The 121,519-nt window shown below is 48.6% G+C and overlaps 3 protein-coding genes and 1 non-coding gene across 7 annotated transcripts; 3 read left to right on the forward strand and 1 right to left on the reverse strand.

Moving 5' to 3' along the window:
- Positions 1 to 9,503: 9,503 nt before the first annotated feature.
- AP1B1 (adaptor related protein complex 1 subunit beta 1) lies at positions 9,504 to 86,683 on the forward strand. Of its 4 annotated transcripts, XM_053587955.1 has the most exons (23): positions 13,017 to 13,140; positions 29,055 to 29,097; positions 45,798 to 45,860; positions 48,696 to 48,801; positions 53,953 to 54,088; positions 54,897 to 55,142; positions 56,616 to 56,806; positions 57,805 to 58,026; positions 61,092 to 61,212; positions 62,079 to 62,174; positions 63,201 to 63,316; positions 63,958 to 64,123; positions 71,413 to 71,511; positions 72,309 to 72,568; positions 73,142 to 73,343; positions 74,238 to 74,258; positions 74,859 to 75,002; positions 80,561 to 80,706; positions 82,653 to 82,782; positions 83,078 to 83,162; positions 83,560 to 83,646; positions 83,750 to 83,904; positions 85,461 to 86,683. In XM_053587955.1, the coding sequence occupies exons 3-23, from the start codon at positions 45,824 to 45,826 to the stop codon at positions 85,533 to 85,535; spliced, it is 2,841 nt and encodes a 946-aa protein (XP_053443930.1). In that variant the 5' UTR covers positions 13,017 to 13,140; positions 29,055 to 29,097; positions 45,798 to 45,823; the 3' UTR covers positions 85,536 to 86,683. The 4 variants fall into 4 exon arrangements, with proteins under 4 accessions (XP_053443931.1, XP_053443929.1, XP_053443932.1 ...); XM_053587956.1 differs by lacking the exons at positions 13,017 to 13,140; positions 29,055 to 29,097 and adding an exon at positions 9,504 to 9,724; XM_053587954.1 differs by lacking the exon at positions 29,055 to 29,097 and having other exon boundaries at positions 12,965 to 13,140.
- Positions 81,273 to 81,367, forward strand: LOC128585279 (small nucleolar RNA SNORD125). The gene has a single exon (XR_008379996.1). It is a non-coding gene; the product is annotated as a small nucleolar RNA SNORD125 (small nucleolar RNA).
- Positions 86,684 to 105,548: 18,865 nt separating the features above from the next.
- On the forward strand, positions 105,549 to 108,688 carry RASL10A (RAS like family 10 member A). The gene is made up of 3 exons (XM_053588838.1): positions 105,549 to 106,228; positions 107,303 to 107,427; positions 107,698 to 108,688. The coding sequence occupies exons 1-3, from the start codon at positions 106,010 to 106,012 to the stop codon at positions 107,963 to 107,965; spliced, it is 612 nt and encodes a 203-aa protein (XP_053444813.1). The 5' UTR covers positions 105,549 to 106,009; the 3' UTR covers positions 107,966 to 108,688.
- Positions 108,689 to 108,810: 122 nt separating this feature from the next.
- GAS2L1 (growth arrest specific 2 like 1) lies at positions 108,811 to 113,430 on the reverse strand. The gene is made up of 5 exons (XM_053588815.1): positions 112,765 to 113,430; positions 111,012 to 111,119; positions 110,837 to 110,933; positions 110,580 to 110,751; positions 108,811 to 110,126 (listed from the first exon to the last, which is right to left on the reverse strand). Exons 1-5 carry the CDS (start codon positions 113,428 to 113,430, stop codon positions 109,094 to 109,096), a joined length of 2,076 nt encoding a protein of 691 aa, XP_053444790.1. The 3' UTR covers positions 108,811 to 109,093.
- Positions 113,431 to 121,519: the final 8,089 nt, after the last annotated feature.

The raw sequence follows: 121,519 nt of genomic DNA on the forward strand, positions 1-121,519 counted from the left end.
ATTATTCCCAGCCATGGGCATGGAATGTTCTTCCATTTGTTGATATCCTCTGCTATTTCTTTTCTTAGGGTTTCATAATTTATTTATAGAGGTCCTTCACCTCTTTTGTTAGGTATATTCCTGGGTATTTCATTTTTTCTTTGAAGCTTCTGTGAAGGGGATTGTGTCCTTAATTAGCTTCTCATCTTGGCTGTTATTGCCTTATACAAAGGCCTCTGACTTGTGGACATTGATTTTATATCCTGAGACATCACTGTATTTTTTGATGACTTCCAGGAGTCTTGTGGTTGAGTCTTTGGGGCTTTCTAAGTATAAGATCATATCATCAGCAAAGAGGGAGAGTTTGACCTCTGCTCACTCCCATTTGGATGCCCTTTATTTCCTTGTCTTGCCTGATTGTATTGGTTAGAACTTCCAGCACTATGTTGAATAATAGTGGTAATAGAGGACAACCTTGTCTGGTTCCAGTTCTAAGTGGAAAAGCTTTCTATTTTACTCCATTCAGTAAAATATTAGCTGTGGGTTTCTCATAGATAGCTTCAATCAGTTTAAGAAATGTGCCACCTATGCTATACTCTTCAGTGGTTTAATTAGAAAAGGATGCTGGATTTTATCAAATGCTTTTTCTTCATCTATTGAGAGGATCATATGGTCTTTGTTTTTGCTTCTGTTGATAAGGTGAATAACATTTATTGACTTGCGTATGTTAAACCAGCCTTGCGTCCCTGGGTTGAAACCTACTTGATCATGATGTGACTTTTTTGCAGGTTTTTTTTGCTCAGGCCAGGTTTGAACCCACCACCTACATTATGTGGGGCCCATGCCCTACTCCTTGAGCCACAGGCACCACCCATGTGACTTTTTTGATAAGAAGCTATAATCTATTGGCTAGGATTTTGTTGAGAATTTTTGCATTTATATTCATTAGTGAAATTGGTCTAAAGTTCTTTTTTTAGTGGGGTCTTTTTCTGGTTTGGTATCAAAGTTATGTTTGCTTCGTAGGATGCATTGGGGAAGATTTCTTCCTCCTCAATTTTTTGGAATAATTTCGGCAGTATGGGAATAAGGTCTTTCTTTGAAGGTTTGATAGAATTCTGGTGTGAAGCCATCCTAACCAGGGCATTTTTTTGTTGGGAGATTTTTTATTGTTTCTTTGATTTCACTGCTTAAAATTGGTCTGTTCAGGAGCTCTGTTTCTTCCTGGCTAAGTCTAGGGAGAGGGTGTGATTCCAAATATTGACCCATTTCTTTCACATTGTCAAATTTCTGGGCATAGAGTTTCTGGTAGTATTCAGAGATGATCTCTTGTATTTCTGGGGCATCAGTTGTTATTTCTCCTTTATCAGTTCTGATTGAAGTTACTACAGATTTTAGTTTCTTATTTCTAGTTAGTCTGGGCAAAGGTTTATCTGTTTTATTTATTTTTTCAAAAACCAACTCCTTGTTTTGTTAATTTTCTGAATGATTCTTTTGTTTTAATTTCATTAATCTCTGATTTAATTTTGGGTATTTCTTTTCTTCTGCTGGGTTTAGGTTTAGATTGTTCTTTTTCCAATTCCATATGATGGCTTGTGAGTTTGTTGATGTGCTCTCTTTCTGTTTTTTAGATACGGGCATCTAAAGTGATAAATTTTCCTCTCAGAACTGCTTTTGCTGTATCCCACAGGTTTTGGTATCTTGTATCTTCATTGTTATGCTCAAGGAAGTTAATGATTTCCTCTTTTATCACTTCCTGCACCCAACTCATTCAGCATAAGGTTGTTTAATTTCCATGCCTTTGTGTGGGGTTGAACATTTTTGTTGGAGTTGAGTTCCACCTTTAATGCCTTGTGATCTGAGAACATACAAGGTAAAATTTCAATTCGTTTGATTCTGTTGAGGGTTGTTTTGTGTCCTAGGATATGATCAATTTTGGAGAATGTTCCATGGGCTGATGAGAAGAATGTCTATTCTTTAGCTTTGGAATGGAGTGTTCTAAATACAGCTATCAAACACAGTTGTTCTAGGGTCTTATTTAAGTGCCTTATATCTTTGTTTAATTTCTGTTTAGAGGATCTGTCCAGCTCTGTAAGAGGAGTGTTAAAGTTCTCTGTTATTATGGTGTTGTAGGATATCATATTGCTCAGACTAAGTAAGGTCTGTTTCAGGAATCTGGGGTGCATAAATGTTTGGAATTGAAATGTCTTCTTGTTGTATTATTCCCTTGACCAATATGAAGTGTCCATCCTTGTCTTTTTTTTACTTTGGTTACTTTAAATTCACTTGTATCTGAAAATAAGATTGCAACTCCTCTTTTCATCTGAATTCCATTTGCCTGAAAAATTGTCTTCCAACCCTTAACTCTGAGTTTTAATTTCTCTTTTGAGGCTAGATGTGTTTCCTGCAGACAGCAGATGAATGGCTTGTGTTTTTTAATCCAATCAGCCAGTCTATGCCTCTTCAGTGGGGAATTCAAGCCATTAACATTTATCGGCTTGGTGCCTGTGGCTCATGAGGCTAAGGCACCAGCCATATACACCTGAGCTGGCGGGTTTGAATCCAGCCTGGGCCCACCAAACAACAATGATGGTTGCAACCAAAAAATAGCTGGGCGTTGTGGCAGGTGCCTGTAGTCAGCTACTTGGGAGGGAGAGGCAGGAGAATTGCTTGAGCCCAGGAGTTGGAGGTTGCTATGAGCTGTGATGCCACAGCACTCTACTCAGGGTGACAGCTTGAGGTTCTGTCTAAAAAAATAATAATAATAATAAAACACATTTATTGAGAGAATTGATAAGTGTGGTAGCATTCTATTCGTCTTATTTTGTGACAGTCCATTGCTTAGTTTTATCTTTTGCATCATTGTGGAAGCTAGGTTCTGTCCTTTAATTTCTGGGTGTTTACTGTGCTGGTAGTCCATTGTGATGGTCAGTGTATATAGAACAGGTTGAAGTATTTCCTGTAGAGATGGTCTTGTTGTGGCAAATTTCCTCAATGTTTGCATATCAGTAAAAGATTTGATTTCTCTGTCAATTTTAAAGCTTAGCTTAGCAGGATACAGAATTCCTTAACAACCCTTTAGAGGTTTTTAGTTTTGTTTCTACATTTTAATTTATTTCAATAAAAATTTAGTCAAATGGTTTTATGTTTTACAGATTCACCTCTGTCCATCCAAAAGGCCTAGAAGCAATAATATTCATAGCAATGAGCACATCAAGCCCTCAGGACTTGTTTTTTTTTTTTTTCCCTGAAACAGAGTCTCACTTTGTTGCCCTAGGTAGAGTGCTCTGGTGTCATAGCTCACAGCAACCTCAAACTCAAGTGATCCTCTTGCCTCAGCCTCCCAAGTAGCTGGGACTACAAGCGCCCACCACAATGCCCAGCTAGTTTTCTATTTTTAGTAGAGAGAGGGTCTTGCTCTTGTTCAGGCTGGTCTCAAACTCCTGAGGCCAAACAAGCTACCTTGCCTCAGCCTCCCAGAGTGCTAGGAGTATAGGTGTGAGCCACCACACCCAACCCAGATCTTGGTTTCTAAATATCATTCTCTGAGAAAAATTAAAGCAGAGCTATTTGGAAAAAGCGTTGGTTCCAGTGCTGGGGCAGGAAGTATACAAGATGAACCTGGAACTTCTGTACTTCCTACTGAAGATAAATCTGGAAATACTTAAAATAAATGATGAAAACTTGTTGAAAGGAGGCAACTAGAAGAAATTCTCAATGCCCAAAGCTGGAACAAATAAGAGTGAAAAAAATAATGAGGGTGGCACCTGTGGTTCAGTGGGTAGGGCGTTGGCCCCATGTACCAAGGGTGGCAGGTTCAAACCCAGCCCCAGCCAAACTACAACAAAACATAGCCGGGCGTTGTGGCAGGCGCCTGTAGTCCCAGCTACTCGGGGGGCTGAGGCAAGAGAATCACCTAAGCCCAAGAGCTGGAGGTTGCTGTGAGCTGTGACATCACAGCACTCTACTGAGGGCAATAAAGTGAGACTCTGTCTCTAAAAAAAAAAAGAAAGAAAAAGTAATGATAGAGTTGGATTATAACTCAGAATAAAATATTCATGAATTCATATGTGAGAAGTTATTCCAAGACATGAATAAAAGGAAACAGAGTCCAGGTTCTGTTTGGGCAACGTGGCCTTTATTCTCTTGGGTGTGAGCTGGCTGAGTTCAAAAAAGAAATCAGCATGTGGGTTAAGGCTGGCTGGGAATATAAGGGTTTGGGAGTGAAAATGTAGAAGGGATGAGGGAAATAGAAAATCATCATTAGGCAAACCACACCATCATAGCTGGTGTAGTGAAGACTCACTAAAATTAGTGGGCGAAACGATGATAAGGAAAGGATATTTTGTAGTCTCCCAGTATATTTAACACAAGATATTTATCAGTTACAAAGCAAAAAGAATAACTTTACGGCTCGGTGCCGTGGCTCAAGCGGCTGGCTCACCTGAGCTGGCGGGTCCGAATCCAGCCTGGGCCCACCAAACAACAATGACGGCTGCAACTAAAAAATAGCTGGGCGTTGTGGCGGGTGCCTGTGGTCCCAGCTACTTGGGAGGCAGAGGCAGGAGACTCGCTCGAGCCCAGGAGTTGGAGGTTGCTGTGAGCTGTGATGCCGTGGCACTCTACCTAGGGCGACAGCTTGAGGCTCTGTCTCAAAAAATAAAAAAGAATAACTTTACACTGGAGAAACATGGCAGACACCACCTCAACAAAGTGACAATATTTGACATTACCAGTAATAAGATACATACACACACACAAGAGGCATGTCCATAAAGTATCCAGATGTTAATATATATAATAAGAAATCACATATTATGGCTCGGCGCCTGTGGCTCAAGTGGCTAAGGCGCCAGCCACATACACCTGAGCTGGTGGGTTCGAATCCAGCCCAGGCCCACCAAACAACAACAGGTGCAACCAAAAAATAGGCGGGTGTTGTGGCGGGTGCCTGTAGTCCCAGCTACTTGGGAGGCCGAGACAGGAGACTCACTTGAGCCCAGGAGTTTGAGGTTGCTGTGAACTACGATGCCATATCACTCTACCCAGGGCAACAGCTTGAGGCTCTGTCTCAAAAAAAAAGAAATCACGGGCGGCGCCTGTGGCTCAGTGAGTAGGGCGCCGGCCCCATATGCCAAGGGTGGTGGGTTCAAACCCAGCCCCGGCCAAACTGCAACAAAAAAATAGCCGGGCGTTGTGGCAGGCGCCTGTAGTCCCAGCTGCTCGGGAGGCTGAGGCAAGAGAATCGTGGAGGTTGCTGTGAGCCGTGTGATGCCACGGCACTCTACCAGAGGGCGGTACAATGAGACTCTGTCTCTACAAAAAAAAAAAAAAAGAAATCACATATTATGTATCCCTTAATGTGCGCTAAGAAGGGCACATCACTTTTGTGGTACTGCCAAAAATACATAATGCATAAAATTGACACAGACCAGAAGAAACTGCTATGATTTGAATGGGTCCTCCGCTCAAAGATCATGTGTTAGAAACTTAATTTTTAATCGGACCGTGTTGGGAGGTAAGACCTAATGAGAAGTATTTAGGTCCTGAGAACTGCACCCTCAAGGCTTGAAGCTACACATTTAATCTCTTCCTTTTGCTCTCTTGCCCGTGTTATGCCTTTTGCCATGTTATTGTTGCAAGAAGACAAGGCCCAACGGAGAGAAAGAGCACCCAAACACCATGTTTTAATGAGAAAGGGCTTTATTTCAGCCGGTGGAGCAATGGTGCCGAAGAATTCAAAATGGCCACACTCCCTGACTGGCTCAGTCTTCTTTTTATCCCCCAAAAGTTCTAGCCCATGGGTAGCTTTCTCATTGGTCAGTCTGAATCAAGCTGGAGAAGTGGGCTCCAGCTTTTGCAGAACCACAGGCTTGGGTGGTGCCTGTGGCTCAGTGAGTAGGGCACCAGCCCCATATACCGAAGGTGGCTGGTTCAAACCCAGCCCAGGCCAAACTGCAACCAAACAAACAAAAAAAGAACTGCGGGCTTATACAGAAGTGGAAATAAGCGTTAGTTTTCAGGTCCCAGAAAGTTAAGTTTCTACAAATTCTTTTTTTTTTTTTTGTAGAGACAGAGTCTCACTTTATCACCCTTGGTAGAGTGCCGTGGCATCACACAGCTCACAGCAACCTCCAACTCCTGGGCTTAGGCGATTCTCTTGCCTCAGCCTCCCAAGTAGCTGGGACTACAGGTGCCTGCCACAACACCCGCCTATTTTTTTTGTTGCAGTTTGGCCAGGGCCGGGTTTGAACGCACCACCCTCGGCATATGGGGCCGGCACCCTACCCGCTGAGCCACAGGCGCCGCCCCTCCACAAATTCTTAAGAGCTGAGTCACCACAGGGAGGACCTCACAGGTGTATCCTTGGGGTCTCCTTGAGAAGACATCTGTTCTCTTGGACCTCACTTTTTCTGGGTATCCTCTCTCGTTATGATGCAGTAAGAAGTCCCTTACCAAATGCAGCCCCCAAGTTTTGTACTTCTCAGCCTTCTGAAACATAAGCCAAATACATTTCTTTTTTTATTTTTTTAGAGACAGAGTCTCACTTTGTCATCCTAGGTAGAGTGCTATGGCGTCACAGCTCACAGCAACCTCCAGCTCTTGGGCTTAGGTGATTCTCTTGCCTCAGCCTCCCAAGTAGCTGGGACTACAGGTGCCCACCACAACGCCCGGATAGTTTTTTTTTTTTTGGCCAGGGCTGGGTTTGAACCTGCCACCTTCGGCATATGGGGCCGGTGCCCTAGTCCTCTGAGCCACAGGCGCCACCCCGGATAGTTTTTTTGTTGCAGTTTGGCCGGGGCCGGGTTCGAACCTGCCACCCTCGGTATATGGGGCCAGCGCCCTACTCACTGAGCCATAGGTGCCGCTCCAGGCCAAATACCTTTCTATTCATTATAGATTCCCAAGCCTGTGGTGTTCTGTTACAGCAGCATAAAATGGACTAAGACGGAGACTATGGAGACATGATGAGGAAATGCAATGGGCATCAAGGATCGGATCCTGAAACAGAAGTGAGCAAGAAAACTGGCAAAATTTGAATAATGTCTATAGTTTTCTTTCTTTTTTTTTTTTTTTTCAGGTTTTTTTTTTTTTTTTTTTTTATTGTTGGGGATTCATTGAGGGTACAATAAGCCAGTTACACTGATTGCAATTGTTAGGTGAAGTCCCTCTTGCAATCATGTCTTGCACCCATGAAGTGTGACACACACTAAGGCCCCACCCCCTTTTTTTTTTTTTGAGACAGAACCTCAAGGTGTTGCCCTGGGTAGAGTGCCGTGGCATCACAGCTCACAGCAACCTCTAACTCCTGGGCTCAACCATTCTCCTGCCTCCGCCTCCCAAGTAGCTGGCACTATAGGCGCCCGCCACAACGACTGGCTATTTTTTGGTCACAGCCGTCATTGTTGTTTGGCAGGCTGGGCTGAATTCAAACTATCCAGCTCAGGTGTATGTGGCTGGCACCTTAGCAGCTTGAGTCACAAGCACCGAACCACATCTATAGTTTTTTTTTGAGGTAAAGATTAACTTTATTTATTTATTTTTTATTGTTGGGGATTCATTGAGGGTAATCTATAGTTTTCTTAACGGTATTGTATTAATGGTTTTGATCTTGAAGTGGCTGAGTTGCACTAATATTAATCATGGAGTAGCTCCCAGATAAGGAGGGTTTATGGGTGCCAAGCACTGTACACAAATTCTACAGTTTAATCTCTTTACAACCTTTCAAGGTAGTGCAATCAGCTTATCTTAATCTATTTTGTGTTGCTATAACAGAATACCTGGCTCTGGGTAATTTGTAATAAACAGAAATTTATTTGGCTCACATTTCTTGAGGTTGAGAGAAGTCCCGGGATGCAGGGCCTGCATTTGGTGAGCATCTGGTGAGGGCCTTGTTTTGTAATCCCAGGGCGGAAGTCAAGAGGGTGAGAGAGAGCAAGAGATCTGACTGGAAGCCCTGAGACCTTTTATAAACATTAATCCATTCTTTTTTTGAGACAAAGTCTCACTCATTCTGTCACCCTGGGGTTGAGTGTTGTGGCATCATCCTAGCTCACAGGAACCTCAAACTCTTGGGCTCAAGCAATCCTTTTGCCTGAGCCTCCAGAGTAGCTAGGACTACAGACCCCTGCCACAACACCCACCTAATTTTTTCTATTTCTGGTAGAGTTCTTGCTCAGGCTGGTCTTGAACTCCTGAGTTTAAACAATCCACCTGCCTTGGCCTCCCAGAGTGCTACCATTACAGGTGTGAGCCACTGAACCTAGTGACATTAATCCATTTTTGAGGGTGAAGCCCTAAGGACTTAAACTGTTCTCATTAGACCCCACCTCCCAACACTTACTGCAATGGGGGTTGCGTCCAACAAATACTTTTGGGAAGGACACAGTCAAACCATCGCAAGCTCCACTTTCCAGACTGGAAATTTAGGTTCTACAGCTGGGGATTTGAGCCTAGGTGGCAGTTCAGAGACTGCCTTTTGATTATATCAGTGGAGGATAGTTTAGCTCAGGGGCACTTAAGAGCGCAGACCCCTTCAAGAGGTAGCCTATGTCTATAGTCCCGGCTACTGGGGAGGATGCTTGGGACCAGAGGGTTTAATTAAGGCTGGCCAACATAGCAAGACTCCCTCCCCCACCATAATAATAATAATAATAACAAAGAGGCAGCCTATGGTGGTAGAGCCAGGGGCAGGGAGGCTAAGCAGAATTTTGCTCCTGGGAAGACCAGGAAGAGTGTACTGAGGCCCCTCTACCCTAGCGGTTGTGCAGGGCCTGGCCTGGACAGGAAGGATGCAGCTTCCTGCTCTCAGCAGGTGCAGGGCTGGTGGCGTTAGCAAGTCACCTCCTGCCTCCTTCCAGAAAGGATCTGAGGCAACTTTTACAGATTTTTAGGATAAAAACAATAAAAACCAGCAAGCCAAGACTGGAGTAGAGGCATAGTAATCACGTAAGAAGAGTAGTCTAGAAAGCTCGGGATTATAGAAAGGCGCACTGCGGAGCCTATGCAGTGTTTGTTTGAAGGAAGGGTGGCGGTTAATGGTTCCTGTGGGCCCTCTGGTGGACACAAAGGGAAAGAACACTTAATTTGTTCAGCATACACTTCTTATGCACCCATCATGGGATAGGGCAGGGGTCCTCAAACTTTTTAAACAGGGGGCCAGTTCACTGTCCCTCACACCGTTGGAGGGCCAGACTATAGTTTAAAAAAAAAACTATGAACAAATTCCTATGCACACTGCACATATCTTATTTTGAATTATAAAAACAAAATGGGAACAAATACAATATTTAAAATGAAGAACAACTAAAGTTAAATCAACAAACTTACCAGTATTTCAATGGGAACTATAGGCCTGCTTTTGGCTAATGAGATGGTCAATGTCTGGTTCCATATTTGTCACTGCTAGTCGTAACAAGTGATGCAAGTGTGCATCAGTTAGTCCTGAGACAGAGAGGAGGGGAGTCCGAGAGTGCCGCACACATTCCACACATGCGCACTGTAGCAGGACAGGCAGCGGTGCAAAAACGCCTGGAGGGCCGGATCAATGTCCTCAGCTGGCCGCATGTGGCCAGCGGGCGGTAGTTTGAGAACCCCTGGAATAGGGTAAGGACTGTGCTCTGGGATTCTGGAAATCCGAAATAGGAAGGGCCTCACTGAAGGTTGCACAGCACCAGCGACAGGTCCTGCGTCATTCCACAACACTGTGGGAACAACTCCTCCTTTTGATTGGATGAAACCTCAGAAGGTAGGTAGGGATGTGAAGAGGGGGAAAGCACCGACCCTGCAGTCATCAGCCCTGGCCTTGACTCCCAGCTCCACCCACTGCTTGCCATGTGAAGTTATAAAAGTCTCTCAGGTTCTCAGGGCTTCCATGTCCTTATCCATAAAATAGGGTTATCATAACACCCACCTCTTGAGAACTGTGAGAGTTAAATGAATTGACGGATGTCAAGGGCAGAAAATGATGCTTGGCTCATGGAAGAGGCAGAGTTCTCAGGGAGGAGAAATGCAGGCCCAAAGAGGGGGACAGCCCTGTCCAATGTCATCATCCAGCTCAATAGGGCAGGGTAGGAAATGAATAGGGCTTCAGAAAAGTTTAAAAGCTTCTGTCTCCAACCAAGAGATGATGTTGTTAGTAAGGGTGTTATTATTGGGGGAAGTCAGCTCTCTTTCTCTCTCCATGTGGGCGTGGCTATCATTGGCTCTGCCTCACCCATCCTGGGGCAAAGAGATCCTCCTGGGCCTGGGGTCTCAGAGGCCCAGAGCAGGTCACACAAACTCCAGGGGAGTACCCTTAGAGGCTTTCTTCCCCCTTTCTGTCTCCCAACCCTGCAGGCAGTAATTATCTAGTCTTTGGCATTGAGCTGTGTATGCTGAGCTATGGGAGAGAAGGTCCAGAACCTTGAGGGTGTAGAAGAGAGAAATCAGTCTGCCCACTGGGCTTTTTCTCACCTCTATTTGGAGATAGTCATGGAACCTCAAATTATTGGGAGAGTTCAGTAAGTTAATATGTAGAAAAGCCTCACATAGTGCCTGGTTCATCGTAACTATGATTAGTAGTATCCTCATCCTTCAAAGTTCAGGCTGGATGTCACTTCTTCCAGGAAGCTTTCCCTGACTTTGCTAGGTTAAGTTTGGTGCCTGAGTCTCCTGTGCATCCCTGTTCTTTCTGATCACTCAGAGTTATAATTGTTCTTATATTTGTTTTTGGTTTTTTTGTTTTGTTTTTTGCAGTTTTTGGCTGGGGCCAGGTTTAAACCCACCACCTCCAGTATATGGGGCCAGCACCCTACTCCTTGAGCCACAGGCGCCACCCTGTTCTTATATTTGTCTTTGTTCCATACTCAACAGTGAGCCACAAGGAGGGATTGTGCCACACCTTGTTTACTGTTGTATCCTCAATATGACAGGTGCAGGTAGGAGTGACAAATCTATTTTAGATGAATGGGTGAGGTTGATAAGAGCTGGGGGATTCGAGGATGAGGCCCTCTATGCCACTTAATGTGTTTGATGTAAGCTCTCAGAGTTTCAGTCTCCCTACCCCAAGTGAAATGGAACTTAAAATAGCCCCTACCTAATAGCTTGGTACATTTAGGTTTGTTGGTATGTTTTGTTGGATAATTCTTCTTTCTCTTTCCATGCTATATTACCAATGAAATTTTGTTTTCTAGTGAGGCTGAAGGCATTTACCAACACTTACCATGAGGGAAAGGCAGTTCCTCTCCAAACAGCTGTGCATAGCACATGGAGCATGTTACATACATATAAAATGATTCTAGGTCATGCACAGATGGAGCAAGAGGGTGGCCACCTGCAAGCCAAGGAGAGAGGCCTCAGAGGCAACCAATCCTATTGGTACCTTGTTCTTAGACTTCCAGCCTCCAGAACTGTGAGAAAGTAAATTTCTGTTGTGGAAGCCCCCCTCCAAAACAGTTATTCTATTTGTTCCCTACCTACTGCAAAAAAGGATTTTAAAACGGAATAAGGTTTGCCATTTAGATAATAATATTTTAGCTATGCCAATTTTCTAGTCTGGATATTATACTACAGGTATATAAAATGTCACCATTCAGGGAAGCTGGATGAAGGGCACATAGGACTCTATTTTTGTACTACTTTTACAATTTCCTATAAATCTATAATTATTTTAAAATAAAAATGTTTAAAGGGTTTGAGCCTGATTAAATATATAAAATTATTATATATTTAATATTATGTCATTAAACATGAAAACAATATCTAATTAGATAAGACATGCAGACTTGACTATGCATGCTTATTTATTAATAATTTTTATAATATCAAAAAAGCTTGATAACAACCTAAATGTATAACCTTAGGGGATTGTTTTTGAGAAAAGCAGTAGCATCCATACAATGGAATACTACATAGATACCGGAAAGCAACAAGTAGAATTGTATTTATTATTTTGGGAAAATTTTACCAATATCTTGGTGAGTTAAAAATACCAAATAATATTTCTAGTCTAGAAAGATACTCATTAAAACATGAAAAGTGATTGTCTCAGGGCTTGGGATTGCAGAAGATTTTTTATATTTCTTTTTGCTAATCTATTCCATTTCTCTTCAAAGCAAATATTATTTGTTCAGTAAAACATTTAAGAAGTAGAGATTAGCTGGGCACGGTGGCTCACGCCTGTAATCCTAGCACTTGGGAGGCTGAGGCGGGTGTATTTCCTGAGCTCAAAAGTTCTAGACCAACCTTAGCAAGAGGGAGACCCTGTCTCTAAAAAAAATAGCCGGGCGCTGTCGTGGCAGGCCCCTGTAGTCCCAGCTACCTGGGAGGCTGAGGCAATAGAATTGCTTGAACCCAAGAGTTTGAGGTTGCTGTGAGCTGGAATGCTACAGCACTTTACTGAGGGCGACATAGTGAGACTCTGTCTCAAAAAAAGTAGAGATTATATAATGTTTTGAAGGGGATAATCAGAAAAGGAGGAAAAAATTAATAGTACCAGGAGTCATGAGTGAGGTGGCTACAGCAATTGAGGTCCTGACAGACCCAACAACAGGGGAAATAGGACCTGGTGAAATTCCCCCTGCATAAAAGTCCCTGGGAGAGTCTGACGTTTTCTTCTAGGACATAGAATTCCCAAAAGGCTGCACCGAAGCAATCTGGCTTCAAACTAGCAAACTAGCTTTCAGTCTAGCAATTGACTAGACTTAGCTCTGTTTTGACTCTTCCATTCATTAGATGAGTGACCTTGAGCAAAACTCTGCCCCTCTCAGAGGCTCAGTACTTCCGTCCATAACATAAAAGGAGATGGACTTCAAAGTCTCCAAGACCTTTTCCGGCTCTATCAACGCTAGATTACTTAGCAGTTGACTGGCTAGCTTTCCCAAGTCCTCGGCGGCATGACAGCCGCGGAGTAGCGCCGCGGTCGCGGAGGGGTTAACACCGGCGGGCCCCGCCCCAGAAGAACTTCCCCCGTCCGGGTTGTACCCTTGATCCCGCCCCCAGGCCGTGCGTCCACCGGAAGTGCCCGCGCGCGCGGGCAGCTCACTTCCGCCCGGCAGGTAACAGCCGCGGGGCTCGGAGCGGCAGGCAGCACAGACGCACCGGGAGAGCGGGAGGAGAAGGCCGCGGACGTTTTGCTGCCGAGTCGAACCGAGCCCTAGCGCTGGGAGCCGTTCGGACCTGCGGGTGAGGAAGCAGGGAGCCCCGCGAGTCAGGAGAAGAAGTGGGGCAGGGAGTCGGGGCGGGGGTCTGAGGTGAGGTGTTTGCCGGGTCAGAGGTCATGAAGAGGACGCTGCGCTAGTGGGGCGCGACCTGCGTCCCCGGCCCGGATGAGGCGGAAACGCTGCGGGTTCATTCATTCACGTCCGTTTGGCGGCCGCCGGTTCCCTGGCCACCTCAATTCCGCAGCCCCTGTTGGAGTACCCGCCCAGAGACTCCTAGACTTAGGCCCCGCGGAGCCCGCCCCTGCCCCGAGGAAAAACTCTTTGGGCTATGATTTCCCACCTCACACTTAATGTGGCCATCCTGAGGCCTCCTTGTTCAAGGCCTTACCTCTTTGCCTAGGTTCAAAAAAAAAAAAAAAAAGTCAAGCAACGCCCGTGCCACCTGCTCCCAGATAGGCTTGTGCTTGATTTCCCTGTTTGAGCCTCAGGGACAAATTGAATGGGAACACCTGTAATAATGCTAAAATACACCGAGGAAGATGCTCTCTTCCCTGGTTGGTTATTGAGTCCCTGTGCTAAACACTTTACTTAGTTAGAATGCCACATTTAAGCCTAACAGCAACCCTTGTGAGGTGGCTACTTTTGTTATCCCCATTTTATCGACAAGAACCCTGAGGCCCAGAAAGGTTAAATCACACATGCAAGGTCAGTTTAGTAGCAGAGGCAGGGCCAGGGCTCCTACCCTTGCTTTCAGGGACCCAAGAAGTGCAGAGACAAAGGAGTGGCTAGAGCAGCGTTGAGATGTAGGGGCTACTTAATATTTTTAGCTGCTGTTGTATTTATTTGAGTCTATGTCAATATGTATAACCTTATTGCTTCTTGTTCGATTTCCATAAAGGGCATTTGATTCACTTTCTCTAGCATGAAACAATCCTGCAGGCTGTTGCTATAAGTGATTTACCTTGCAGGGCTAGAGTTTAAGATTTTCCTGACAGATAAGAAACTATGAGGCACAAAACGGGTTATCCGTGAAGCTAATTGAAGAATATCCAGAACCTCTCTTGAGAGTGGTCGATCTGCATTTCTTTCAGTGTGAGGAGAGAGGAACCACATGACCCCTACAGGATGTTTGGGCTCTTTACTCGGGAAGAAAGTACCCAAAGGAAGGGTCTTTGCTTTTCTGAGAAATGTGCAGGCCCCATGACCTCTTGCTGGGGAGAGCATATTTTGCCTGGTAGATAAGGAGATAAGGAGATGGTTTGGTGGCTGGAGGGCTTTGCTCTTGGAGTATGAGTCTTATTCCTTTGTAGACATTCACTTACTCTAATTCTGCCTTAGTTTCCTTGACAGCACAAGAAAGGCCTATCACCTTCCTCCTCTCTGGTGGGTGTTATAAGTCTTAATGAACTTGCGAAGGTTTCCACATGCTTCTGAAGTACCTTTTTTTTTTTCTTAACTCTATGAATTTGTTCCTCCTGTTCCATTGACTTCACAGAAACTTAATAGTGTCACCTTATCCCTGTCCTTCCAAGGGAGGATTTGAGATGAAGGGACTTGTCACAGATGATAGGAACATTAGCAGAGCTCAGAGCCTTTGGCTCCCTTTCCTGAGTCAAGGCCACCAGTCTCATCTGACCTCTTAGAAACTGTCATGAGAAGCAGCTTCAGTACTCAAAGAATGTGTATTGAGTGTGAGTTGAGCAGATGCTTCATACTGAGGTACTTGAAGGGTTTAGAGGTATAATGGAAAGAGTACTGCCTGACGCCCTGTCGGTCAGCCTTGGATTTGACCCAGCTCAGCAGCTTCCCAGAAGTATGACCTGGATAATTTGCTTAAGCATGGCCTCCTTTGCCACAGCTCTAAAATAATATCACTCCTTCCTTCTCCCCAACCCTGATTTGTGCAGAGCTTATTGTGGGTGCTTCTACATTAAGCCAGTTGAAGCCTGCTTGGGGCCTGTGAAGAATGCTGTCAGCCCTGGCTTGAGGGATGTTATTTCCTTCTGCAAATAGAGGCCTTCATGTACTCAAGACTTCTACCCTTCTTGTTTCACTTCTTAAAAGTAGTTCAGAACATGGGCAGCGCCTGTGGCTCAGTCGGTAAGGCGCCGGCCCCATATACCGAGGGTGGCGGGTTCAAACCCGGCCCCGGCTGAACTTCAACCAAAAAATAGCTGGGCGTTGTGGCGAGCGCCTGTAGTCCCAGCTACTCGGGAGGCTGAGGCAGGAGAATCGCTTAAGCCCAGGAGTTGGAGGTTGCTGTGAGCTGTGTGAGGCCACGGCACTCTACCAAGGGCCATAAAGTGAAACTCTGTCTCTACCAAAAAAAAAAAAGTAGTTCAGAACACCTTTAGTCTGTTGGTTCTACTGGCTCTGGGTATGGACTTCCTCTTTTTCTAGTCATTCTCTGAAAGTGTTGTGTGTCTTAACTGCTCACTTCCTGAATCCTCTCCCCCAACCCCCCCCGCCCACGTCTCCCCAATCCCTCACTCTGTCTGGCACCAAAGTATGATTTGCTGACAGTAAACAAGCATGACTTGGGTATGGGTTTTGAAAGTTAAGGGGCAACAGTTCTGAAGATGTTTCTTTTTTCTGAACAAGTCTCTTTGCCTAAGATAGGTCATTGATATCACAGTCCAGAAATGATTTTTCTTGTATCTCTTGACACAGAAAGGAACAAATACTAGAGAGAGAAAATATCAACTGAACAGTTGGGGAATCTGGGAATCCTTAAAAAAAATCCTGCTTGAAAATCCACCAGTGCGGGCGGCGCCTGTGGCTCAGTGAGTAGGGCGCCAGCCCCATATGCCGAGGGTGGCGGGTTCAAACCCGGCCCCGGCCAAACTGCAACCAAAAAATAGCCGGGCGTTGTGGCGGGCGCCTGTAGTCCCAGCTGCTCGGGAGGCTGAGGCAGGAGAATCGCGTAAGCCCAAGAGTTAAGAGGTTGCTGTGAGCCGTGTGACGCCACGGCACTCTACCCGAGGGCAGTACAGTGAGACTCTGTCTCTACAAAAAAAAAAGAAAATCCACCAGTGATTTTCAGTTGCCCTCAGGCTAAAACTCACATTCCTTAGCCTGACTTTCAAGGCCTTTTGAACTCTGATCTCTGTCTGGCTCTCTTTCCTTATCTCTTCTACTCCATGCTTCCACATTCTCCCAAGCTCCAGTCGAACTCAGCTGCTTGCCAGTTCTGCAGTCCCCAATCTTTACACCTCTCAGTCTTTGCTTTGTGCTGTTCCCTTTGCTCAAACCCATTTTGTGCTCCCCCCACACCTTTGCTAGACTACTGCTTGGTGCTTCTCATCTGGTTGCCACCCCACATTGCAGGCCTGAGCTAGATGTTCCTCCTTGATGGTCCTGTAGCGGTAATCATAGAGGGTTGTGATTGTGTTTACTTGGCTGTGTTCTAAGTCAATATACTCTTAAACCTTGGCAAGGACTTGTGTTTTGTTTTGTTTTTTCACTATTTTATTCTATTTTTATTTTTTGTTGTTGTTGCATTTTGGCTGGGGTCGGGTTTGAACCCACCACCCTCAGTATATGGGACTGGCACCCTACTCACGGAGCCACAGGCGCTGCCCGGCAAGGACTTGTTTTAACTGTGTCTCCAGCACCTAGTGAGACGTCTGGCACACAGTTGGTGCTCAGTATATGTTCGGTGAATGAACAAATATTGTATTGAATTGTTAGGATTGCTTGACTCCTAAGGAATTCAAAGCATTTTCTAGGTGATCTCCTATCCATCCTCATGTCACTTTGTGAAGACGGAAAAATCTGATCAGAAGTGGGATTGACTACTTTTAAACTTCACTTGGTACCACCAGTGAGCAACCAGAGTGCTCCAAGACCTGGGAGTTTGGTGGGAGCAGGGAGGTGGTAAACTTCTCCCTGGGTAGTAGTAATAGTGGCTAACATATACTTTGTCTGTATTGACTTGTTTTAGCCTCACAGATCCCTCAGGTATGTAACATTGTAGTTCCCATTTTACAGTTGTGGTGTGACTGTGTCTGCTGTGTCTTGTAGAACCTAGGAGAGCTCCTTTTATACCTGCCCACCTTCCCTTTCCAACCCTTTATTCTTAGATTATCTCCTGTTACATGGTAGAGCTGTGGAGGGACGTGGTAGTAGTTCTGTACTCCCAGTCCTCATGCTCTTTGAGTGTTTAGCCTTTGGCTTGACCTCTTACCTCCTTCAGGAAGGTCTCCCTGAAGTTGGGAGGCCTCTTCTAGGTAAATTAATGGCTGGTAGACTGCAGAAGGCTCAGAGTTCATCAATACCAGGATGCCTTAGTCACTGACTCTCTAGGTTACTGTCTGCCTCTTGTGTGGACTCTTGAGTTGGAAGATGATAGATTTGGAAGTGAGGTTTCAAAAAGTTTAAAACCTCACGCCTGTAATCCTAGCACTCTGGCAGGCCAGGTTGAGGTGGGGGTTGGTGCTGGGTATTGCCTGAGCTCAGGAGTTTGAGACCAGCTTGAGCAAGAGTGAGACCTCATCACTACTAAAAATAGAAAAACTAGCCAGACGCTGAGGCAGGTGCCTGTAGTCCCAGCTACTCGGGAGGCTGAGGCAAGAGGGTCACTTGAGCCCAAGAGTTTGAGGTTTCTGTAGTATGATGCCATAGCACTCTACTGAGGGTGACAAAATGAGACTCAGTCTCAAAAAAAAAAGGTTAAAACTAAATCTTTAATGTTCATTTTCAGCACAATAGCTGGGTTCTGTGCAGGACTAGATGTGGAAGGGCGATGGTTTTTGCTCCCTTCTTGCTTTTAGTATCTTAAGCATATTGAGAATGGAATAACAAAATTTCAGGATAGCATCTCTAAGTATTGGGTGGCCAGGTGCTGAGACACTGAGAACACAGACTTCATAAGTACAGTGTTCACTCATACCTTCAGTATTTATTGAGGCCTGCTGGTTGCCTGGTGCTGGGCTGTGCTAATAGGTGAACAAGATGTAGTTTCTGCCTTTGGGTTGTTTACTTCATTCTAACGGGAGAGAAGACAAAAAAGAAAAAGAAAATAAATGCAATGATTAGAAAAACCAAGCCATGAGGGAAACAAAACACGTAACATACCCAAAGCCTATTAAAATGTAAGTCAGATCTCAGGACATTTGGCACAAAACCCTCCAGTGGCTTCCAGCTCACTCAGAGTTAAAGCCAGAATCCTCATCTTTAATCTAAAGACCCCTTCATTTTCCTCTGATTTATGACCCATGGTATCCTTACTGTTCCCTCAGCCACGTTTACCTCCCTGCTATTCCTCAGACATGCCAGGCACACTTCTACATTTGCATTGGCTATTCTTTTGCCTAGCAGGCTCTTCCCCAGATGACGTCGTCTGTCACCTTCTCAAAGAGGCCTTCTGTGTTCACATTAGTTAAATTTCAAACTCCCTCTTTCTCCTACCCCAGTCTTCCTTCCCTGCTCTTTTTTCCTCCATAGCACTTAATCACTTATCTAAGACAGTGTGCATTTTACTTATTTGTCTTATTTATGATCTCTGTCCCTCTTTAGGATGTAAGCTTCATGAAGGAAAGTATTTTTGTCTATTTCATTCACTGCTATTTCCCCAGCATGTAGAACAGTGGTTCTTAACCTTCCTGATGCTGTGACCCTTTAATACAGTTCCTGTGGGTCTCGACCCACTGGTTAAGAACCACTGATGTAGAACAACTGCTGGTACATGGAATATGCTCAGTAAATGGTTGAGTAAGAACACTGGGGCATGTGGCCAGAGAAGTACTTGAAGGTAGTGCATGTAGGGAAGGTGTCTTTGAAGTGAGGTCATCTAAGCTGAGATTTGAAGGATAAATTGGAGTATCCAGGAGAGGATAATCTAGGCAGAAGGGTCAGCAAGTGCAGAGGCAATGAAGAGCCTGGCAGTCAGAGGAACACAGAGGGCCTGGAGGCCTAGGGGCAAGGGCTTGGCCATGCTCAAGTCACAGCCTGTGTCAGAGTTCCTGCCTCCCATAGCTCTGTCACTCTCTGAGCTGATGCCCGGGGACCTGGGCTCACTGGAGATGTAGCCACATGACCTCCTACCCTTGCCCTTTCTTCTCTCATCATTTATTTACTTGCCTTGCATGTATTGGCTGTAAATGGGCTGGATGTCTGGATGTCTGGCATTTTCTTTCTTTTTGAGACAAAGTCTCATTTTGTCACCCTTGGTAGAGTGCTGTGGCATCATAGCTCACAGCAACCTCAAATTCCTGGCTTAAGTAATTCTCTTGCCTCAGCCTCCCAAGTAGCTGTGACTATAGGTGCCTGTCACAAGTCCTGGCTAATTTTTTTTTTTTTTTGGCCGGGGCTGGGTTTGAACCCGCCACCTCCGGCATATGGGACCGGCGCCCTACCCGCTGAGCCACAGGAGCCGCCCCTGGCTAATTTTTTTTTTTAGAGTCGGAGTCTCACTCTGGCTCAGGCTGGTCTCAAACCTGTGAGCTCAAGCAATGCACCTGCCTTGGCCTCCCAAGTGCTGGGATTACAGGCATGAGCCACCACACCTGGCCTTTTTTTTTTTTGTAGAGACAGAGTCTCACTTTATCGCCCTCGGTAGAGTGCCATGGCATCACACAGCTCACAACAACCTCCAACTCCTGGGCTGAAGCGATTCTCTTGCCTCAGCCTCCCGAGTAGCTGGGACTACAGGCGCCCGCCACAACGTCCGGCTATTTTTTGGTTTGCAGTTCAGCCGGGCTGGGTTTGAACCCGCCACCCTCGGTATGTGGGGCCGGCGCCCCACTGAATGAGCCACAGGCGCCGCCCTCTTTTTTTTTTTTTTTTTTTCTGAGACAGTGTCACTCTGTCCCCCTAGGTAGAGTGCCATGGCAGCATCATAGCTCACAGCAACCTCAAACTCCTAGGCTTAAGTGAGCCTCCTCTTTAGCCTCCCAATTAGCTAGGAGTACAAGGCACCTGCCATAATGCCTGGCTAGTTTTTCTATTTTCTTTTTCCTTTTTTTTGTAGAGACAGAGTTTCACTTTATGGCCCTTGGTAGAGTGCCGTGGCATCATACAGCTCACAGCAACCTCCAACTCCTGGGCTTAAGCTATTCTCTTGCCTCAGCCTCCCGAGTAGCTGGGACTACAGGCGCCTGCCACAACGCCCGGCTATTTTTTGGTTGCAGTTCGGCCGGGGCCGGGTTTGAACCCGCCACCCTTGGTATATGGGGCCGGCACCTTACCGACTGAGCCACAGGTACCACCCTCTTTTTCCTTTTTTTTGAGACAGAGTCTCACTTTGTCATCCTCTGTAGTGTGTTGTGGTGTCACAGTTCACAGCAACTTCAAACTCTTTTTTTTTTTTTTTTTTTTTTTTTTTGTAGAGACAGAGTTTCACTTTATTGCCCTCGGTAGAGTGCCGTGGCGTCACACAGCTCACAGCAACCTCCAACTCCTGGGCTTAGGCGATTCTCCTGCCTCAGCCTCCCGAGTAGCTGGGATTACAGGCGCCCGCCACAATGCCCGGCTATTTTTTTGTTGCAGTTTGGCCGGGGCTGGGTTTGAACCCGCCACCCTCGGTATATGGGGCCGGCGCCCTGCTCACTGAGCCACAGGCGCTGCCCGCAACTTCAAACTCTTGAGCTTAAGCGATTCTCTTGCCTCAGCCTCCCAAGTAGCTGGGACTATAGGCACCCGCCACAATGCCCAGCTATTTTTTGGTTGTAGTTGGCCCAGGCTGTATTCAAACCCACCGGGTCCAGTGCATGTGGCTGGTGCCCTAGCTGCTGAGCTACAGGCACCAAGCCAAGTTTTTCTATTTTCAGTAGAGAAGAGATCTCACTCTTGCTCAGGCTGGTCTCCAACTCCTGAGCTCAAGCAGTCTACCTGCCTTGGTCTCCCAGAGTGCTGAGATTATAGGCATGGGCCACCAAGCCTGGTCTTGGCATTTCTATTTTAGTACAGTAAAAACAGTGGAGCAAATGTATCTGTGATTCAGGCGAACCCAGTGGATGGAACATTGAGAAGCTGCTCTCTAGCAGAAGTTGGTTTACAAAATACAGAATTTCTCTAAGAAAGGAGTTGAGCAGTAGTCATTCAACTATTTATTGAATACCTGCTGTTTACCAAATACAGTCTAGGAGTTAGGAATACAGTAGGGAACAAGATGGACAAAATCCTTGCCAGCATGGAATTTACATTATGGAGGGAGAAAAAATAGACGATAATAGTACTTTTTTTGAGAAAGAGCCTCAAACTGTCGCCCTGGGTAGAGTGCTGTGGCATCACAGCTCACAGCAACCTCCTACTCCTGGGCTCAAGCAAATTCTCCTGCCTCTGCCTTCCAAGTAGCTGGGACTATAGGCACCGGCCACACGCCTGGCTGTTTCTTTGTTTTTTTTTTTGGTTGCAGCTGTCATTGTTGTTTGGCGGGCCCTGGCTGGATCCGAACCCGCCAGCTCAGGTGTATGTGGCTGGCACCTTAGCCACTTAAGTGTCGAGCCAATAATAGTACATTTTATAGTGTGTAGATAAAAAGTGCTTTGAGTGGGGAAAAGAGGAGGAAAGAGGGTTGGGAAGTAGTAGGGATTGATGGAGGGGGTGTACACAATTTTTAATGACGTGGTCAGTGCTGGTATGGTGGCTTATACCTGTAATCCCAGGGACTTGGGAGGCTGAGGTGGGAGAATCATTTGAGACCAGAAGTTCAAGACCAGCCTGGGCAACATAGCTAGATCCCATCTTTTAAAAAATGGGGAAAAAAAAATTAGTCCCAGCTGTTTGGACTTTTTTGAGCTCAGGAGTTCGAGGCTACAATGAGTTATGATCATGCCACTGCATTCCAGCCTGGGTGACAGAGTGAGAACCTGTCTCTGACAAAAATAAGTGGTCAGAGAAGTCCTCAATGAGAAGGTGACATTTGAGCCAAGACTTAAAAGAGGTGAGGGACTGAGCCATAGGATACCTGGAAAAGCCTTCCTAGCAATATGCAAAGGCCCTGGGGTAGAAACATGCCTGTTGTGTTCAAGGGTCAGCAAAGAGGCCTGTGTAGCTGTAGCTGAGGTAGTGATGGGGAGAAGAGTTCAAAGGATAATGCCAATGGTGAGGAAGTGTATCATTTCATCCAGGGCTTTGTGGGACATGAGGCCATGGTAGGGACTTTGGCTTTTATTGTGAGTGAGACAGGGAATTGTTGGAGGATTTTGAGCAGCGGGATGCCACTGTCTGACTTAGACTATAATAGGATCATTCTCGCTGTTGCTAAAGTGGGTTGTTGGGGGAGCAGTGTTAGTAGCAATCTCAATGGAGGTGATGGTGGCCTAGGGCCAGGTGGTAGTGATGGAGCTGGGGAGAAGCTGCTCCTGGATTCTAGATTCATTTTGAAAGTAAACTCAATAGGGTTTGCTTATAGCTTAGATGTGGGATATGAGGAAGAATACGCTGTTAAGAAACTCTGAGGTTGGGCGGCGCCTGTGACTCAGTCAATAAGACGCCGGCCCCATATACCGAGGCCGGCCCCGGCCAAACTGCAAAACCAAAAAATAGCCGGGCGTTGTGGCGGGCGCCTGTAGTCCCAGCTACTTGGGAAGCTGAGGCAAGAGAATCGCTTAAGCCCAGGAGTTGGAGGTTGCTGTGAGCTGTGTGAGGCCACGGCACTCTATGGAGGGCCATAAAGTGAGACTCTGTCTCCACAAAAAAAAAAAAAAAAGAAACTCTGAGGTTGACTCAGCACCCATAGCATAGTGGTTACTGCGTCAAGCACATACACTGAGGCTGATGGGTTCAAACCCAGCTCAGGCCAGCTAAACAACAATGACAACTGCAACCAAAAAATAGCTGAGCATTGTGGCGGGCGCCTGTAGTCCCAGCTACTTGGGAGGCTAAAGCAAGAGAATCGCTTAAGCCCAAGAGTTGAAAGTTGCTGTGAGCTGTGATGTCATGGTACTCTACCAAGGGCGATGTACCAAGACTCTGTCTCAAAAAAAAAATTTAAATTAGGCTGAGATTTTTAAGAACCTGTTAAAGAGGCTTGTCGCCTGTAGCTCAGCCCCCAGGGTGCCAGCTACACACACTGGACCTAGTAGATTTGAATGCAGCCCAGGCCTGCCAAACAACAATGACAACTACAACCAGAGAATAACTGGGTGTGGTAGCAGGCGCTTGTAGTCCCAGCTACTTGGGAGGCTGAGGCAGGAGAATTGCTTAAGGCCAAGAATTTGAGGTTGCTGTGAGCTATGATACAATGGCACTCTACCCAGGGCAACAGCATGAGACTCTGTCTCAAAAAAAGAAAAGAAAAAGAACCTGTTAAAGATAGTGTTGGCAGTAAGTAGATGGTGAAGACTGCAGGATTAGACAGTAGGAAGGGGAAGGAAGCAAGAGGTCTGTTTTATGTTAGGTTTGAATGCCTATTAGTCGTATAGACATTCAAGTGGAGATGTCAGTAGACAGTTTGGATATATGTGCTGGGAGTTCAGGGGAGAGATTGGGACTAGGAATGTAAAGTTGTGAGTTGTCAGCATGTGGATGTTACTTAAAGCTGTGATCTTGGGGCGGCACCTGTGGCTCAGTGGGTAGGGCGCTGGTCCCATATACTGAGGGTGGCAGGTTCAAACCCTGCCCTGGCCAAACTGCAACAAAAAAATAGCCAGGCATCGTGGCAGGTGCCTATAGTCCCAGCTTACTCAGGAGGCTGAGGCAAGAGAATCGCCTAAGCCCAGGAGTTGGAGGTTGTTGTGAGCTGTGTGAGGCCATGGCACTCTACTGAGGGTGATAAAGTGAGACTCTGTCCCTACAAAAAAAAAAAAAAGCTGTGATCTTGGATGGGATCACCTAAAAGGGAAATAGTATAGATGGAAAATAGAAGAGGACCAGGCCTGAGCCGTGGTGTTAAAGGAAAAGAGGAAGAGGAGGAATAAACAGGACTGAGAAGGCATGGGCAGTGGGGTAGGAGGGAAAGCAGAGAGTGTGGCATCCTGGAGTCCAAAGGAAGGAAGGTGTTTCAGGGTAGAAGGAGTGATCATCAGTGTTGAATGCTTGTCAGCAGGAGACTTGCTTGTTATCTGAGATGAGTGCTGGATCTTCTGCTGGCAGAGTCTGACATAACCTGGCATTGAATCTCATCCATCCTGACCTCATCTCCTTTTCCTTACAAATCCTTGCCTTTAGTCAGGTAAAGGGGTCTCACAGACTTCTGAACATATGTTCTTGTTTTGGCCTTGGGTAAGTCACTTCTCTCTCAGTGTCTCTAGTTCCTCTTTTTTTTTTTTGAGACAGTCTCACTCCATTGCCCTTGGTAGAGTGCTATGACATCATAGCTCACAGCAACCTCCAACTCTTGGGCTCAAGCAATCCTCCTGTCTCAGTTTTTCTATTTTTAGTAGAGACGGGGTCTTGCTTTTGCTCAGGCTTGTCTGGAACTCATGAGCTCAAGCTGTCCACCCGCCTCAGCCTCTCAAAGTGCTAGGATTACAGGCGTGAGCCACTGTGCCTGGCTTATTATTATTTTTTGCCTCAAATCTAGAGGAACTTTCCTTTTTTTTGCAGATTTTTTTTTTTTTTTTTGAGACAGAGCCTCAAGCTATTGCCCTGGGTAGAGTGCCGTAGCATCATAGCTTACAGCAACCTTCAACTCCTGGGCTCAAGTGATTCTCCTGCCTCTGCCTCCCCAGTAGCTGGGACTACAGGCGCCTGCCACAACGCCCGGCTATTTTTTGGTTGCAGCTGTCATTGTTGTTTGGCGGGCCCAGGCTGGATGCAAACCTGCCGGCTCAGGTGTATGTGGCTGGCATCTTAGCTGCTTGAACCACAGGTGCTGAGCCTTCTTGGCAGATCTTTCCACACATTACTGCCTGTAGATTAGTTGAGGACAAACACCTGATGCTAGAATGAGGTGCCACTCAGTACTGATAAAAGAACATTTGTATGTGGCATTTGTCTGCCTTGAATTTCTTTACATTTTGAGGCTTTTAATTGCTAGGGGACCTCAGGAGATTAATTGGAGATTGATAAAAACTAATCCATTTTGATAGAAATGGATCCATTTTTATCCAAATCCTAAGAGGCCTGTAACTTGGCAGGCTCACTCAGACAGGCTTTCTTGAGGCACATGGCCAAACCTGACATTCCCTGTATCCATACTAATGGACTAGCCCTAAAGTGATCCTATAATTCAACATCCAAGGGACTCTGCAGAGCTACATGGCAACTCATTTCACATGCCCTTTAGCCTACAGCATGTGTATTTCTTTCTTTCTTTTTTTTTCCCCCAGTGGTAAGATAGGACTTTTATTAGAAGTTAGAAAGGAATATAGAAAAAGTAAAAAGCTCCAGAGCTTCTGGAAGGGGGAAAGAACTGAAGAACTCCCTCGGGAGTCTCCACGTGGGCTCTTTTATCTAGGGGTCTGAAGTCCAGAAGATTACACACAGCATGTGTATTTCTGACAGGGCTTTATTCATAGAGGAGGAGTTGTCTTGCTGGACAGTGTGGAACATATATGACCTCACGGTGGGGAGAGTTTTGGTACTACCATTTTCTAGTTGTGTGAGTCCAAACAAATGCCTTGACCTCTCTGGGCTTCAGTTTCCTCATCTGTAAATTCATGATATTATTAAAACCTTCTTCACAGTTTATTGTGAGGACTAAATTTAAAGCTCTTGACATAGTGTCTGGCCCATAGTGCCTATCTATTTTCTATTAGTACTCCCATTGCCCCCTTTGTTCTGAATTTCATGCTGAGCCTGAAGAAGATCACAGCTTATTTTTTCATAGTTATTGAACTGACTTGAAAGAGCCTGTCTAGGTGAGTTTGGTGACCGTGTTGTCTCAGAGGGAAAGGCTGAAATCTGGTTTCTCTACTGCTGACTCACTTTTTAATCTTCAAGCTGGCCTTACCTGTTTCCCTGTCTGTAAACTTCAGTGCTTTCCTGGGAGGACCCTTTTCCTTTTTAAGAAGAAACTGTCAGACAGGGGAAGAGTGGTGACTAGAATGATCATCTCTATCCAACTCAAAGCTTCATGAGGGCAAGTACACGCTCCAGGGCATGGCACAGATTAGGGGAATATTTGTGAAATCAATAAACCTGTGGCCTTGAAACACAACTGAAATAGCAAAACACACAGAATTAAAGAGTTTGGCTTTTCTGTCCCTAATGAAGTAACTGATACCACCCTAGCCCCTTTCGTATACTCTTTTCCTAACTTAGCCTGGACTGTCCTTAAACTAACATATGCCTTGGAGCAGTATTCTGAACAACTATTTATTGATCAGAGAAAGGTTTAACAGTAGTAGTTTCAGCATTGAAGTCAGAAAGTACCAAAATAGACCTCAGAGATCTGTTTTCCCTGCCCAAATATCCTTGAATTCAGAGATGGGACATGGCAGCTAGATCAGACTGTCAAATGTCTCCTTCCCCTTTTCCTTTCTAATGCTCTCACAACACTGATGATCCTCCTCATTAATTCACCTACATTGTGCAATGTATTATTGCTTCACGACCAATTCGAGACCATGGGTTGCTTGGATATCAATCACTGCCCTTAGACTAGAAAAGTCCTTCCCTTGGCCTTTGGCTGGCCTTTTGGGGAATTAAAACAGTTTCTTGTTTGGCTTGTTATTGTTTTCCGTCCTATTAAAGACCTAATAAGGTTTGCTGTCCCTGGCCACATTCTGAATTTGTTCTGTTTTCTTTTTTTTCCCCTTGGAAACATCTTAGGTCATACTCTTAGAATGGTTATGCTCTACTTCCTCTTGTTTTTTTTTTTTTGTTTGTTTATTTTGTTTTGTTTTGAGTTGCACTGTGTCACCCTCGGTAGAATGCCGTGGCGTCACAGCTCACAGCAACCTCAAACTCTTGCCTCAGCCTCTGAGTAGCTGGGACAACAGGCACCAGTCACATCGCCTGCTTTTTTTTTTTGCAGTTGTCACTGTTGTTTAGTAGGCCCTGGCCGGGCTTGAACCCACCAGCTTCGGTGTATGTGGCCTGTGCCCTACTCACTGAACTACGGGTGCCAGAGCCTACTTCCTCTTGTTTGACACCCGGGAAGAACACTCACTGGTGGGGATATAAGTCCCTCATCCGTTAGAGATTCATAGAATGTGAAATGTGGGAGGGACTTGGTCATTTAGTAGATTGGTTTTCAGACTTTGTTCCATGAAACCGTGGGTTGTCTGAAGGGCCCTACCCTGGCCAGATAGGTTTAGTCAACTGAACCAGGCTCTAGGTCTTCTACCCTTACTTCCACCAGAGCAGTTCCACTTTTATTTGCTTTAAACAGTGTAAGTGAGGACAGCTTGAAAAGCCATTGATTGGTTGAATTCTGTTGTTTAACAATTGGAGAAAGTAAGGCCCAGAGATGGAGGATTTGCCTGGGGTCACACAGCTGTTGGTAGCAAAGCCAGATTTCCTGGCAGCCATCTTGACTTGTTTGTTGAAAGTTAACTGCAAAATCTTATGTTCCCAGTTGTCCAGGCTATCTTGATGATGAGACTTCTCATCTTGATCTATCATGGGCCTTTGGTTTTGTAGCTTCTATGGGAACCTGTCCTTTCATTCATTTTGCCAGCAGACGTTTGTTGAGCTTCTAGAATGTCCCAGACATAGTAGCAGTCACTGAGTTGACTATATTAAATATAGGGTAGATCCCAAATTAGAGGTTTATGGAGGTCTGTGGAGAAGTCCAAAATACAATTGAGTCTACTATCAAAGTCTCTCCCTTGTGAACCCAGAGGAGGCTTTTCTCAGGTAGCATAGTTTCAGCTGAAGAAGCTACCAGGTGGGAAGGGTGTTGTGGGTACATTTTTTTCTAAACTGCATTATGGTCAAAAGAGGTAACACAAGGCCAGGCATGGTGGCTCACACCTGCAATCCTAGCACTCTGGGAGGCTGAGGCAGGTGGATTGCCTGAGCTCAGGGGTTTGAGACCAGCATAAGCAAGAGTGAGACCCTATCTCTACTAAAAATAGAAAAACTACCTGGGTGTTGTGGCAGGTACCTATAGTCTCACCTACTCAGGAGGCTGAAGCAAGAGGATCACTTGAGCCCAAGAGTTTGAGGTTGCTATGTGCTATGATACCACAGCATTCTAGCCTGGGTGACAGAGTGAGACTCTGTCTCAAAAAAAAAAAAAAAAGAGAGATCATGTATAGTGGACAAGTCACCTGGCTTCTTTTTTGGAAGGAACCACTGTTAACTTTTCTCTGTTTTTTTTTTTTTTTGGCCAGGGCCGGGTTTGAACCCGCCATCTCTGGCACCCTACTCCTTTGAGCCACAGGCGCTACCCATTGTTAACTTCTTTTATTTACCCTTTCAAGAATAGTCATTGCATTTGCAAACATTCAAATATTTTATGAGACAGAGCCTCAAGTGGTCACCCTGGGTAGAGTGCTATGGCATCACAGCTCACTGCAATCTCCAACTCCTGGACTTAAGCGATTCTCTTGCCTCAGCCTCCCAAGTAGCTGGGACTACAGGCGCCCGCCACAACACCCGGCTGTTGTTTGGTTGTAGTTGTCGTTGTTTGTTGGACCCAGGCTGGATTTGAACCCACCAACTCTGGATATGGCTGGCGCCTTAGCCACTTGAACTACAGGCAGGCACTGAGCCAACACTCAGATATTTTATTAAAATTCTTTTTCTGTTCTTGTTTTCTTTTTTTTATTTCATTACTTATATTACAGAAGTGTGGGTAATCTGGAAAGCTGCATTTTTTTACAAAGCAAAAAACTTACATAATTGAACAGAGAAATAACATTTATACAATAACTGTTGAGAGTTCAATATCTCACTTTCAATAATAGATAAGTGAGAAAATAAAGGACTTAAATAATAAGATAAACCAACTAGATCTAGCAGACATATACAGACCACTCTCCCAAACAACAACAGCAAACACATTCTTCGCAGTGCCCCTAAGACATTTTCCAGGATAAACCCTGTTAGGCTATAAGTTAAGTCCTAATAGTTTTTTTTTTTTTTTTTCTTTTTTTTAAGTTTTTTGAACCTGGTTACTTTGATTGTGCCCTGCCCCAAAAAGGTATGTCACACACTGTAATCCTCCTCCTTCCTTCCTTCTTCTTTCCTTTTCCTCCACTCCCCACTGTGTAGTAGGTCATTAATTGTCCTCATATCAAAACTGAGTACATAGGATTCTTCTCCATTCTTGTGATGCTTTACTAAGGATAATGTGTTCCACTGCCATCTGGTGTAGATGAAGACAGATGAATAGATAACAAACATACGAAAAAATGTTCTTTGTCTGTCTACAAAAAATTAAACATCTAGTTCTTTGTAGATAGTAGTTATCAAGCTATTGTCTGATTCAAAATATGCAAATATCCTTTCCCATTGTATATTTACATGTTAATACAAAACATGTAAAATCTTCATCTTTTTTAATGGCTGAATAGTATTCCATGGCATACATACACCACAGCTTGTTAATCCATTCCTGGGTTGGTGAGCACAAATGCTGTTTCCACGTTTTGGCGATTGTAAATTGAGCTGCAATAAACAGTCTAGTGCAAGTGTCCTTATGATAAAAGGATTTTTTTCCTTCTGGGTAGATGCCCAGTAATGGGATTGCAGGATCAAACAGGTGTTCTAGTTTGAGTTCTTTGACAGTTCTCCATGTTTCCTTTTTTCTTTCTTTTTTTTTTTTTTTTTGTAGAGATAGAGTCTCACCTTATTGCCCTCAGTAGAGTGCCATAGAGTCACACAGCTCACAGCAACCTCCAACTCCTGGGCCCAGGCAATTCTCCTGCCTCAGCCTCCCAAGTAGCTGGGACTACAGGCGCCCGCCACAATGCCCGGCTGTTTCTTTGTCACAGTTCAGCCGGGGTCGGGTTCGAACCTGCCACCCTCGGTATATGGGTCCAGCACTCTACCCATTGAGCCACAGGTGCCACCCAGTTCTCCGTATTTCCTCCCAACAGGTTGTATCAGTTTGCAAAGCCACCAGCAGTGTAAAAGTGTTCCCCTCTCTCCATATCCATGCTAGCATCTGCAGCTTTGAAGAAATTTTATGATGGGGGCCATTCTCACTGGGGTTGGGTGAAATCTTATGGTGGTTTTGATTTGCATTTCTCTAATAATTAGGGACAATGAGCATTTTTTCATATGTTTGTTATCCACTCATCCTTCTTCTTTAGAGAAGGTTCTATTCATCTCTCTTGCCCATTGATATAAGGCATTGTTGGCTTTTTTATGTTGATTAATTTGAGTTCCTTGTAGATACTAGTTATCAAGCTATTGTCTGATTCAAAATAAGCAAATATCCTTTCCCATTGTGTAGGTTGTCTGTTTGCTTTGGTTGTTGTCCCCTTAGCTGTACAGAAGCTTTTCAGTCTAATTAAGTCCCATTTGTTTATTTCTGTTGTTGCAATTGCCATGGAAATCTTCATAAAGTCTTTCCCCAGGCCAATATTTTCAAGTGTTTTTCCCATGCTTTCCTTGAGGATTTTTATTGTTTCATGCTTTAAATTTAGGTCTTTTATTCATCTTGAATCAATTTTTATGAGTGGAGAAAGGTGTGGGTCCAGTATCAATCTTTGTTTTTTTTGTTTTGTTTTGTTTTGTTTTGCAGTGTCTGGCTGGGACTGGGTTTAAACCCACCATCTTTGGCATATAGGGCCAGCACCCTACTCCTTTGAGCCACAGGCACTGCCCCCAGTATCAGTCTTTTACATGTGGATATCCAGTTCTCCCAGCACCATTATTGTTTTTGTTTTTATTTAATTTTATTTATTTATTTATTTATTTATTATTTGAACCCGCCACCTCTGGCATATGGGACCGGCGCCCTACTCCTTGAGCCACAGGCGCCGCCCTATTTATCTATTTTTTTGAGACAGAGTCTCAAGCTGTCGCCCTGGGTAAAGTGCCAAGGCATCACAGCTCCCAGCAACCTCCAGCTCTTGGGCTTAAGCAATTCTCTTCCCTCAGCCTCATAAGTAGCTGGGATTACAGGCGCCTGCCACAACACCTGGCTATTTTTTGGTTGTAGTTATCATTGTTGTTTGGTGGCCCCGGTCAGATTCAAACCCACCAGCTCCAGTGTATGTGGCTGGTGCCCTAGCCGCTTGAGCTACAGGCACCGAGCCTATTTTTATTTTTTAAGACAGAGTTGCACTATGTCACCCTCAGTAGAGTGCTGTGGTGTCACAGCTCACAGCAACCTCAAACTCTTGGGCTTGAGCGATTCTCTTGCCTCAACCTCCCAAGTAGCTGGGACTACAAGCGCCTGCCACAACCCCTGGCTATTTTCTGTGGCAGTTGTCATTGTTGTTTAGCTGACCCAGGTGGGGCTCAAACCCACCAGCCTCAGTCTATGGCTGGTGCCGTAACCACCGTGCTAGGGGCACCGAGCCCTAGCACCATTTATTGGATAGAGATTCTTTCCCCCAATGTATGTTCTTGTTTGGTTTATCAAGGATTAGGTGGCTTTAAGATGTTAGTTTCATCTTCTGCTTTTGTGTTCCGTTCCAGATGTGTGTGTCTCTATTTTTGTGCCAATACCATGCTGATCACTGTGGCCTTGTAGTACAGCCTAAAGTTTGGTAGGCTGATGCCCCTGGCTTTGTTTTTTGTTTGTTTTTTGCTGTTTTTGACTGGTTTGAATCCGCCACCTCCAGTATATGGGGCTGGTGCCCTACTCCTTGAGCCACAGGTGCCACCCAACTGGCTTTGTTTTTATTACTAAGAACTGCCTTAGCTATATGGGTTTTTTTCTGGTTCCATACAAAATGAAGAATTATTTTTTCCAAGTCTTGAAAGTATGATGTGGTATTTTAATAGGGATGGCATTGAATCTGTAGATTGCTTTGGGAAGTATAAACATTTTAACAATGTTGACTCTTCCCAGCCATAAACATGGTGTGTTCTTCCATTTATTAATGTCTTCTGCTATTTCTTTTCTTAGGATTTCATAATTTTCTTTATAGAGGTCCTTCACCTCTTTTGTTAGGTATATTCCTGGGTATTTGTGGACATTGATTTTATATCCTGAGACATTACTGTATTTTTTTTTTTTTTTTGTAGAGACAGAGTCTCACTTTATGGCCCTCGGTAGAGTGCCGTGGCCTCACACAGCTCACAGCAACCTCCAACTCCTGGGCTTAAGGCAATTCTCTTGCCTCAGCCTCCCAAGTAGCTGGGACTACAGGCACCCGCCACAACGGCCGGCTATTTTTTGGTTGCAGTTTGGCTGGGGCCGGGTTTGAACTCGCCACCCTCGGTATATGAGGCCGGCGCTTTACCGACTGAGCCATAGGCCCCGCCCTGTATTTTTTGATCACTTCCAGGACTCCTGTGGTTTAGTCTTTGGGGGTCTCTAAATATAAGATCATATCATCAAACAAAGAGGGAGAGTTTGACCTCTGCTCGCTTCCATTTGGATTCCCTTTATTTCCTTCTCTTGCCTGATTGTATTGGCTAGAACTTCCAGTACTATGTTGAATAGTAGTGGCGATAGAGGACAACCTTGTCTGGTTCCCGTTCTATGTGGAAAAGCTTTCAGTTTTACTCCATTCTGTAAAATATTAGCTGTGGTTTGTCATAGATAACTTTGATCAGTTTAAGAAACGTGCCACCTAGGCCTATACTCGTCAGTGTTTTAATTAGAATAGGAGGCTGCATTTTATCAAATGCTTTTTCTGCATCTGTTGAAAGGATTATATCGTCTTTGTTTTTGCTTCTGTTAATGTAGTGAATGACGTTTATGGACTTGCGTGTATGTTAAACCAGCCTTGCATCCCTGGGATGAAACCTACTTGATCATGATGTATGACTTTTTTGTTTTTTTTTTTTGCTGTATGACTTTTTTGATGAGAAGCTGTAATCTGTTGGCTAGGATTTTGTTAAGAATTTTTGCATCCGGGTGGCGCCTGTGGCTCAAGGAGTAGGGCGCCAGTTCCATATGCCGGAGGTGGCGGGTTCAAACCCAGCCCCGGCCAAAAACCAAAAAAAAAAAAAGAATTTTTGCATCTATATTCATTAGTGAAATTGATCTGAAGTTCTCCATTTTAATTGGGTCTCTTTCTTCTTTTGGTATCAGGGTGATGTTTGCTTCACAGGATGTGTTAGGGAAGATTCCTTCCTCCTCAATTTTTTGGAATAATTTCTGCAGTATGGGAATAAGCTCTTTCTTTGAAGGTTTGATAGCATTCTGGTGTGAAGCCATCCTGACCAGGGCATTTTTTTGTTGGGAGATTTTTTTATTGTCTTTTGATCTCAGTGCTTGAAATTGGTCTGTTCAGGAGATCTGTTTCTTCCTGGCTAAGTAAGTCTAGGGGGAGGGTGTGATTCCAAATAATGACCCATTTCCTTCACATTGTCAAATTTCTGGGCATAGAGTTTCTTGAAATATTCAGAGATTATCTCTTGTATTTCTGTGGCATCAGTTGTTATTTCCCCTTTATCAGTTTTGATTGAGGTTACTAGAGATTTTACTTTTCTGTTTCTAGTTATTCTGGCCAAATGTTTATCTATTTTATTTATTTTTCAAAAAAACAACTTGTTTCATTAATTTTCTGAATGATTCTTTTGTTTTCAATTTCATTAATCTCTGATTTAATTTTGGATGTTTCTCTTCTGCTGGTTTAGGCTTAGATTGTTCTTTTTATAATTCCATAAGATGGCTTGTGAGTTTGTTCATACGCTTTCTTTTCAGATATAGCCATCTAAAGTGATAAATTTTCCTCTTAGGACTGCTTTTGCTGTATCCCACGGGTTTTAGTAGCTTGTGTCTTCATTGTTGTTATGCTGAAGGAAGTTAATGATTTCCTCTTTTATCACTTCTGCACCCAACTGTCATTCAGCATAAGATTGTTTAATTTCCATGCCTTTGTGTGGGGTTGAACATATTTGTTGGAGTTGAGTTCCACCTTTAATGCCTTATGGTCTGAGAAGATACAAGGTAAAATTTCAGTTCTTTTGATTCTGTTGAGGTTTGTTTTGTGTCCTAGGATATGATCAATTTTGGAGAATGTTTCATGGGCTGATGAGAAGAATGTATATTCTTTTTTGAGACAGAGTCTCAAGCTGTCATCCTGGGTAGAGTGCTGTGGCGTCACAGCTCACAGCAACCTCAAACTCTTGGGCTCAAGTGATTCTCTTGCTCAGCCTCCTAAGTAGCCAGGATTACAGGCGCTCACTACAACGCCTGGCTATTTTTTGGTTGTGGTTGTCATTGTTGTTTGGCAGGCCTGGGCTGGATTCGATCCCCCCAGGTCTAGTATGTGGCTGGCACCTTAGACACTTGTGATACAGCCCCTGAGCCGAATGTATATTCTTTAGCTGTGGGGTGGAGTGTTCAATATACGTCTATCAAGCATGGTTGTTCTAAGGTCACTTTTTTTTTTTTTTTTTTGGAGACAGAGCCTCAAGCTGTTGCCCTGGGCAGGGTGCTATGGCATCACAGCTCATAGCAACCTCAAACTCCTGGGCTCAAGTGATTCTCCTACTCTGCCTCCAAAGTAGCTGGGACTACAGGCGCCCACCACAACACCCAGCTATTTTTTTGGTTGTAGCCATCTTTGTTGTTTGGCAGGCCCGGGCTGGATTCAAGCCCACCAGCTCTGGTGTATGTGGCTGGCGCCTTAGCCGCTTGAGCCACAGGTTCTGAGCCTTCTAGGGTCACATTTAAGTCCCTTGTATTTTTGTTTCGTTTCTGTTTAGAGGATCTGTCCAGCTCTGTAAGAGAAGTGTTAAAGTTCCCTGTTCTTGACAGTGCCCGTAGTTCAGTGGGTAGGGCCCTGGCCACATACACTGAGACTAGCGGGGTCAAACCTGGCCTGGGCCAGCTAGAACAACAATGGCAACTGCAACAAAAAAATAGCTGGGCTTTGTGGCGGGCGCCTGTAGTCCCAGCTACTTGGGAGGCTGAGGCAGGAGAATCACTTCAACCCAAGACTTTGAGGTTGCTGTGAGCTGTGATGTTATGACACTCTACCGAGGGTGCCGTAGTGAGACTCTGTCTCAAAATAAAAAAAAAAAGTCCCCTACTCTAATGGTGTTGTGGGTTATCATATTGCTCAGACTAATTAGGGTCTGTTTCAGGAATCTGGGAGCATTTAAGTTGGGTGCATAAATATTTAGAATTGAAATGTCTTCTTGTTGTATTTTTCCCTTGACCAATATGAAGTGTCCGTCATTGTCTTTTTTTACTTTAGTTGCTTTAAATCTATTTGTATCTGAAAATAAGATTGCAACTCCTCTTTTCTTCTGAATTCCATTTACCTGAAAAATTGTCTTCTATCCTTAACCCTGAGTTTTATTTTTATTTATTTATTTATTTATTTTTGAGACAGAGTCTCACTTTGTAGCCCTCGGTAGAGTGCTGAGGTGTCACAGCTTACAGCAACCTCCAACTCTTTGGCTTAGGTGATCCTTTTGCCTCAGCCTCTCGAGCAGCTGGAACTACAGGCGCCCACCACAACACCCAGCTGTTTTTTGTTACAGTTTGGCCAGGGCCAGGTTCAAACCCGCCACCCTTGGTATATGAGGCAAGCACCCTACCCACTGAGCCACAGTCACCACCCTAACTCTGTGTTTTAATTTGTCCATTGAGGTGTGTTTCCTGCAGATAGCAAATGGATGGCTTGTTTGTTTTTTTTTTTTTAATCCAATCAGCCAGTCTGTGCCTCTTCAGTGGAGGAATTCAAGCCATTAACATTTATTGAGAGCATTGATAAGTGTGGTGGCATTCTAGTCATCTTATTTTGTGAAAGTCCATTGCTTAGTTTTATTTTTGCATCATTGTGGAAGCTATGTTTTTGTCCTTTAGTTTCTGTGTGCTTACTTTGCTAGTGATCCATTGTGATGGTCAGTGTATAGAACAGGTGGAAGTATTTTCGGTAGAGCTGGTCTTACTGTGGCAAAGTTTCTCAATGTTTGTATATCAGTAAAAGATTTGATTTCTCCGTGAATTTTTTTTTTTTTTTTTTTTTTCAGTTTTGGGCCAGGGCCAGGTTTGAACCTGCCACCTCCGGTATATGGGGCTGGCGCCCTACTCCTTTGAGCCACGGCACAACCCTGATTTCTCCATGAATTTTAAAGCTTAGCTTAGCAGGATATAGCATTCCTCCTGCCTTAGTCTCCCAAATAGCTGGAACTACACGTGCATGCCACCATGCCTGGTTAGCTTTTATATATATATATATATATTTTTTAATCTTAATTTTTTTATTTGAATAGATTTAGTGGACAAGTGGTTTTTGTTACATGGATGAATTGTGTAATGCCAAAGGCAGGGATTTCAGTGTACCCATCACCAGAATAGTGTACATTGTTTCCAATAGGTATATTTTCATGCCTTGCTCTTTTTTTTTTGTTTTCAATGTCTATTACCCTTCATAGCAAACACTTACCAGTGAGAACATGTCTTTATTTTTCCTTTCCTGAGATACTTCACATAGAATAATGTCTCTAGTTCCATACAAGTTTCTGCAAAAGATGTTATTTCATTCCTTTTTATGTCTGGGTAGTACTCCGTGGCATATATACAAACCACATTTTCTTTATCCATTCATCAGTTGATGGGCACTTAGGTTGATTTTCTTTACAATTATAAATTGTGCTGTGATAAACATTTGAATGCAGGTGTCTTTTTATCAAATGACTTTTTTCCTTTGGGTAGATACCCAGTAGTGGTTTTATTTTTTTTTATAGAGAGTGGATCTTACTGTGTTGTGCAGGTTGGTCTTTTTTTTTTTTTTCAGAGACAGAATCTCCCTTGGTTGCCCTTGGTAGAGTGCTGTAGCGTCACAGCTCACAGCAACCTCCAGCTCTTAGGCTTAGGTGATTCTCTTGCCTCAGCCTCCTAAGTAACTGGGACCACAGGCATCACCCACAATGCCCAGCTATTTTTTTTTTTTTTTGTAGAGACAGAGTCTCACTTTATGGCCCTCGGTAGAGTGCCATGGCCTCACACAGCTCACAGCAACCTCCAACTCCTGGGCTTAAGCGATTCTCTTGCCTCAGCCTCCCGAGTAGCTGGGACTACAGGCGCCCGCCACAACGCCCAGCTATTTTTTGGTTGCAGTTTGGCCGGGGCCGGGTTCGAACCCGCCACCCTCAGTATATGGGGTTGGCGCCTTACCGACTGAGCCACAGGCGCCACCCGCCCAGCTATTTTTTTTGTTGCAGTTTGGCCTGGGCAGGTTTGAACCTGCCAACCCTCGGTATATGGGGCCGGCACCCTACTCACTGAGCTACAGGCGCGCCCTCACCCCCCCAGACTGGGTTGAATTCCTGGCCTCAAGCAATCCTGCCTTGGCCTCCCAAGGTGTTAGGATTACAGGTGTGAGCCACTATGATCAGCCAAAATATTATTTTAGGGCTTTGCTTTTCTTCCCCTTTTTCCTAGGGCCTCATTTTGCCTCTCTTAGGTTATATAACATCCATGTTCCTGGCCGGTGTTTCAGTGAGTCTCACTAAGGGATTCCTTGTAATTCTAGAAAACAATTGTGTCTGTATGTATGTCTATGTATATTATATATTTATGCATTTGTATATATATCTCAGGCTTTATTATTCAATTCCTTCTCTTTAAGTTAAAAAATGTGGCTCAGTGAGTAGGGCGCCGGCCCCATATACCGAGGGTGGTGGGTTCAAACCAGCCCCGGCCAAACTGCAACAAAAAAATAGCCGGGCGTCGTGGCGGGCGCCTGTAGTCCCAGCTACTCAGGAGGCTGAGGCAAGAGAATCGCTTAAGCCCAGGAGTTGGAGGTTGCTGTGAGCTGTGTGAGGCCAAGGCACTCTACCGAGGGCCATAAAGTGAGACTCTGTCTCTACAAAAAAAAAAAAAATAGCCGGGCATTGTGGCGGGCGCCTGTAGTCCCAGCTACTCAGGAGCTGAGTCAAGAGAATCGCCTAAGCCAGGGGTCCTCAAACTTTTTAAACAGGGAGCCAATTCACAGTCCCTCAGACCGTTGGAGGGCCAGACTATAGTTTAAAAAAAAACTATGAACAAATTCCTATGCACACTGCACATATCTTATTTTGAAGTAAAAAAACAAAGCGTATCAATGTACACAGCTATGATTTAATAAAAAAAACAAACAAACAAAGCGGGAACAAATATAATCACACCGCCTCATGTGGCCCGCGGGCCGTAGTTTGAGGATGCCTGGCCTAAGCCCAGGAGTTGGAGGTTACTGTGAGCTGTGTGACACAATGGCGCTCTACTGAGGGTGATAAAGTGAGACTCTGTCTCTACCAAAAAAAGAAAAAAAAATGAAGTTAAGGCCTGGTGTGGTGGCTCACGCCTGTAATCTTGGCACTCTAGAATGCTGAGGTTGGTGGATCACCTGAGCTCAAGAGTTTGAGACCAGCCTGAGCAAGAGTGAGACCCCATCTGTGTACTAAAAAAAAAAAAAATAGAAAAGCTAACCTGGCCATTGTGGCAGGTGCCTATACGTCCAGCTATTGGGGAGGCTGAGGCAAGGAGATCCCCTGAGCCCAAGGGTTTGAGGTTGCTATGAGCTAGGATCCTACTGCACTTTATCCAGGGTGCAGAGTAACACTTTGTCTCAAAAAATAAAAATAAAAAATTAAGTTAACAGTAACTGTTCTGAGACAAGACATCAAAGTCATAATCTTCTGAGTATGAGTATGAGAAGGTAGATGTAAGGAGACTTAATGTGTTTATTTGTTTTTTTAATCTGTGCTTTCCAAAGCATTTCACTTCTCCCTGCACCCCCTTCCTCTAATTTCCTGAATATGAAACAACTTCAGAAGGGTAGGGTTTCTGTAATCAGTCCCTTTCGCTCTCTTCAGTGGCTCTGAGACATCAAGGGCAAAGCCAGTTATTCCAGGTGTGCCTCTTTTAATTTTGACCATGCCATTCCCTTGAGGCATTCCTTGGCCTATAAACGCTGAATGAAATTGAGTGGGATCCCAGCCCAGAATACTGTCTCCTTAGCAAAAGTGATTCATCATACTGGCCAGGGCAGTTTCTGGACCAAAAATGTCCTGTAATTACTGCTTTTTTTTTTTTTTTTCTATCACTTCCAAAGAGGATGTCTAAACCCTAACCTTTTTCTTGCCTGTATTGGTTGACTGCTTTCAAATGTGGCATATACCTGATCAGATTCATCAAAGAATAAGGTCTTAGGCCCTTTGGCCTCCATGGAGTAGGGCTACAGTGTATAGCAACAGTCAACAGTGTCAGGAAAAGCCCCAGTCTTTCCCGTGGCATCTGCAAATCTGAGCCCCTTTAGGATTTAACTGGAGTTTTTCCCATTCCTGCAGAGAAAATGAAAAATCATTCTTGCACTAACATCCAAGAGGTTAACTGCAAGACCTGGTACCGGCACGAGGACACTTGTAGTGGAGAAGGGACACAAGGAGGTAGCCACCCTCAATAGATCATCAAGCTGTAGGTGATCTTTCACAGAGAAGTGAGGTGTTTAATTGTTTTTTAATCTGTGCTCTGGGGTAGTTTTCCAAAGCACTTCTCCCCATATACCCTTCCTCCTCTGATTTCCTGAATATGAAACAACTTCAGAAGGGTAGAATTTCTGCATCATCATTCCCCTTGGGCCCTCTGCAGAGGGATATGTGAAATAGATACTGCAGAAAAAAGCAGCAACCAGTGCGCACTGGGTGGCAGTTTGAGTTTATGAGTAGTTGCTTAGCACCTTTAAAAGGAAGTGTCATCAAAAGCTCAATGCCAGGCCAGGTGCAGTGGCTTACACCTGTAATCCCAGCACTCTGGGAGGTGGAGGCTGGTGGATTGCCTGAACTCACAGGTTTGAAACCAGCCTGAGCAAGAGTGAGACCCTATCTCTAAAAATAGCCAGGCGTTGTGGTGGGAGCCTGTAGTCTCATCTACTCAGGAGACTGAGGCAAAAGAATCCGTTGAGCCCAAGAGTTTGGGGTTGCTGTGAGCTATGACACCACAGCACTCTACCAATGGTGACAAAATGAGACTCTATCTAAAAAAAAAAAAAAGCTCAATGTAGTGTGAGTATCAGCAAGTATGGCACAAATCCTGCAGCTCTCTCACTTTTTTTTTTTTTTTTTGTAGAGACAGAGTCTCACTGTACCACCTTTGGTAGAGTGCCGTGGCATCACATGGCTCACAGCAACCTCTAATTCTTGGGCTTACGCGATTCTCTTGCCTCAGCCTCCCGAGTAGCTGGGACTACAGGCGCCGCCTGTCTCACTTTTTTTAATCCCCCAAAAGAGAAGCTTTCCCACCCCTTTCTCCTCCTGGTCAATTGTATACAACACAGATCCGTCTTCAGCAGGTTATATCCTCAGATGTATTGTGCCTGCAGAAGAGGGGAAAACTCCTGCCAGCCTCCTCTGATAGAGAAAAAAGAATTTCTGAGCAGCTCTAAAGTTTGACATCTAATGTAGTTTTGTAGTTTTTGTTTGTTTACTTTTTTTTTTTTTTTTTTTGTAGAGACAGAGTTTCACTTTATGGCCCTTGGTAGAGTGCCATGGCATCATACAGCTCACAGCAACCTCCAACTCCTGGGCTTAAGCGATTCTCTTGCCTCAGCCTCCCGAGTAGCTGGGACTACAGGCGCCCACCACAATGTTTGTTTACTTTTTTTTTTTTTTTTTTGGTAGAGACAGAGTCTCACTTTATGAGTGCCGTGGCGTCACACAGCTCACAGCAACCTCCAACTCCTGGGCTTAAGCAATTCTCTTGCCTCAGGCTCCCGAGCAGCTGGGACCACAGGCGCCTGCCACAATGCCTGGCTATTTTTTGGTTGCAGTTCAGCCGGGGCCGGGCCTGAACCCGCCACCCTCCGTATATGGGGCTGGCGCCTTACCAACTGAGCCACAGGCGCCGCCCTGTTTGTTTACTTTTATTTGTTTGTTTATGTGTTGCTTTCTGTGGTTCTTTGTGGCCTCTTTTTATCCCCTTTTGCCTTCAGTTAGCCTTTTTCTCAAGGTCAGTTTAACCTTGGGAAAGGTATTCTCTTATGTTAGAAACTGTTGCCAGTTACTGTCTCAAGTCTGTGGCTGCTGGAACCATGCAGATCTTCAGATCGTTACTGTATGACAGAAATCCCATTATCTAACTTAGCTGCTCCTTCTCAGAGCTCCAAAAAGAACCTCCAGGTTGGTGAGGTTTTTCTGAGAAAATGGCTTTATGTGTATGCAAAAAAGATTATTTTTAATGCAAGTAAATTCCTATTGGAAACAAATGCTAACTAGTTACGTAACAGAGCTGTCAGAGAGCAGGCTAAGGCTCCCTGGGATTTTCAGTGGCCCCATTTCATTTCTTTCAACAGCTGTCAATTGAACACTCTCCATATGCAGAGCCCTGGGCAAGGCATGAAGGGGAGGGTGAACAAAGCTGTGAGCCGGACCTTCTGCGTCCTCCCTCTGTGGGTCTGTCTAGCAGGAGTCCTCAAACTGCGACCCACAGGCCACTTGAGGCGGTGTGATTGTTTTTGTTCCCGTTTTGTTTTTTTACTTCAAAATAAGAAGAGTGCAATGTGCATAGCAATTTGTTCATAGTTGTTTTTTTTTTTAAACTATAGTCTGGCCCTCCAACGGTCTGAGGGACAGTAAACTGGCCCCCTGTTTAAAAAGTTTGAGACCCCTTCTACAGTCTTGACTTAGGCAGGGAGGACCAGGACCAGTAAGTTTGAGTCCTCACTACAGGACTTGCATCATCACATGTAGCGGTCTCTTCTCTTTCCCACAGCTCTAATAGGAAAGTACCTTCCTCCTCTTTCAACTTTGCAAAGCAAAAGGAAAGTAGAATTCTGTCTTTTTCCTTTATACTGTTGTGTCAGGGAAGCCTTTATTCCTTTGTTCTAATGGGATCAACAAAGGATTTAAGGCAACCCTCAGACAGTATGTATTTGTTTCCCATTGATTACTGTAACAGAATCTATGGGTGTCTCTCAGCTGGAAAATATCCCCAGGGCCGTCCTGCCATAAATACAAAGCTGAACCTGGAAAAATACAGTTGGGCTGGAGAGGAGCTGTGTCAGCTTGGTTTCCAAAAACTATGAAACAGTCTCTGATTCTTCACATCTGTTGCACCAATAACCTTCATCTTGGCCCCATCCCTTGGTAACGAAAGGAGTTGTTAATGAGTTACTTGAGTTCCTTCTATAGAGGCAACAGAAGAGACAAAATGAAGTAAGTTTTCCACATTTAAATGTCTGTTTTGGCTTTGTGGTTTTCTTACCTCGTTAAACTATAGGTAGAATTGGAAGGTTATACTTGAAAGTCTTAAAAGTTTTTGGGGGGCTCAGCGCCTGTGGCTCAAGCAGCTAAGGCACCAGCCACATACACCTGAGCTGGTGGGTTCGAATCCAGGGGCCCACCAAACAACCATGACAGCTACAACCAAAAAATAACCAGGTGTTGTGGCAGGTACCTGTAGTCCCAGCTCCTTGGGAAGTGGAGGCAAGGAAAATCGCTTGACCCCAGGAGTTTGAGGTTGCTGTGAGCCGTGATGCCGCAGGACTCTACCCAGGGCAACAGCTTGAGATTCTATCTCAAAAAAAAAAAAGTTTTTTTGGACTGAGTCCTAAGCTACTATCAGGGATCTGTCCTCCTCCTCAGGAGAGAGAAGCAGCTTTTTTTTTTTTTTTTTTTTGAGACAGAGTCTCACTTTGTCACCCTTGGTAGAGTGCTGCGACGTGACAGCTCACAGTAACCTCAAACTCTTGGACTTAAGTGATTCTCTTGCCTCAGACTCCCAAGTAGCTAAGACTACAGGTGCCTGCCACAACGCCTGGCTATTTTTAGAGATGAGGTCTCACTCTGGCTCAGGCTGGTCTCAAACCTGTGAGTTCAGGCAGTCCACCTGCCTCAGCCTCCCAGAGTGCTAGGATTACAGATGTGAGCCACTGTGCCCGGCTGGAGAAGCAGATTTTCTTTGTTGACAGAGCACAGACACTGATCTCCTAGCCCAGACGTTACAAGCCGTGTGACCTTGGTCAAGTTACCTAAAATCCCTGAGCCTCTTTCCTCATCTGTAAAATGGAGTTAAAAGCAGTTACATTATTGGTAAGACTAAATAAGGTAATATGTGTAAAGCCCCTGCCTTTAGTAGGGGTGTAGTAAATACAAGCTTCTTTTTTTTTGACAGAGTCTTACTTTGTCGCCCTCGAATCCAGCCTAGCCATAGCTTCTTCTTTTTTGGCAGTTTTTGGCAGGGCCGGGTTTGAACCCACCACTTCCAGTATATGGGGCTGGCGCCCTACTCCTTTGAACCATAGGTACGACCCTAGCCATAGCTTCTTAATCTTAGAACAGTGATTTTCAGCCAGTGTGCTGCAAAATTTTTTTAAAATAATTAAATTATTTTCAAAAGAAGTTCAGAACACAGTTAAGTATATTCCTTTTTTAATTTTTTTTATTAACTTAAGTGTGCTGCAGAAGTTTAACTATAGGTTCTAGTGTGCTGTGAGATCAAAAAAAAAAGGTTGAAAAAAAAACCCAAAGTTCAAAATTCATCAGTGATTAAAATAAAATGCATAGCAAAGCACACACAGTAATCCTAAACTTCCCTTTGAATCTGAATAAAATATAAATTTGTTTTATCAGGTATGTTAATTTTACTAATAAATGGCAGGGTCAGGCAGTTTAAAAGAATAGTTAATGTAAATTTATTTGAACATTTTATGTATTAGAAGTACTAGCAATTGGCGGCGCTTGTGGCTCAGTGAGTAGGGTGCCGGTCCCATATGCCGGAGGTGGCGGGTTCAAACCCAGCCCCGGCCAAAAACCACAAAAAAAAAAAAAAGAAGAAGTACTAGCAATAAAGTAATGGAGTAATAGCAAAAAAAAAAAAAAAAAAGGTTGAAAATGGCTCAGCACCTGTAACTCAGCGGTTAGGGCACCAGCCACATACACTGGGGCTGGCGGGTTTAAACCTAGCCCGGGCCTGCTAAACAGTGACAACTACAACAGAAAAAAATAGCAGGGCATTATGGTGGTGCCTGTAGTACCAGGTACTTGGGAGGTTGAGGCAAGAGAATTACTTAAGCCCAAGAGTTGGAGGTTGCTGTGAGCTGTGACAGCACTGTACTCTACTGAGAGTAACATAGTGAGACTCTTTCTAAAAAAGAAAAGGTTGAAAAATACTGTCTTAGAACAATCAAAGAAGCTTTGGCCATGTAGCGGGGTAACTTGGTTCCTGTGTAGCTTATTCTTTCTTTTATGTGTTGGCCAAGAGGAACTATTGAGGCAATACACATAGTAGATGCTCAGCTAAATGTTTGTTGAATGAACAAGGGAGCCTTGGTACTTTCTTTGTCCTATTGCCTTTGATTAGTACTCTATACTGTGAGTTTTGTAATAGGAGATATTCTGAGAGATGCTGTGAGAAAACTGGCCAGACAGAGCTGTGGAATGCTATAGAGTCTGCAGTGTAAAGATTCTAGCCCTCTCCAAAGATGAATAGTGCATGCCACTGTTTCAGAAACTCAGAAGAAATCTTCCTAAGCCTTTTTTTTTTTTTTTTTTGTAGAGACAGAGTCTCACTGTACCGCCCTTGGGTAGAGTGCCATGGCGTCACAAGGCTCACAGCAACCTCTAACTCTTGGGCTTACGCGATTCTCTTGCCTCAGCCTCCCGAGCAGCTGGGACTACAGGCGCCCGCCACAACGCCCGGCTATTTTTTTGTTGCAGTTTGGCCGGGGCTGGGTTTGAACCCGCCACCCTTGGCATATGGGGCCGGCGCCCTACTCACTGAGCCACAGGCGCCTCCCTTCCTAAGCCTTTTAAATTTGGCATTTTACAGGCACATTGACTGTATGGAGTGCAACAGTACTTCCATTATGCCGTGATGAGGTTTTTATTTTTATTTTTTTATTAAATCATAGCTGTGTACATTAACACGATCATGGGGCACCATACGCTGGTTTTATGTACAATTTGAAATATTTTCATCAAACTGGTTAACATAGCCTTCCTGGCATTTTCTTAGTTATTGTGTTAAGACATTTATATTCTACATTTAGTAAGTTTCACATGTACCCTTGTAAGATGCACCGTAGGTGTGGTCCCACCAATTACCCTCCCTCCACCCATCCTCCCCCCGTGATGAGGTTTTTAATGAGTTAACATGTGCAAAGCATTTAGAACAGTGCTACGCAGAATGAGCCCCACAAAGGGGCTTTAACTACAGCTTTTAAGTGCTTTTTAATGTGTGGGCTCTTTCAGAGTGCTTAACCATTCCCTTATTGATGGGTATTAAGTTATTTTCAGTGGCACATTGTGGATAGCGCTGCAGTAAAATCCTTATGCTCTTGTACAGATACTTCTCTGGGAGAGAAGAATTGCTGGGTCAAAAGATAAGCACACTCAAACATTTGATAGATTCCCTAAGAATTTTCTTCCAAAATCTGATCAGCTGGCCAGGTGCGGTGGCTCACTCCTGTAATCCTAGCACTTTGGGAGGCCGAGGTGGTGGATTGCTTGAGCTCAAGAGTTCGAGACCAGCCTCAGCAAAAAGCAAGACCCAGTCTCTACTAAAAAAATAGAAAAACTGAGGGAGAGTATCGCTTGAGCCCAAGAGTTGGAAGTTGCTGTGAGTTATGACAGCACGGCACTCCTTGGGCAACAGCTTGAGACTCTGTCTCAAAAAAAAACTGATCAGCTAGGATTAATAGTTCATTTGCCCAGTATAGAGATAAGCAGCTAACTCCTATACTGCATATGTGCTGGATCCTTCTCCTCTTCATCCTGCACACCATAACTAAAAGTGGAATGGAACACAGCTGAAAGTCACCCATCTCTTCTATCTTGCAGAGTCTGGCCACAAATAAGGGACCAAAATGACTGACTCAAAATATTTCACCACGACCAAGAAAGGTATTGTTTGTTTTATTATGGGCCTTGTCCTGCTTCTCCCCTGCCTGACCCTTCTACTTTGCTTCCTGAGGTAGTGGAGAATAGTGCTGGGGGTGGTGGCCTGGAAGCATGAGGTAAGAATAGCCCTAGGACTTCTTTAACTTGTAGATCCTTAAAAGTGGATTGTTGATGGCATAAGAAATTGATCCTGCCTTTTAGAACTCAGGAAGAGAAGATCATTAGTTCAAGTATGGAAAAAAATCCCTTTTTGTTCCCCATGACTTAAAATAAACATGTTTTTGGCTGGGAAAGGTAGCTAAGACCTAGAATCCCACCATTTTGGGAGGCTGAAGTGGGAGGTTCACTTGAGGCCAGGAGCTCAAGACCAGCCTGGACAACATAGTGAGACCCCTATCTCTATAAAATAAGAAAAATTAACCAGGTACTGGGGATGAGGCAGGAGGATTCCTTGAGCTCAGGAGTTTGAGATTTCAACGAATTGTGATAGCATCATTGCACTTCAGCCTGGGCGACAGAACAAGACAGTCTTTAAAAAAAAAAAAAAAAAAAAATGATTTTTTCCCATTAGGTGAAAAAAAACGCACACTACTATCAGCAGCCTGACATCAGAGAGTGTGTGTGTGTGTGTCATGCATGTGTGTTTGGTACTTATCCACGAGCACCTGTTTTTCAGGGTTATAGCCATAGAGTTTTCATCTTGTTTTTCATTTGACTTTATTATAAACATTTCCAACAGTTCTGAGTCAATATTAAGTCGGTTGAGTTGCTGCACAGAAACTTGCCAAGCTGGGCTAATGTCATTGGGTACATTAGTTGTTTCTACTTTTAAGGAAATGGAGGATGTTGTCATAGCTGACAAATGTGCTTTTTCTTTGTAAGCATCTTTCTGACCAGCCCTTCCTTTCCTTCTTCCTTCCTTCCAAATGAGATTGACACATGCCTGCTGACCGGTTGAAAAGAGTCTGTTGTTGGATCAGCTAAACCAAGACCTGAAGTCTGCCCCTCATTAGGCATTTCTTTTATTAGCCCAGCTGGTTTTCATTGAGCCACTACTATGCATTGGAAGAGATAGAAAGTGTCTGACCCGATACCGTTCAATGTTGAACAGGGAAGACAGGGGTATCCAACCTGTGGCCTCGAGCCGCATGCTGATTTTGTGAGTACTTAGTTTATTTGTGGTGTCAGATATCAATCATGAAAAGTATGCACAGACCTTTTATTTGGCTAGTCAGCTTTCGTTAATATTTGTATTTACTATGTGGCCCACAAAACAATTCTTATTTTTGCAGTGTGTGGTAGAGAAAAAAAAACATTGGGTGCCCTAGTCTGTTAAGGAGTAACCACACCAAAGGGAGATGGGTGTAGGGGGCCATAGAACTCCAAGTGGGGTTAGCCAGATGTGTGTGAGGAAGGAGAGGAAGCAAGGGCTTTGTGATGTATTCAGGAAAGGGAAAGCATCCTGAGGAGTGGGACGTAAGAAGTTGAAGAGAGATACAGGGATCAGTCATGTGGAGCCTGGTGGAAGTGAACTTAGGCCTGAGTGTATTGGAATGTCAGTAGTGGTTTTTTTTTGTTTTTTTTTGTAGAGACAGAGTCTCACTTTATGGCCCTCGGTAGAGTGCCGTGGCCTCACACAGCTCACAGCAACCTCCAACTCCTGGGCTTAAGCGATTCTCTTGCCTCAGCCTCCCGAGTAGCTGGGACTACAGGCGCCCGCCACAACGCCCGGCTATGTCAGTAGTGGTTTTATTGCGGGTTTTCTTTTGGCTAGAGTGTCTGGGGAGAGATTTCTGGGTTTATTACCCTAGTCAAGAGAAAGAGTACAGATAAGGAAATGCATTCAGAGAAGCAAAGTGAGTGTCCAGGTAGGTGCACGCACAGGGATTTAGAACACATGATCAGGACCCACCAGACCTGGTTTTGAATTTGGCCCTGCCATCTGCTAGCTGTGTCAGTTACCAAGCCTCTTACAACCTCCATTTGTTCATCTGCAAAATGGGCGAAAATGCAGAGTTGTTGTAATGATGAAATGAGAAAAAGTATGGGAAAAATTTAATGTGGCACTAGGCTTAGGGGAAGATTCCCGAAGTTAATGTCTGTGCTCCTATCCTGTTATCAGGGTCCTCACTATCTGTCCATGGCGGGGCCTTGAACAATCCCACTTCCTCATTTGCTTTTTCCAGATCATCAAGTTCTTCAGAACAATGTGTTACATGCTAGAAGCCTCATGTATCAAGTGAATTCCCATTTTCAGAGCTCAGCAACCACTTGTGACTCAGGAAGTGAAACCCTGAGCAAGCTGTTTTAACTAGAGGTTCTAGGAAAACAGGAAAAGCCTACAATCGATCAAATCCTGCCCCCTTCCCACAAACCTTAAGTACACACATTCCATCACATTCACCCTTGAGGGCCGTTGCTTGAGGAGAACTTTGCCTTCCTCTGGGTTATTAGCAGTCTGGCTGAGCAGGACTTGCTATCACACTGTTTGTCTCCCTTGTAATCTTTGTAGCTTCCGTCTCTTCAATCCAGCAAGGCCTCCAAACTTCCATCTTGATAATTCCTTTCTTTTTTTTTTTGGCCGGGGCTGGGTTTGAACCTGCCACCTCCGGCATATGGGACCGGCGCCCTACTCCTTGAGCCACAGGCGCCGCCCGATAATTCCTTTCTTAATAGTAATCTCTCACTGTTGCCTGACCACCTGAGGCCAGGGGCCTTAAGCTGCCCTCAGCTGTCAGCACAGGTATCTTACTTCCCTCCCTCCAGTTCTTTTGGGGACAAGGAATTATCCTCTGGCACGGTGGGGAAGGATTGCTTATGCTTGCTTCCTTTTCTTAGGGGAAATCTTCGAGTTGAAGGCCGAGCTCAACAGTGACAAGAAGGAGAAGAAGAAGGAGGCAGTGAAAAAAGTGATTGCATCAATGACTGTGGGCAAAGATGTCAGGTGTGCAGGAGTAGGCTGGGTGGTGGCAGAGCCATCTTACAGGGCAGGGTTTACGTCTCGGGTCCAGTCCATATCTGTCCTTTGTGGTATCTAAGGAGCCATATGTCCCCTTGCCCCTCATGTAGCTCCCTCCATAACCCTCCATTCCTAGCAGGGAGTTTTGTTTACATAGGAATCATGAGCTCAGGTGCTGATGGGTCAGGTGGTAATGGAGTAAGTGACCTGGACTAGCTCAAAAGGCAGTGAGCAATGGAGTCAGTGTGGCATGAGCCCTACCAGAAATTCCAAAGGATTCCTGCCAGTTGGGGAAGAGGACCGAGTGCAGCCAGGTCTTTTAGTTTTTCAAAAGAAAAAAATGGGAAAGCTAGGGCAGCGCCCTAGCTGGTAGAGCGCTGGCCCCATATACCGAGGATGGCGGGTTCGAACCCAGCCCCAGCCAAACTGCAACAAAAATTAGCCGGGCATTGTGGTAGGTGCCTGTAGTCCCAGCTACTCAAGAGGCTGAGGCAAGAGAATCACCTAAGCCCAGGAGTTGGAGGTTGCTGTGAGCTGTGACCCTACAGCACTCTACCAAGGGCAATAAAGAGAGACTCTGTCTCTAAAAAAAGAAAAAATGGGAAAGCTATATTTTTTTCATTTTAAACTTACCTGTTTTTTTTTTTTGTTGTTGTTGTTTGTTTGTTTTTATAAAGTTCATGGAGGGCCGCTGTTTTATTTATTTATTTATTTTTGGTTGGGGCTAGGTTTGAACCCGCCACCTCTGACATATGGGACCGGCGCCTTACTCCTTGAGCCACAGGTGCCGCCAAACTTCCCTGTTTTTAAATGGCCAGATGATATTAAATAAACACTGTGTGGTCTGAGTGAAACACACCACAATTTGTATTTCTCTAATTTGTTGCCAGTTTGCTACATCTGGTTTGCACCTGCTGGCTGGAGCAGATTAGGTACAGAATGGCTGGCACATCTTTGCTGGTGCTTCCCTCTAGGTAGACATTTACCTACCAGGAACATCTGGTAATCTGGCTTGTTTTCCCATCTTTTAAAACCTGTTCAAGGTCTGCCTTCCCTCATCACCCCAGCCTGCTGCCCTGAACTCAACAGCTTTCTGTTCATGTCACTAGTCACTAAATCTAGATTGTTCTCTTATTGTACTGTGTTTGCCTACCTACCAGATTGTAAAGACCCCAGAGACAAGTTGTTTTTTTTTTTTTTTGTAGAGACAGAGTTTCACTTTATGGCCCTTGGTAGAGTGCCGTGGCATCACACAGCTCACAGCAACCTCCAACTCCTGGGCTTAAGCAATTCTCCTGCCTCAGCCTCCCTAGCAGCTGGGACTACAGGCGCCCACCACAACACCCGGCCATTTTCTTGTTGCAGTTTGGCCGGGGCCGGGTTTGAACCCATCACCCTTGGTATTTGGGGCCGGCGCCTTACTGACTGAGCCACAGGTGCGCCCCAGAGACAAGATTTTATAACTACTTAATATTTGCACAGTGTTTGAGAATCTACAGAATACTTTCAGATATGTTTTCTCAGTCGTTTCTTAAAGTTCTCATATTATGGGTAATAAAAGTTTTTTTTTGTTTGTTTTTTTTTTTTGAGACAGAGCCTCAAGCTGTCGCCCTGGGTAGAGTGCTGTGGCATCACAGCTCACAGCAACCTCCAACTCCTGGGCTCAAGCAATTCTCCTGCTTCAGCCTCCCAAGTAGCTGGGACTACAGGCGCCCGCCACAATGCCCGGCTATTTTTTTGGTTGCAGCCATCATTGTTGTTTGGTGGGCCCGGGCTGGATTCGAACCCACCAGCTCAGGTGTATGTGGCTGGTGACTTAGCTGCTTGAGCCACAGGCGCCGAGCCGTAATAGAAGTTTTTACTGACAGAGAAATAAAAGGAAAGAGTAAAATGGCTGCTTATCAGTGACAAGGTTTATGGCAGACCAACAACTCAAGCCTAGCCCTTCTGAAATCCAAATCTAGGCTGTTTTTATCCATACGCTTTGCTTTGTGCCCTCGTGGTTCTCAGCCCTGTGCCTTGTAGCCTGAGTGCTGACATGGAGCAGTTTCCCATTCAGGTCCTGTGGATGGGAAACTGCTTCCCCATGCATTACCCTATCTCATTGCCACCTTCAGCCAGGGACCTCCTGGTAAGGACTCAGGAGAAGCAGCTATGCAGAGACCTGCTGAATACAGAGCAACAAAAGGAACAGACATCTGCTAGAAGATCAGGCCTCCTTTCAAGTTAGATTCCTTCCAAGACAAAGGTGCTCTCCTTCAACTACAGCACTGCTATCACCTCCTCACAGAGGAAACATCTTTGTTCTTCTGTCTCAAAAGAACTTGGTTTGCTGACATGATGAACCCAAAAGATTAAGTCAGGCTCATTGGCAATTCTTCCCCCTCCTCCTTACCCTGCTCCCCACTCCCTATTCTTCCTGTGTATCATCTTCCAAGATGATGCATCCGTTTCAGCTCAGCTGATCTCCTGCCTGTTGGGACTCAGGAAGTTCACTTTGACCATGTTGCCATGGCCTTAACTGTAAATGCACAAGAACTGAGAAGGGAGGTAATAATTCTAGAGATAGAAAATTGATCTTAATCATATTTCACATCTAAATAGGGCCTATGACACAACCATGGGTACCAGGTTGGGAAGGGTTCCACCTAGTAGTCATGAGCACAGGATTTGGAGTCAGACCTGGCTCTTCAGGAAGGTTATTTGACATTTGAACTTCAGTATTGTTTTCTGTGAAATGGGGATAATCCCTAGGCTGCTCGGGGTAGTTAAATAAGATCAAGTATATATAAAAGCCTTAGCACCAAGCCTGGCACATACCAGGTGCTCCATACATGCTGTGCTGGTTCTTAGTGCTAGGGCTGCCCCTTGTAAAAGCAATGTGGTCCATCCCCGCTTTTCTATAGCCTTCCAGAATCAGCAGCCCAATGTGAGAGTTCGTGTTAAGTATCAGCAGAATCATTTTCATTTACTTAGCACCTCCCAGATATCAAACACCAGATATCTTAAGTATGTTATCTCATTTAATTATCATAAGGGTCTGGGCATGGTGGTTCATGCCTATAACCCCAGCACTTTGGAAGCCAAGATGGGAGGATCACTTGAGGCCAGGAATTTGAGACCAGCCTGGGCAACGTAAGATCTCTAAGAAAATTTCTCATCTCTAAGAAAAAAAATTTTTTTTTTTTTTTTTTTTTGTAGAGACAGAGTTTCACTTCATTGCCCTCAGTAGAGTGCTGTGGCGTCACACAGCTCACAGCAACCTCCAACTCCTGGGCTTAGGCGATTCTCCTGCCTCAGCCTCCCGAGTAGCTGGGACTACAGGTGCCCGCCACAATGCCCGGCTATTTTTCTGTTGCAGTTTGGCCAGGGCTGGGCTTGAACCCGCCACCCTCGGTATATGGGGCCGGCCCCCTGCTCACTGAGCCACAGGCGCCGCCCTAAGAAAAATTTTTTTTAATTAATTAGCCGGGCATGAGGGTACATACATATAGTGTCAGCTACTTAGAAGGCTGAGGCTGGAAGATTACTTGAGTCTAAGGTTACAGTGAGCTGTGATCACTCCACTAAGCTCCAGCCTAAGTGACAGAGCAAAACCCTGTCTCTAAAAAAAATAATAACTGGCTGGGGTTCAAATCCAGCCCCAGCCTGCCAAACAACAACGACAACTACAACCAAAAAATAGCTGGGTATCTTCTTGGCGGGCACCTGTAATCCCAGCTACTTCGGAGGCTGAATCAAGAGAATCGCTTAAGCCCAAGAGTTTGAGATTGCTGTGAGCTGCGACGCCACAGCACTCTACCCAGGGCAACATAGTGAGACTCTGTCTCAAAAATAATAATAATAATAATAGTTATTATTATCACAAGGGCCCTGTGAAGTGAGTTTCTGATGCACCTTCCTAGCAAGGAAACTGGGACTCATGATGTCTTAACAGCTAACAGGGCAGCTTTGAGTTTGATGGGCTCCCAAGTTTAATGTTTGAACCATGTGAAAAGATCGGATCTTTTCACAGTGCCCATAGCACAGTGGTTATGGCACCATCCACATACACCAATGCTGGCAGGTTCAAACCCTGGGTCCAGGCCAGTTAAAACAACAATGACAACTGCAACAAAAAATAGCCAGCCGTTGTGGCTGGCGCCTGTAGTCCCAGCTACTTGGGAGGCTGAGGCAAGAGAATCACTTAAGCCCAAGACTTGGAGGGCTTAAGCTGTAAGCTGTGACACCAGGGCGGTCTACTTTTTGAGACATAGTGAGACTGTCTCAAAAAAAAAAAAGGGCAGCGCCTGTGGCTCAGTGAGTAGAGCGATGGCCCCATATCCCGAGGGTGGCGGGTTCAAGCCCAGCCCCGGCCAAACTGCAACAACAAAAAAAATATCTGGGTGTTGTGGTGGGCACCTGAAGTCCTAGTTAGTTGGGAGGTTGAGGCAAGAGAATCATCTAAACCCAGGACCTGGAGTTTGCTGTGAGCTGTGACACCACGGCATTCTACTGAGGGTGACAAAGTGAGACTCTGTCTCTTAGAAAAAAAAAAAAGATCTAAGGACTTTAATTGTTGTTGTTTTATTTTTAGCCGGGGCTAGGTTTGAACCCACCACCTCCGATATATGGGGCCGGCGCCCTACTCCTTGAGCCACAGGCACCACCCTAGGACTTTTCACCCGAAAGGGTGGTGCCTGTAGCTCAAAGTGGCTAAGGCGCCAGCCACATACACCAGAGCTGGTGGGTTCGAATCTGGCCCAGGCCTGCCAAACAATGACAACTACAATCAAAAAATAGCTGGGCGTTGTGGTGGGTGCCTGTAGTCCCAGCTATTCGGGAGGCTGAGGCAAGAGAATCACTTAAGCCCAGGGGTTTGAGGTTGCTGTGAGCTGTGACGCTACAGCACTCTACCCAGGGCTATAGCTTGAGGCTCTGTCTCAAAAATAAAATAAAATAAAATCACCCTTTGGGATTTGGTTTCTACTGGTAGGTGTTCATTGATAGCATAGCATTAATAATACCCTCCCTTTCACTAGGAAGTCCTGTTTATATTCTCTTAGCCACTGTTCCACACCCCCTAACTAGCAGCCTGAAAATCTTCCTCTTCCTTTCTTCAGCCTTCCTCTTGCTAACACCATTTTGACTTTTTAGTGCCCTCTTCCCGGATGTGGTGAACTGTATGCAGACAGACAATCTGGAGCTGAAGAAGCTGGTGTACCTGTACTTGATGAATTATGCTAAGAGTCAGCCTGACATGGCCATTATGGCTGTCAACACCTTTGTGAAGGTGAGTAGGAGCTTGGTGGAAGTGGGGGCATGAGGTGCTCACTGCTTCATCTGTCCTCAATCTCCTGGAGTGGGGCCCTGTGGCCATAATGGAAATAGTGAAGCTCCTTTCTCCCCAACTTTCTTCTTGCCCAGCCTGAGGCCTTTTCCTCCAGCAGAGGGCTCCCTCTCTCTGCAGACAATTGGGTGCTAACTAAAGACTCTACCTAACTCATTCCATGTGAGGTGTTATAAGGGCTGATGATCCCCTCATCACTATGAGGGGAGGCCATCACTATGCACACTTTGCCAGGTCAGGATTCAGCAAATCTATGAAAGCTTCTGTGTTCCCTTTCTACATTTTCTGTCTTCCAGGTTAAAATGTCAGCTCTGTACACCTTTTGAACCTTAGCCCCCTAGCTCTGTCAATGCTCAGATGTGGGAAAATGAGGGTGTCTATTGCCCCAGTGGAAATATTTGAGGGTTGCGGTGCTAGATGGATGTGGGTTTGAATCACAGCTCTGCTGTGTGGCTTTGGGTAATCTCCCACCTTCCTGAGAGCCTCAAACTCCTTACCTGTGAAACAAGGGCCAGTCCTTGTGGGGATCAGAGGAGACAACGTGCACAACCTCTGCACAGTATCTGGCAAATGCTAGGTGCCCGTTACATGGCATTTACTTTTGGTACTATCAGCTGCATTTGGTGGAGATTCCCAAGGCGACTATCTGGTTGCTCAGCCCAGCAGTTCTCAAAGCTGTAGGCCAGGGAGAATTTGAAGCCACTGATGGTTCATTCTGCCCTACCCCCGGCCAATGGCTGGTTCCTCTCAGGATTGTGAGGACCCCAATCCCCTCATTCGAGCGTTGGCTGTGCGGACCATGGGCTGCATCCGTGTTGACAAGATCACAGAGTACCTGTGTGAACCACTCCGGAAGTGCCTGAAGGATGAGGATCCATATGTGCGCAAGACAGCAGCTGTGTGTGTGGCCAAGCTTCATGACATCAATGCCCAATTGGTAGAGGACCAGGGCTTCTTGGACACCCTTAAAGACCTTATCTCTGACTCTAACCCCATGGTAAGCCACTGCCACCTACCTCTGCCACCTTCTGGGTTGCTTGGGAAGACTTAAGCTTGACTCTCCACCAGGCAGTCTCTCATTCCTAGAATTCAGAGCCCTGTCAATTATAACATTTGTTCTTGTGTCTTGTGGTGGTTCATGTATTGTCTTGGGAGTGAGCTAGACCTGGATTCCCATCTCTACCCTCAAGCTTTGTGACCTTGGACAAGCTACCTAACCTTCCATATTCCTCTTTCCTTTATCAGTAAGATGGATCTAATTTCGCATGGCTGGTAGGAGTGCTGTGAAGGTGACATGCCTGACATGGCCTGGCATACAGTAGGTCTGCAATCTATGATAATGCCCTCCTTTCCTTTCCTCCTCTCATTGTTGCACTCTTCTCACCAAGACCATCTGTAAGTTCCAATGTAGAGTGTTCTCCCTTTCCCTATATCTTTGCAAGACCCTAGCAGGTCACCCTTGAAATAGCATAGCCTAGAAGACAGAACATCAAGATGTGCCTGGATGAGGACTCTAAATCACCCATAGTGGTGGCAGTAGTTTGGAGGGCAGTTTTACAGAGGCTATTTGAAGTCAAATGAACAAATCCCTGGGCCCAGCCCTCCCTACTTTGTATCCTACAGAAACGTTGAGCAACTGCCACTGAGTTGCCAGTACATGGCTACTCATGGGCACTGAGTAGCCAGTACATGGATGGGTTATTGGAGCACTGTTCATAACAGGGAAAACATGAAAACAGTGCAGAAACACACTTAAAAAAAGCTGTTCAAGGCCTTGCACAATAATACCAGCACTTAGGGAGGCCAAGTTAGCAGGATTACTTGAAGCCAGGTGTTTAAGACTAGTCTTGGCAATATAGTGAGATGTCATCTCTATAAAAAGTAAAAATTAGATAGGTGTGGTAGCACCCACCTATAGTCCCAGCGGCTTGAGAGGCTGAGGCAAGAAAATCATTTTAGCCCTAGAGTTCAAGGTTACAGTGAGCTATGATCATACCACTGCACTGCAGACTGGGCAATGGAATGAGGCCCTATTTCTATAAAAACCAGCAGCTCTAGTGGAAATGTTGTTGAGGACCCAGAGCTTCACCTGGAAAGCTCCTCTCTTCTCCAGCTCAGGGAGATCTGCAGAAATCTAGCTCTGAGAAGCATAATTGACAAGCACTAAAATGAGGTGTTGTAGCTGGTAGACAGAGGCTGTTGTGTTTAGGTAGCTGGGAATGCTTTCTATTGTCAGACACTTAAAGGCATATCTTTCTTGTTTTTTAAAAATATTTTACTTCCAGTTTGTAGAGGAATCAACAAGGTGAGAACTTGGGGTGGGTTTTGTTATGTGATTTTATACTTTACCTAATACAGTCATATTCCTTTAAGTATCAGCAACCTCTGGGCAGCCAGCATCATTAGCCCCACTGCCCACTGGCCTCTGAGCAGTGCCTTCAGCCTCTGTCCCTTTCACCCTCTCAACCAGGTCGTAGCAAATGCAGTGGCCGCCCTGTCGGAGATCGCTGAGTCTCACCCTAGTAGCAACCTGCTCGACTTGAACCCACAGTCCATTAACAAGCTGCTGACAGCCCTAAATGAGTGCACCGAGTGGGGCCAGATCTTTATTCTGGACTGCTTGGCCAACTATATGCCCAAGGACGACCGGGAGGCCCAGAGGTGAGGAGGCTGCCCCTCCCAGCCCAGCCTGAGGACCCCTAGACCTGGTCCTCAGGGGCCTCTAACCATTAGCTGTGTAACAGGCTTTGGTAGGCTCTTTTCTAGGGCCTTGCCTGCAAACCTTTCTCAGACATACCTTAAGGGAGGCCAGCTGTTTCCCACCTTTACAGAGCCTAGTGATCAGTAGCATTGCCTTAGGCAGTCAGCTGACTGCTGTGGGCACAAGCATGGCTTGACCTGGGAGCTGACAGAAGCCTGAGTCACTTTGGCTGAGTCTAAGGGATGAGTAGCATCAGAGCCACCATTCATTAAATTATCAGTAGGTGCCTGGGGCTCTGCTGGGTGCTTTCTTTACATTAGATAATCTTTAAAGTAGCTGAGGTCCATCACCATTCTCTATTTTACCCATGAGGAAATTCCAGTTTAGTGAAGTTGAGGGAATTGTACATCCAGCTGTGACTCACCTGACTTTTTGGTCTTTAGCAACATTATATTCTGCCCCATTTGAATGCCCTAGCAGTAGATGGAAGGGAGGGAGTTGGTACTTAGGGAGTATTTACTATGTGCCAGGCACTGTGCTCATTTTTTTTTTTTTTAACATGCATTTCACTTAAGCCCCTGGCAACTCAGTGAAATGGGCATCATGTCCATTTAGTAGTTGAAGAAATTGAGGGTCAGTGTGGCGGGGACCTGTAGTCCCAGCTACTCGGGAGGCTGAGGCAAAAGAATCGCTCCAACCCCCAGGAGTTGGAGGTTGCTGTGAGCTGTATGATGCCATGGCACTCTACCAAGGGCCATAAAGTGAGACTCTGTCTCTACAAAAAAAAAAGAAATTGAGAGTCAGAGTGATTTGAACCTGCTTAGGGTCAGTTAGCAGGCAGCAGAACCAGAATCTAAATCTTCCTCCTCTAGAACACTTGCTATTTGGATAACTAAAAACAGGATATTTCCCCTTGTCTGTCTTTCCTGTTTATCCCATTGGAATGGATGGAACCCAGCATCTGTGAGCGGGTCACACCCAGACTCTCCCATGCCAATTCTGCTGTGGTGCTCTCTGCTGTGAAGGTGCTGATGAAATTCGTGGAAATGTTATCTAAGGACCTGGACTACTATGGGACACTGCTCAAGAAGCTGGCTCCACCCCTGGTCACACTGCTATCAGCCGAGCCAGAGCTGCAGTACGTGGCCCTGCGCAACATCAACCTCATTGTACAGAAAAGGTGCTGAAATCATCACACACTTGGGGTGTGCGTCCTTGGGTGAGGCCGAGGATCTTTTGCATAGAAGAGGGACTGAAAGGAAACTGACCTGTCACTATGCAGGAAGTCTTAAAGCATTGCTTAACCCAGGGGTTCTTAATCAGGGGGCAACGTCCATCTCACGGGAACATTTGCCAATGTTTGGAGACGTTTTTGGTTTTCACAACAAGGGGAATGCTACGGGCATCTCGTGGGTAGAGGTCAGGGATTAGTCACTATGCAATAATGCACAGGACACCCTCTTTAACAGGGAACTTTCGAACCCAAAATGTTAACAGTACTGAGGTTAAGAAGCCCTGATTTAACCTAACCAGGAGCAGGCTAGGTGACAGCTGGCTTGGAGCTTCTTAACCCAGATGTTAAATGGCTTCAAAGGCCACAGAGCCCTCCTGAAATGGGGTGGAAGATTATGTGTGTCTGTGTGCATTTTTCCTGGGGACAGAGTCCATGGCTCTAGTTAAATTTTCAGTGGTTGGAGATGCCAAGATAATAAGGAACTGTTAGACTTTATCAGCCACAAGGTCTGGCAGTCATTTTGAATGCCAGGCCCATTTCCCTTCTCCCATGACAGTGACTGCGGCAGTAAATCTCTGCTCCTAAAACAAGGGGTCTGGTCCCATGAGTAGGCTGGAGCTGAAAAACAGTTGCACAATGCTGAATCTGAGGGGTTTTGTGGAAGTATCCTCTCCTTCCTCTGAGGCAGCTCTCAATGAGGGGGCCCTGCAGCCCCGAGGAGTGGGATTGGCCCTCTGAGTTTTCTCCTCCTAGCCTTTTTTTTTTTTTTTGTTAAATCATAGCTGTGTACATTAGTGCAATCAAGGGGTACAATGTGCTGGTTTCATATACAATCTGAAATATTCTCATCAAACTGTTCAACATAGCCTTCATGGCATTTTCTTAGTTATTGTATGTAGACATTTGTATTCTGCCTGTACCCATTCTAGGTGTGGCCCCACCCATAACCCTCCCTCCACCCTAACTTCCCCCCTCATTCCCCTTCCTTGGCCCTTTCCTCATAGTCTTGTGCTATAGTTGGGATATAGCCTTCATGCGAAAGCTATAATTTAGCTTCATAGTAGGGCTGAGTACATTGGATACTTTTTCTTCCATTCCTGAGATACTTTGCTAAGAGGAATATGTTCCAACTCCATCCATGTAAACATGGAAAGAGGTAAAGTCTCCATCTTTCTTTAAGGCCTCCTAGTCTTTTTGGTCAAATGGCTTATTCAGCAATCAGGACTTGGCAGTAGCAACTTACTATTGAGTATTCATATATTACATCAGGCCTGTTGCTCAGAGTGCGGATATACAGAGATGAAGGCCTCTCATGGTCATTCTCTCTTGGACAAGAGCATACTCTCCTTGTCCTCTGGTTCTTAGTATTCCTGGGAGGCTCAGAGATATTGGTTGCATTGGGACATTTGTAAAGGTTTGGGAGGTAAATATTGGAAAGCTTTCTGAGCGTCTAAACCAAGGGATGGAAGTAGGGCTTCCCAATTGCAGTGTGGGTCTTTACACACCGATGTCCTTAATAAGATTTAATGAGGTGTAGTGCCTTGTGGATCCAGATCACTGTAAAGCACTCCCCTGTGCTATATTTAACATGATAAATATTTTAAGTTGTTCATGTCACTGAGATACAACCTGGCCTGGTCCTGATATGCATTTGGGCAGGGCAGCTTTTTCCAAATCCTGATTACAGAAATAATCTTCCTCCTACTCAACCCAGGGTCTCCCTTCTCCCACAGGGCATAACAAAAGCTCCTTGCTTGGCCAGGACCTCCCCACAGTTGTGCGGTGGCACCAAGTACGCAGGTTCCTCCTTTCTGTCTGTCTTGTCCTCTCCCTCCTTTACCATCTGCCCTCATTCCTTTTCCTTCCTCCTTTCTGTTCTGGAAAGGGCATTGGAGTAGTAGTCAGGGGTGATGACTCATCTTAGTCCCGTCCTTATTAGCATTAGCCGTGTGACCTAGTACAAGCCTCTCAACCCCTGAAGTTTCCTTAGTCTTCTAAGGAAGACTTATCTAAGAAAAACACAGTGGGTGGTGTCAGTTCAGGGCAGAAGGGTGTTGCTTTTGAGGGAGAAGCAGTGATACACATGAAAGTGCTCTTCTGGTGACAGTCCCTGCCCAGCAAGTGCCTTCTCTGAGGTAGGCATCATTCATGCTAGAGGCTTCATGTCTAACTCTCACCCACAGGCCTGTTATGTAGGTGTCTGTGTCAGGGTCCCCAAGTCCCCCCACCCCGCCCCAAACGTTCAGAGATTCATCAGTAAGACAGGACTCAGCACATAGTGGTACTCACTGCTTAGATTTATTAGAGGAATGTCATAAGGATACACGGTTGGATCTTAAGGGAGAAAGAGAACGATAGGAGTAATTTCTGGGAGACTTCCTTATGTTACCTCCTCCTCCAGCAATAAAATGCAACAACATATGTATGTTTCTGCCCCAAGAAGCTGTTTGAGACTGACCGCCCAAGATTTGTACTGGGGGTACCTACCAAAATTCCAGATTGTTAGAAGAAAAGCAGATGTCTATCATAAACCTTAGTGTTTGTACAAATAGTATGGGCATAATTAATCACTTTTATCAGTTAGGGATCAGGGAGAGCACTCTCAGAATCTGAGTTCCCACGTGCTAGGCCTTTCAAAGGTTTCTTTTCTTCACAGTGTCATTCCCATTTCATGGGTGAGGAAACAGAGACCTCAGGTCATAAGCTAGAATTGGAACCAAGATCTGATTCTCAGGCTTGTCACATGGAGCCTGCTGCCTCTTAGATGTGAACTTGTCTTGCTATTATTCCCTCTCCCCTTTCTGTGATACGGTGAGACACACAGTAGCCAGCCAGAACCTTGCTCAAGCTGATAAGTGGCCCTCTGTCCAGGAATTTGCAACTAAGGCAGTGACTTCATAGACATTAGACTCTACTTCAGACTCCAGAAATGTCTCAGCAAATGTGGAGGGGTTTTCTCATAGGGCTTAAACTTTGCTTTTTGCTCTCTGGGCATCTTGCCCTACCACCAGGCCTGAGATCCTGAAACATGAGATGAAGGTCTTCTTTGTGAAGTATAATGACCCCATCTACGTGAAGCTGGAGAAGCTAGACATCATGATCCGCCTGGCCTCCCAGGCCAACATTGCCCAGGTCAGCAGAGCATGGTGGTCAGGGCATGGGTTTTGGTGTTGGACAGCTCTGCCACCAACGAGCTGTGGTTTCTGGGCAACCTGATGAGTGTAACTTCTAAGTTCATTTCATGCACGGGCCTGGGCTTAGTAAGCAAGTAAAAGAACTGATGTTTTTGTTACTAAAGAATGTTTTTGAGCTGGGCATGGTGGCTCATGCCTATAATTCCAGCACCTGGGAGGCCAAGGCGGGTGTATTGCCTGAGCTCACAGGTTCGAGACCAGCCTGAGCCAGAGCAAGACCTTGTCTCTAAAAATAGCTAGGCGTTGGCAGGCACCTATAGTCCCAGCTACTTGGGAGACTGAGGTAGGAAAATCACTTGAGCCCAAGAGTTTGAGGTTGCTGTGAGCTGTGATTCTACAGCTCTCTACCAAGGGTGACAAAGTGAGACTCTGACTCAAAAAAAGGGGTGGGGGGGGCGGCGCCTGTGGCTCAAGGAGTAGGGCGTTGGCCCCATATACCGGAGGTGGTGGGTTCAAACCCAGCCCCCGACAAAAACTGCAAAAAAAAAAAAAAAAGAAAGATTGTTTTTAAGGTAAGGAGGTGGGGCTAGCAAAAAATAAGAAGAATTTCTCCCTCTATTACCTGTCATCCATCTATTAAAAAGTGGTAGTTGGCTGTGTAAGCTTAATCAACCTAAAACAAGGATTGTATAGCCTTGCTTTCTTTTGGGGGCACCTGACAGCTCTCTCTCTCCCTTGGGCTTTCTACCTTGAACAGGAGGCAGAATCCTATTTCCCAGGGCTGTTCTAAGAGATCAGAACAGATCAGATCTGTTCTGCCCCATCAGATCTTCCTGAACCCCTTCTTCTCTGTCTGGGCCATAGGTGTTGGCAGAGCTAAAGGAGTACGCGACAGAAGTGGATGTGGATTTTGTACGGAAGGCTGTGCGGGCCATTGGCCGCTGTGCCATCAAGGTGGAGGTGAGGTTCTAGTACTCTATCCTCAGCTGGGGAGGGAAAGGGAGCCAAAAGCAGGAAACCAGTCTGATTCTAGCAGAATCTACAGCTGCTTGTCTTTCAGGAGGACCTAAGTGTCAGGACTAGAGTCTCCTGGGCACCCACACTGTTCAGATCCATTTGTCTCCTTTTTACTCTATAGTCTTCTTTAGGTCTTTGACTTGCTGCAGATTACATTAACCCATCATAATTATGGTTTACCTGCAGTATTAGCTAAGATGCTGGGGCAGCCGTAAGCTAGTGGTGGCCCTGGTAGACTTAGCTTTCGCTTCACAGAGCATGCTCAGGGGCTCTGCCTGTTGCATGTCAGCTACACATGTGCCTCTTTGTCCCAAGCTTCCCAGGGCTACTCCAGATGCCAGTGTCCTGGCATTTCATCCCCTGCTATTCTCTCTGCTAGTGGAGATGTTCTTTGACCACTGAGCCAGACTCACCTTAAATGGGTCCACTGGTGGCTGGAGGATCCTGAGACAGTATCCAGGGTCACCCACAACCCAGACCCTTGGGGCTTTTTCCCCTTGGTACCTGCGATGGTGGTTTGGCCATCCTGAGAAATCTCCCCAACCAAGTCAATAGCACAGTTTGTGGGAATAAAGGTGGAAGAGCTGGTCCAAGCAGAGACTGTTTAAATGTTTTTGGTCACAAGAGCCCATTTTATGAACAAATGAAAAGGCAGGGGTGTGGGGGGGGGTGGAATTACTTACCCAGCTGCCCTGGAGAAGCTCCAGGGATCCTTCCCACCCTCAGGAACTCTACTTCTGGCTTGTTCTCAGTTTCATTCTGTCTCCCTGTGTCCCTTCCAACCCAGGGGCATCATTTAGCACTGGTCTTCCCCACTATTACCTGAAGAGCAGGTTTTCATGTTACGCTCTGATGAAAAAGGTGGGTGAGGAGTGACTTGGAGCTCCTGGCCAAGGCGCTGTCATCAGAGGCACTATTGGAGACAGGGTATAGCGACCTTGCCCACACTCTCTTCTTCTTCCCACACAGCAATCTGCAGAGCGCTGTGTGAGCACGCTGCTCGATCTCATCCAGACCAAGGTCAACTACGTGGTCCAGGAAGCCATAGTGGTTATTAAGGATATCTTCCGCAAGTACCCCAACAAGTATGTGCCCACCCCTCCCAGGGAGAGGATGATCTAGCTCTGCTTGAGGATGAGGTTGGTGGGGAAGAAAAAGGAGTTTCTGGCTGGGTGTGGTAACTCACACCTCTAATCCCAACACTCTGGGAAGCCAAGGCAGGTGGATTGCTTGAGCTCAGGAGTTCAAGACCAGCCTGAGCAAGAGCGAGACCCCATCTCTACTAAAAATAGAACAGCTACCGAAGCATTGTGGCAGGTGCCTGTAGTCCCAGCTACTCAGGAGGCTGAGGCAAGAGGATCACCTGAAGCCCTAAAGTTTGAGGTTGCTGTGAGCTATGATGCCATAGCACTCTACCGAGAGTGATGAAGTAAGACTGCCTCAAACAAAAAAAGAAAAAAGAAGGAGGTTCTTGCCTCTCTTATTTCTATGCCACAAACAGCATTTTCAAAAGAAATCCTTTGCTTTTTCTTATTTCCCCTAAGCTATCTCTTCTCTGATCCCAGGGCCGAAATAAGAGCTAAAATGTAACAATTAAAAACTCAAACCCCCTTTACTCACCACTTCTTGCAGCCTTGTGGAACAAGTTGCCCATCTCCCTTGGCCCCTGCTGAGTTGCCTAGACTCCTTTGATGCTCATACACTGGCTATGCTCTGGTCTCCCCAGGTATGAGAGTGTTATCGCCACACTGTGTGAGAACCTGGACTCTTTGGATGAACCCGAGGCCCGGGCTGCCATGATCTGGATTGTGGGCGAGTACGCTGAGCGGATTGACAATGCTGATGAACTGTTAGAGAGCTTTCTTGAGGGCTTCCATGATGAGAGCACCCAGGTGAGCCAAATCAGGCCAGTGTTTAAGTCGTGACTGGCACCTCAGCTATGGCCTGATTTGCCCTGGAACCCTTCCCTCCTAATACTGCATTGACAATATAGACATCTAGTGACAAATGGGTGATAGGCATGGCCCCTTTCTTTCCCCCACTGCAGTACCGCAGGGAGACATGTGGGACAGTCTGTGGTAGTGTGCATAGAAGGCAGCCAGAAGTTTCTGTTTTTGTTCTAATTTTGTATTTATATTTCAACAGTAGAACATGATTTGGTTCAAAATTGAAAAGATACAAAAGAACATATAGTGAGGGCGGCGCCTGTGGCTCAGTCGGTAAGGCACCAGCCCCATATACCGAGGGTGGCGGGTTCAAACCCGGCCCCGGCCAAACTGCAACCAAAAAATAGCCGGGCGTTGTGGCGGGCGCCTGTAGTCCCAGCTACTTGGGAGGCTGAGGCAAGAGAATCGCTTAAGCCCAGGAGTTGGAGGTTGCTGTGAGCTGTGTGAGGCCACGGCACTCTACCGAGGGCCATAAAGTGAGACTCTGTCTCTACAAAAAAAAGAACGTATAGTGAGAAGTCTACCTCTCTGGGTTTTCCTGGCCACCAGTTCTCCTCCCAGAAGTCATCAATGTTTTTGGTTTTTTGGGAAGGCTTCCAGAGATCATTTAGGAATAAACCAACAGATACACATACATACAAATATACATACATATATGCAGTCAGTTCTCATTATTCACAGTACTTTTGTTCCATGGTCACCACAAACAGTGGTTAGCAAGCACTTAGCCAGGCTTCTAGGAGAAGTTTTTTGGGGGTTTTTTTTTTGTTTGTTTGTTTGTTTGTTTTTTTGAGATAGAGCCTCAAGCTATTGCCCTGGGTAGAGTGCCTTGGCATCATAGCTCACAGCAACCTCAAACTCCTGGGCTCAAGCGAGTCTCCTGTCTCCGCCTCCCAAGTAGCTGGGACTACAGGTGCCTGCCACAACGCCTGGCTATTTTTTGGTTCCAGCCATCATTGTTGTTTGGCGGGCCTGGGCTGGATTCAAACCCGCCAGCTCAGGTGTATGTGGCTGGCTCCTTAGCCACTTGAGCCACAGGCGCTGAGCCTCTAGGAGAAGTTTTGAATTATGTTCCTGTGATGATCTGGACACACATACATCAACATGTAACCAATTAACATGTATTAACCAATCAATATGTAATCTTGTTTTATGTGTATTTAGGCTTAAAAACACTTTATTTAATACATATTGTTGATTTGTTAATAACAAACTTAGCAAGAGCACCATAACTCATCCCTGAATGAAGTGTATGTAACACATGTATTTTCTCTGTTAGACATGTCACAACCTACTTATCCTTAGGAACATTAGACAGTACTTCTACACTATACTTGGGGCCTTTTTTTTTTTTAGATAGAGTCTTACTCTGTCGCCCTGGATAGAGCACGGCAGCATCATCATAGCTCACACCAACCTCAAACTGTTGGGCTCAAGTGATCCTCTTGCCTCAGGCTCCTGAGTAGCTGGGACTACAGGCACCCGCCATAATGCCTCGCTATTTTCCTATGTTTAGTAGAGAGGGAGTCTTGCTCTTGCTCAGGCAGGTCTCAAACTCCTGAGGTCAAGCAGTTCACCCACCTTGGCCTCCCAGAGGGCTAGGGTTACAGGTGTGAACCACTGCACCCAATAAATTGTTGTATTTTTAAACATTACTGGGGTGGCGCCTGTGGCTCAGTGGGTAGGGTTCCAGCCCCACATACCGAGGGTGGCAGGTTCGAACCCAGCCCCAGTCAAACTGCAACAAAAGAATAGCCGGGTGTTGTGGCGGGCACCTAGCCTGTAAGGCAAGAGAATCGCCTAAGCCCAGGAGTTGGAGGTTGCTGTGAGCTGTGATGCTACAGCACTGTACCGAGGGCGATAAAATAAGACTGTCTCTTGGCGGTGCCTGTGGCTCAAGGAGTAGGGCGCCGGTCCCATATGCCAGAGGTGGTGGGTTCAAACCCAGCCCCAGACAAAAAAAAACAAACAAAAAAAAAAAAAGACTGTCTCTTAAAAAATAAATAAAATAAATAAATAAATCACCGATAGCATACTATGCAAATTCAAATTGTTCAGCACCTTGCCTTTTTCCCTTACAAATCTATCTGAAAGTATAGAAAAACTAGCTGGGTGTCTTGGCAGGGAGGCTGAGGCAACAGGATTGTTTGAGCCCAAAACACTGAGGTTGCAGTGAGCTATGATAACGTCATAGCACTCTACCCAGGGCAACAGAGTGAGACTCTTGTCTCAAAAGAAAGAAAATGAAAAAAAAATGTATAGGCGATGCCTGTGGCTCAGTAGGTAGGGTGCCAGCCCCACATACCAAGGGTGGCGGGTTTGAACCCAGCCCCAACCAAATTGCAATAAAAAAATAGCCGGGCGTTGTGGCGAGTGCCTGTAATCCTAGCTACTTGGGAGGCTGAAGCAAGAGAATTACCCAAGCCCAGGTGTTGGAGGTTGCTGTGAGCTGTGACACCAAGTTACTCTACCAAGGGTGATAAAGAGTGAGGCTCTGTCTCTAAAGAAAAAATATATGTGTGTGTGTGTGTATGTATATACATATACATATATGAAGGTCATGCTATTAATTTATTCTTTTTTTGTGTGTGTGGTTTTTGGCCGAGGCTGGGTTTGAACCCACCACCCCCAGCATATGGGACTGGCGCCCTATCCCTTTGAGCCACAGGCACTGCCCAATTTATTCTTTTTTTGTGTGTAGAGACAGTGTCACTTTATCGCCCTCGGTAGAGTGCCATGGCATTGCACAGCTCACAGCAACCTTCTAACTCCTGGGCTTAGGTGATTCTCTTGCCTCAGCCTCCCGAGTAGCTGGGACTATAGGCTCCCACCAAAACACCCAGCTATTTGTTGTTGTTGCAGTTTGGCAAGGGCTGGGTTCGAACCCGCCACCCTCGGTATACGGAGCCAGCGCCCTACCCACTGAGCCATAGGCGCCACCCCCCCATTAAGTTATTCTTTTTTAACCAGCCTCTGGTGATGGATATTTACATGTCTAGTCTTAAGGGGTTTTTGTTTTCGAGACAGAGTCACTCTGATACCCAAGCTGGAGTGCTGTGTGGCATCAGCTTAGGTCATAGTAACCTCAGACTCCTGCGTTTAAGTGATCCTCCCGCCTCAGCCTCCCAAGTAGCTGGGACTACAGCCAGCTGCCACAATGCTCAGCTAATATTTTTTAATTTTTCATAGAGATAGGGTCTCACTCTTGCTCAGGGTGGTCTCGAACTTCTGAGCTCAAGCTATCCTCTGTCCTTGGCCATCAGAGTTGTAGGATTACAGGTGTGAGCACTGTGCTCATCAGTCTTGTGCTTTTTTTTTTGCAGTTTTTGGTCAGGCTGGGCTCCAACCTCCCACCCCGGTATATGAGACCACTGCCCTACTCCTTGAGCCATAGGCACTGCCCAGTCTTATGCTCTTTTAAACAGTAATACTTCTATGAATAACCCATTAACACACATCTGCAAGTATTGCCTAGAGGATAAGTTCTTAGAAGCAGAATGGTTGGAGAAAGGGCATGTTCCCTTCGAGAGTTTGGTAGCTGTTGCCAGATTTCCCTAAATGTAGAGGTTGTACTGACTGGTACTCCTGACTCAGATGATGGGGTGCCCTTGCCTCCTTGCCAGCCTTGTGCATCCTCACACTTACTTACCCAAGCTAATAGATAGCAAGAGGTTTTGTTTGCATTTCTGTTACAAATGAAATTGAGCATCTTGTTGCTAATATTCCTTTTCCTCTGGGACTGTTAGTTTATGAATATAGAAATCTAAGCTGTCCTTTTGGGACAGTGTAACCCAGAAGATCTGAGTATGGGCTTTGGAATGGGAGGTCCCAGAATTTAACCCCTCTTTTGCCTCTTCCTGGCTTGGTGACTTTATGCTTATATCTTTACCTCTCTGAACTTCAGTTTCCTTATTTGTAAAATGAGGATCATTAAAATTTTCCCTTATCCTGTTGCTGTGTAATCCTGAGATACTTTGTGTAATGTCTTTAATGCATGCCCAGCCCATGATAAATACTCTTTCTTGGGAGTATTGGTTTGGGTCAAAATTAGTTTTCAAAAGCAAACTAGCCTGTGATGGTACATGCCTATAGTCTCAGCCACTAGGTTGAGGAATGAGAATCCCTTGAGCCCAGGAGTTCAAGTCCAGCTTGGACAATGTAGCAAGATCCTGTCTCTAAAACACACACACATGCGCACACACACACACGAAGAAGAAGAAGAAAGATACTGAAAAACAAACTAGTCCAGGCCACAAAGGGGGCTGCCTGGCTCTTGTCATTGGCAAGTCCAGGCAGCATGCTCCCTTCCAGAACTCCTGGTTTAAGGTGACATTGGAGCTGCCTCCGCAGCCCTGCGTGGTGGCTTCTGCCTTGAGTAGACTCCCAAGAATCGCAGCCACAAGGGCTGAACAGTTCTAGGCTACATCTTCACAGCTTAAGGACTCCCATGGGAAGAATTTTTCACCTCAGTAGTTCCAGCAAATGTCCCAGGACTTGTTTGCTTTATTCTGAGCCAGTCACTATGACTGTGATTGGCCTCCTCTCTCAGGCACTGATCCCAGCCTGTGTGAATTGAGAGGGACGGAGAGAAGGGCGAGTCTCTGGAGGAAGGCCAGTGCTTCTGTTCCCAGAAGACAGAATAGATGCTGGGTGAGCAAAAACAACAGATGCCCATCACAAAATTGTAGTAATAATTCCCACTGCCACCAACTCCCACTGCACCTACCTCCAGGCTGCCTTCACTTCCAATACTAGCCTCCTCTTTCTTGTCTCTGGGAAGCAAAGCCCAGTCTCTGATGGTATCTGTCCCTGCAATCAAGTCCTGCTTGGGTTACTGCAGAGGATGTCCTGTAGGGGTATGTTTCTGCCCATATATTAGAGTCAATCTTTTGTAGCCTCTTCCCGCTCAGCTAAGTCTGTGGGAGGAGCCAGGATGAGAGAAGCTAGACAGGGAGAATTGAACTAGAAGCCTAGTGTCTTGGAAAAAAACAGGCTCTGAAGTTTGAATCTTCCCTTGTGTGGCCTGGAGCATTTAAACTTAAACTTGCCAAACCTGTCTTGACTCCCGTACAGGGTTATTGCAAAGATTGTTAGAACTGTATACAAAGTGCCCACTCCAGAGTGCAGTAGACAATAGCTGGGTGGTAGTGGGGGGGGTGGGGGGTTAATTAAGTAGCTTGTTTTAAGAATGCTTGTTTAGTGCTTGACAATTTGGAACTCATTTTAAATTATCTCCTGGAACCTCCTCATCCTTGGCTCCTGGGCCTCACTAGCCAGGGACAGGGAGCTCAGAAAGTCCTGTCTTGCTGTCCCATCCTGTCTGGATGGCGGGGACAGCAGTGTCATTGCAGGAGAGCTGCCCTGTGTGTGCAGACTGACATTAGTATGTTGGGGGAGCTGGGCAGGTTGCTGAGTCAGGGCCCTGGGCTCGTAGCTAGAGCATTCTCTGGCAGTAGAACCTGAGGCACACCTCAGGGGGAGCACAGCGAATCTGACAGTGATGAGCAATTCAGGCAGCCCACTACTGGGTTGGGGAGAACTTGGAAAGAGTCCCTATATAATGGTAATGGTGATAATGATTACCATGATGATAGCTGTTGTGCAGTGAGCAGAATACACAGTAGCTTTTTCATATTTGTTTTCTCCTTGACTCCTCACATTAACCCTATGAGGTGTTATTCCCATTTTATAGATGAGGAAACCAATCAGAGAAATTAAGTGACTTGTCCAAGATCACTCCTATTGAAAGTGATAGGATCAGAGTTCAAATGAGGGGCCGTTTGACTCTGGTTCCAAGCAAGCTGCCATAAATTGCCATTTTGGGGGAGTGGTTGTTGTTGTTATTATTGTTGAAGACAGAGTTTCACTCTGTTGCCCTGGGTGGAATGCCATGGCATCATAGCTCATAGCAACCTCAAACACCTGAGCTCAAGCGACCTACCAGCCTTCGAGAGTGCTAGGATTACAGGCATGAACTGCCACACCCAACCATAAATTGCCATTTTAAAAGCCTGAAAGAGGCTTCACCTCTCCTTCACAGACTAGGAATAAATTACTTCCCACAGTTGCTCCCAGCCAGACGGTGGAACAAGGTCTGGGAGCTAGATTCTAGGTTGTCTCTTGCCTTGGAAATAGGCATTGCTATTGCTCCCTTGCCATTGGCCCACATGTGACCAAATTGCAAGGGCTCTGGATTGCTTAACCACAGAAACAGACCACATCCCCTCCTCTCTGCCTCCCACTGTTAGCACAAGAGTCCTCTGTTGGACAGGCCCAGGACACTCCCTCATCCTCCTGACTCAGACCTATCCCTGGCGCAGCCTGTGGGCTCCTGGCCCACAAGGAACCACTGGCTCAGGACAGCCAGCAGTTGGGAGTGCCAATGAAGACAGTGGGTGGAGGAGACTACAAAAGCCTGGGGTGGGTTAGCACCATGAGAGCTCAAGGGTGAGGGAGTATTGGCTAGGCTCAGAGGGCAAGAGGCATGTCCAGATGAACAGTGGGCCTGGTGGAAGGCCAGGCAGAATGGTTCCCACCCTCTGGAAGATGTGTAGCTCCTCAATGGTACGCTGGCTCTGTGGGACACGCTGGTTTGATCCTCAGGGCCCTGATGGCATTGTTATCATTAACAGATGGTCCCTTTAAGAAGTAGGCGGCGCCTGTGGCTCATATACCAAGGGTGGCAGGTTCAGTCCCGGCCACGGCCAAACCACAACAAAAAATAGCCAGGCATTGTGGCGGGCACCTGTAGACCCAACTAGTCGGAGGCTGAGGCAAGAGAATTGCCTAAGCCCTGGAATTGGAGGTTGCTGTGAGCTGTGATGCCACACCACTCTACCGAGGGTGATAAAATAAGACTCTGTCTCTAAAAAAAAAAAAAAAAAGAAGAAGAAGAAGCAACAGCAGCATATACGTGAGAGTGTGCATGGTGCAGTGGGGCTTAAACCTCTGATGGGCTGCTTGGACTTTAGGGCTGAGCATCAGCCCCTAGCCTGCCTGGGTCTGCTCCTTTCTGACAGAGTAATGCCAAGGGCTGGGCCATCCAGAAGCAGCAACACTCTCCTGGCCTTAGCCTGTGTGCCACAGCCAACCCCAAATCTAGAAGAGCTTTTCTTGGCTTCCAGAGACTTTGAACATCCTTTTCCTCTTCAAGCCTTCACTTGAAGGCTATCACCCCACTGCCCCCATGTGAAGCCAGCACTTTTCCTCCTCAGCACTTGTCTGTCTCCCTGCAGGTCCAGCTGCAGCTGCTGACAGCCATCGTGAAACTCTTTCTGAAGAAGCCAACAGAGACCCAGGAGCTCGTGCAGCAGGTCCTCAGTTTGGCCACTCAGGTGGGTGCTCTAACTCCCCACTGTGTCTGGTGAAGGCTTCACTCCTTCAGAGGGAGCTTTAGTCCAAGAATCCAGATGTTAAAGCCAGTCCTACCCCTAAGATTGGCATCTTTGGGGATTTGGCCCTAGAGTAACTGAAGTTCCCTGCCTTCAGGGAGCTTTGAGTCATACAAATAAAAATGGAGTGGGGTTAGTGGTAAAGTTGACATAGAAAGGAGAGGAAAGTTTGTGAGAAGCAGAGGGTTCATGTGGTCAGGGAGAGCGGGCCACTGGGGGCAGTCAGGAAAGGAGACGGGACCAGGTATGAATGGTAGAATACCACGGGGAATGAATCCCAGCTCTGGGACATGTCCATTTAAGTGGTTTAGAAACAGGCTTATGGGGCGGCGCCTGTGGCTCAGTCAGTAAGGCGCCGGCCCCATATACCGAGGGTGGCGGGTTCAAACCCAGCCCTGGCCAAACTGCAACCAAAAAATAGCCGGGCGTTGTGGCGGGCGCCTGTAGTCCCAGCTACTTGGGAGGCTGAGGCAAGAGAATCGCTTAAGCCCAGGAGTTGGAGGTTGCTGTGAGCTGTGTGAGGCCACGGCACTCTACCGAGGGCCATAAAGTGAGACTCTGTCTCTACAAAAAAAAAAAAAGAAAAAAGAAACAGGCTTATGGAGTGAGTATTGCTGTTGTCAGCCAGGCCTATGGCCACACCTAGATCATGGGATCATGGGAAAGTCTCCTCTCTTTCCCTATCACCTGATTACTCTGCTCTGAATTTCATGGGATTCTCATCACCCTTCCCCTTCCAGGACTCAGATAACCCAGACCTGCGGGATCGTGGCTACATCTACTGGCGCCTGCTCTCCACAGACCCAGTGGCAGCCAAGGAGGTGGTGTTGGCTGAGAAGCCACTCATCTCGGAAGAGACAGACCTCATTGAGCCCACACTACTAGATGAGCTTATCTGCTATATAGGCACACTGGCATCCGTCTACCATAAGCCACCCAGTGCCTTTGTGGAGGGGGGCCGTGGCGTTGTACACAAGAGCCTGCCACCCCGCACTGCCTCGTGAGTGAAATTGGCCAGTCATGGGCCTGAGCATCTGCACCTGCTTCCCTCTAAGGCCTGATGTGATGTCCTCTGGCAAGTCCTGAGTCTAAGGAAAACTATGACTCTAGCAACCTTTATCAAATGCTTACTACACACAAGTTGTTCGCTAGATGACTTCATTTGATCTTTACAGCAGCTCTGAAAGAAAATGTCCCCATTTGACAGATGGGGCCAGGGGACACAGAGTCTGAATGATTGGTCTGGGGTTCCACAGCTAGCAGTAGGATTCAGGCCCACTTCTGTCTTGTTCCAGAGCCCTATTCTTGCCTCCTTTGCTACTCCCAGGTGGCTGGTTTGTCCTGGAGGCACATACCCTGGGGATAGAAAGAGATAAGCCCTCTCCCTTCGTTCATCCCCATGGAGAGCCTCAGCATGGGTCAGACATGGAGTTTGGGAGGGAGTGGGGTCATGGGCTGCTTTTGGGGACTATGAGGAGAGGATTGTGGAGACTGAAGTCTTTGACCTCCCTAAAACATCCTAATGCTCCCACCCTACTGGCCTGCTCATTCTCTCCCTTCCTTGTCCTGGCAGGAGCGAGAGCGCAGAGAGCCCTGAGACAGCCCCTGGGGGAGTACCTCCTGGCGAGCAGCCAGATGTCATCCCCGCCCAGGGTGACCTGCTAGGCGATCTCCTCAACCTGGACCTTGGTCCCCCGGTGAGCGGTCCACCCCTGGCCACCACCTCAGTACAGATGGGAGCTGTGGACCTTCTTGGCGGTGGTCTTGACAGCCTGGTATGTCTTAGGCCACCTCTACATGATGTTGGTAATGATCTCGAGAGGAGCAATCATTGAATGCTTTTCTGTGCCAGGCACTAGCCAAGCGCCTTGGGTGTATTATGTTGAGTCCTTACCATCTGCCTTCGACGGTGGTTTTGTAGCTTCCTACTTATAGATAACAAAACTTAGGCTTAAAGAGATCAATTTCCCTGCAAGACAGCATAGCCACTGAGTAGCACAGACAGGATTCAACTCCCTTGTTAGACCTTTGAGTCCCAGCAGACCTAGGGCAGTGGAAGGCCAATCCTAGCCTTTTCCTCTGATTCTCGCTCTACCCACAATCATCTCTGCCTGGTGAGACTGGGATGTTCTGGCCTTTAGGAACCAGACATGTGTCTACTTACCTGTATGCTGTACCAACTGGGGATAGCAAGCCAGCCAGGGCTACCTGAGAAAAGGCCATGGGAGGTCAGGGATAGAATTTCCTCTTCCCCTGTAGAGAGGAGAGTGATGAGACTGGACTGGTATTGCCCTGGGGCTTGTTTAGACAGCTGGTAGGGCCAGGTAAAAGGGGAAGCTGCCCCTTTCATGAGGCCATGCTTGGCATAGGTCCCCAAAGTTGCCTCACAAGGGTAGGTGGCTGGCAACCAGTGCCAGGGGAAGGGTAGGAATGATCATGGTATAGGACATAAGGGTGGCGGGATGAAGCTTTGTGACCTTCACAGAGATGGGGGGTCTAGGCCTCTCGTAGTCTGCGGCACAGCCTTATACCAAACTTCTATGGACAAAGCAGCGGTTGACTAATCATTTCCCTCTTTCCCTTTATCTTTCTTGTCTCTATATCTTTCCTGGCTTTTCTCTCTGCATGTTGCTGCCTGTTCTCTTCATCCTGCCTGCTTCTGCTTGGAGATGGGGGATGAGCCTGAAGGGGTATGGTTCAACCCTTGTGTCACCAAGCCTTCGTCCCTGCCCCTCCCTAGAGTGCTGGCCCAGTGTCCCACGGGTGGATGAAGTGAAAACAGTCCCTCCTTGCTATGCCGCAGCCCTTGGTCCAGTGTACTGGCAGCCTCTGTTTTGACCACTTGGCATCTGGCAGCCCTGGGCCCCCATATCCATGAATTCTTTGCCCTGTCTTTGCCACCCCATGTCAGATTGCCTTGTCATCCCTGAGGATCGCCAGTCCTCTTCAGTCCCCAAGACCCTCTCTGACATACTAGAGGGAAGGCTCTCATCTGCTTAGCACTTCCCCACCTCGCATGTCTTGGGTCCCTCTTTTATCCATGGGTGGAATGTTAGTTTAGGAGTGTTCCCAGCCCTTTCCCAGAGGTCACCCGTAAGGCTTAAGGCTTGAGTGCACAAGAGGGCTTTCCACTCTCTGTTCTCCACCCTTCTCACTGTCTCCCTTCTGCAACATAGAGTTAATATGGAGGCTGTCCCACCCCAGACCCCCACTGTTTTCTGAAGAGCCAGATGGCTCTGCTCATCCCAGGTTTCTGATGCCTGCTTCTGACCCTTTCTCTTCCTTTCCAGATTGGGGGCCCCAACTTTGTGGCACCCCCAGCAGCAGCAGTGCCAGCCAGCCTAGGAGCACCTATCAGCAGTGGCCTGAGTGACCTCTTCGACCTGACCAGTGGTGTGGGTACCCTGTCAGGATCATATGTGGCCCCCAAAGCAGTAAGTCACTCGCCTTCTCTCTAGGCAGGAACAGAGAAGTTATAGACTGATATGTATGTTCTCGTCCTGTGGAACCAGCTCAGGCCAGTGTTAATGAGGAAAGCTAGGGGCCATGGGAGTACCAAGCAAGCAGGGAAAGTCTGGTTTGGCAGAGGGTCCAGGAAGACTTCCCCAAGGGTGGAGACTTAGGAGTGCAGTCCTGTAGTCAGGAGAGGGAAGGCCAAGGGAACAGCCTGTGGCAAGACCTAGAGTGCTCATACCCTCTGTCAGGGAATCAGCAGAGGACCTGTAAAGTAGGAGCAGTAATTCTTAGTGCTGTCAGAGGCAGAGCCACTTTGTCAGAACAGACATTTTACGATGTCCTTCTTTCCTTAAATGACATTGGTAGATTGTGTAACCTACCTACACATCTAATTTCAAAAATAATCAGATGCTTAGCCAGGCATGGCAGCGTGTGCCTGTAGTCCAGCTATTCAGGACATTGAAGCAGGAGGATTACTTGAGCCTGGGATTTGAAGTGACAGAGTAAGAACCTGTCTCAAAAACTTAAAAAAGGGCTTGGCAACCATAGTTCAGTGGTTAGCGGTCAGCCACATGCACCGGGGCTCCTAAACAACAATGACAACTATAATAAAAAAATGGCCAGGTATTGTGGTGGGCGCCTGTAGTCCTAGCTACTTGGGAGGCTGAGGCAAGAGAATCGAAAGTTTGAGGTTGCTATGAGCTGTGACACTACGGCACTCTATCAAGAGTGACTTAGTGAGACTCTGTCTCAACAACAACAACAAAAAAATTGGCTCAGCACCCATAGTACAGTGGTTACGGCACCAGCCACATATACCAAGGCTGGCATGTTTGAATCTGCCCCAGGCCAGCAAAACAACGACAACTGCAACAAAAAATAGCTGGGCCTTGTGGCGGGCACCTGTAGTCCCAGCTACTTGGGAGTCTGAGGCAAGAGAATAGCTTAAGCCCAAGAGCTGGAGGTTGCTGTGAGCTGTGATGCCACGGTACTCTACCGAGGGCGACAAAGTAAGACTCTGTCTCTAAAAAAAAAAATTATTTTTAAAATCAAATGCTTTTCCTGCATAAAGAAGCCATAAAAGGAAGAGACTACAAGAATACATTTCAAAGTTGTAAGTGCTTGGGCACACCCACTTGCCCACCCCAGAAAATGTAATGAAGTTGTCAGGTATTTGCAGCAGAGTAGAGAGTCACTGTGACTGTGACAGCTGCAGGTGGTATTTGTAGCTCAGGTACTGTGAGTGGTGTGGCCAGTGGTACTGTTACTTTCTGAAGTGGTGACTACTCCCAATAAAATTCTGAACAAGCAAGCAGGCTTCCCTTGATTTTCATGGTGGTTGTATGCCGGGAAATATCAGTGTGAATTGAAAACATGAAGAAAATACCCCAGGGGTGCAGGAAAGTTGCTCATCATGGGGGCTATTGTCCCCATGGAAGACTGTCCATCATCCTTGACTCCAGCCCACTAAACATAGCACCTTTACATTGTGCCACCTGGAGATGCCCATAGTGCCATCTAAGGCAGTACCACCCCTGAGGCTCCTAGCTGCTAGATTAGAGATTAGGGAGGAAGCTGGTGAGGTTGGCAGGGCCACGCCGAACATTCGCTTTTGATCCTAGCATAGAGGGAACTATTGGAAGGTTTTAAGCAGAATGATGAAATAGTCTAAATTGTGCTTGAGAAAGATGGCTCTGGCTACATGGAAGGGGTGGAGGGAGGATTCTGTGGTAGGACTGAATGAGTACTGCTGTGGCCTGAGCAAGGAGGGTGTTTTGGCAGGTGAAGACAGAGGTAGGACCTGAGAGCTCCCTGGGAGGGAGGAACAGCAGGATGTGGGAGAGCAATGGGGCAAGAGGAGGTGCTAGGACAGGGACACAGGAGGTGATGGGGCTGAGGGAAGGTGAGCTGAAAATTAAGGTGCAAGAACATCCAGGCTTGGCACAAAGGGGAGCTCAGTGTGGGTTGCATCTTCAGTGTTAAGGAAGCTACCAGAGCGCCTCGCTGATCCCCTCACAAAACTTGGGTAGGAAGCTGTGTCTGCCTCTCTTTTCTGTGGTGATGAGGGAGTTGTGAAGCCAGCACCTGCCCTCCCTGACTTGGCCTTACCTATGGTATGCCAGCTGCAACTATAATGATAATATCTAGAACCACCCCACTGGCAGGGTCTGGACCCCAAGAGGCCCACAGCAGACAGCAGCTCTGCTACTAGCAGCTACACGTGCACATGCAGAGACACACAAGCATTCCACAGCCACTGTCCCGCTGGGTCCTTGGCAGTGGCCTTATGCTGTTCCTATTTCCATTTTGCAGTTGAGGAATCTGAGTGCTTTTGCCTAGGTCACATAGCTGATAAGTTAAGTAACAGAGGCTGAATTTGATACCAAAGCCTCTGTTCCCAACCCCTATGTGATTATGGCCCCAAAGTGTTTTGAAAACCACCTATGCACCTGCCTTCATGTGGTGGCGTGTTAGAATCAGCAAGACTGGCTTGGCGCCTGTGGCTCAAGTGGCTAAGGCACCAGCCACATACACCTGAGCTGGCGGGTTCGAATCCAGTCCGGGCCACCAAACAACAATGACAATTGCAACCAAAAAAAATAGCCAGGCGTTGTGGCAGGCGCCTGTAGTCCCAGCTACTTGGGAGGCAGAGGCAGGAGAATCGCTTGAGCCCAGGAGTTGGAGGTTGCTGTGAGCTGTGATGCCATGGCACTTTACCCAGGGCCACAGCTTGAGGCTCTGTCTCAAAAAAAAAAATAAAAGAATCAGCAAGACCAGGGCGGCGCCTGTGGCTCAGTCGGTAAGGCGCCGGCCCCATATACCAAGGGTGGCGGGTTCAAAGCTGGGCATTGTGGCGGGCGCCTGTAGTCCCAGCTACTCAGGAGGCTGAGGCAGGAGAATCACTTAAGCCCAGGAGTTGGAGGTTGCTGTGAGCTGTGTGATGCCATGGCACTCTACTGAGGGCCATAAAGTGAGACTCTGTCTGTACAAAAAAAGTAAAAAAAAAAAAGAATCAGCAAGACCAAAGAGGACACAGGATACGTGGTAGAGTGCACTGCACCAAGGCATGAGGCTGACCCATGCTTGTTAAAAACCCAATGTCATGGATGTCAGGCAGGACTGAGTAACACAAGAACAGCAGAATCCCACAGCTCTGTGAGTGCCAGCCCTTGCCAGGCATTGCAGAGTATAAGGATATAAAGCCTGGAACCCAACCATTTTCAAGCTGGCCCTCTGCTTGTGTGTTTGTTCTAACAGATGTCATCACTGTTTTGTCTTAGTGGAGGGCCTGATGAGTGTCCTAAGAGTGAATGCTGGAATGGAGGCGAGGAGCTTACCATGTCTGGAGTAACCAGGACAGGCTCCCTCGAGGAGGAGTCCTTGCTATGGGGGCTGGACGGAGGCTTCTAGGGGTATGCTCTCCTTTTAGGAGCAATAGGTATTTCTCCAGAAATTGAGCTTGAAGATTGAAAAAAAGAGGCTCGGCACGTGCTGCTCAGTGGTTAGGGCGCCAGCCACATACACTGAGGCTGGCAGGTTCAAGCCTAGGCCAGGCCTCCTAAACAACAATGACAACCACAACCAAAAAAAAGCTGGGCGTTGTGGCAGGCACCTGTAGTCCCATCTACTTAGGAGGCTGAGGAAAGGCATTGCTTAAGCTCAAAAGTTTGAGGTTGGTATGAGCTGTGACGTCACGGCAGTCTACTGAGGGCAACATAGTGAGATTCTGTCTCAAAACAAACAAAAGAGAAAAAAGGAAGCAGTAGGTAGGTCATCTGTACTTTCCTAACAGCACTGTGACTACCTAGAATTATCTGTCATTTTCTAACTGTCCTGCTCAAGGGGAACAAGGCTCTCTGTATATAAGAACTTTGAGTTCCTTGAGCATTTGAGTCAGCAGGTGGTGCCAATTCAGTAGTGCATCTGGTAAATATTAAGGATCATTTCTGTCAGGATCTGTGCTAAACTCCACAAACCCATGGTAACCAAGAGCAGTGAGGTCCCCACCCTCAGCCACAACTAACAGAGAGAGCCAGGCAAATGGAGGCCTGATGAAGGGCAGGACTCAGAAGTTGTTTTAGCTGGATCTTTGCCCAAGCCCAGGTGCAGCAGCGTCTGCGTGCCTTTTGCACACCAAGTTACAGCTGAGAATTAAATTTGGGTGATTTCTGCCCTCTCAGATTCATCCAGGGGATACAAAGGGTGCTCAGGGTTAGCCAAGTGGGGCGGTGGGGGCAGGTGGGAAGTGCTTTCCAAGTAGAGGGGTCCCGGGGTAGGCAGGGCCTAGGGAAAGTTGGGCACCAGGCTGTGGAGTTTGCACCACTGGAAGCCACTGCAGGATTGGAAAGGGTTTTTCAGGGTGCCATGATCAGATTGCACAAGTCATTTCACAAGATAACTTAAGCTGCTATGGGAAGAGGGGAGAGAGGAAATGGGGCAGCCACCTGAGCAGCTGCTATCATACCTGGGGAAGTCTCATGGGTGCTTAGGTGCTGGTGGTGCCTGTGGAGATGGAGAGAAGTGGTAGCCGTGGGGTCAGTTGTAGGAGGAAGCCTTGATAGGACTTGGGCTGCCTGACTAGTGCAGCCAGAGGTAGTGCCTGACATGATGGTGATTCTGACAACTTGAGAGACAGTGGGACCTTCGCTAATAGTAGATGCACTTGGAGAAGCTGTCAAGTGAGACCTGAGCCTTTTGACCTCGGGTGGCTCGTGAGTTGTCCAAGTGAGAATAATGTCCTGAGAGTTATTTGTGTGTCCCCAGGATAACACTGGCAGATGTCCCTCATGGACAGGGCTGTAACTCATGCTGTTTGCTCAGCAAACACTCCCTGAACACTGGCTCTACACCAGGCTCTGAGCCATGGTGTAAAGACAGAAAAGCAGAGCTCTTCCCTGAGAAAGCTCGCTGGGCACAGGGGAGACAGACAAACAGGCTCATGGTTACCTGCCAAAATATCTTTGGGGTGTGAATATAGGGAAAGACTCTGGGGGCAGGCTTCCCAGAGGAGGTAACTCTTGAGTAGAGACATAGAACAACAAGGGCACCGAAGTAGCAGAAGGCCTGCCAGGCACGAGGTCCTCTTAGGTTCTGTCCTTGTTCAGACCAGTTTCTACAGTTAAAGGCCAGTCCTGCTTCCTGCAAGACAGGAACAGGCTGTGACAGGAGGTTCTTAGGCTCTGGCCCAGGCCCAGGATGCTGTTGGGTATGGGCACTGGGCTCTGTCCTTGGCCCATCGCCCTAGCCCTATTTCCCAAGTGTTTTCCTTCATGACCTCTGAAGACTCACATCAGCCCTTGAGAGCCAAGCACCTCCCCATCCTGGGCTCCTTCAAGAAGCAGCCATGCTGTGGTGGTGGCCCTGTGTAGACTACAGAATTGTTCTTGCCCTGACACGTATCTCAGTTATCCCCTCGTGGTAAAGGCAGATGTGCTCTACCTGGGTGATCCCATCATGAGAGAGAAGAAAGACTCTCCAGTAGGCCGTTGAGTTGGGAAAAGAGGCACATGCCTGCCCACCCATCCTCTTCACACAGGTCTGGCTCCCGGCCATGAAGGCCAAGGGGCTGGAGATCTCGGGCACCTTCACCCGCCAAGTGGGCTCCATCTCCATGGATCTGCAGCTAACTAACAAGGCCCTGCAGGTCATGACTGACTTTGCCATCCAATTCAACCGCAATAGGTGAGCTTCCTGAGGTCATTGGGTGCAGAGTCTGTGCTGGTGACTGTAGGTAGGGTCTGAGAACTGAGTGGGGTGGTGGGCTGCCCCTTTTCTGGAGCAGGAGGCTGTTCTCATCACTCCTCAGGCTGAAACTCTTGGTTTCCCCTGCACCCTGTGACCTTTTTGACTCCAGAGTAGCAGGCAGACTGGGAAGAGGATCTCCTCTTATTTTTGCCTCCACTATCAAAAGGAGGATATTACAAATGGAAATCCCCCATTCCAGCCTGGGAACCCGCCTCTGGCAAGCACTCTACAAATCAGAAGGGGGCCGTCCCACACTGACTGGAGCTCAGAGCCTCCTCCCTCAGGCCTAAGTTGCTCCTGTCTTAGGACCAGCTCTGAGAAAGATGGTAGGGAGGGGGGCTGCCTGCCAGCCTCACCCTTGTGGCAAAGGATCAGACTGACAGGGAGTGGTGGCTGCTCCAGGCTCCTCATCTCCATAGGTTCCCTACACTGAGTGTCAGTGGGGGAGATTACCTGTCAAACACCATCAGAGATCTAACCAGCTAGGCCAGGGCTCTCTGGGGAAGCCTCACAGCCCTCCTGATGATTCTTCTTCCTGAGCGCTCTAGTGATGAGCAAACTGAGCCTCTAAGAAGTTGACTGAAGGGGCTGCTTCCTCGGGGGCACCTTATGGGCTTACCTGACCAGGAGGTTGGGGACAGCTCTGCCCCTTAGCCTTAGATAACCCTAGAGGGACAGAAGCACTCCAGGCTCTTAGGGGTAGTCCCAGTTATTGCTCAGTTATGCTTAGGAGGCAATGAGATACAGACTCAGAGAGGGCAAGTCCCTTGCCAAAGATCACACAGCAGGCAGCAGTGAGGGTCACAGGAAAGTCTGGAGCACCAAGCCACCAAACAGACCTGGGTTTCCCCACTTGGCCTTGTGGGCAGAGCACAGGCTGCAGTCAGGTAGCTCAAACTGATTCTCAGTGCCATTCACCTGTAGGCTTTCAACCTCTGTGTCCTCATCTGGAAGCTGGGATAATAGAAACCTGTCCTGTTTTTATGAGAATAGAGAAGGGTGGCTCCTGTGGCTCAGTGAGTAGGGCGCCGGCCCCATATACCAAGAGTGGCGGGTTCAAACCCGGTCCCGGCCAAATTGCAACAACAACAAAAAAAATAGCTGGGCGTTGTGGCAGGCGCCTGTAGTCCCAGCTACTCAGGAGGCTGAGGCAAGAGAATCACCTAAGCCCAGGAGCTGGAGGTTGCTGTGAGCTGTGATGCCACAGCACTCTACCGAGGGTAACAAAGTAAGACTCTGTCTCTACAAAAAAAAAAGAGAGAGAGAATAGAAAGAGGTGCAATATCAAATGCCCTGTCTGGGCATACTGAGCACTCAGCTCATAGTCCTGACTCACACTCTGTGATTTATCTTCCAAGAGCCTGCAGCTGGAAGCAGCCTGATGGGAAGCTTCCTAATTTGCTGGTGTGGTGCTTTACAGAGAAGTGGGGCTTTCCCAAATCTCTCTGTGGCCATCGTGTGACCTGTCCAGTTCTGGCCCAGACAGTAAAACCCAGCACGTTGCTTCAGTAAGATCCCTCCTGGGAGATGCTGATTAACAACCGAGACTTGGGCAGTCCCAGAGCTTTCATGTTAGAAGCAGCTTATGGGCCAGGCCCCTGGCATTATATGGAGCTCCGTAAGGCCAGGACAGGGCTGGACCAGAGGAGGAAGAACAGAGATGGGCTTCAGGCCTGCAGCTCTTCTCTGCACAGCCATTGAGGGGTAGAGGATATGGATGGGGAGCCTGTCTTTCCATCCTAGGCCTAGAGCATGGGTAGACTGGGTTGGGAGAGAGACTTCTTGCCAGCAGCTGCCCCTGCTCTGGAGCCCGAGGAGCACCCTTGTCCTGTCTCTCAGCACCTGCTCCCCCTGCTGTCCCTGCGGGGCGTCTCTCTCCCCAGCTTTGGCCTGGCTCCCGCTGCCCCACTTCAGGTCCATGCGCCACTCAGCCCCAACCAAACTGTGGAGATCTCCCTGCCTCTCAACACGGTGGGATCAGTCATGAAGATGGAACCTCTGAACAACCTCCAGGTGTGTTCTGGACAGGACCAAGCACTACGGTCCTTACCAACCTCCAGCCTGAGGGGAGGGGCTGGCTGGAGCAGCCTGGGGCCCAGCCAGGGTCAGCAGAGGGCTGTGTCTTTGGGGTCATGCTTTCTGCTGCAGGTGTGTCCTGGGAGGTCCCCAGAGGTGCAGTGGGATGTGGTTACCAGGGAGGGTGATTGTGTGAGAACAGGGATGCTCTTTCTGTGGCCTCAGGGTGGGTATCAGCATAAGAATAAGGGTCTTAAACCCCAAAGACTAACTTGGGTCCCCCTGTGCCTAGGTGGCTGTGAAGAACAACATTGACGTCTTCTACTTCAGCACCTTGTACCCACTGCACATCCTCTTTGTGGAGGATGGGAAGATGGGTAAGTTATGAGGAAGCCCCCTGGAATGGGGCTATGGCTAGGAACCTTCAATGATGGCCTTCATCTGCATCATCTCACTCACCACAGAGCCCTGGGAGTCAGGCTGTGACTAACAAGCAGGCTGCCCAGGGCCAGAGGAGGAGGACGAAGGCACGTGTGAGGGTGGGGAGTAGAGATCTGGGACTCAGGGTCATTTGGGAGCAGCACTGATGACCTCGTTTACAGAGCTGAGGGTTTGCTTGGGGAATTAGGAGGCACTGCAGAGGAGCTAGTGCTTGTCCTTAGCTTTCAAGTGGCACATTAAAGACCAGACCCATTTCCCGCTGAGTGCTGTTGAGGGGGCACAGGTTTGTCAGAGTCCCATCTCTCTCCCCACAACTTCTCTCTCACTCTGCAGACCGGCAGATGTTCCTGGCCACATGGAAAGATATTCCCAATGAGAATGAAGCCCAGTTTCAGATCAGAGACTGCCCCCTCAATGCGGGTGAGGACGCCTGAGCCTACCCTGAGGCCATACTACCCCTCTCCTGTACCCAGGGCCCCCATCACTGACTGTGGGTCCTTCCACTGGCCATCTGACCCCACAGAGGCTGTGAGCAGCAAGCTGCAGAGCAGCAATATCTTTACCATCGCCAAGAGGAATGTGGAGGGCCAGGACATGCTCTACCAGTCCCTGAAACTGACCAATGGCATCTGGGTGCTGGCAGAGCTGCGGATCCAGCCAGGCAACCCCAGCTTCACGGTGAGAGTCTCTGCCAGTCCTGGAACCTCCCCATTCCGCCTAGGCCAGTGGGCGGCTCTGGTGGGTAACATTGTGCCAAGGGTCCCTTCAAACCTGACATGAATGAGAATCAGTTCTGTCCCTGGGAAGGACGTCTCTAGAAAGCTTCAAACTCAGCCTTACCAAATTATACAAATAAGACACCAAACTGGATCTCAGTGAGTGGGATTAGAAGATCCTATAACATTAGGCCCTATAAAGTGGCACAGTTGGCTGGGGCCCCCCAACTAGGAAGTGGCACTGCTAAGCACAGGTCCTGACCCTGCTCCAGAGTGAGTGCTCGAGTGCCCAATGGTGGGGAGAGGGGGGAGTCCTAGCAGCCTGTGCTTCCTGGCCTTTGAATCAGACCTATCAGAGGATAGCATCCATGGGCAGGCAATTACCTGGGAGGCCTGAGCTGCTGTTCTAAGGCCCTGGAAAGCCGCATGCTTTGCTTCTCCCCGCACTTCTGAGTCTCTGGCAGTCATGGTCCTCCAGACATTGCCTCTCCTGGGCTCTGCCGCAGCGTCGGCACTGTGGTTGGTGGGGGGCTGTGGCAGTGGTTTCAGTGGTGGTAATTTCTGTCTTCCTGTGTTTGGGTGCTGCATGTCTACCTTCCCTGCTGGTGCCCGTGGTACAGGACTTGGAGGTTAGCAGATTGCTTTTCTCTTCCTCTTTCCTTCTCAGCCCTTCCCAACCTTGTCTCTCACACCTTTCTCCTGGCCTGGTCCCCATGCACCCCAGGTCTCCTGTCTACACCATGTCTCTTGGCTTCACCTCACCCTGTTGTTCCCAAAGCCAGGAAGACTCACAGGCTGCCAACGCCCTACACTTGCAGCCAGGTGGCCCCTATTGAGGTGCTGATGCTCTCACTTGCACATGTTCACAGTGCACAGGGCCCTTGCAGACAGACCCAGGGGACCCTGTGGGGCCACTGCTGTTAACTTCCAGAACTCTTTCTCCCCTACCGCATCCCTGCTTCCTAATTGCACCCTCCAGAACCAGTGATTTTGGGTACATAGGGTAGGTGGCTTCTCTCTCCTTGGCCTGTAATCTCAAACTCAAGCCTCAGAGTGGAGGCAAAGTCTTTAATGTACCTGGTTCCTATGCAGGAAACCAGGAGTAACCCCAGCACCCTCACTCGCTCTCTCCCAGCCCTCTGTGCCCCTTAGGATTTCCTATCAGGCTTCACTTTTGAAGACCTCAGATCTCTGAGGGCTGTGGGGTGCTGGGCAACCCTGCAGGTACTCCTAGCCGCCTCTGGCTCGTGACTCATGCTGCTTGCCAATAGGGCTCTGGTGGTTGTGCTGACAGCAGGTGTGTGGGCTGCAAGTATATTTGGTCCATACCCAACAGCCACCCACTCTGCTGTATTTCACATCTGCCCTAGCCTCAGCTACCATCCATCCACGTGTGCAAACCACCCTCTTCCATCTGGTTCCTGCTCTCTTTTCCCTCCCTTCCCCTCCCCTTCCCTCCAGAAAGGAGCCCCAGGGATGAACGCTCTCTCTCCCCTCAACCCCTCTCACCCCCTACAGCTGTCCCTGAAGTGTCGAGCACCAGAGGTGTCCCAGTACGTGTACCAGGCCTATGAGACCATCCTCAAGAACTGAGGCTTCGGCCAACACCTGCCCTGGCCTCCTGCCAACCCCATCGAGGAGCATCCTGGGGGTAGCAGTACCTCCTTCTCTTCAAGGAGGGGCCAGGCGGGGCTCCTGGCCACCTAGGAGGTTCCCTGGTTCTGACTGCAGTACCCACCTGGGTCCTTGGGGCAGGGTGGCATCCCTCCCAGGGTGAAATCTCAGTGCACTCCTGTGCTCCAGGATGCCCCCTCATTGCTGCTGACTTAGGGGGTCAGGTGAGGAGGGGACCAAAGGAAACAGCCAAAGCGGCAGCAAAACTGGTCAGGGAGACCCAAGATTCTCCTTTTCCTTTCCCTTGTGCCTAAAGGATGAGCATGGAACTTGCTGCTCAGGCTCCTAGCCCCTCGCCCTTAGTCTCTCTTGGGTTGGTGGTAGAGGGCCCCCACTACCACCTTGAGTGGGACAGGTCTTGCCAGCCTGGCCTAGATATACAGGGAGGGTCTCCTTGGTACCAGCAGAACTGCTCTGTATAGTTGCTGACAGAGGGGCAGGGCTGAGCTGGGAGGAGCCCAGGGCCTACACCACCCACCCTGTCTCCACCAGGTTGGTGCCCTGTGGCTGTGTCCGTCAGGCCAGGGCCTCTGAGCACTGTCTTGCATGGTCAAGACCAGGCAGAAGCTCCCAGAGCCCCTGTCTGGGGCTCCTGCTTCCCTGGCAGCTGCACCACCCCCAGCTCCCCACTTCTGCCTGAAGACGGTCACTGCCTATGATACATTCCTTGGTGGCGCTCCAGCAAGCCCTGGCCTCCTAGAGCAGACAGGGCTGAGGGATAGAGCTGCAGGCGAATGGTGTGATCCTGTCTGGGGTTTCTTTGGAGTGTCTCGTTGGTATCTGCTGCCCTCTTTCTGGCCTCCCAAGTTTCAGTTTGTCTGACAGCATTAGGTTTTCCTGTTACTGCTGTTTAATAATAAAGAAAGATTCTGCTTTTGGCAATCACGGACACTTTTTTCCCTTTCCATCAAATGTCAGAATTGAAAACTGCCTCCAAGTGGTTGGGTACAGTTTTCTGACTCCTGCAGTAACTATATCTAATATATATAAATAGAAAATATATATTGTATGTTTACTCTTATTTTCAAAGAGAAAGTAAATAAAAATGATGACATCAAGTGTGTCCCTGGCCAGTGTGTCAGGTCTTGAGGCTCTGGGTAGGGGTCCTGGGCTGTAGGGACCCCTGAGTCAAGTGCTAGAGCTCTGTGCCTAGCTGTGACCCCACTCCTGGCACTCTGAGGACAACACCTTCCCTCCATCCTCTCCTTGGAAAACTGACTTCAGGGCCCTACTGGGGTCTCTGGCGCCTCTCCTACCACCGATCCTAGCTACCCCTCTGTGGATGCTGCCTTGACTTTTGATGCTGGCTGGAGGGCTGGCATTCCCCTTTTGGCTTGGCCCAGCTCCCTGCCATCTGGGAAGCTCGTGGACGTGGAGAGATACTCTGATGCGAGGGCAGCCACAGGAGGGGGTGGGCATGAGCTGGGCCATCTACCACTGAGGTCACCCATTGTGGCCCCAGTCCTGGCGCTGGCCTAGCTTCCAGGGGAGCATAACCCGACCGCCAGTGGGGTTCCACCAGCAGAACTGCCTCTGCACTCATGAGGCCTCAGCCCAATTCTGTGGGCAAAGCAGCCCAGAAGCCTTCTCAGGCACTAACTTCCACCTCCCCCGCACCCTACCCACCTCAGATACCACCGCTTTGCTAGCTGTTAGAAGCTGGGTAAAGTCACTTGCCACTCTAGCTGGGTGTCAGCAGGGCCAACTGCCCTTCCGCTGCCCACCTCTGATCCCTGAGGTGTCACTGTGCTTGTCCTGGGGACCATAGTTTGGAACCAACTGAGGCCTTTAATTGCACAACCCTAGTTCTTTCCCTCCCCTGAAAGTCTCTGGACACAAAGAGCTGGCATCTCTGTGCTGTGGAACTAGAGGAGCACAGTGGTGAGCCCTTATGAGAGGCTGTCACTCTGACCTACGGTGTCTCCTGCCTCCCCTAAGCCAAACACCCTGAGTGTACTTCCTGGGGAGCAGCTGTAGGGCTCACTAGCCCCACAGCCTGCTGGCTCAGTCATCAGGGCGTCAGCACTTTGTGTCCCCACCACTCCATCATGAGGCCAGAAGAGTGTAAGTGTAGGCTGGCTATTCCCACTGGAGGCCCAGGACAAACCACCAGAGGTGAGGAAAGCTGACGAGAAAGGTGGGCTCTGTTTGAACAGAGGTCTTGAACTGTTCCTGGACACACCCTTGGGTTTTCCCTCCTGCTTCAGTTGGTGCTCATGCCTCAGGTGAGTGTGGCAGGGCCAGCTGTGACTGCGCCCAGATAATGCCTGGCTTGATGGAACCTAGCATGCACTGCAAAGGCTTTATATACATGTGGGGAAACTGAGGCAGATGGCCTAACACTTACAGTTCCCAGTATCACTGCATCAGGAAAAGTAGGGCGGCGCCTGTGCCCCAAGGAGCGGGGCACAGGTCCCATATACCGGAGGTGGCAGGTTCAAACCTGGCCCCAGCCAGAAACTGCAACAACAAAAAAGTATGTAGGACTGTCCTTTGGGAAAAGTGCTTTAGGGGATATCTGGTCCGTGCCCAGCTCTGCCCTCCAGCCTCCCTGTCCCCTCTCACATGGCTCTCCTTGTTTCCTGACGCTCTGCAGCTTCTTGCACTTTCCCAGCCAATTGGAAAATTCAACAACAGCAGCCAGTTATATGTCTGGAGTGTCCAGTAAATAGCCAAGGGCTAATGTGTTACCCCATGTGTCAGACACTGCTAAGGCTTGTGGCATGAACTTGCTTTGCACTTTTTTTTTTTTTTTTGTAGAGACAGAGTCTCACTTTATGGCCCTCGGTAGAGTGCCGTGGCATCACACAGCTCACAGCAACCTCCAACTCCTGGGCTTACGCGATTCTCTTGCCTCAGCCTCCCGAGTAGCTGGGACTACAGGTGCCCGCCATAACACCCAGCTATTTTTTGGTTGCAGTTCAGCCAGGGCCGGGTTTGAACCCGCCACCCTCGGTATATGGGGCCGGCACCTTACCGACTGAGCCACAGGCGCCACCCTGCTTTGCACTTTTTATCTTTTTTTTTTTTTAGAGACAGAGTCTCACTTTGTTGCCCTTGGTAGAGTACCATGGTGTCATAGTTCATAGCAACCTCCAGCTCTTGGGCTTAGGCGATTATCTTGCCTCAGCCTCCCCAGTAGCTGGGACTACTCTGACCTCACGGTAATTTCTAGAGTTCTTTCCCTATCAGTACACTCAGGAATCCTTGTGTGGATGGATCCCTGTGTACATTTTACATTTATTTTTTGTTTTAGCAAGGTAATACATTCATTGGTTCAAAATCTAAATGAAAAAAAGATAAAAACTCTATACCAGGCATCCTCAAACTTTTTAAACAGTGGGCCAGTTCACTGTCCCTCAGACCATTGGAGGTCCGGACTATAGTTTAAAAAAAAAAAAAAACTATGAACAAATTCCTATGCACACTGCACATATCTTATTTTGAAGTAAAAAAACAAAACAGGAACAAATACAATCACACGGCCTCATGTGGCCTGCAGGCCACAGTTTGAGGACCCCTGCTCTATACCTCTGCTGGGTGTGGTGGCTCACATCTATAATCCTAGCACTCTGGGAGGCCGAGGCATCGCCTGAGCTCAGAAGTTCAAAACCAGCCTGAGCAAGAATGAGACCCTGTCTCTAAAAAAATAGCCGGGCGTTGGGGTGGGCTCCTTTAGTCCCAGCTCCCTGGGAGGCTGAGGCAAGAGGATTGCATAAACCCCGGAGTTTGGGGTTGCTGTGAGCTATGACAGCACAGCACTCTACCCAGGGCAACAAAATGAGACTCTTTCAAAAAAAAAAATTCTATAGCTTCCCCTCATTCCTCTCCCGAAAGTAACTGTCCAAAGAGGCTCAGCAGTGTCCAAGGTGATATTTTCCCTTTCTGTACACAAAGGGTAGCATGGAATACATATTGTGCTGGTATCTTAGAGGCTTTTCCATTATTAGCCTATTTATAGTGTCCTCGTGCCTTTTTTTTTTAATTTTATTTATTTTTTTTTTTTTTAGAGACAGTGTTTCGCCTTGTTGCCCTCAATAGGGTGCCATGGTGTCACACAATAACCTCCAGCTCTTGGGCTTAGGCGATTCTCTTGCCTCAGCCTCTGGAGTAACTGGGACTACAGGTGCCCACTACAATGCCTGGCTATTTTTTTGTTGCAGTTTGGCTGGGGCCGAGTTCGAACCCACCACCCTCGGTATATGGGGCTGGCGCCCTACTCACTGAGCCACAGGTGCCCCTGTTATTTTAATTTTTTTGTTTTTTTGTTTTTTTTTTGTAGAGACAGAGTCTCATTGTACCACCCTCGGTAGAGTGCCGTGGCGTCACACGGCTCACAGCAACCTCCAGCTCTTGGGCTTACGTGATTCTCTTGCCTCAGCCTCCCGAGCAGCTGTGGGACTACAGGCACCCGCCACAACGCCCGGCTATTTTTTGTTGCAGTTTGGCCGGGGCTGGGTTTGAACCCGCCACCCTCGGCATATGGGGCCGGCGCCCTACTCACTGAGCCACAGGCACCGCCCATATTATTTTAATTTTTGAGACTGCGTCTCATTCTGTCTCACCCTGGGCATCACACAGCTCACAGCAACCTCCAGCTCCTGGGCTTAAGCGAGTCTCTTGCCTAGCCTCCCCAGTAGCTGGGACTACAGGCGCTCACCACGATGGCTGGCTATTTTTTGTTGTTGTATTGTCATTGTTGTTTAGAAGGCCTGGGCTGGGTTCGGTGTATGTGGCTGGCGCCCTAGCTGCTGAGTTACAGGTGCCAAGCCTATTGGTCCTTTTTAATAGATTAGTCATTATTTCTCCCCATTTTGTTACTGCTTTTTACTCTTTCATGCTGTAAAATCCCCCAACAATTTTATGAAATTATTGGGGGCTTTTTATTTTTTATTTTTTTGGCTGGGGCTGGGTTTGAACCCACCACCGCCGGCATATGGGACTGGTGCCCTACTCCTTGAGCAACAGGCGCCGCCCGAGGGGGCTTTTTAATGTAATTTTCTTTTACTCTTTTCTTTCTAGTCTCATCTTAGCTTTTGCTTTGCAATACTCTTCCATCTGGGCTTTATGTAGGAGTGAGGTAGGGATCCAACTTCCCTTTCTCCCCAGATGGTTCCCCAGTTGTCTCCACACCATTTATTGAATAATTCATCTTTTCCCCCACAGATTTGGAATGCCATTTATATCATATGCTGAATTTTCACATATATTTGGATGTTTCTCTGAACTACATTCTGGTCTTGTTTGTTTTTTGAGACAGAGGCTAAAGTGCAGTAGCATCATCATAGCTCACTGCAACTTCCAACTCTGGGGCTCAGCCTTACAAGTAGCTGGGACTTCGGGTGCATACCACCAACACCCAGTTAATTTTTCTATTTTTTGTAGAGGTGGAGGTCTTGCTCTTGTTCAGGCTGGTCTTGAACTGCTGGCCTCAAGCAATCCTGCCATCATCATCACAGTGATCTATGATAATGCCGCTGACTGAAAGCGAGGATTATAGGTCTCAGCAAGTGCACCTGGCCTGGACTCTGTTCTGTACCAGAGAATTTATTCATTGGCTACCTTTATTTATTTATGTATTTATTGGTTAATTGATTGATTGATTGAGACAAAGTCTCATTCTGTTGCCCAGGCTAGAGTGCTGTGGAATTAGCCTAGCTCACAGTAACCTAAAACTCTTGGGTTCAAGTGATCCTTCTGTCTTAGTCTCCCAAGTAGCTGGGACTACAGGAGCTGGATACAATGCACTGCTAATTTTTTTATTTTTAGTAGAGGCGGAATCTCACTCTTGCTTAGGCTGGTCTCAAACTCCTAAACTCAAGTGATTCTCCTGCCTTGGCCTCCCAGAGTACTGGAATTACAGCCCTCATGAGCCACTGCACCTGGTTTGATTACCTCTTTTCTTTCCTTTTCTTTTCTCTTTCTTTTTTTTTTTTTTTTTTAGAGACAGAGTTTGATTTTGTCACCCTCAGTAGAGTGCTATGGCAACACAGCTCACAGCAACCTCCAGCTCTTGAGCTCAGGCGATTCTCTTGCCTCAGTCTTCTGAATAGCTAGGACTACAGGCGCCAGCCACAACACCTGGCTATTTCTTTGTTGCAGTTTGGCTGGAGCCGGGTTTGAACCTGCCACCCTCAGTATACGGGGCTGCACCCTACTCTCTGAGCCACAGGCGCTGCTTTCTTTTCTTTTCTTTTCTTTTTGTACAGAGTCTCACTCTATCGCCCTCAGTAGAGTGCCGTGGCATCACACAGCTCACAGCAACCTCCAACTCCTGGGCCTAGGCCATTCTCTTGCCTCAGCCTCCCGAGCAGCTGGGACTACAGGCATCCGCCACAATGCCTGGCTATTTTTTGTTGCAGTTGTCATTGTTGTTCGGCAGGCCAGGGCCAGGTTTGAACCTGCCACCCTCAGTGTTCATGGCTGGTGCCATAACTACTACATGTGCCGAGCCAAGACTTTTTTTTTTTTTTGAGACAAGTTTTCACTCTGTCTCCCAGGCTAGAATGCAGTGGTGCAATCATAGCTTCAAAAGCCACGGCACTCTACCGTAGGGCCATAAAGTGAGACTCTGTCTCTACAAAAAAAAAAAAAAATCCTCCCACTGCTGTCTCCCGAGTAGCTGGGACTACAGGTGTGCACTACCATAGCTGGCTAATTTTTTAATTTTTTTGGTTTTTGGCTGGGGCTAGGTTTGAACCCGCCACCTCTGGCACATGGGACCGGCGCCCTACTCCTTGAGCCACAGGAGCCGCCCTAATTTTTTATAGAGACTGGGTTTTACTTGTTGTCCAAGCTGGTCTCAAACTGCTAGCCTCTAGTGATCCTCCTGCCTCCACCTGCCAAAGTGCTGGAATTACAGACATGAGCTGCCATGCCCAGCCAAGACATTTTTACAATGATGTCAATAGTAATATTGGATCTTGGGTGGGCACAGTGGCTCACACCTGTAATCCTAGCACTCTGGGAGGCCGAGGCGGGTGGATTGTCTGAGTTCACAGGTTTGAGACTAGCCTGAGCAAGAGCCAGACTCCATCTCTAAAAATAGCTGGGCGTTATGGCAGTTACCTGTAGTCCCAGCTACTTGGAAGGCTGAGGCAAGAGAATCATTTGAGTCTAAGAGTTTGAGGTTGCTTTGAGCTTGACCCCATGGCACTCTACTGAGGGTGACAAAATGAGACTCTGTCTCAAAAAAAAAAAAAAAAAAGAAGAAGGAAAAGTTCTTGGATGTACATTTGTTCTTACATATTCGTGAGCATTTTCTATTTTGGGATCCCTTTTGTATAATAAATAGGCCCTTTTCCATTCTTTCCCACATATTTATTTATTTTTTATTTATTTATTTTTTGAGACAGAGCCTCAAGCTGTCACCCTGGGTAGAGTGCTGTGGCATCACAGCTCATAGCAACCTCCAACTCCTGGGCTCAAGTGATTCTCCTGCCTCCGCCTCCCAAGTAGCTGGGACTACAGGTGCCCACACAACACCTGGCTATTTTTTGGTTGCAGCTGTCATTATTGTTTGGCGGGCCCAGGTTGGATTAGAACCCGCCAGCTCAGGTGTGTGTGGCTGGCGCCTTAGCCACTTGAGCCACAGGTGCCAAGCCTTTCCCATATATTTATAATGTAAATATATGTTTATAAGTAGACGTATATGAGGCAGCGCCTGTGGCTCAGTGAGTAGGGCGCCAGCCCCATATGCCGAGGGTGGCGGGTTCAAACCCAGCCCCGGCCAAACTGCAACAATAACAAAAAAAAATAGCCGGGCATTGTGGCGGGCGCCTGTAGTCCCAGCTGCTTGGGAGGCTGAGGCAAGAGAATCGCTTAAGCCCAAGAGCTGGAGGTTGCTGTGAGCCGCGTGTGACGCCACGGCACTCTACCGAGGGCCGTACAGTGAGACTCTGTCTCTACAAAAAATAAAAATAATAAGTAGACGTATATGAATATAGAACTAATATATATTTATAATTAAATAATAAATTATATATTAAACTAAACTAGGGCAGCGCCTGTGGCTCAAAGGAGTGGGGCACTGGCCCCATATGCCGGAGGTGGTGGGTTCAAACCCAGCCCCGGCCAAAAACTGCAAAAAAAAAAAAAAAAAAAAAACTAAACTCTAGCTTAGTTTTATACTCAGATTTCACTGATTTTTCCACTGATGCCCTCCTGTTCCAGAATCCTATAGTCCATGCAGTCCTCATGCCTCCTCCTCTCTGTAGACAGTTTCTAAGACTTTCTTAGTTTTTCACGATCTTTTTTTTTTTTTTGTCACGATCTTAACAGTTTCAAGGAGTACTGCACAGGGATTCTTGGACTGTCTGCTATTTTCCACATGATGATCCTTGGATTGTGAGGGGTTTTTTTTTGCAGTTTTTGGCCAGGGCCGGGTTTGAACCTGCACCCCTGGTAAATGGGGCTGGCACCCTACTCCTTGAGCCACAGGCGCCGCCCAGATTGTGAGTTTTCAGGAAGAATACACATAGGTACGCTTCTCATCACAGTGTGTCAGGACTTACGCTATCAGCATGACTTATCAGTCAAGTTTGCCTGGATCACCTAGACAAGATAGTGTTTGCAGGTTTCTGTGAAGTAAAGTGACTTTTTCCCCCCTTTCTGTTCTCTATTCTTTTTTTTTATTCTGAGACAGAGCCTCAAGCTGTCACCCTGGGTAGAGTGCCATGGCATCACAGCTCACAGCAACTTCCAGCTTCTGGGCTCAAGTGATTGTCTTGCCTCAGCCTCCCAAGTAGCTGGGACTACAGGCGTCTGCCACAACGCCCGGCTGTTTTTTGGTTGCAGCCGTCATTGTTGTTTGCCGGGCCCAGGCTGGATTCGAACCCGCCAGCTCAGGTGTATATGGCAGGCGCCTTAGCCACTTGAGCCACAGGTGCCAAGCCTCTGTTCTCTATTCTTTGGTAGCAAGTTCTTAAATGCAGCCTATGCTCCTGAAAAGAGTATATAGGGGGAGGGAGTAGCTACAGAAACTTTTTCTGTAAGGAAGATTTATTTCTTCTCTTTCATTTATTTATTCAATCATTTATATCAATTTGGTCTCATGGATAATTATTTTTTTTATTTATTTATTTTTTTTTTTGTAGAGACAGAGTCTCACTTTATGGCCCTGCGTAGGGTGCCGTGGCCTCACACAGCTCACAGCAACCTCCAACTCCTGGGCTTAAGCGATTCTTTTGCCTCAGCCTCCCGAGTAGCTGGGACCACAGGCGCCTGCCACAACGCCCGGCTATTTTTTGGTTGCAGTTTGGCCGGGGCTGGGTTTGAACCCGCCACCCTCGGTATATGGGGCCGGCGCCTTACCGACTGAGCCACAGGCGCCGCCCCACATGGATAATTATTTTATAGTTTGAGTTTAATCCAATACATTATTTTGTCGCTTAAATTGTTCCAGGTTTTGGCCACAGGGGACTGTTCCCAGTAGGCCCTGTCCTACTGGGTGATATACCACCATTGTCTTTTTTTCTTTCTTTCTTTCTTTTCTTTTTTTTTTTTTTGTAGAGACAGAGTCTCACTGTACCGCCCTCAGGTAGAGTGCCGTGGCGTCACACGGCTCACAGCAACCTCTAACTCTTGGGCTTACGTGATTCTTTTGCCTCAGCCTCCCAAGCAGCTGGGACTACAGGCGCCCGCCACAACGCCCGGCTATTTTTTTGTTGCAGTTTGGCCGGGGCTAGGTTTGAACCCGCCACCCTCGGCATATGGGGCCGGCACCCTACTCACTGAGCCACAGGCGCTGCCCTCTTTTTTTTTTTTTTTTTTTTGTAGAAACAGTCTCAACTTTATCTCCCTCAGTAGAGTGCTGTGGCATCACAGCTCACGGCAACTTCCAACTCCTGGACTTAGGCAATTCTCTTGCCTCAGCCTCCCGAGTAGCTGGGACCACAGGTCTTCGCCACAACGCTTGGCTATTTTTCTGTTGCAGTTTGGCTGGGGTTGGGTTTGAACCTGCCACCCTCGGTATATGGGGCCGGCGCCCTACTCACTGAGCCACAGGCGCCGCCCTCTTTTTTTTTTTTTTTTTGTAGAAACAGAGTCTCAACTTTATCTCCCTCAGTAGAGTGCTGTGGCATCACAGCTCACAGCAACTTCCAACTCCTGGACTTAGGCAATTCTCTTGCCTCAGCCTCCCGAGTAGCTGGGACCACAGGTCTTCGCCACAACGCTTGGCTATTTTTCTGTTGCAGTTTGGCTGGGGTTGGGTTTGAACCTGCCACCCTCGGTATATGGGGCCGGCGCCCTACTCACTGAGCCACAGGCACTGCCTTCTTTCTTTCTTTTTTTACTTTTTTTGAGACAGAGTCTCACTACGTTGCCCTTGGTAGAATGCTGTGGTTCACAGTAACCTCAAACTCTTGGGCTTAAGTGATTCTCTTGCCTCAGCCTCCCAAGTAGCTGGGACTACAGGCGCCCACCACAATGCCTGGTTAGTTTTCTGTTTTTCATAGATTTAGGGCCTTGCTTTTTTTTTTTTTTTTTTTTTTTGTAGAGACAGAGTCTCACCTGATTGCCCTTGGTAGAGTGCCGTGGCGTCGTGGCGTCACACAGCTCACAGCAACCTCCAAATCCTTGGGCTTAGGTGATTCTCTTGACTCAGCCTCCCAAGTAGCTGGGACTACAGGCGCCAGCCACAATGCCTGGCTATTTTTTTGTTGCAGTTTGGCTGGGGCTGGGTTTGAACCCGCCACCCTCGGCATATGGGGCCAGTGCCCTACCCGCTGAGCCACAGGCGCCGCCCCCTGGGGCCTTGCTCTTGCTCAGGCTGGTCTCCTGGAACTCAGGGGTTCCACCCACCTCAGCCTCCCAGGGTGCTAGGATTACAGGCATGAGCCACCATACCTGCCCATTTTGTAGCTATTTATATATAAAAATGGAATTGTTTGTCCTGGTGTGGTGGTTCACACCTATAATGCCAGCACTCTGAGAGGCTGACATGGATCACTTGAAGCCAGGAGTTTGAGATCAGCCTGAGCAGCATAGTGAGACCCATCTCTGCAAAAAATTTAAAAATTAGTCTTGGTGCTCATAGCACAGTGGTTATGGTGCCAGCCACATACACCAAGGCTGGTGGGTTCTAATCCAACCCAGGCCAACTAAACAACCATGACAACTGCAACAAAAAATAGGCTCAACTCCTGTGGCCCAAGCGGCTAGGGCGCCAGCCACATATACCGGAGCTGGCGGGTTCGAATCTAGCCTGGGCCTGCCAAACAACAATGGCAACTATAACCAAAAAATAGCTAGGCATTGTGGTGGGCGACTGTAGTCCCAGCTACTTGGGAGGCTGAGGCAAGAGAATCACTTAAGCCCAGGAGTTGGAGGTTGCTGTGAGCTGTGTGAGGCCATGGCACTCTACCGAGGGCCATAAGTGAGACTCTGTCTCTACAAAAAAAAAAAAAAGCAAGAATTAGGCATAGTAGTGATAGAGTCAAATGGAGGGACCTGCCCAAATAGAACCGACCTGCCCAGGAGGAAATGAATGCATAGAATGTCCCACCCAGGAAAGAAGGAATTTGCCAACCCCTACCCTTCCAACCCTTTAAAAATCCCCATCCACCTTAACCCATGTACTGATTTCCTTCTCAAACTCAGCTCGTCCGTACCCGGGTGAATATAAAGGCTGATGTTGCCCACACAGAACCTGGACTCTGTTTCCTTTTGTTTCATATTTCAGAATAATCTTTGATTTTCATTCTTTGACCTCTCATTTTGGTGCCAAGAGCCCAGGACAGGGGAAAGCTCCCTCAAGGGGCTGAGATGCATCAATTAGATGGACTCTTGTTCCAATGAGACGAAGGGAAAACGGGACCCCTCCAACCCCCGCCCCAAATTCATCCATCTAATGGTGAGGTGAGCATTTGTCTAGAATCCCTTTCTGAACTTTTTAAACTTTTCTTTTCTTTTCCCCACTTCAACTACTCTTTCCCTCTCCCTCCATTTCTGGGTCTCTTAAGCAATCATAGATAGCCCCCCTCTCAGCTTTTTCAACTTTTCTTCCCCTTCCCCACTGTGAGCCGAAAAATTCCAGTGGTCTGTGCCTAACCCCGGTGAGTCAGACTCGTCCGTCCAGTGCCTTGTGTGTGGAGATGCCCTCCTGTGGGCCTGGGCCACTTTTCTCCAGCTGGTAAAGGTCACATGCAGAGGCCTGGTAACCTACCTTACTTCAGCCTCAGCCACTTCCTTCCTCCTCCTCCTCACAAGTTCTCTTTACATCCTTGCTTGGCATCATTTATTTTTTTACTTCCAGTTTCTGATATGGGAACCACTCCATCACAGATTCCCCCTTCTTCACTTTAAGCTGCCTTTTTTTTTTTTTTTTGAGACAGAGTCTCACTATGTTACCCTCAGTAGAGTGCTGTGGCGGCAACCTCAAACTCTTGGGCTTAAGCGATTCTCTTGCCTCAGCCTCCCAAGCAGCTGTGACTACAGGTACCTGCCTCAATTCCCAGCTATTTTTTGTTGCAGTTGCCATTGTTATTTTAGCTGGCCCGGGCTGGGTTCAAACCTACCAGCTTCAATGTATGTGGCTGGCACCCTAACCATTGTGCTATAGATGTGGACTCTTTAAGCTGCCTTTTAACTCACCTCAAGCCTCTGCAGCTCTTTCCAGACCTTAAACCTAAACGCCTCATCTTTTTCTGTAATACTGCGTGGCCTATGTACAAACTAGAGAATGGCTCACAATGAATGGTCTAAAAATGGCACCTTTCATCTCTCAATCCTCACTGATCTCAATGATTACTATTGGGGGGCAGTGCCTGTGGCTCAAAGGAATGGGGCGCCGGCCCCATATACCAGAGGTGGTGGGTTCAAACCCAGCCTCGGCCAAAAACTGCAAAAAAATAAATAAAATAAATAAATAATAATTACTGTAGGAAATTAGGCAAATAGCTGGAGATTCCCTATATCCCGGGCTTTCTCCTCCCCTGTAACATTCCTTCTTTGTGTTTGTCTTGTGAAACCTCTCAGATTTTGACCTGGCTTCCCCCAACCCATCTGAATCTCCATTGTCTTCTTTTGACCTGGCAGACAACCCTTCCCCTTTTGCCCCTCCACAGCCCCTTTCCCTCAACCTCATTCCTACCTACAGAATTCCACCCCATCCCCCTTCTCTCCACTGCCCCCCCCACACCTTCCGTCGCACATGGTAGAGAAAAAAGATGGCAGAACTGGGAGAGAAAAGAAACATGGTGGACCCAAATTCCCCATCCCATACGCGGTCCAGCCACACCTTTGGGTCTTCCACTTCCAGAGCAACACAACCTCTATACCTCCTTTGAGAGGTTGCAGGAATGGAAAGCATCGTCAAGGTTCATGTTCCCTTTTCTCTCTCAGACCTCCCCACACAAGTCAGAAACTAGATTCGTTCTAAACAGATCCCACAAAATACCCTCAAGAATTTAGATATCTAACCCAATCATGAACTGACATGGCAGGATTTATATGATATCCTCACCTCCAGCCTTAATACATTTTCTCTCTCAGTCTGCACCTGATATATGAAAAAAAACTCCAAAAATCCTCCCAGGGCCCTCTGATCCCCCCAGTGAGATCTCAAGACCTCTCAGAACTCCAGTTATTAGCTTCCATCATTAGACAAAATCTGGCTATTTCTTGAAACTCCTCAGGACATTCTGAAAGAACCAAATCTCCCCCAAGGAGTGTGTTTTCAGGGCAGCAAAGCAATGCCCAATCCAAACCCTCCTCACAAACCATGTCCAGCCTGTGGAGGTCCTCATTGGAAGTCTGACTGCCCAGGTCTTTCTGAAGATCTGGTTTGCAGCCACTCCCAGGACCTAGTGAAATTTTCCAACCTTTTAAGCCTATCTGCAGAAGACTGATAATCCCTGGAAAATCAGAATGCCCCCTCAATTGCGAAATTTGAACTGCAGGTATTTTGCTAGTGAAAGGTAAGCCAACGTCTTTTCTGATAGACATGGGGACAACTTTTTCCACGCTGCCATCTTATAAAGGTCTTCTAAAACAAGCAGATCTTGGTGGTGGGAATTGATGGTAATTTACTGCACCCTCAGGCTACTCCACACTCCTGGTGCTGGAATCACAGCCTACTTGGTTATTTCCTATTTTAGGGCCATGAATTATGATCTTTCTCATTCTCAGTTTCAGACCAATAATTCTCTGCCTCATCTCCCAATTTATTGACCAGTCACCCGAGAAACAACCGCTCTTATCCTTCCCCTACATGGATATCAACCAGTTCAGACTGAAGACCCAAGAATGTTCCTGTAAACACCACTCCCTTCTCCCTCCCATTTTCCTTACAGCAGCCCACGAGGCCCCTCATCCAGCAGGAAGCAGCCAAAAAGATACCACACCCATTATCCTGCCTCCTTATAATAGATTAAAAAGACTGGGATGGGGCGGCGCCTGTGGCTCAAGGAGTAGGGCGCCGGTCCCATATGCCAGAGGTGGCGGGTTCAAACCCAGCCCTGGCCAAAAAAAAAAAAAAAAGACTGGGATGATAGAGTCAAATGGAGGGCCCCGCCCAAATAGAACTGATCTGCCCAGGAGGAAATGAATGCATAGAATGTCCCACCCAGGAAAGAAGGAATTTGCCAACCCCTACCCTTCCAACCCTTTAAAAATCCCCATCCACCCTAACCCATGTACTGACTTCCTTCTCAAACTCATCTCGTCCACACTCAGGTGGAAATAAGCTGATGTTGCCCACACAGAACCTGGACTCTGTTTCCTTTCGTTTTATGTTTCGGAATAATCTTTTCTTTTTGGTCTTTGCCCTCTCAGTAGTGTGTGCCTGTGGTCCCAGGTACTTATGAGGCCAAGCCAGGAAGATCACTTGAACTCAGGAGTTTGAAGTCAAAATTAGTTATGATTACACCACTGCACTGTAGCTCAAGTAACAGAGTGAGAACCTGTCTCAAAAACACAACAGAAATGGAAAAAAAAATTTTTTGAGACAGAGTCTCATTTTGTCACCCTTGGTAGAGTGCCATGGCATCACTGTAGCTCACAGCAACCTCAAACTCTTGGGCTCAAGCAATCCTCTTGCCTCAGCCTCCCAAGTACCTGGGACTATAGGCGCCTGCCACAATGCTTGCCTATTTTCAGAGATGGGGTTTAGCTCTTGCTCAGGCTGATCTTGAACTCCTCAGCTCAGGCAATCCACCCACCTCAGCCTCCCAGAGTACTAAGATTACATGCATGAGTCACCACGCCTGACCTAAAAGTGGAAATTTATTACATGTACAAATTTGTCTATTCAGCCTCACTAAATTGTCATGCTTTTTTGTTTGTTTGATTTTTGTTTCTTTTTGAGACAGAGTCTCACTTGTCACCTTGGGTAGAATGCCATGGCATCATTGTAGCTCACCGAAACCTCAAACTCTTGGGCTCAAGCAATCCTCCTACCTCAGCATCCAGAGTAGCTGGGACTGCAGGCACCTGCCACAACGCCCAGTTAGTAGTTTTTTGTTTGTTTGTTTAGTAGAGGTGGGGGGGTCTCACTCTTGTTCCTGTTGGTCTTGAACTCCTGAAGTCAAGCAACCCACCCACCTCAGCCTCCCACAGTGCTAGGATTATAGGCATGAGCCACTGTACCCAGCCCAATGTTTTTCTCTTTGTATCCTCTCACTATATCCCATAACTCCATGAATTCGGGACAACTATTATCCCCTTTATTAGAGAAGGTGCGGGGAATTTAAATAACTTGCATAGGAGACACAACCCTGGAAGGAAGTTTCAAGCCCAAGAGAAGAAACCTTCAGAGGCTTCCTTGTGTCCTGATGGTTATAAGACTGGCCCAGATTTCAGGAGGCTAACTAGGCACAGTCAATGGAAGTTAGGATGATGATGAAGGATCCACCATGCAGCAGCCATCTAAGCAGTGAGGTTATCCCCCATTCATGACCCAAGGAGGTGAGTTAACTGCTGGGATAAGTGATGTGGAGCCATGGTTAATGGCACTGTGGCTTTAGCAGCTGGGCCAGAGGAGTCCAGAGCAAATGCCTGACCCAGGAGAGGGGAGGAACCAGGCCCCTCGGGAAATTGTGTAGAGGAAGGTCACGTGGCAGGTAGAACACCCAACTGGCAGCACTGGGAGACTGCTGACCTGGGAAAAGCAGAATTCCCACCTGCCCCTGCCCAGCCCACACTTATCATCTGTAGCTTGACCCTTCAGCGCTCAGCTTAAGTGTATCACTGGGCCCTTCTCATGCCCCTTCCCCCCAGCTAGGCTGGTGCCCCCCAAGGCCCTCTTATCTCCCCAGGCCTGGACCAGCCCAGGGGTCCTACGTCTGTCTGTGCTTGGCTGCATGTCTGCCTCCCTTATAAGCCATAGAGGGCAGGCAGTGACTGTATGAAGTTGGACTTCTCTGTCAGTCAGGCTCCAGAGCCTAGTCCCTGTACTGCCACTTGCCTGCTGAACAACTATGGCCCAATCCCTGCATCTCCCCAAACCGCAGTTATCAGGGCTATAGGTCTTCTGGTCTGTGAGAAATGGGAATATCTGCTACTGCTGTGAGTCTTCTATGGAATGTGGCATGCCTGTGGAGTTTACAGAGTTTCATGGGAGCCTGAGGATATTCCCAGTCCACAGTATCCCTTATCATTCTAGAAACACATTAAGACAGCCGGGCACAGTGGCTCACGCCTTGTAATCCTAGCACTCTGGGAGGCCAAGGTGGGTGGATTGCTTGAGCTCACAAGTTTGAGACCAGCCTGAGCAAAAGCAAGATCCCGTCTCTATTAAAAAAAAAAGAAAAAGAAAAGAACTGAGGAAAGAGGATTGCTTGCGTCCAAGAGTCAGAGGTTGCTGTGAGCTATGATGCCATGACACTACCTAGGTGACAGCTTGAGACTCTGTCTCAAAAAAAAAAAAGAAAAGAAAAGAAATAATAAAGGAAAAACACCAGGGCAGTGCCTGTGGCTCAGTGGGTAGGGCACGTATACCAAGGGTGGCGGGTTTGAGCCCAGCTCTGGCCAAACTGCAGCAAAAAATAGCCAGGTGTTGTGGTGGGCGCCTGTAGTCCCAACTACTCGGGAGGCTGAGGCAAGAGAATCACCCTAAGCCCAGGAGTTGGAGGTTGCTATGAGCTGTGATGCCACAGCACTCTACTGAGGGCAATAAAGTGAGACTCTGTCTCTAAAAAAAGAAAGAAACACACCAAAACCCAGTGATGCCTCACACACAGCTTTGTTTGTGGTTCTTGAAGAAACGCTGCCCAAGAAGGAGGCTCTATGTCAGAAAGGGAGGCAAGGAAGGTCTTCTACAGGAAGAACACCCAGAACTGGCTCTTAAAGATGGATGGGAGAGCCCCTAGCAGATGAGAGCCAAGAAGGAAGGGGGCTCAATTTATTTACGCCTTGTCTGGGCAGCGCCAATGGCTAAGTGAGTAGGGCGCCGGCCCCATATACCAAAGGTGGAGGGTTCAAACTACCCCTGGCCACACTGCAACAAAAAAATAGCCGGGCGTTGTGGTGGGCCCCTGTAGTCCCAGCTACTCGAGAGGCTGAGGCAAGAGAACTGCCTAAACCCAGGAGTTGGAGGTTGCTGTGAGCAACTGAAGGCGATAAAGTAAGACTCTGTCTCCACACACACACACAAAAATAATAATAATTACTCCTTGTCTGTTCCCCAAAGGAACAGGAAGCAGCTCACAGAAGCCCACAAGGTGGCTGGGCGCAATGACTCATGCCTATAATCCTAGCACTCTGGCAGGCCAAGGGGGGTTGAATTGGTTTGAGAGCAGCCTGAGCAAGAGTGAGACCCAATCTCTACTAAAAATAGAAAAACTGAGGCAGGAGGTTCGCTTGAGCCCAGGAGTTCAAGGTTGTTGTGAGCTATGATGACACCATGGCACTCCACCCAAAATGACAAGAGTGAGACTCTGTCTCAGGAAAAAAAAAAAAAAGAAGCTGGGAAGGTTAAAAACTCACAAGTCTGAAAAGTTAAATGTGAGAGGGCAAATTAAGTGAAGGGAAAAATCATGACATAAAGAAAGATGAAGACAGGGGTCCACACTTAGTGAGCTTGAAGACCTGGAACTTGACAGAGCTGAGTCTAAGCTGCCTAGAGGCTGAGGAGTGAAGTGAAAGTGACCCAGGCCCTTGATCCAGTATGGGAAGATGAAACCACACCTACCAAACACCCCTCTGGTTGCCCTCACCTGCTCTCTGGAGGATACACCCCTCCTCCCTCCTTCAGGGGTTAGCTCTTCCTTCCCCCTCCCCCTTTACCCAGGCTGTGGTGGATATATTGTCTGTGTTGGTACAGTTATTGGATCCCATGTGTTCTGAAACCTTTCCTTCTAAGGCAGAAACTTTTCCCTTTTTTCTGTTCTTTTTTTTTTTTTTTGTAGAGACAGAGTCTCACTTTATGGCCCTCGGTAGAGTGCCATGACGTCACATGGCTCACAGCAACCTCCAATTTCTGGACTTAAGCGATTCTCTTGCCTCAGCCTCCCGAGCAGCTGGGACTACAGGCGCCCGCCACAACTCACGACTATTTTTTTGTTGCAGTTTGGCCAGGGATGGGTTTGAACCCGCCGCCCTCGGCATATCGGGCCAGCGCCCTACTCACTGAGCCACAGGCGCTGCCTTTTTTTCTTTTTTTTTTAAAATCCATCTCAGTGGGGCAGCGCCTGTGGCTCAGTGGGTAGGGCACCAGCCCCATATACCGAGGGTGGCGGTTTGAATCCGGCCCCAGCCAAACTGCAAAAAAAAAAAGCCGGGCCTTGTGGTGGGCACCTGTAGTCCCAGCTACTCCGGAGGGTGAGGCAAGAGAATCACCTAAGCCCAGGAGTTGCAGGTTGCTGTGAGCTGTGATGCCCCAGCACTCTACTGAGGCCATAAAGTGAGACTATGTCTCAAAAAAAAAAAAAAAAATCCATCTCAGTGTCCCGATAAGCAGTAAGATTTGGACTATTTGTTGAAGAGATGAAGAAATGAAGTCCTTGGTCAGTGCAGACACAGGCTTGGCCATGCAGGTCAGAGAAGTGAGAGCCTCAACTTCTTCGCAGAAGAGGCAGGGGGTCGGGTACAAACTCAGATTTCCCAAGCTGTGAGATATGGAAGGAGCTTCTCCAATATCTCCAGGGAGGGGAAATTTAGGTACTGGAGAATAGTTTGGAGGGTGCGCCCCTCCTTAGAGACTCAGACAGGAAGGGAGGCCTTAGCAGTGATGGAGGTGATGTCCACCAACTTCTGGTTCTTTCTGTATTTATCCTCCTTGAGCCGCCCCCTGTTGGGCCAGGAGGACTCCTGTGTGTGTTGTCCTGACCTCCCCTCCAGGACAGCCATTTAGAATAAGGTCTAGGGCCTTCCATTTACCTGTGTAGGCAGGAGGAAGGTAGGAGGGGCCTTAGCGACCTGTGAGATTAAGCACCACCACCCTCCTTTTAACCTTGGAGATCCCCCTCTCAGGCCTCAGTTTCCTCCACTCAAAAAAGGCAGTGCCTGGTTGAGGCTGTAGGTTCACCGCTCTTGTAGGTCATACCTTAGTAAAGCACCAGACACATAGTAGGTTCTCAAGAAATGATACAAGCCCCTTGAGGCGGCTGCCTTTGATGGATGGGGAGCAGAGACCTAGTCCTGTGCTGTGATTGGACCAAGGTCACAACACAGCTGTCCCCAACCCCCTAGTCCGAGCCCGAGCGGCCAGACTCCAGAGGGTCGGCATTTGTCAGGAGCCAGCTTGGGGGCCAGCGGGTCTGGAGACAGGAACGCGAACTCGGACGCGGACGTGGGTGGGAAGGGACTATTTTGGAGCGGTTGAGAGGCGCTGGGGAATGCGGAGGGGGGTGGGGCCCTCCTCCGGCTCCCTGCCCACTAGTCACCTTCCTGCGACCCTTCCCGGGAGGGGCGTCCCGAGGAGCTAGGGAAAGGTGGTGGGGGGAGGTGGAAAGGGTGGGGGGAGGTGGGAAGGGTGGGCGGGCGGTTTACCTCATCGCCGCCTCTGGAAGGCCCGACTCGCTCAGTCGCGCAGCCGGCTGAGCCGGGGACTCCAGGCGCGGAAGCTAGGGGACAGAAGGACAGAGGCTCCCAGAGACAGCGCCGCCCCACGCGCTCGGCGCTGGGAGGAGGTCGGACCTCGGAGCCCCCGCGCTGCCGGCAGCGCCTGGGTTCGCTCTGCGGAGCTGAGGCAGTGTCTGCGCGCGGCGCGCCGGGTTTGCCTCTCCCGAGCTTCCGCACCCGCCGGAGCTGCTCGCACGTCCGCCACCTGTCTGCCCTCTCGCCTGTCTCGCCACCAGCTCTGTCCTCGGCCCTGGCCTCTCACGGCCGCAGGTGCTCCAGAGTGCACCAAGGAACGCGGCGGCCGCGGCCCACCGGGCAGGGCTCGCGGGGCGCACGGCTCGGCACCGGCCCATGAAGCTCCCCGGCGCGGGGAGCGGCAGCGCCGGCCGGCCATGGGGGGAAGCCTGCGGGTGGCCGTTCTGGGCGCCCCGGGCGTGGGCAAGACGGCCATTATCCGCCAGTTCCTGTTCGGTGACTACCCTGAGCGCCACCGGCCCACCGAAGGGCCGCGCCTCTACCGGCCTGCAGTGCTGCTCGACGGCGCCGTCTACGACCTGAGCATCCGCGACGGCGACGTCGCTGGCCCTAGCCCAAGCCCGGGGGGTCTCGAGGTAGCGGCTGGAGAAGAGGGCAGGGGCGTGTGACAGTGTGAGGTGTGTTCGGTGCACACGTGCGTATCCGCGTGGATGGCCCCAAGGCGCCCGACTATGCTCAGGGATTGAAAGATGAATGTGTGTCCTGATGCATGTGTGTTTCAGCCTTCCCTGCCAACCCAAGGCGCCCAAGCCCAAGCCATGGGGAGATTTTGCCAAGTGGTTTTTTTCTTCTTCCTGTGGGTGCTTCTGTCTTTGCCTGTCTCCACTGGTGGGTCTGGATGAGTGAGTGGCAGAGCACGGCTGTGTCTCCCTGAGGGTGTGGGGTGGGGAGTGTGTTGGGGGCCCAGAGCAGAGCCCCAGCAGGAGAGATTGGGGCCAGGCAGACGGGTGTACTTTCTGGGGGAGACATTCTCTGCCCTCATTCCTGTGCCCTGGAGCAAACATTCATTTAGCAATTTGTGCAAAGTCCAGGACAGACCTTCAATCCCAGGAACATAAAGCCACAGAGAGATGAAGGGGAAAGAGCAGGACTGAGCAGGGCTTCCTGGTAGGAGTGGCATTTGAGCTGAACCTGGAAGGCTGAGTAAATTTTTTCAGTAAAATAAGTGACAAGAATTATTTCAGGTAGAAAGACCAGCAGGTGCTTACAACAGAGGCATAAAGGTGTACAGCTGTGGACAGTCGGTGGTCTCAGGGCCTGGTGGATCGCAGGGCTCCAGATGAGGGCTGTGCAATTAGTCTTAGAGACAGCAGTAACCAGCCAGGGCCTCGGTTGGGCGAGTGGTCTGAGCAGAGTTGAGCTGGGGAAGGCTGAAAGGAGAAGATGGGGGTGCAGGGAGGTGAGAAGAGGGAAAAGCAAGGATGAAGGAGTTGGGCGTTTAACAGTTTTCAGGCCCGATTTGGAAATTTTTATCCTGGCAGCCCAGACGACTGTAAGGCCTATAGAGCTTGGCTGAGGGGGCACAGAGGTTGGCTGAGGGTAGCGGAAGCCTAAGGACTAACTGTGGGTTTAGCGTCAAAGCCCTTGCAGAGGGTTGGGGCTGGATGGTAGAAAAGGGGATCCCGCAAACACTGGCCTCCTGCTCCCAGGAGTGGACAGACACTAAGGATTGGAGCTTGCAGGACACGGACGCCTTTGTGCTGGTCTATGACATCTGCAGCCCGGACAGTTTCGATTACGTGAAGGCCCTGAGGCAGCGCATCGCTGAGACCAGGTGAGGGCGCGGCAGGAGGTGGTGGTGGGAGCTACTGCTGGTCTGGCCCGGCTTTACCTGAGAGGCTTAAACAGGTTTCTCTTACTGTCGTGGGCCGGGTCTGGGCCCTTTCCAATCAGGCCTTTGCCCCCGGCAAGGTCTTCAGCTATACTTAAGTCTCTGGCCCACAAGGGCCTGGTGTTTGTTAGGGAGGTCTCTGGTCGTAGGAAGGGGAGGTACCTGTGCGTATGGTTTCTGGCACCGTGTCTCTCATCCCCATTCGGCCCCTAGGCCGGCGGGCGCACCCGAAGCGCCCATCCTCGTGGTAGGAAACAAGAGGGACCGGCAGCGGCTGCGCTTTGGACCGCGACGCGCGCTGGCAGCCCTGGTGCGCAGGGGCTGGCGCTGCGGCTACCTGGAGTGCTCAGCTAAGTACAACTGGCACGTGCTGCGCCTCTTCCGTGAGCTTCTGCGCTGCGCTCTGGTGCGTGCGCGCCCTGCACACCCGGCCCTACGTCTGCAGGGGGCGCTGCACCCTGCTCGCTGCACCCTCATGTGACCAGATAAGACGCCGCCGCTTATGGGTCTTGCTTTTGACTGGAAGAGCCAGGGACCTGGATTGGACGAGATCGCTCAACTTCACTTAGACCGGACAGGGCAAAGTCTCCTCCCTGACTGGCTGAGGAAAGTTCCCACGCAATCTCCCAGGCGACGGACGTCCTTTTGAACTTCATTGGACCCAGCCAGGTCCCAAGCCCCATTGGACTCAGTCCTTTCTGGGACCTCATTAGGTCACGGACCCATTGGATGGAAAGGACTTGGCTATGAATCTGATTGGCAGCTCTCAGACTGCTCTTGGAGCTTCATTGGACATATTCTTTTTTTTTTTTTTGTAGAGACAGAGTTTCACTTTATCGCCCTCGGTAGAGTGCCGTGGCGTCACACAGCTCACAGAAACCTCCAACTCCTGGGCTTAGGCAATTCTCCTGCCTCAGCCTCCCGAGTAGCTGGGACTACAGGCGCCCGCCACAACGCCCGGCTATTTTTTGGTTGCAGTTTGGCCGGGGCCGGGTTTGAACCCGCCACCCTCGGTACATGGAACTGGCGCCCTGCTCACTGAGTCACAGGCGCCGCCACATTGGACATATTCTTTATGCCGCACCTCTTGCGCGGTAATAAAAGGGAAAACAATGTGAGTTCACCTGGGATTTCTGGGCTGGGCAGGATAATCTTTTTTCTTTTTTTTTGGTCATTTTTTTCTTTGGGCAGGATAATCTTAAGCATACAGGTCAGAACTGCCAGGCTTGGCCTCCTGGCAGTTAACTCCAGAATCTCAACATGTAATGAGAACCCTCAAAAGGGTGTGATGGCCCCAAAACTGAGTCCCCAAGAAACAGACAGATGGCTGGAGCAAAACTTTACTGTCAGAGGCTCTCCTGAGCCACAGGTCCTCAGGACACCGGGCTGGACCAGCCTCCTCTAAGGCAATCAATAATATTAGTAATTAAATAGCAACACTCATCCCCTAACCGGAATGTACAACAGAAATCCCATTGTGCCATGTGGTCCCGAGGGGTCTGGTCCCATGAGGTCTGGTACTCAATAGGCAGAGGGGGCTCCCTGATGCAGAGGGGGTTAAGGCCACAAAGGGAAAGGAATGGAGTGTGAGGGCAGCTGGGCTGTTCTATCACATCCATGAACCTGGCTCAGCCCTTGGGGTGACTGAGTGCAGGGCATGCCAGGCTCCGAGCTCTGTGGGTGCAGATGTGCGACGGGGGCCCCGAGGTGTGGGGATGCGTGAGGGTTTACCGTCTGGCTGTGTGTCTATCCGACCCCGTGCCCAGCTCCTCGAGTGTTCTGGGCCAGTCAGGGGACTCCCAGGTGCATCTGGCCCCCCCACACCAGGGCAGGGGCTGCCTTCATCGGAGGAACTGGACATGGCTTGGGTGCGGAGCCCAGGCAGCCCATTGGCCGTCTGGCCAGAGTCCCCAGGTTGGCCACACTTGCCACCCAGGACGCTGAGGGATGAAGAAGAGGAGCTGGAAGAACAGTAGGCAGAGTCAGGAGCTGGAGGGTCTGGGCCCCGAGCTGGGTCAGGGGCTGGTCCAGTGGGGATCCCGCTAGCAGCAGCCTCAAGGGCACGAGCATTGGCTAGGAATTCTTCCTCCAGTCGCTGGAACAGCTGTTGTTCCTGCTGCGGGTCAAGCTGCAGAGGTGTGCGGAAGACACTGGCCGGTGTGGTGCCCAACTCTGGACTGGGGCTGGAGAGCCGGCGAAGCTGGGGTACAGCAGGGCTGTGGGCACGGGGAGTCTGGGGGGTGCTCCTACCCGAGCCCCCGCTGCCCCTGCCCCGGGGCACCCATGAATGCTGCCCATCTCGATCCCTGCGCACTAGCAATACCGCCTGTTCCTCGCGGTTCTGGCTCCGGGCCCGCCGGGCAGGGCTGGGGGCTGACAGCTGGGCTCCCCTGCCTGCCAGAGTCCCACGGGGCCGACCCCGATCTAGCCTGTCTCTGGACTGGCTGCGTGGGGTTGGGGGGCGTCTTGGAGAGGCAGGGGTGCCTGTGGTCAGCCGCCGGCTGGCTCGCTCCCTCCGGGGGCCAGTGCCTGTGTCATCACTGCGAGCGCTCAGGGGGCAGCTCTGAGCTGAGGAGGCTGAGGAGTCACTGTCCCCAGAGTAGCGGCGAGAGCGGGGATGGGGAGGCAGCTGATCCCGAGGCCTGGGGCAGGGGAACAAGACAGAGACAGGGCATCACAAAGGGCTGGCGTGCAGGAAGGGCAGGGACAGGAACAGCAGGTATGTGGCTGGTGGGGCTGTCCAGGGCATCTGTCAGTCATGGAGACTTCCAGGGAGAAGTGAGAGATTTTGTGGCAGCTTCCCATAGCTGCCCAGAGCCCCAAAGGCACTGGAAAAAGGTCTCCTGGGCCCTCGACTCCCCCAGTCTCCCCCAGGGCGGGCCTAAAGGGAAGCAGGGGTTGGACTGGCTTCCGCCCAATCCCCAGCGCCCGCCCAGCTGTGTTGTTGGTTTGGTTAGGTTGCCCTGGAGATGGGAAGCCAGGCCCACCCCCACCCACGGGAACTTTTCCCAGGGTGTGAGTCACTCTGGAGCTCAATCAATTGTCATCCAGGCCAGGGCTGCTCCCCCTACCCACCATTTCCTCTTAGATCTCACCTGGACGGGGTCTCAGGCCCCTCCTTTGTGCTTCCTAAGATGCCAGGAGTCACCTCTGGCCGGGAGCCCCTGCGCTCACTTACAGGGACTGGACTGCCAGGGCGGGGGCTGGGGATGGGCGACACCCTCTGGGGGGAGAAGGTGCGGGCCCTAGGCTGGGGTGGCCGGTGGGCTGTAAGGAAAGAAGACAGACAGTGTGTCAGGGAGGAGACCACAAAGCCGGGTTCCTTGCCCACCTCTCCCACCTGGGCACTGACCAACAGAGGAACAGCGACATGGGTCATGCTTGTCCAGGTAGTGCTCCAGTGTGTCCCAGCCACCGCCCACGCGCACCATCACATGGCTCCTCAGCACCTATGGGGTCCGGGTGTGGGCAGGTCATGGCTGTGTCCCATGGACCCAGCAGCCCACCCAGAAAGCACTGACTCTTACCCGCACGAAAATAAGCAGGCTGGAGTCTCCCACGCGGTACTTCCCCTCAGAGACCTTGATCATGGGGAACTGGTCTGGGCAAGTGCAGCGGCCCAGGATCTCCCTTACCTAAGGCCAAAGAGGAAAGGCTAGAGGTCAGGGGGCAAGTCCCTCCTCCTGGGGCCTGATTTCAGCAGCTCCAGGGTCAGGAGGAAGCAAGTCCTTCCAGGGAATGGGGGAAGGAGACTGCTGCCCCAGATGTGGGGGCAGCTTCCACAGGTGACCTTTCACTAGCTCCCCTCTTGGCTCTCAAGGCCCAGGGAGCCACCTAGGATAAGATGATGGGACTGTGGTCAGGCCAGGGCGCGGACCCCAATGAGAAACATCCCTTAGCCTATCCTCATCCCCTGTTACCAACTTCACAAAGAAGAAAGCTGAGTCCAGACCCTGGGAAGAGGCAGGTCATGTGACCCAAGTGCAGGGGGCTCCTGCCCTTGGATGAGCACTGATGTGGGGAGGGTACCCCCAACACATGGGACACACACAGAGGCGGCCAGCACACTGCACACACACACACCCCAGCCCAGAGCTGCCAGGCTGGCTATGTGGGCAGCCTTGCCCGCCTCCTGCCCACAGCAGCAGTGGCGCCAGAGGAAATAAGCAGGTGGAGCCTTGAGTGACCCTGGCCCAGGATGGGGGTGGGGTGCCAGACTCTGCCCACAGCCATCCGGCTACCCACCTCCTGGGCAGGAACATGATAGTCCTAATCTCTTGATAAGAAGGAAACTCTAGCCCAGCTGCGGGGGCGGCAGGGACACTGAGGTCCACGGACTAGAGGAGGGAGTGTAAGGGCAGGGTTCAATACCTCCTAAGCTCAGAGTAGGGCAAACCCTGCAGCTCCAAACAGGACTTCCTGTTCCCACCAATAGCAGAAACATAGGGCTAGACTTCACAGTGGTGCCTGGAGTGGAAGGTCATGGGACCCAAGTGCAGGAGGTCCTGCAGAGGCCCTAGCACTTGCTTCCCAAGGCACTTGCTGAGCACCTACTGTATGCCAGGCAACTTGCCCAGGGCTTTCCAGGCCTGGTCTCAGTCAAGCATCACAGTTCCAGCTCAACCCAAGCTTCTGTAAGGTTGTGCATATATGTGTCTGATACCGAGTGCAGGGAGGGCATGGAGGAGGTGCCCCAATCATGCAACTCTCCATTTTTTTTTTTTTTTTTTTTTGGTAGAGACAGAGTCTTACTTTATGGCCCTCGGTAGAGTGCCGTGGCCTCACACAGCTCACAGCAACCTCCAACTCCTGGGCGTAAGCGATTCTCTTGCCTCACTCTCCCGAGCAGCCGGGACTACAGGTGCCCGCCACAACGCCCGGCTATTTTTTGGTTGCAGTTTGGCCGGGGTCGGGTTTGAACCTGCCACCCTCGGTATATGGGGCCGGCGCCCCACCGACTGAGCCACAGGTGCCGCCCCCAATCATGCAACTCTCCAGAAGAAGAATCTACTCTTAGCAAATGCATGGTTAGCACATAAAGGAAGGAAAGATTGTGCCAGGAGCCAGGATTCTATCCCAGTCCCAGCTGGCCTGAGTGACCTCACCCAGCACCTGCCCATCTCCTTGGGGCCAAGTATACACTAGATGCTCAACATATGCAACCTTGCCATGGAGCAGGCTGTCCTGCAGATACTAGGGTGGACCCCAGTAGGTTCAGCAACAGGTTGTGGGCACTGGCACTCCCATCTGGATCCTCATATGCAGTCCTGGGGGACTCACCAGCTCATCAAGGTTGCGCAGGTCGCTGGGGGTCATGCGAGGCCCGCGGGCAGGAGCCCCTGGTGCAGCAGTGGTTTCAGTGGCATTTTCCCCAGGAGCAGAGGCATCAGGGACCGAGGGTGTGGCATGTAGCTCCCGTTCAATCTCCTGTTCGAACTGCACAAGGCGGGGGGCAAGCAGACCAAGGCGGGCCCCGCGCCGTGCCACCTCCAGCAGGCACAACACCACACTTTTCTCATTCTTGCGCAGCACCAAGTCTTCAGTCTCAAACATGAGTACCTCAGGCACGCCCAGCTCCGTGCGGCACCAGCCGATGAACGTGGCCACATTGTCTCGGGCCATGAAGGAGCCAGGTAGCACATTGTGCGTCTGGAAGGCCACACCTCGCGCTGGGCGGGCAGCAGCCAAGGTTCGGGCAGCCTCAGTGACGGCATTGGCATGTTGGCACAGGGTTGTGCCTGTGGCCAGTCCCGTCAGGAAGCCATCACCGCCAGGCAGACCCAGGCAGTACAAGGCATTGAGCCACTCAGCCAGGTCCTCCTTCATGGCCTCCACATAGGCCTCACTTGAGCGAAATGGCCGCACACTCTTGGCCGCTGAGCCTGCGATGCCTGCCACTGGGTCCGCCATGCCCCGGGCCAGCCAAGTCACTGTGGTCAGGGACATAGGTCAGGATGTCTGTGAGTGCTCATTACAGACTAAGCCACTGACCACCTGCACCAGCCCTCGTGTAAGTACTGGCTGTGAGAAACCTCTCAATGCTTCAGTTTTCTCATCTGCAAAATGGTTACAGTAACATTAATGCCTTGTAGGAATAAATGAGATAATTTTTTTATTTTTTTGAGGCAAGGTCTCCCTCCCTCACCCTGGCTGGAACACAGTGGTCCAGCTCCTGAGTTCAGGAGATCTTCCTGCCTCAGCCTCCCATGCAGCTGGAACTACAGGAACCCAACTACAGGAGCTCACCACCACGCCCAGCTTCAATAGGATAATTTTTATAAACAATTTAGTGTTTGCTGTTTGGCTTTTTTTGGGGGGGTGGGGATTGAGGGTTGGCTAAGCCCTCCCTCCCATGCAGGATGGTGACAATTGTGAAGGGCTGAGACCTGGAGAGGTAAAACCTAAGGTCTGAAACCCAGGGGATAGAAGAGGACCCCAGGTCCCTACCTCAGGGTGGGTTATCTCCGTTGCTCAGTGCTGGTGCCCATCCCACCTCTTGCGGGAAGGTCCAGACTCCTCCCCTGGCCCTCTCCTTCCCTAAGCAGTATGCCATTATAACAACGACATAGCAACAGTAATATCAGTGACAGCTATGACCGTGGCTAGGGCTGAGCGCGCGATGGTATTATCTCCATTTTACAGATGAGGAAATTGAGGCGCATAAAGGGTAAAAGATGGCTAAAGGTCGCACGCAGAGCCGTGGGTGGAGGAGCCAGGGCACTCAGGCGGCCCAGCTTTGAGGATCTCCGCAATCCGGCAGCCAGGGCCAGGCCCCGTCTCCTCCGAGAAGCCCCCCCACCCCAGTGGCCCAGGCCAATGTGTGCGGGGCCGGTTCTCGGAATGGTTACCACAGGCCGCGCCGGTCCTCGGGCTCGGACCCAGAGAGGGTGCGGGGCCGCCCAAGGTCACACAGCCCTGGGGAAAGAGGCCGCGGGCGCCGCCGCTCGGCCCGCATCAATGCGCCCGGGGCAGGAGACGCTGGGGGTGCCCCGCTCACCTGGCTCATCCTGCGGCCCCGGGGAGCATCGCCCCGGCCGGGGCCGGAGCCGGGCCGGGCCCGCCGCAGGGAGGCGCCGCCCGAGCCTCCGCTCAGATCCGTTCAGCCGCCGCGGCCTCCACCTCGCCGCCGTCTCCGCCCCGCCTCCCTGGAATTCGGCTCCAGCCCGGAGGGGGCGGGCGGAGCTGTGCTCTTAAAGGGGACTCGCCTTTCCCTGGCGCGGTCAGCGGAGAGGGCCCCAGGGCACCAGACGCCTCACCCCCACCCGGGCTAGTCCCCACAGCCCAGTCCACCCTCTGATATCCTGGGGCGGGGCTGAGCCCTTCATATTGCCCCCCACCCTCCCCAGACAGTGGCCTCCACAGGCAGGCGGACAGCACGGCCTGTTCCCGAGAAGAAGGCAGGAAGCGATAGGGGCCGGGGGCTGCAGAGTCACCTCCGCCCCGGTGGCCCTTTCTGGGCCTGATAACCGAGGCTGCCTGCCACGATGGCCAGTTTCCCCACCCTACCCCACCCACCCCCGCAGTGGGCCGTGCGCTAAGGGCCAGGGCCGTGACTGATGCCCACTCGGCGCTGGCTCCTGGTTCTCACTGAATGCTCATTTTTAACCTTGAGGATAGGGGAACGCATCTCACGGATGCAGACACTGAGGCTCAGAGAGTGGGCGGGTGGCCAAGGCCCGCGTGTCCGATGCAGCGGCCCAGCTGACACTGAATAAGGGAGAGGGACTGTCGGGCTGTCCTGGGCAGCCCGGCGCGGGAGGGTTAACCTCGCTGGGTTCTTTTCAAACTGCAGAGGAGGGACCTGCCTGCTCAGCGGGAAATCCTGCCCCCTGCTGCTGCCCGCGGCTGGCTGGTCGCAGACAGGCTGGGCCGGCCGAAGCCAGGCAGCTCAGGCAGAGCCGTCCGGGGAACGTACAGTCAACAGTAGCCAACCCTGGGACTGTAATAAAGCTCCTACTGTGTGCCAGGCCTGCTTTGTGCCCTTGCTTTGAAGGAACTGGAGCCTCTATGCGGGACTGTCTCATCATGCACAAACTGGGGTACAAGTCAGGGAAGCAGCTGTGGAGCCCGGATTTCAACGTGACTCCTCTGGGAACACTCTTATTCAGGAATCAGGGGCATTTCTTTTCTTTTCTTTCTTTCTTTCTTTTTTTTTTGTTTGCAGCTTTTTGGCCAGGGCTGGGTTTGAACCCGCCACCTCCAGCATATGGGGCCAGCGCCCTACCACTTGTTTGAGCCACAGGTGCCTCTTTTTTTGTTTTTTTCTTTGTTTGTTTGTTTTTTTGCGACAGAGCCTTGCTTTGTTGCCCCTTGGTAGAGTGTTGTGGTGTCATAACTCACAGCAACCTCAAACTCTTGGGCTCAAGTGATTCTCTTGTCTCAGCCTCCCAAGTAGCTGGGACTACAGGCCCCTGCCACAAGGACCAGCTATTTTTGGGTTGCAGCTGTCATTGTTGTTTGGCGGGCCAGGCTGGATTCGAACCTGCCAACTCAGGTGTATGTGGGTGGTGCCTTAGCAGCTTGAGCTATAGGTGCCAAGCCTGCCAGGCTAATTTTTAGTAAAGACAGGGTCCTGCTCTTGCTCAGATGGGTCTCAAACTTTTGAACTCAAGCAATCCACCTGCCTTGGCTAGAGTGCTAGATTACAGGCATGAGCCCAGCCCTCATGACCCAGGCCCAGCCCTCATGACCCAGCCCTCATGACCTTAGCCTGCCAGGCTAATTTTTAGTAAAGACAGGGTCCTGCTCTTGCTCAGATGGGTCTCAAACTTTTGAACTCAAGCAATCCACCTGCCTTGGCTAGAGTGCTAGATTATAGGCATGAGCCAGCCCTCATGACCCAGGCCCAGCCCTCATGACCTTTCAAAAGATGGTTTCTTGGATAGCGCCTGTTGCTCAGTGGGTAGGGCACTGCCCCCATATACTAAGGGTGGCAAGTTCAAACCTGAACCCGGACCTGGCCAAACTGCAAAAAAAAAAAAAAAAAAAAAAAGGTTTCTTTATGCCCTGGATACTTGGGTGGTGTGGGCTTCATTATACCCTTCCCTCCCCACCCTCAAGAGTGAGGAAGGCAAGGAACTAGGACTAGTAATGGCTAACACCTACATGGCACCTATGGTTTGCTGAGTCTCTTTTGGCACTAGACTCGAACAGCAAAACAGCAAGGAACCAAGCAGAGCCAGCTTTCTCAGTCTGGCAGGGAGGGCAGCCCCTGTACTGAGATAGGACTGAGGCTCAGGGGAGGAGAGAGGAGTGGGGTCCCATGACGGAAGGCAGGGATGTGTGAGTGTGTGACTGGAGGCCTCAATTTGAAATCCTGGTCAGGGAAGGAGGAGAGGGGATGAAGCCTGGTGGATAACTGGAAGGAGAATGTTGCAGGTGGAAGGAACAGTCAGTGAAAAGGCCCTGAGGTGGTGTGTGCCTGGTGCATTTCAGAAAAATGGGGGGCCCTGAGGCTGGAGTGGAGAGAGATGGGAAGAAGGATGGGGATACAGAGATGAGAGTGATGGGGCAGATCAAGTAGGGCCTTGTGGGCCATACCTCTTTTGAGGGACATGGGAGCCATGGAGGCATTTAGAGCAGGGGAGGTTGACTTAGGTCTTAACAGGTCTCTTGTGGCTGCTGTGTGGAGCAGGGGCTGGATCCAGAGCCCCAGAGAAAACCAGGTGATGAAAGGGCATTGGGGGGCTGCACCTGTGGTTCAGTGAGTGGGGCACTAGCCCCATATACTGAGGGTGGCGGTTCGAACCCAGCCCTGGCCAAATAGCAACAAAAAATAGCTGGGCATTGTGGCGGGTGCCTATAGTTCCAGCTACTTGGGAAGCTGAGGCAAGAGAACCTAAGCCCAAGAGCTAGAGGTTGCTGTGAGCTATGACGCTACAGCACTCTAGTGAGGGCGATAAAGTGAGACTCCAACTCTTAAAAAAAAAAAGAAAGAAAGAAAGAAAGTGTATTGGATTTGGCTGTATTTTGTGGGGAGGCTGATTGGATGGCCTGGCAAATTAGTGCCCAGAGGCTGGAGCTGCTAGTACCTAGGGCAGGGAAGGCTTCTGGAGATGGGGGAGCACTCCAGGTTTTGGGGAGAATCCAAGTGTATATGCTAAATAACTTAATCCTCTAACAAACTGTGATACTTTTATGTGTTCTTGTTTTACAATTTTGGGAAACTGAGGCCCAGAGGAGGCAAGGGATGTATGCAGCCAATGGCTGTAGATAAATGGAATCCTGCTTGTACCTACCTTGCTGCACTTAGGGGCTCTGGACATAGAAGTGAACTAAACCCAGACCCTACTGTCACTCACTGGGTGGGGTGTTAAGCTCCTTGGGCCTCAGCTGCACAGCCTGTAGAAAGGAACAGTAGTGGGCAGCGCCTGTGGCTCAGTGAGTAGGACGCCACCCTCATTTGAACCTGGGTCCCAGCCAAACTGTAACAAAAAAATAGCAGGGTGTTGTGGTGGGCGCCTACAGTCCCAGCTACTTGGGAGGCTGAGATAAGAGAATCACCTACGCCCAAGAGCTGGAGGTTGCTGTGACCTGTGACACCTCAGCCCTCTACTGAGGGTGACAAAGTGACTGTCTCTAAAAAAAAAAAAAAAAAAAAAAGAATGGTTGGGTGGTGCCTGTGGCTCAGTCGGTAAGGCGCCATCCCCATATACCAAGGGTGGCGGGTTCAAACCTGGCCCCGGCTGAACTGCAACCAAAAAAAATAAATAGCTGGGTGTTGTGGCGGGTGCCTGTAGTCCCAGCTACTCGGGAGGCTGAGGCAAGAGAATCGCTTAAGCCCGGGAGTTGGAGGTTGCTGTGAGCTGTGTGATGCCATGGCACTGTACTGAGGGCCATAAAGTGAGACTCTGTCGCTACAAAAAAAAAAAAAAAAAAAAGAATGGAACAGTAGTGTTAATCATGCCATAGGGCTGTGAAAAATAATAGCACTACTCAGCTCAGTGTGGCCTAGGGGCTTATTCTTCCCTCTCTTCAGTCCCATGAGCTGTGGCTTATAATCAGGGGCCTGTTGTAGACCTGTCTCCCATACCTGCTTCCAGAACATGTGGCAGCTGTGTATAGACCTTGTTGGTGTGCTCAGACCTGCTGGCCCAGGGCATGGAAGATCTTAGCTTTGATCTCTCTCTGTTATGCAGTGCCCCAAGACCTATGGGGTAACCACTGGGAAAGCTTCAACAGGGTCAAGGGAAGCCACAGAGATGCTGGACAAGACGGCGTGGGGTACAGAGCTTTGTGTTAAGAATGCAAGGGCAGGGTTGCGCCTGTGGCTCAGTGAGTGGGGCGCCGGCCCCATGTACTGAGGGTGGCAGGTTCAAACCCAGCCCCGGCTGAACTGCAACCAAAAAATGGCTGGGCGTTGTGGCGGGCACCTGTGGTCCCAGCTGCTTGGGAGACTGAGGCAGGAGAATCGCGGAAGCCCAAGAGCTAGAGGTTGCTGTGAGTCCTGTGACATTATGGCACTCTACTGAAGGCAGTAAAGTGAGACTCTGTCTCTACAAGAAAAAAAAAAAGAATGCAAGGGCAGCGCCTGTGGCTCAGTGAGTGGGGCGCCGGCCCCATCTACCGAGGGTGGCGGGTTCAAACCCAGCCCCGGCCAAACTGCAACAAAAAAAATAGCTGGGCGTTGTGGCGGGCACCTGTAGTCCCAGCTACTTGGGAGGCTGAGGCAAGAAAATCGAGTAAGCCCAAGAGTTGGGGGTTGCTGTGAGCCGTGTGACGCCACGGCACTCTACCTGAGGGTGGTACAGTGAGACTCTGTCTCAAAAAAAAAAAAAAAAAAAAGGGCGGCGCCTGTGGCTCAAAGTGGTAGGTCGCCGGTCCCATATGCAGAAGGTGGCAGGTTCATACCCAGCCCAGGCCAAAACCCACAAAAAAAAAAAAAAAAAAAAGAATGCTGTGGCTGGGCTTGGCGCCCATAGCTTGCTGTAGTGCTGGCCACATATACCAAGGCTAGCAGGTTCGAGGCTGGTCCAGGCCTGCTAAACAACAATGACAACTACAAGCAAAAAATAGCCGGGTGTTGTGACAAGCACCTGTAGTCCCAGCTACTTGGGAGGCTGAGACAAGAGAATCGCTTAAGCTCAAGAGTGTGAGGTTGCATGGCACTCTACCCAGGGCGACAGCTTGAGACTGTCTCAAAAAAAAAAAAAAAATTCTGTGGCCGACTCCCAGTGGGCACATGACCAGGTTTCTTACACCCACTGCTGAATGCTGGATGAGCAGGCTGCTTGACCTTGGTTGCAGCTAGAGGTCAGATGATGGCTGTGGCAGGCTGCAGTGTGAAAATCTTTATTCCAAGTATGAAGAATATAAGGCCAGACCCTTTCTCTAACTTCTCTCTCCATCTCTCCTGCCCTGCCCACCCTCTTCCTTCTCAGCCAACTTTGTGCATCCCTTTTGTGACAGGGCTGAGTCCATGCTGCCTGTGGGCAATTTAGCCTGCTGCAGTCCAGATACTTCTTTTTTGTTCATTTATTTTTTTGAGACAGAGTCTCACTCTGTTGCCTTGAGTAGGTGCCATGGCATCGTAGCTCACAGCAACCTCAAACTCTTTGGCTCAAGTTATCCTCTTGCCTCAGCTTTCCCAAGTAGCTGGAACTACAGGTACCCACCACAATGATCACTTAATTTTTGTAGTTTTAGTGGAAACGAGATCTTTTTTTTTTTTTGAGACAGATGTTGCCCTCGGTACAGTGCTGTGGCATCGCAGCTCACAGCAACCTGAAACTCTTGGGCTCAAGGTAGCTGGGACTACAGGCACCCGCCACAACGCTTGGCTATTTTTTTTGTTGCAGTTGTTATTGTTTAGCACGCCCTGACTGGGTTTGAACCCGCCTGCCTTGGTGTTTGTGGCCGGTGCCCCAACCACTGAGCTACAGGTGCCCAGCCTGGAAACAGGATCTTGATCTTGTTCTTGTTCAGGCTGTTCTAACTTCTGAGTTCAAGTGATTCTCCTGCCTTGGCCTTCTGAGTAGCTGGAACTACCATGCCCAGCTAATTTTGTATTATTTTTTTGTAGAAACAGAGCCTCGCTATGTTGCTCAGGCTGGTCTCCAACTCTGAGCCTGGAGTGATCCTCCTGCCTCATCTTCCAGTACTGGGGTTATAGGTGTGAGCTGCAGTGCTTGGCCTCAGGCTAAGAGAAGTAGGCCTGTCTGGCATAAACACCTCCACCTGGGTAATTTAGCACTAATGACAAATCCTTCTCATGGCAGGGATAGGCTACTCCTGGGGCAGGCTTAAGTGATACCTGCTGAGTCTGATGGTTGTCTGTAGTGGCAGCAGCTTCCAGCAAAGACTGCTTGTCTTTCCTTACTGCTGGCCAGGGAGGTGGGCCGATCACGTACCCTTTGGTGCCAGAGCACCCAGCCTTGCAGACGCAGGTGGTTATACCTGTGTATATGAAGGTGGTGGTCCCTGTGGTAGATCAGAAAAAAAAAATTGGAATGGTAGGATGGCATGAATGCAGGCTCTGGAGAGAGACCACCCTTAACTCTCACCCTGGTCCCCTCATGGCAAGCATCCAGGAAGGGGGTATAGCATACCCCCTGCTTCAGCAGGGTCTTAGGAATGAAACCTGGCACCATGCAGGAGCCAGTGGTGTGGTTAAATTCAGGCCTCATAGGTGCTTTGGCACTTCTAAACTGAGGTAGCGTTCTTAGCCCTTTGGAGGAACAGCACTGGCCCGTGTAGATGGACTGCACCAAGCAGGTTTGTGGAGATTACAGGGGTCTTCTGGGTCACAGTAAGCACTACGGGAGCCAGCAAAGTTTTGAAATGACTTATGGTGTCAAAAAGTTGCTCTGGCTGGGGCACCCGTAGTTCAGTGCTTAGGGCACTGACCACATGATCCAGGGCTGGTGGGTTCAAACCCGGCCTGGGCCTGCTAAAAAAAATAGCCACTGTGGAGGCACCTGTAGTTCCAGCTACTAGGGAGGCTGAGGCAAGAGAACCACTTGAGCCCAAGAGTTTAGAGGTGGCTGTGAGCTGTGATGCCACAGCATTCTACCGAGGGTGACAAAGTGACACTGTC

The sequence above is a fragment of the Nycticebus coucang genome, chromosome 4 (genome assembly GCF_027406575.1).
Source record: "Nycticebus coucang isolate mNycCou1 chromosome 4, mNycCou1.pri, whole genome shotgun sequence".
Taxonomy (NCBI): Eukaryota; Metazoa; Chordata; class Mammalia; order Primates; family Lorisidae; genus Nycticebus; species Nycticebus coucang.

Bases quoted from the DNA above. Each gene is read 5' to 3' on its own strand.
- AP1B1 (XM_053587956.1), top strand. From the start codon at position 45,824: ATGACTGACTCAAAATATTTCACCACGACCAAGAAAG. The intron at 55,143-56,615 runs GTAAGCCACTGC...CCTCTCAACCAG, and splicing joins TCTCTGACTCTAACCCCATG to GTCGTAGCAAATGCAGTGGC. The intron at 82,783-83,077 runs GTGTGTTCTGGA...CCCTGTGCCTAG, and splicing joins AACCTCTGAACAACCTCCAG to GTGGCTGTGAAGAACAACAT.
- RASL10A (XM_053588838.1), top strand. From the start codon at position 106,010: ATGGGGGGAAGCCTGCGGGTGGCCGTTCTGGGCGCCCCGGGCGTGGGC. The intron at 106,229-107,302 runs GTAGCGGCTGGA...TCCTGCTCCCAG, and splicing joins CAAGCCCGGGGGGTCTCGAG to GAGTGGACAGACACTAAGGA. The intron at 107,428-107,697 runs GTGAGGGCGCGG...TTCGGCCCCTAG, and splicing joins CAGCGCATCGCTGAGACCAG to GCCGGCGGGCGCACCCGAAG.
- GAS2L1 (XM_053588815.1), bottom strand. From the start codon at position 113,430: ATGTCCCTGACCACAGTGACTTGGCTGGCCCGGGGCATGGCGGACCCA. The intron at 111,120-112,764 runs GTGAGTCCCCCA...CTTTGGCCTTAG, and splicing joins TGCGCAACCTTGATGAGCTG to GTAAGGGAGATCCTGGGCCG. The intron at 110,127-110,579 runs GTGAGATCTAAG...CCCCTGCCCCAG, and splicing joins GGGCCTGAGACCCCGTCCAG to GCCTCGGGATCAGCTGCCTC.